Below are 144,179 nucleotides of genomic sequence, written 5' to 3'. Positions count from 1 at the left end.
CAGTTCACGTCAACAGTGTTTTCAAGGTCCTCCAACGCAAACCAATTTGTCTATGACCCAAGATGGCCCCCGAAAACACCAGGGTCATGTTTGCATAATGTCTGGTTTCCATACACCTCTTCGGGGTCAATGGATTTAGCCTTTTATAAAATGCAGAACACATTGTGTTGTGTGATAAAGAAATAGGTCACAGTTCAGTGTTCACCCACAACCCTTTCTGACCTGCCAGGTGAACCGTCCCAAAAATATATAGAATGATTTTTTTTAAAGGAAGGAAGGAATAAAAGGAAACTCCTGACCAGGGCTGAACTTAGAAGTTATTTGCCTGGAGCGATTCATAAATCCCCTATCGAAATGAGCAGCTTATTTCTGACTGAGATTCACTTTATTAATCTTGTCAAATGGAATCCGAGCATAGAGACACTACAAAACAAACATCACGGGATGAAGACTTGAGAGCAGATGGCCTCGCAGATTTAAGGCAAAACACTGCCTACCCACTGGAATAGAGAGAGAGAGAGAGAGAGAGAGAGAGAGAGAGAGAGAGAGAGAGAGAGAGAGAGAGAGAGAGAGAGAGAGAGAGAGAGGAGAAAGCAGTCAGTGAAAATCACAGGAAGTATGAACCCTGCTGTTACCGCACGTTACGAGGTGCACAGTAGCTCACAACACTGTCCCCCCCAAAATTCTACTGTCATTATGTGCACGTTGAAAACTCTGGAAAGTTCTGAATTATGCATAGGGCAAAGCCAGGTGTTGAAACAACAACAACAGCAGTGACAAAAAACAGTGACAATATGAGAGGAAAATATGGCTCAGTTGGTAGAGCAGTTGGTTGGTATGGCTCAGTTGGTAGAGCATGGCAATGCCAGGGTTGTGTGTTTGATTCCACACTTGTGTAAAATGTATGCATGCATGACTGTATGTTGCTTTGGTTAAAAGCGTCTGCTAAATGGAATATATTAATATAATTCCTGACTAAAAAGAGTTTCCTTAAATACACCTCACTTACAGAAGTATGTCTTCATAAAGAGTTGACCGATGTTCATTTCTGACACTAAAACAGAGCTATTTCAGCCTCACTCATAAACTAGAACAAGGAGGCATGTTGGCTTGCAAGGGAAGGTGAACTCACAAGGCTAAGATATCAAGGTGAAATAAAACTGAAGGGTTTCATGTATATTTAATGACCTCACCGTTCGATGAAGCTAAAAATGAAAATATGAGAGCTACGGTAGTGTAGCTGGGTTCCAGGAACATCGGACAAGCAGTGCCGATAGAGGAAATAGCACTGATTGTTCAGCGTTGGCCATTTTGTCCTGCAGCTGTCAATTTATTGTTGACATCTGGCTGGGGATTGACCCCCATTATGTCAACACAATTACCTCGCTGTCTGTTATCCCGACAGGTCAGCAAGGTGAGCTTGTGTCCTACTGTAATGTATAGTAGGCATGAGCAAGAAGGTCACATAAATTAGGGCGGCCATTTTGAACTCTTTGAACAGTAAGTACCAACACATAATTTGCTGTCTAGCATTTTTTTGCATCACTTTGTAAAAATGTGAGTCCTTATTACATTACTATTTAAGTATTAAGGTAGTCTGAATTGTTCCTTTTGTTTTGTATCCAACAAAATTGCCCACTATATAGGAATCAATATATATAACTAAAGAGTAAACACTACAATAGCCAGGCCTCGAGGCATCCTAGCCTTTGGGTCGTCTGTCACGCGTGCTCCCTCTCCGGCCTCTAGGTCACTAGGCTGCTCATTACGGCGCACACCTGTCACCATCTGGACATCATCAGACTCACCTGGACTCCATCACTTCCCTGATTATCTTCCCTATATGTGTCACTCCCTTTGGTTCCTTCCCCCGGTGTTATTGTTTCTGTTTCAGTTTCACGTCTGTGCGTTGTCTGTGTTTCTTGTTTTGTATTATGTTTTCATTTATTTATTCAAATTATTCACTCCCTCAACTTGCTTCCCTTCTCCCAGCGCACACGTTACAGTGTCAACATTCTAACAGCCTAATACACACATTTCATGTATGTTATCGCAAAAATTATTATGTTGTTTAGGTATGTCTTATTAATAAACATTATCAAACTAAGAAAATGTGTTTCAAATAGCATATTTTAAGTTGTATTGTTACTTGTCTGTGCTTAGTAGCCTAGGCTATGCTGCTGCAAGGGCTCCTGTGTGGAACGCACAGAATTGAAGTTATTCTACAATGAAAGTGATGTTTGAAAATAGAGCCGACCTGCTCAACTTTGAGAGTTGTTTAGATGTTTAAGAAACATTAAAATGGTCTCTTTTCCATAAGTTGCAGGAATCAAAATGTCTGACCTGCATGAACGTCTGTAGGGTGACAAAAGTACTGTGAGTTAAGCTCTGTTCTCTTCTCTGTCAATTACACACTGCACAAGTCTCTTCATTTACAAGACAATTGATAATAGTGTCAGCCATCAGACTATTGTCAATTTCAACTTGTCTTTAGGCTACATTTATTATTATAAACTGGGTGGTTCGAGCCCTGAATGCTGATTGGCTGACAGCCGTGGTATATCCGACCGTATACCACAGGTATGAAAAAACATTTATTTTTACTGCTCCAATTATGTTGGTAACCAGTTTATAATAGCAATAAGACACCTCGGGGGTTTGTGGTTTACACCCTCTTCTGATCTCTACATGCCAGTGTAGCAAACATTTGGAGCACCTTCCTAATATTGAGTTGCACCTCCCCCTTTTGCCCTCAGAACAGCCTCAATTCATCAGGGCGTGGACTCTACGTGGTGTCGAATGCCTCCCACAGTTTTGTTAAGTTGGCTGGATGTCCTTTGGGTGGTGGGCCAATCTTGATACACACTGGAAACTGTTGAGCATGAAAAACCCAGCAGTTCTTGACACAAACCTGTGCACCTACCATACCCAGGCATGTAAAACTTTTGTCTTGCCCATTTACCTTCTGAATGGCACACATACACAATCCATGTCTCAATTGTCAATTAAAACATATTTTTCTGCCTTCATCTACACTGTTTGAAGTGGATTTAACAAGTGACATCAATAATGGATCATAGCTTTCACCTGGATTTTCCTAGTCAGTCTATGTCATAGAAAAATAGACTGTGATGGCGACAATAAAAGAACACTCTAAAATGTGCAGTTTTGATTAACAACACAAAGCCACAGATGTCCCAAGTTTTGAGGGAGTGTGCAATTGGCATGCTGTCTGAAGAATGTCCACCAGAGCTGTTGCCAGATTATTGAATGTTAATTTCTCTACCATAAGCCTCTTCAAACGTGTAAACCACAGACCACGTGTATGACGTCGTGTGGGCGTGCGGTTTGCTGATGTTGTGAACAGAGTGCCCCATGGTGGCGATGGGGTTATGGTATGGGCAGGCATAAGCTACGGACAAAGAACGCAATTGAATTTAATCGATGGCAATTTGAATGCACAGAGATATCGTGATGAGATCCTGAGGCCCATTGTCGTTCTATTCATCTGCCGCCATAACCTCATGTTTCAGCATGATATTACATGGCCCCATGTCCCAAGGATCTGTACACAATTCCTGGAAGCTGAAATGTACAAGTTCTTCCATGCATACTCAACAGACGTGTCACCCATTGAGCATGTTTGGGATGCTCTGTATCGGTGTGTACGACAGCGTGTTCCAGCACCCGCTAATATCCAGCAACTTCACACAGCCATTAACGATGAGTTGGACAACATTCCACAGGCCACAATCAACAGCCTGATCAACTCTATGCGAAGGAGATGTGTCGCGCTGCATGAGGGAAATGGTGGTCACACCAGATAGGGACTGGTTTTCTGATCCACGATCCCTACCCTTTTTTTCAGGTATCTGTGACCAACACATGCATATCTGTATTCATTTCTTAAGCGGAAGCAAACAAAACAGGGATAAAAATACCTGAATTTGTCCAATATAAACTCTTGTTTGCAACTGTTGGAGTAATGATTACACTTGCAGGCAATAGTGTGTCACTGTCTGTCACCTCAAATGTTTCCCTCGACCTAATGTAAACGTTCATTCATAGGCTAGGCTAGGTTGTAGCAACCTCATGATGGGTATAGGGAACATTTGAGTATCATGTAGTAGCCTAAACCTATCGATGTGACATTGAACTGGGTGAATGGAATATTAATGGACAGTCATCCAATATTCTGTAATAGAAATGAGGCCATGCTCACAATAATTATTTTGTTGTCCTCCCTCATCGTAAACAGCACTGGTACAACATCACAGCAGTACCAAGAAGAGTTCTGCCCAATACCAAAAGCGACACAACTATCTGTCCATGTCACATTGATCGGATTACACTACATCGCAATGTGTTGTTAGTTGCCAATGGAATACCAAAGCAGAGGAATGGTATGAAGAAAAAAGGAAGCACAAGTTAATAATAGGCCCATTGTATCGTTCTAGTTGTCTTGACTCAGTGAAATGTCAGCAAAGCCAGGCATTTGAAATAATGAGAACGCAAAAGAGAATTACATTTTTCTCTCTATTTTGAGGGCTGCCACCAATAAACAGAAAATAAAATTTGTTCATTTTCAAACTCATTCTCTTTTATAGTTCACACTCTATTAGAAGTAGCCATTGAGGAATACGGGATAGAGAAGGAACCGGGAGATGAAATCACCACCTAAACACTGATCTAAGGTCAGTTTTGCGTGTTCTTCCCCAGATCATTAAGGTTAGGATTTATGAAGGCTAATCTGATCCAAGGTCTGTGCCTTAGGACCAGAGCACCTTCTATCAAGAGCAAAAAAAAAACGCTAGTGTCCATTTTCCAAGCTGGAAATGCAAGTTATGACACAGAACACTGAATTACAATGCCCATGTCTCCTTTGTCCAGTTTCGTCCTTCCGTTTTCTGTGGATCTGATTAGATTATATCCACGTTCTTATTCCATCTGCGAGGGAGGGCACATAAGGGACAGTTTACAGAACAGAAGCTTTTCATAAAAGCTATAACCACAAAGGCCGTACTCTGCATGTGTCCTCATCTAACAGCACAGATGATAAACTCAGCACATACAAGGACAACTGATCTGATTTGAACAATATCAATATCTATGGCCTCAGGTGAACTCTCACAGCAGCCAGATTATGCATTGTCAGCTAGGCCTCAGACAACCGTACACTCCACAGTCAACAATGACTCATTCACTCTCCACACACCTCATTGCATGTCTCAATGGTTCATAGTTCCCAGGAAAAGAGAATAAAAACTAGAGGGACAGCACACAAACAATATCATTTTAGATATGCTCTGTCAGGGAAATAATGTGAACCAACTCAAGAGTGCTAGGCCTTCGATAAATGAGCTATTTTCCTGTATCATTTTGAAAGGCTTGTTCAAATGGTTTAAACTATTATGTTCGCCTCAATCGAAAGCCTTGATGAATGGACCTCTAAGAGGACAAAAAAAAATATTTAGCTTATTAGAGAACAAGGTGGAGATATTACATATTGCTTATTTCCATCGCTGCGGAAAGTAGGGGTGCTGAGGGTGCTGCACCACCACCTGATAAATCACATAACAAATATATATACAGTACCAGTCAAAGGTTTGGACACACCTACTCATTCCAGGGTTTTTCTTTATTTGTACTATTTTCTACACTGTATAATAATTGTGAAGACATCAAAACTATGAAATAACACATATGGAATCATGTAGGAACCAAAAAAAGTGTTAAACAAATCAAAATCTATTTTATATTTGAGATTCTTCAAAGAAGCCACCCTTTGCCTTGATAACAGCTTTGCACACTATTGGCATTCTCTCAGCCAGCTTCATGAGTAAGTCACCTGGAACGCTTTTCAATTAACAGGTGTGTCTTATTAAGAGTTCATTTATTTCCTTCTTAATGTCACGCCCTGACCATAGTTTACTTTGTATTTTCTATGTTTTGATTGGTCAGGGTGTGATCTGAGTGGGTATTCTATGTTTCATGTCTTGTTTGTCTATTTCTATGTTCAGCCTGATATGGTTCTCAGTCAGAGGCAGGTGTTCGTCATTGTCTCTGATTGGGAACCATATTTAGGTAGCCTGGGTTTCACTGTGTGTTTGTGGGTGATTGTTCCTGTCCTTAGTGTTAGTTTGCACCAGTTTAGGCTGTTTCGGTTTTCATTACGTTTATTATTTTGCACTGTTTGTATTTAGATTCGTGTTGCTATAGTCAATAAACATGGATCGTAATCTACACGCCGCATTTTGGTCCGACTCTCCTTCACATACAGAAAACCTTGACAGAATCACCCACCACAAAAGGACCAAGCAGCGTGTCAACAGGCAGGAGCAGCGCGAGGAGATGCGCAATAAGGATTTCTGGACATGGGAGGAAATCCTTGACGGGAGAGGACCCTGGGCTAAACCAGGGGAGTGTAGCCGCCCAAAGGTGCAGCGGGAGAAGAAACAACAGGAGCAGCCCAAAGAGGAGTGCAGTATGGAGTATACGACTTGGGAGGAGATCGACAGGTGGGCGGCCGACCCAGGGAGAGTGCCGGAGCCCGCCTGGGATTCGATGGAGCAGTGCGCGGAAGGATATAGGAGAATGGAGTTTGCGAAGCAAGCAAGGCGGCGCGGACGGAGGCCCCATAGTCAGCCCCAAAAATGTCTTGGGGGGGGGCTCAGGGAGAGTGTGGCAGAGTCAGGAGCCAGACCTGAGCCAACTCTCCCTGTTTATCGTGAGGAGCCAAGGAGGAGACCAGAACCAGAGCCGGTGTTGGAGGTGAGTGAAACAGAGACTGTGAAGGAGTTAATGGGGAAATTGGAGGAGAGAGAAATGAGGGAGTTGCTGTGTTGGTGCATTTTGCATAGAATTCGCCTGACGGAACGTGTCAGGGATTTGATGGCACCTGGGTTAGCGCTCCATACTCGTCCTGAGGTCCGTTTTAGTCGGCTGGTGAAGTTGGTTCCAGTCTCACGCATCAGGCCTCCTGTGCCCATCCCTAGCCTTGCACGTCCTGTGCCAGCACTATGCATCAGGCCTACAGTGCGCCTCGCCTGTTCAGCGCAGCCAGAGCCTCTCTCATCTCATGCGCTATCGGAGTCTTCCGCCTGTTCAGCGCAGCTAGAGCCTCTTTTCTCTCCTGCGCTATCGGAGTCTCCTGCCTGTTCAGCGCAGCCAGAGCTTTTCTCCTCTCCTGCGCTGCCGGAGTCTCCCGACTATTCAGCGCAGCCAGAGCCTTTCTACTCTCCTGCGCTGCCGGAATCTCCCGCCTGTTCAGCGCAGCCGGAGCCTCTCTCCTCTCCTGCGCTGTCGGAGTCTCCCGCCTGTTCAGCGCAGCCAGAACTGCCAGTCTGCATGAAGCAGCCCGAGCTGCCAGTCTGCAAGGAGCTGTCAGTCTGCATGGAGCAGCCTGAGCTGTCCGTCTGCATGGAGCAGCCTGAGCTGTCAGTTTGCAAGGAGCAGCCAGAACTGTCAGTCTACATGAAGCAGCCAGAGCTGCCAGTCTGCAAGGAGCTGCCTGTCTGCAGGATGCCGCTAAAGCTGCCAGCCTGCAAGGAGCGGCCAGTCTGCAAGGAGCTGCCAGCCTGCATGGAGCTGCCAGTCTGCAAGGAGCAGCCAGAGCTGCCAGTCTGCAAGGAGCTGCCAGTCTGCAAGGAGCTGCCAGTCTGCAAGGAGCTGCCAGTCTGCAAGGAGCTGCCAGTCTGCAAGGAGCTGCCAGCCTGCAAGGAGCTGCCAGCCTGCAAGGAGCTGTCAGTCTGCATGGAGCTGCCAGTCTGCAAGGAGCCGCCAGTGCTGCCAGTCAGCATGGAGCAGCCAGAGCTGCCAGTCAGCATTGAGCAGCCAGTCAGCATGGAGCAGCCAGATCTGCCGGTCGACCAGACTCTCCCAGATCTGCCAGTCGTCCAGACTCTTCCAGATCTGCCAGTCGTCCAGACTCTTCCAGATCTGCCAGTCGTCCAGACTCTTCCAGATCTGCCAGTCGTCCAGACTCTTCCAGATCTGCCAGTCGTCCAGACTCTTCCAGATCTGCCAGTCGACCAGACTCTTTCAGATCTGCCAGTCGACCAGACTCTTCCAGATCTGCCAGTCGACCAGACTCTTCCAGATCTGCCAGTCGACCAGACTCTTCCAGATCTGCCAGTCGTCCAGACTCTTCCAGATCTGTCAGTCGTCCAGACTCTCTCAGATCTGCCAGTCGTCCAGACTCTCCCAGATCCGCCAGTCGACCAGATTCTCCCAGATCCGCCAGTCGACCAGATTCTACCAGATCCGCCAGTCGACCAGATTCTCCCAGATCCGCCAGTCGACCAGATTCTCCCAGATCCGCCAGTCGACCAGATTCTCCCAGATCCGCCAGTCGACCAGACTCTTCCAGATCTGCCAGTCGACCAGACTCTTCCAGATCTGCCAGTCGACCAGACTCTTCCAGATCTGCCCGTCGTCCAGACTCTCCCAGATCCGCCAGTCGACCAGATTCTCCCAGATCCGCCAGTCGACCAGATTCTAACAGATCCGCCAGTCGACCAGATTCTCCCAGATCCGCCAGTCGACCAGATTCTCCCAGATCCGCCAGTCGACCAGATTCTCCCAGATCCGCCAGTCGACCAGATTCTCCCAGATCCGCCAGTCGACCAGATTCTTCCAGATCTGCTAGTCGACCAGGATCTGCTGAAACCGCCAGCCAGCCAGGTTCTGGTAGTTTCTACTACCTGCCTGGGCTTCCTCTCAGTGCTGAGCTTCTTCTCAGTGCTGAGCTTCCTCTCAGTGCTGAGCTACCCATCTGTCCCGAGTTACCTCTGTCCCGAGCTGTCCCTCTGTCCCATGTTATCATTGTGGTGGGTAACCTATTTAGGGACGTTTAGGAGGGGGATTAAAACTGTCATTGAGTGGGGTCCACTTCCAGCGCCAGAGCCGCCACCGCGGACAGATGCCCACCCAGACCCTCCCCTATAGGTTCAGGTTTTGCGGCCGGAGTCCGCACCTTGGGGGGGGGGGGGGGGGGGGGGTACTGTCACGCCCTGACCATAGTTTACTTTGTATTTTCTATGTTTTGATTGGTCAGGGTGTGATCTGAGTGGGTATTCTATGTTTCATGTCTTGTTTGTCTATTTCTATGTTCAGCCTGATATGGTTCTCAGTCAGAGGCAGGTGTTCGTCATTGTCTCTGATTGGGAACCATATTTAGGTAGCCTGGGTTTCACTGTGTGTTTGTGGGTGATTGTTCCTGTCCTTAGTGTTAGTTTGCACCAGTTTAGGCTGTTTCGGTTTTCATTACGTTTATTATTTTGCACTGTTTGTATTTAGATTCGTGTTGCTATAGTCAATAAACATGGATCGTAATCTACACGCCGCATTTTGGTCCGACTCTCCTTCACATACAGAAAACCGTGACACTTAATGCGTTTTAGCCAATCAGTTGTGTTGTGACAAGGTAGGGGTGGTATACAGAAAATAGCCTTATTTGGTAAAAGACCAAATCCATATTATGGCAAGAACAGCTCAAATATGCAAAGAGAAATGACAATCCATCATTACTTTAAGACATGAAGGTCAGTCAATGCGGAAAATTGCACTCGCAAAAAACATTAAGTGCTATGATGAAACTGGCTCTCATGAGGACCGCCACAGAAAAGGAAGGCCCAGCGTTACCTCTGCAGAGTTACCAGCCTCAGAAATTGCAGCCCAAATGAATTCTTCACATAGTTCAAGTAACAGACACATCTCAACATTTACTGTTCAGAGGAGACTATGTGAATCAGGCATTCATGGTCAAATTGCTGCAAGGAATCCTCTACTAACGGACACCAATAAGAAGAGACTTGCTTGGGCCAAGAAACACGAGCAATGGACATTAGACCGGTGGAAATCTGTCCTTTGGTCAGATTTTTGGAAAGAAAGATTTTTGGTTCCAACCGCCGTGTCTTTGTGAGATGCAGAGTAGGTGAACGGATAATCTCCACATGTGTGGTTCCCACCGTGAAGCATGGAGGAGGAGGTGTGATGGTGTGGGGGTGCTTTGCTGTTGACACGGTCAGTGATTTATTTAGAATTAAAGGCACACTTAACCAACATGGCTACCACAGCATTATTTTTGCGCTTAGTGGGACTATCATTTGTTTTTCAACAGGACAATGATCCAACATACCTCCTGGCTGTGTAAGGGCTATTTGACCAAGAAGGAGAGTGATGGACTGCTGCATCAGAGGATCTGGCCTCTGCAATCACCCGACCTCAACCCAATTGAGATGATTTGGGATGACCACACAGTAAAGGAAGAGCAGTCAACAAGTGCTCAGCATATGAGGGAACTCCTTCAAGACGGTTGGAAAAGCATTCTAGATGAAGCTGGTTGAGAGAATGCCAAGAGTGTGCAAAGCTGTCATCAAGGCAAAGGGTGGCTTCTTTGAAGAATCTCAAATAAAAATATATTTACATTTGTTTAACACCTTTTTGGTTACTACATGATTCCATATGTGTTATTTCATAATGTTGATGTCTTCACTATTATTCTATCATGTAGAAAATAGTAAAAAATAAAGAAAAACCCTTGAATGAGTAGGTGTGTCCAAACTTTTGAATGGTATTGTATATTTGTATATACAGTATATATATAAACAATATATATTAAAAAATTAACCCCACCAAATTAGGGCACTAGGCCTTTATTACTCCTGTATGAGCAGAGTGGCCATGCTTATGCCTATACCTATCGAATCCTTTAACAAATATGAGAGGTGCTTTTGGGGGCATTGGTTTATTTCAAATTTAGCCATAGGGCCAGTGTAGCCACTTGTGGGGGAGGAGGACGAGGAGAGTGGGTTAAAAATGAAAAGGCAGGAGCTTTAAAAGCGTTGGGAGGGATTTGTTTCCAATAAGCCACCCACAGGATTAGAGCATGTTAATGCAATGCCTACAGCCTTTCACAGACTGGACACTGCTAACACAGAGAGAGAAACAGAGGGAGGAACGGAGAGAAAGACAGAATGTGAGAGAGTGAACACACGCACGGCAGCAGTGCAGAACATGCACTTGCACGTACACACAGACTCAGTCGAGGCCGGATTTCGTCATTCGTCACTCGGTACTATTCCAAATGACAGCTGGAAATTGGCTGTGTTGGACCAAGAATACTGTACATGTCAACAACCATCAACTCTCACATTAGGAACACAGGGTAGGTAAAAGCCGATAAAATATTGACGCTTAGCGAAGCTAACGCACAGTAGGTTCCCAGGAGAGGGTGAATCCCTATGGAGAAACCGCCGCAGCTCTGCTTCCTCGGCTACAGCTGGGCTTGCTACACCCCAGTAACTCAAAACCACAACTCAGACGGCATCACGTTAGAACAAGAAGAAAGCACACCAGGGAGGCATTCGCTGTCAAAGTGCGCAACACAACATATTATACTATGGCGAGGCCGTCTCATGGCAGTCAATGTGAAGCCTGTAACATGACAGTAAAATGGAGAAGCCAGATGAACTGAGAGAGCTGGCGAGTGAGTATGACACAGGGATGAGAAAGCATCCATGCATAACGTATGGAGTGTGGACATAACATATGGAGTAGGGACATAACATATGGAGTATGGACATAACGTATGGAGTATGGACATGGTTCCATTTAGCCAAAGGTAAGACTGGAAGGTACACGCAGTGCTGTGGAGTGGTACAAATGACTGGTGGTGTGGCTCTATACCTTGCGAGGGCTTCCTATGAGCTAATGTAAACAAAGCCAGTATAGCATCACTTAATTTTCAAATGGGTTCGTTGCGTACAGTATAATTACGCAACATCCCCGGAAGAAAAGGTGATGGCATGGACTTTTGTGAAGCTAACCACTTCACACACATCTATTGATTGTACGATTTCCTTTTTTTCCATCACAGTGGTTTCCATTTGAAATGATAGTAAATGGCTTAACTTTGATTACATAGTATACCACAGTCATATGGGGAAAATTTGCTAAACTCGCATGCAGTGTTCTCCTTCTAAATAACCCATGCGGATTGCAGGTTGGTTGCATCGGCACACAGTCCCCTCAAGAGAGATGAAATCAAAACAGAATAATAGCATCAGCAATTCATCAACTCCATAAAATGCAATGCAATAAGCCGAGCTCTCAGAGAAAACAATATAGAAGTGAGTGGGCTGATTGAAGCAAATGTAATAAGCCTCGGGGGAAACTAGATCATCTTTCATGTGCTTGGATATTGAATATTTCTCACACAGTATCATTATGTGATAAATTGGCCATAGTTACTGGCACTCCCTCTGAAATGTCAATGTAGCCTAGCCTTTTGGTAGCATAGAGCTAGCCTTACAACAGTCTATAGACGGTATGTTTACGGCACAGCTGTCATCCATTGCCACATATCTTCACTTTTAAGTGTAGCCACATTTTGTCAAAAGGCCTGCTTGCTTGATTGACATTGGAAAAGTGAGGAGGAAATGTACGTAATCATAGGTGGGCAGAAGCTTGTATTCTTGGTGACAAACACACATGACATTCTCATTAGTATGCATATATATTTATTTACAGTACCTCTATTTACTTCGTTTCGCAATTCCTGTATGAGTAACACCTACAGGCACTACTCATACATTCAAGTAGAACAGCAACCACAGCACACTGGTGCATTCCCTGAAGCACCAAGGCTACACTGTTACCTCCAATTTGGTCTCCTGCATCCATCTACTCTCAAAAAGCTTAAGCAGGGGTTCCATTTGAAATGGCACCCTATTCCCTATATAGTGCACTTCCTGGTTAACGGTAGTGCACTTTATAGGGAATAGATGAGTTGTTTCTCCCTTTCAATGCAGAGGACAGTGGAATAATCATACGACGATGACGATGTAAGGTGTAATTCTGCTGCCTTTCAGAACACCCTAATGTAAAAATCCACAGAAGTCTACAATTTGGCCTGGAAGGTTAGGGGGATTGGCTGATTTGACAACCAGAATGACTGGTTCAAATCCCTGGAGGGCGGAGCTCAAGCCTTGCTCGGAGTAAGTGAGACACTTAACTTTACAACACACTGCACTGAAAGGAACAGTTATGGAAATAACCATACAAATGATGGGTTCCTTCCTCCTTAACATGTCTGTGTATTTGTCTATTTCCCCTTAAAACGATTATGAATGTCTGTAATAGCTGTTCCAGAGGCCATAGGCCATGTGTTAATTGAAGAGCCATCGAGCCCTGAAACATCACCATGTTGCTACATAGTGAAAGACTCATATACTGGCCTCTCCTCTAAATGAACCCTATAAGGTGTGTGTGTGTGTGTGTGTGTGTGTGTGTGTGTGTGTGTGTTTAGGATGCAGCAACATACATTTATATGTAAAAGGGATGTTTGAGGATTGCAGAGTGCATACATGTAGCATGCAGGTTTTCCTAATTGCATGGGGTTCTTTGAAAAGAACAGCTCTAAGTATGTGGAGCTTCAAACCTCTGATGTTTTTTTCAATAAGCTTTGAGCAAATTGTTCCCTGTCTCATGGCCTTTCATGTTCTGGGAATTCAACAGAGCGAATAATCAACGCAACAGCTGCTGAAAAATGTTGAATTGGTCTCTGAAGTGTGATAACAAAGTAGCCACTATCAATGTCCTCCCCTAGAAATATTTACCACCCCACAGTTACAAAGCCTAACTAGCCAGAGTCATGCTGCTATCACATGGTACCAATACCCCGATTTCTGTGTTCTTCCAAAACCAAAATGTATTTCATTAATTTCAAATAATCTTTACTTGATTTCTTGATCTTTAAAACATGAAAAATGGTTGTTGTGAAACAATACAAAATATTAATGAACATCCCCAAGCAGTGTCAACATTTATTGAATTTGCAGAAGAGAGAGGAGAGATATTTTTTTATAAATGTTTCACTGCACTTGGGTAGTAGCTATACAAGAGAGATGGTAATCTCAGATAATATTATACAACTCTACAAATGCTTTGAAAGAAATCCGAATCTAGCATAAGACATGACTTGTTCAGTGGTGGAGCTCAGGGTCCTATCCCGAGACCCCTCATAATGTTGAGTGTCGGGCTTGTTCAGTCAAGTTTTAAATGCTCTGCAGGATAACAAAACATGTATTTTCATCCCTGAAACAGCAGAACACTACTTCAACATGCATGCCCATCAATATCCAAGCCATTTATCATTGTATACACCGCCATTTCTATTCTAATAAGTCAGGACAGGAGTGAACAAGAGATTCATCAGAGCTCGTAACAAGTTCCACCTTTCCTTGACCCATTCTTTTTTTCACCTTGCAGCGATGCTCCATCCAAATTCCTCCTTTCCATCAATTTTCAACCTGGGCAAGGACAAAGCTAAGTGTGCAGGTTTACATGTATTGTCATGAATCTTGCCCTAGAAGCAGCTCTGCAGAGTGGTCACTAGCTGGCACAGCCTCAAAGTAATAAAATCTGATTTTATACCTAACCCTAACCTTAACATTAACCACAACGCTAACCCTAATGCCTAACCCTTACTTTAAATTAAGACCAAAAAGCAAATTTTTGTTTTCAGGAATTATTATGATATAGACAATTCGGATTTTGCAGCTGCGAAAATCTAGCGAAAATCTCTCAGTCCTGCCTCCAGGGCAAAATTCATGACAATAAACGTCAACCTGCACTAACTGCCTCCAACTAGTGGCCCTATAAGCTAATTCCTCAGGTAGTTTCAGACTTTTCAGTAAATCCAGCATCAATCACAAATAGGTTAGTGTCTCTTTAGTACTCAACCACTGGTGTCCTTCACAATGTCAACCACAGTCGGATGGACGGAAGAAAGCAAGGAGGAGGCTAGACCCAAAGAGGAGTGAAGGTCACTTTGCCCTTTTAAAGACCAGAGACACTTTGTGAGAAGAAATTGGATATCCCTGCACACATACCTTGTTGAATGGTTTGGATAATCCGTCTTCAAAGACAGTGACGAAGTGGCCAAGAGAAAGAGATCCTGCGAAACAAAATGGAGGGAAAAATGTGTGACATTTAAAATACACATTCACATTCCTTTGTGATCCTTCTGTAGTTAATAGAGGACTTCACAGGGAACAAGGAACCAAAGGATACAGACTTTGTAAATTAATATTGCTGATTTGATTTTGAATTGGTTCTTCAAAGAATTGGCTGGCTTTAGCTTAAAAGGCAACGAGACGGCAAATAACACAAGACATAATGCACTTCATCGTCATCTACTGTCGTCAAACCCTACATATCTTTTCAGTAATTGTATTATCAACAGAATAAATTTAATTATCCAGCCATTTATTTGTTTTGGAAATCAATTAGAGACATCTTTCTGAGGTATGCGAATTGGAGCAACCTTAGAAATCAGACAATTTAATTAACAATCCAAACTTCTGATTAAGATCATCCTTCAGGAAGCAGTTTGGCTCTGTGGTTATTTTCCCTTTAAAAGAGGAGAATTTTAAGTTTCATTTTGCCCAATGAAAATGTCTCACAATCTTGAGGATATCACATAGCATTGAAAAAGCATTGACTGTAACAATCATTCAACTTCAAAACCAAGCCTTCAGTTGAGAAATAGCTTGAAGGACAAAAACTTAAAGAACGGGTACTGAGAGAAAGAGGATAAGAGCTGCCACGATAAGTCTATCATTAAATAACTGATTCAATGTCATCCTCTTTGGTGACACACATTGATAATTGATTAATGTTGGACATGTGTCACAGGCCCCAGATTGATAGAAAATGTGGCCCTACCAGCCCTGACCTTTGGTTGAATAGATTGCTACTATGGTAGCCTAAGCGTAAATGGGCTATGTTTTACCCTGGTTCCGTGGAACCTTCTCTGGGCTTGGACCCAATAGGGTAATCTAGGCCAGGTTGGGGCCTTAGCCTGCTATTACCCTGCAACCTGTGTGCGTGCATGTGTGCACCTGCATGCCTGCGTGTCTGTATGCCATTAGCACTTGTTCAATCAACGCTATCACAGTTTAGCCCTGTAAATCAAACAGAACATCAAATCAAAGTTTATTTGTCACGTGCGCCGAACAGGTGTAAACAGTGAAATGCTTACTTACAGGCTCTAACCAATGGTGCCAAAAAAAGTATGTGTGTGTGTGTGTGTGTGTTTAGGTAAGTAAAGAAATAAAACAACAGTAGAAAGACATTTGAAAAAAGAGTAGCAAGGCTATATACAGACATCTGTTAGTCAGGCTTATTGAGGTAGTATGTACATGTAGGAACATGACCCCTTAAAGCCAATTTATGCTTGATTCGAAAATGTGACCGGAGGCTTCGCTTCGTATGGAGGGTGTGATGCAATTGCAGAGCCTCCAGAGGCATGCAGAGGCCAAATCAAGCTCTGTACCACATCGCTGTGTGCCTCTCAGTAAATGCTGTAAGGCCATTTCACATACGGCCACATCAGAAATGGATTGACCAAGTAGAGCCTTTTAGAGACGCTCAAAAGGGGGATTTGAGCTTTCTAGCCTTTATAAATCGAATGTGTTGGTACATACGTAAACACAAGATGAGAGCCGTGATAATTTAAGGATAGTGACAGGACCGATAGGATAAACTAGATAGTAAAGAATTTCAATCAATATTCGGACTAGACTGTATAACTTGTGACTAAAACAATGACAGCTTGTTGTAGGAAATTCAGTACTCAGCAGAGATATAGTCATTTCTTTAAACAATCATCTTTCTTTAATATTGATTAATCATTGAAATAGTAACTTAAGCTTTACACAAATGCAGAGTATAGCTGACACTAACAATGCTCAATCATGGTTGGTTCAACCCCCCTCATGCAGACCAAGGAGCATCATAAGCCACTCTGTCATTTTCTGCATGTGGGTGTTGTCTTAACCCCTCCCTGGCTTAGTTTCCCAGATGCAAGGATGATTTAGAGACAATGAGGAATTGTTCTAAGCTCCTCCTGGCTATCTCTATCTCGGCTACACCCACCACATCTTGTCTCTGTAATGCAGTCTTAACTCATTTGTCAGCTCAAGCCATCTCTGGTGACCATACGCCCAGATTAGCTGCAGGGAACCAGAGTGGAGACCATAAAAACACAGACACTAACAGGACAGAAATATCCTCCTACTTGTTAAGTATTAATTGCTAACTATTAATATCAAACAAATCAGGTAAATGTGTAATTTTTCTATCACAAGCTCGAGGGAAAATGCTTAAGCCTGAGGGAGAGGAATATGTCGAAACATGTTTGGAAAGAAAGACTGAGCAGCGACCAAAGACGTACATATCGATCTCTGGTAGGGCGATATGGACAAAATATAATTTCACAATATTTTTATTTTTTCTTTCCCGTATGACAATATTAGATTTTTTTTGGATAATAAAAGTTCTAAATATGCTTTATGAGTAGTTCATGACAACACCATTTAGATCGGAATTGTCATACATTTCTGCATTTCCTGCACTTTTGTTTCCATACTGTGCCACGTAGGGCTGCATGATATGGGCATATACAGACTGAGTGTACAAAACATTAAGAATACCTGCTCTTTCCATGACATAGACTGACCAGGTTAATCCAGGTGAAAGCTATGTCATGTGTTAAATCCACTTCAATCAGTGTAGATGGAGAGGAGAAAGATTAAAGAAAGATTTTTAAGCTGTGAGACAATTGAGACATGGATTGTGCATGTGTGCCATTCATAGGGTGAATGGGCAAGACAAAATATTTAAGTGCCTTTGAACGGGGAATGGTTGTAGGTGCCACGTGCACAGGTGTGTCTCAAGAACTGCAACGCTGCTGGGTTTTTCCACACTTAACAGTTTCCCGTATGTATCAAGAATGGTCCACCGCCCAAAGGACATCCAGCCAACTTGACACAACTGTGGGAAGCATTGGAGCCAACATGGGCCAGCATCCCTGTGGAAAGCTTTCGACACCTTGTAGAGTCCGTTCCCCAACGAATTGAGGCTGTTCTGAGGGCAAAAAGGTAGGGTGCAACTCAATATTAGGACGGTGTTCTTAATGTTTTGTACACTTAGCGTAATGTATATATTTGAAAACATTGCTGTTTGAAGAAGCCACGGAGGAATTATTGTGTCAGGGTAAGAACCAAAGTGTTGGTTAGTGTTTCCTAGGGGACCCAAATTAGATTTCATATTATATGTTCTCTCTTACTTCATAGCTAGCTTAGCTAGCTAGTTAACATAATCATGCTTCACCCATTCCTCTCCGATTTAGAATATACCGTTGAGGCCTCCTGGGTGGCGCAGTGGTCTAAGGCACTGCATCGTAGTGCTAGCTGTGCCACCAGAGACTCTGGGTTTGAGCCCAGGCTCTATCGCAGCCAGCCGCGACTGGGAGGTCCATGGGGCGGCGCACAATTGGCCTAGCGTCGTCCGGGTTAGGGAGGGTTTGGCTGGCAGGGATATCCTTGTCTCATCGTGCACTAGCGACTCCTGTGGCGGTGCATCTTGACCAGGTTGCTAGGTGTACGGTGTTTCCTCTGACACATTGGTGAGGCTGGCTTCCGGGTTGGATGCGCGCTGTGTTAAGAAGCTGTACGGCTTGGTTGGGTTGTGTTTCGGAAGACGCGTGGCTCTCGACCTTCGCCTCTCCCGAGTCCATACGGGAGTTGTAGCAAGACAGTAAATACTAACAATTGGGGAGAAAAAGTGTGTAAAAAAAATAATATACCGTTGCAAAAACATGCTGATCTAGGCCTACACCAGCAACGGTATTAGCTAGCTACATTTGCTCTAGCTAGTCAGCTAACTCGTGATTAGCATTAGCAGTTAACGCAATTTATTTTAGCTACAACTTGCTCAGAAAATAAAAAACTAGCTGTTTGCAGACAGTAAGATACACAAACTAATAGTGTAATTATAGAAAGCTTGTGGATTTATATTAAGAAGCAAAGTGGAAAGCAGCACCTGACAATGCAGGCTGCAGAGTGAATGGCAAGGTGGCTCCTTGAGTGACATGGGGCAGGGCTTAGTGTGGGAAGCGGCATGCAGGAGGAGAGGGAGAGCGAGGACTCAAGTAGCAAACAGAGTACACTATGAAAACGGACATTACTCGCGCCGGAGTTGTGTATCACATTTAAGAAACGATTTAAATATGTAGAGGGTCGAGTAAAAACCCAAACCGGTCCGTGTATCAATACAGGTATACAATAGAATACGATATACCGCCCAGCACTAATCTCTGGTTTACATTATTCTTCACTGGATAGCTTGACTAGAGGGTTTGTTTACCCATGGATTATATACATGTACAGTAGCTGACCAGCCATTGGGGCTCAGTGCAGATACTGTTTCCCGGGGGCATGGCTAACGCTAACCACAGTGCAGTTACAATTATCCAGGGCATCGCTAATGTTACCCATAGAGGGCCTTATAGCATGCAGAAGCCCAGTATGTGGTGGTCCATTAGCCTTATGGTACATTAGCCTAGCTCTCAACTGACACACATACTGCTCTGCTGCAGCAGTGCAGAGGGGTCGTCTGAACTCAACCACTCACAGTCCACTCAGAAATCTTATCTGCAGGGCACTCTCTCTCTGTCTGTCTTTATTTATCACAAACGCACACATGCACACATACGCGCACACACACACACACACACACACACACACACACACACACACACACACACACACACACCACTTTTTATCATTCTACCTCGGCATCTATAGCATAAATAACCAAACTCTTCTTGAGATGAACAAAAATACCCTCCACACTTCCCCGTTTTCTCCTCCTCCTCCATGCTTCTGCTCTCCTCTCACACTCAAATGACAGAGGGCACATAGAAAGCGGTTGCTACTCCGCCCGGGAGATCAGTGTGAAGAAATCTGTTTCCAGATAAACAAACAGAACATATAACCCCTCCATTCTCTCTCCCTCTCTCTCTCTCGCCCCTCCCCCCCACCCCCACCCCCACCCCGGCTGTTAAAGGTGCTCAGGCACATGCAATGCACCATGGTAGATATGCCTCCGTAATCCGTTTTGGATGGACGGTCACAGTGTTTTTCTGTTCCCCTCTTTCTGTTCCCCTGCTCATCAACAGGCCTAGCCTTGGAGGTGGTCGGGGGGAGAAACATGCGGTTCATAGCTAGGTAAAGGCTTGAATCAAAAACGTCAATCCAAAACACATTCATTCAAAACACAGACACTGGATGTGAGTGAGATCTGGTGCAGAAGGGAAATGAATAAGCATTACATTTAGGGGAGTTCTGGGACTGTAGAGATTATGGGGACATTTTTGAAGACTTTGTAGTTTGATGTCTTATTATGTCTCGTACTATTACGTCTTAGTGGTTTGCAAAGTCGTTTGATTTTACATTTGTATTGTCTTCTGTCGCAAGACAATACAGAATTTTTAGTAACAAGTCTCAAGGTATGAGACAAATTGAGCGTATAACGTCGGGTATTTATAGAATTTTCACAGGGACAATAAAATATCACACGTGCCAACGCTTGATAGGTGCAGACATGCATTGCAACTATTACTCTGGCAACAGTGTGATCTAACTTGTCGGCAATAGAGAAGGTGTATAAAGATGCCAGAATTCAGATATTGCATCATTGTTCTAGAGCTATCACACAGTAAATCAAGGAGAGTTGAAATCACATCGTAAAAAACGGAGCGTTAAATTGACTCTACTGGAGTTATCTTAAGCCTCAACAGAGTGATACGCTCCCTGGAGTTAGTGCGGATAACTGGAGTTGATTGGGACTAAGTACTTTTCACTCCATTAAGAGTAACCAGAGACAGGGAGTTAAAACTATGGAGTATCCACAGCTGATTTTTTAGAATTGTTTCTTTCAATATCTTTATTCTTGCATTTACATTAATGTTTTTTGATCTTATGCTACACAATGATATGTAATGTACATTTTCCTAAACTAATCTGGAAGTGCTGGGTTTATTGCAACCGTTACTGAGAAGGCTATTCCACTTTACATGATGTGGGGTAAGTCTCTAACAACAGTTATGTACTCTCCTCCCTGCTCTGAGTTGTTAGTGATGTAAAATTGCTGGACATCCTCCCTATTAATATAGATACCACTATTGATTGGATGTCACATATTTACATAGAAATGTGAGTTATAGATATGTCGTTCTCATTGAAAGCAAGTCTAATAAGCTATTTCAATATTTCCCATTATTACATTTTGTTTTTGAGTTGTTTACTTTCAGTTCTGTACACCAGCTTCAAACAGCTGAAAATACAATATTTTTGGTGATGGAAAATATTACACAGCGGTTTAGATTGTACAATGATTCTCTACAGTATGCTTGCTTCTTTTGTGACATGAACTGAAATTAGGCAAACTATTAGAATTTTTGCAACCAGGAAATGGTGGAGCAATTTATGCATAGAGCAGGTTTCTTTGAACAGTGAGAGATAGAATAACAACAAAAAAAATCCAGAAAAACGCATGTCAAAAATGTTATAAATTGATTTGCATTTTAATGAGGGAAATAAGTATTTGACCCCTCTGCAAAACATGACTTAGTACTTGGTGGCAAAACCCTTGTTGGCAATCACAGAGGTCAGACGTTTCTTGTAGTTGGCCACCAGGTTTGCACACATCTTAGGAGGGATTTTGTCCCACTCCTCTTTGCAGATTTTCTCCAAGTCATTAAGGTTTCGAGGCTGACGTTTGGCAACTCGAACCTTCAGCTCCCTCCACAGATTTCCTATGGGAATAAGGTCTGGAGACTGGCTAGGCCACTCCAGGACCTTAATGTGATTCTTCTTGAGCCACTCCTTTGTTGCCTTGGCCGTGTGTTCTGGGTCCGTGTCATGCTGGAATACCCATCCACGACCCATTTTCAATGCCCTGGCTGAGGGAAGGAGGTTCTAACCCAATATTTGACGGGACATGGCCCCGTCCATCGTCCATTTGATGCGGTGAAGTTGTCCTGTCCCCTTAGCAGAAAAACACCTCCAAAGCATAATGTTTAAACCTCCATGTTTGACGGTGGGGATGGTGTTCTTGGGGTCATAGGCAGCATTCCTCCTCCTCCAAACACGGCGAGTTGAGTTGATGCCAAAGAGCTCCATTTTGGTCTCATCTGACCACACTTTCACCCAGTTGTCCTCTGAATCATTCAGATGTTCATTGGCAAACTTCAGACGGGCATGTATACGTGCTTTCTTGAGCAGGGACCTTGTGGGCGCTGCAGGATTTCAGCCCTTCACGGCGTAGTGTGTTACCAATTGTTTTCTTGGTGACTATGGTCCCAGCTGGCTTGAGATCATTGACAAGATCCTCCCGTGTAGTTCTGGGCATATTCCTCACCGTTCTCATGATCATTGCAACTCCACGAGGTGAGATCTTGCATGGAGCCCCAGGCCGAGGGAGATTGACAGTTCTTTTGTGTTTCTTCCATTTGCGAATAATCGCACCAACTGTTGTCACCTTCTCACCAAGCTGCTTAGCAATGGTCTTGTAGCTCATTCCAGCCTTGTGTAGTTCTACAATCTTATCCCTGACATCCTTGGAGAGCTCTTTGGTCTTGGCCATGGTGGAGAGTTTGGAATCTGATTGATTGACTGCTTCTGTGGACAGGTGTCTTTTATACAGGTAACAAACTGAGATTAGGAGCACTGCCTTTATGAGTGTGTTCCTAATCTCAGCTCATTACCTGTATAAAAGACACCTGGGAGCCAGAAATCTTTCTGATTGAGAGGGGGTCAAATACTTATTTACCTCATTAATGTGCAAATCAATTTATAACATTTTTGACATGCGTTTTTCTGGATTTTTGTTGTTGTTATTCTTTCATTGAAATAAGAATTTGTTCTTAACTGACTTGCCTGGTTAAATAAAGGTAAAATAAAAAATAAAAATAAAAAATTTCTCTCACTGTTCAAATAAACCTACCATTAAAATTATAGACTGATCATTACTTTGTCAGTGGGCAAACGTACAAAATCAGCAGGGCATCAAATACTTTTTTCCCTCACTGTATATAATGAGAGTAAACATTACTTTACGTAATTTACTCTAGAAGACTGAATAACACTGCAGAGAGTTAAAAAAGTAACATAGTTATTTTCAATTAATACTGTAAAGAGTGAAATGCAATGATGCGGCAACACTAAATTGAGCATTTACAACTATGGCAAAAAAAAAACAAACTCTGTAATTGTTACTGTGCAGCTGCCTTTTGAAACTACAGTACGTAACATGGTTTGATGCACTAATAAATCCTTTTTTTTCAAATTCCCAGCATCATGGAGCTACAATTGGCCTCATGTACACTGTGCTAATGGCGATACCAAACACGAGTAACAGAGATAAAAGTACAATACGGCAAACTTAGCATTTGTGAGAAGTGTATGGGAGCCACCACTTTTACTAATGGCTAGCTACTACTGTATAAAGTAATCAGGTAGCCTCGCACAAGCAAGCCAGAACGGCTCATAGGAGCAGGAGCCCATCTCCTGTTTCTGTAGCGTGATGTACAGTACAAGTACTCCTCCTGGTCAGGACGGTAGTCTATTGCAGTGCTTTACCCACAATCTATGTACTTTATGCTGAGTGCTGAGCAGAGACGAATCGGGTCTAATTTTTTACATTCTTTGGTATGATCCAGCCGGGGATCAAACTCCCAACCTTCCAATCTCAGAGTAGACACTAACCACAAGGCCACTACTAAAGGCTAGCTAGTGCTGTATACATAACACTATATTAGTAGGTTTACAATATGTAAACAACCTTTCAAATGTCAGCGTAACCACCAGGTGTAGCATCTCTCAGGTTTGCTGCCGGGATGGCCCTCCCCCGTGGCAACGTGGTAACAGTTGGTCACACTGCAGTCCTCTCTCACAGAGAGGAGAAGAGGAAGGCCGACGGCCCACAGGCCTCAATCATCAGCCATACAGGATACCCTGCTGTGTCTGGCACACCTTCCCCATTCCCCCTCTTCTCCCTCACCCCCTTCACTACCTCCTCCTCCACGGATGGGCACCGTCTCTCTATCCTTCCCTCACTTTCTTTTAGAATGTTATTGGATCACAATATGCTGTAGCTCTCTCTTTCTTAAAAAAAAACATTTTCCCTTTGTATTTGAAACGTCTTCTATACACACATGCCCTTCTAAACGTCCCCCCCCCCCCTTCTTGTGTCCTTTCTCCCCTCCACCCTTCATTCCATTCTCTTCTTCTCAATTTAAATGTTACACTTTAATGGCAGGACTGTGATTACTGCCACCACCAAAGCGAGAACATTTCACCACAAATGTTTGATACTCGCTCTATCGCTCAGTCTCTTAACCCCGCTCTACTTCTCCATTCCAACTCCCTGTCATCTTTCGCTCTCCCCTTTTCATCTCTCTTCTCTTCCCTCCCTCCCTCTCTTTCCCTCCATCACCCATTCCCCCCCCCCCCCCTTCCATCTCTCTCAGAACCTTATTCTCTCCCATGGGCTGAACATGTGAATCCCCTGGAGTGCGTCTGTGTGTCTGTGTGTGTCTGAAATATTCATGTCTCTAGGTAGAGGGCACCTCCAGCGCACTCCGTGGGAGGTGGATGCCATGCTACTGGGAGAGGGAGGACTAGAGAGGGGAGGAGAAAACTGTCAAAGAGGGAGAGAGGGGTGAGCGTATGTAAGTGGGATGATGTCTGGGTGAGTGTGTGTGTGTATGTGTGTGTGTGTCATGTGTGCGTCCGTCATTTGTGTGTGAGCATGTGTGTGTGTGTACAATTGTGTGTGTGTGTGGTAGGTGAACGTATATCTGACACACTTATCTTTAGTGAAATATGAATGTGATACTCGCTCAATCTCCCACTCTTTTTACCCCTTCCACGTTGTATCTGAGCGCAGTAAAATAAACTATCATTGGTGTCCCCTTCAGTCAGTTAGCTCAACACTAGCACTGCACAGTAGCATTTACAGTATACCAACCCATCCATAACAGTGCTTTTGGAGAATGTCTGCTAAATCTCTAACCTTGCTGACATCCCAATGGCATACCAAAAACACTTGCCAACTAGCTTATACACTCTCCTGCTTCCAGCTCATATGGTGCCTCTTTAGAGCTTGTCTATAGCAATGCCTGTGTTTTGTTCAGGGGTCTTCTTCACTATATCGGCTGTACTGTCGGGGTCAGATCATCTCCCAAACAAGCCCCAGCTTTGTGGAGAGTCACAATGTTTTTGATTATACACCCCCACCATCTCTGCTCCCTCTCTCTTCCTCCATGTCCCTCGCTCTCTCTATTTCTTCCTCTTCTTCCATCTCTCCCTTCTTCCCATTCTTTCATCTTCTCTCTCTCTCAGCTGTCGGTGAGTAGTGCTGTAATGGGCGACACTAGCGCAGAGGTGCCCTTGGCAAGAGCAGCGGAGCTTCCAGCGATCGTCATGGAGACCAAATCTGGTTCAAACTAGGCCGTGGTTGAGAAAGAGAGCGAGGGAGAGAGAGAACAAAGAGGTAAAGTAAGAATAGCTAGTTAAAGGATGAGAGGGACCAGAGATGGCAAAGAAAGAGAGTGAGATGAAGAGAAGGTGGAGGAATGACAGAGGAGAGATGAAGATTGGAGGATGGATGAAGGTGGGAAGAGAACGAAGACAGGGGAAAAAAAGACAGAGAGAGAGGGAGAGGTCTGACAGATGAGGAAAAAGAGAGAGTTGGCATAGACAGCTCTACCGTGGAGCTTCTGCTTTCCAGTCCCACCCTCCCTTCCTCATCAATCTGTTCTAGATTACTATAATACTGCCCCAGCCTCTCTCTCTCTCTCTCTCTCTCCCCCTCCATCTCCCTCCCCACTCTAACCCCACCTCCCTATTCTCCCCCCTCTATTTCTCTTCCCCCTCTCTCTCTCCCTCTGTTACTACCCTTCTCCTTCCCTCTCTCTCCCCCTTCTCTCTCTTCCTCCCCCTCTTTCTCTTCTTCCCCCTGCTCCCTCTATCCTCTCTCTCCCTTCCCCTCCCTCTCCCTCTGCCAAGTGCTCAGTCATGGCTGGGTGGTCTTTAAGCAAATAAAACGGCTGCCCCGCTTTTCAATCTCTTCTCTTAAAAAGGGAAGCAATCACATTTCATCAGATGTAAAGCTATGCTACCCCACTTTCAATTTTCCTAAACCTTTTTTTGTTTAAAGGGATCTTTAAGTCCTATTTGTGCCATGAAAAGCTGCACATCCTAATCTAAGGGGGAAATGCAGTCCTGGTCAGAGGGCAAGCTGGCTTTCAATAATATCAAGCCTTTTTAGACAAGAGTTTATACGTAGTGTTCCTTCATTTGTACTTTTTGTTGCTAGGGAGACACGATAATTAAACGTGCATTTTAACTGTCTGTATTGAGCTATTCACATATTTGCGGAAAATCATAAAGCCTATTTGATTGGGAATAACGTTTTATTGTCCTGAGGCATTACTGGAGAGTGCTGCACCATCAATTATGGATACTCTCACAGAGTACAACAGCGAAGATGGTGTACAAAACCTCCATTGTGCTTTTCAGATTACTACACCGTGAGAGTTATATTAGTATATTCATATATTCTTACAATAGATGGTAATACTGACTGTATTACATTATAAAACATTATTTAAAATATAAAACATTATAAGTGCCAGGGCTAATTTGAGTAAATAGCGACTGTAGGGCTAGGGGGTCAATTTCATTTGAATTTGGTCATCAATTGAAAAAACACCCATCGCTTTCTTTGAGGGTTTTCAATTGATGAAAAGAATGGAGATTTTTGGGACATTTAATTTGACTTTAGTTTGATCAATAGCTACTCAACTCTTGTACTGAAACCTCTTGAAGTATTCAATAAATGTGTCTCCTTGTCTGCCCTCTCACTGCCCAACTTCTCATATCCCCTTGTTCTCAGAGCCCCATTCAACCAAAACCAGAAACCAGGCATTCTTTACACCCAGCTAGAAATACTCAGAGATATGAAGTTGTAATCCCTGTTGTTTTACACCTTCAATAAATCAATCACATGTGTTTTCTAAAGCCCCTTTATCATCAGCAGTTGTCACAAAGTGCTATAGTACTGAGTAAAGATACTCAGCCTAAAACCCCAAAGAGCAAGCAATGCAGACGTAGAAGCACAGCGGCTAGAAAAAACTCCCTAGAAAGACAGGAACCTAGGAAGAAACCTAGAGAGGAGCCAGGCTCTGAGGGGTGGCCAGTCCTCTTCTGTCTGTGCAGGGTGGATATTAAATGAGTATACCAGATTATTCTTTAAGAAGGCCAGATCTTTCTTCAACAAGTAAAATAACAACCACAGGGGTTATAGGGTGCTGCAGTTCGACACTTCAGGAGTAAATCTCAGTTGGCTTTTCATAGCCGAGCCTTCTGAGGTCAAGACAGCAGGTCCAAGCCTTTTTGAGTCCCGGAAATCAAATCAACATTTTTGCAATTCATGGAGAATTGTGAATTATTCAGGCTCACTAGAAAGAGACTTCGATTTCAGACGTTTGAAAAGGTCCTGTGAACGTTAATATATGTCTTCCTCTGCGCTCGCCCAAAAAATGAAAACCTATTGCGCAGCACAGGTGCAAACTCATGTTGCTCAGATCGAAGTGTGCTGCTCTGACCACTGTGCCACAGCATTTCACAATGCTCTAGCAAGCTGACAGAAAACTTGATGATACTTTTGTTTGAAGTCTTCCCCAAACCATAACCCTAATCTTAACCACTCTGAATTAATGCCTAAACTTAACCCTTTGAGTTGTTTCTATTTTAAATACGCAGAATTAACCCTGTTAATACGCAGAAGTAAAAACGCAGAGTAAAAAATGTACTTGTGTCCATAATACGTCAAATTTTGAAGTGAAACTATGATATCTTGTTGGAATGATCCTGTCGTAGCTGGATTATAGGGCCCTGGTAAAAAATAGTGCACTTTGAAGGGAATAGGATGCCATTTGGGACACACCCACAGTCAACATCCATGTCAACCCACTCTTTCCTGTCTGTGGATGCCTGGCTGGACCTGCTCACACACGTCCTGTAGCATAACCTTTTGATACCTCAGCACTGTGTAAATTACACAACGTGCTGAAGAGCTGAGTCACTCATACAGCCAGCTGAGTTTTCTCCAGACGCACCTAGATGGGGTTTCATGTAAGGTGCTGGCCGACTGACACACAAACTCCCAAGTGTGCATTCACAGTGCACACACATACACGTGCATGCACTTGTAAGCATGCACACATACACAGACACATGTTCAAACAGGTGAACACACACATGCACACACACACACACACTTGCAAGCATACGCGCAGTATGCTTGCACACATAATGTTCATGCGTGCACACACACACACACACACACACACACACACACACACACACACACACACACACACACACACACACAGACACACACACACACACACACACACACACACACACACACACACACACACACACACACACACACACACACACACACACACACACACACACACACACACACACACACACACACACACACACACGCACACACACACACACACATAACGAAATCGGGAAATACTCTGGATACATGAAGTGACATGATAAGAATTCCGGGAAATTGTGGGGTAGGTGCAACATAAGACAACAACAAAAATACACGGGTCTGAGTGAGAGGACTGACTGGTGTCTTCTCTTTCATGACTCAAGGAAGAGTCTTCAACAATAAGGTGTTTTTCTGAGCTCTCCTTGCTGTGCCATTGAGGAACTAGAGTAAGCACATGTGCAGTTGTTTTGATTGGATTTACAACCCTGCATCCCCGCCATCACACAATTACTGTTGTTGTTTACTTAATCCAAAAAACTGTCCATTATAAATCGCAATCTGGGTCAGGTGGGCATCATTTGAAAGCTTTTTTCATTGCCGACATGACGAGCTAAGTTATAAAATACAATATTACAGTGTTAGGCTTTCACAATGCAATTCAGGGAAAACATATCATCATATTGGTGCGCATAGAAAGGAGTCATGAGTGCATTCAGGTGCATGTGCCGCGCCAAATTTTCTTCACAATAGACAAACATATGCTAATTCTGTTCAGAACAACCCAGGGCATGACACCATGTCATCTTTTTCTCCTAAATTTTGTGATATCCAATTGGTAGCTACAGTCTTGTCCCATCGCTGCAACTTCCGTGACGGACTCGGGAGAGGCGAAGGTTGAGAGCCGTGCGTCCTCCCAAACAAAACCCAGCCAAGCCACACGGCTTCTTGACACAATGCCTGCTTAACCCGGAAGCCAGCCGCACCAATGTGTTGGAGGAAACACTGTACACCTGGCGACCGTGTCAGCGTGCATTGTGCACCGGCCAGCCACAGGAGTTGCTAGGGCGCGATGGGACAAGAGCATCCCTGCCGGCCAAGCCCTCCCCTAACCCGGATGACGCTGCGCCGCCCCATGGGTCTCCCTGTTGCGGCCGGCTGCGACAGAGCCTGGTTGTATGGCTCGCTTGCATGACATCAAAGCAGTATTTATTTTAATCCTCAATGTCTCGTCTTTCAAAATACATAGAGTCCTCTTAATTTACAGAACGTCCCTCACTCAGACAACAAAACATTTGCAGAAGTTGCCCAATTAGAGGGGAGGGATGGGGGCAAGTTTAGAATGTCTGTCTGTCAAAACCTATACAGCACTGTGAAGCCAAGAGCCAGAGCGTCATGTTACTGTACAGCCACTGCATTCCAAATGAGACATTATTATCAGTGGCCAAATCTGCCATTTTCAACCCGTATACGAGTATGAGTATAAAGGGCTAATCTCCCTGTGGAGAAATGCTTGTAATACTAGCAGATCTTGGCCCGTATCCGCAAAGCATCTCGGAGTAGGAGTGCTGATCCAGGATCAGCATCGCCTTTGTACATGACAATGAATAAGATTGCATTGACAGGAGGGATCCTGATCCTAGATATGCAGCCCTACTCTGAGACGCCAGGGCCTGTATTCATAAAGCGTTTCAGAATAGGATTGCTGCTCTTTGTTGCTTGTTTTTTCTGCTGATACATTTCAGTACGGCTTTGGCAGTCAACAGGCAATTACAAGATATAAAAGATCAGTAAATAAATGGGAAAATTACGTTTTTAAATCTATTGTTCATGTCCACGTTACTAATTGCTCATCATTGCTCAAATCTCATACCCCACTCTGTTGCCAGCAACATCGCTCAGCAATATATCTCCCCCCCAAAAAATTCCAGTTTTTCATGCAGCTTTAGTCTTCTCTCACCATCACTGTTCCAGCCTGTGGTCTTGGCTCGTCATAAGGTCAATGCTCTCAGTAGGGTGGCAGGACATGCCATCTGTGGACAAACAGTTCCTCAGGGCGTTGTGAGTGACTGTCCTGTATAGGTGTTATACAGTTGTTTACCTTCAAAGTGACCCTAGTGAACCCAAAGAAACAGCTGGTGACCTTCCTAATGACCCCTGGTTGACCCCTAGGGTCTGTGTCCACAGTGTTGAAGAAATTACCAGAGGTTACATCTCAAACAGGCTTCCCTTCCTCCTTTTCTTTCCTTTTATTCTGCACTGACCCCAGCAAGCAAAAAATGGTTGCAATGACGTCCTTCTGACATTGTTTGTGAGCTCATGGTCAAGTTGGAAACTGATGTAAAATGACGTTTTTAGACGTATTTTTAGCAACCAGAAAAAGAGCTTGAAAATTGGTTGTAATCTAATCTGACCAGGTAACAACCAAAAGATGACGTCTAGATGTCGTCATGAAAAAAAATGTCTTTACCTGGTTGTAATCTACATCGTGTGTGTGTGTGTGTGAGTGTGCAGGTGAGAGAGAGTATGTGAGTTCACATCTGTGTCTGTTTGAGCCTGTGAATATGTGTGTCTTTCCATGTGTGTGAGTGTGTGTCTGTTTCATCAGCACTTGTACACGGTCTGAATGGAACCAGACAGGTTGAATAGGGTTGTAATTTATAACTGCAGGCCACACTGCTAGAAGGCTAGGATGTCCACGGGAGACGGAGCGAAAGATGGAACTAGCATCTCACGACGCTGCTTTACCACTAATGAAGAACAGTGGAAGGCACCTGCTCTCCTTGAGACAGAGAGAGAGAGAGAGAGAGAGAGAGAGAGAGAGAGAGAGAGAGAGAGAGAGAGATGGAGGGAGAGAGAGAGAGAGGGAGGAAGAGAGATGAGAGTGGGGACGAGAGAGAGTGATGGAAGGAGAAAGAGGGTAATTGAAGATGGGAGGGAGGGAAGGAGAGAACAGGAGGGAAAGAGATGGGGAGAGAGAGAGTGCGCTGGGCGAGAGTGAGAGAACGGTAGGGTGTGTGAGAGGGGGAGAAAGACAGACACACACACACACACACACACACACACACACACACACCAACAAGCTTCCCAGATGGATAAATACTGAGCCAACACAGGGGAGGAAAACTATTAAAACTTCCTGTTACAACAGGCTAAAGGTACACAATTACTTCATCAAAAACAATGGGGCAACCTCCTACTCACAGATGACAACACCAGCAGAATTCCACTTTGCTAAGACTATAACTTCTGGTGCTTTACTACAAGTTGTGCCTTCCCAAATGTCAGTTTTCTTGCGTTTGGTGCCTAATGAATATGACCTAGGTTTCATGTTCATCGTAACTCAACTGTGTGGATATGCACAGACATGCACATATACACTACAAATGCAAGCATGCATCCCACACTCGCACATATGCAATTATACTGAACAAAAATATAAACACATGTAAAATGTTGGTCCCATGTTTCATGAGCTGAAATAAAAGATCACAGAAATGTTCCATACGCACAAAAAGCTTATTTCCCTCAAATTTTGTGAACACATTTGTTTACATCCCTGTTAGTGAGCATTTCTCCATTACCAAGATAATCCATCCACCTGTCAGGTTTGGCATGTCAGGAAGCTGAATAAACAGCATATTTTTTTACACAGGTGCACCTTGTGCTAGGGACAATAAAAGGCCACTCTTAAATGTGCAGTTTTGTCACACAACACAATGCCACAGATGTCCCAAGTTTTGAGGGAGCATTCAATTGGCATACTGGCTGCAGGAATGTCCACCAGAGCTGTTGCAAGATAATTTAATATTCATTTATCTACCATAAGCCGCCTCCAACGTCATTTTAGAGAATTTGGGCATACGTCCAACCGGCCTCACAACCGCAGACCACCTGTAACCATGCCTGCCCAGGACCTCCACATCTGGCTTCTTCACATGCGGTATCGTCTGAGACCAGCCATCCAGACAGCTGATGAAACTGAGGAGTATTTCTGTCTGTAATAAAGCCCTTTTGTGATGAAAAACTCTGCTCCCAAGTGGGTGTGCCTATGCCCTCCCAGGCCCACCCAAGGCTACGCCCCTGTCCAGTCATGTGAAATCCATAAATTAGGGCCTAATGAATTCATTTCAATTGACTGATTTCCTTATATGAACTGTAACTCAGTAAAATCGTTGACATTTTTGCATATTGTGTTTAGATTTTTGTTCATTTTAAATACTGCTGAAATCTACAGTAAATCATTTTGAATTCAAAATGGTTTTGCATGATAAGATTAGCAACACAAACATTGGATACAATGAATTTGAATTATGCAATTAAATACTGCTGAAATCTACAGCCAATGATTTTAACTTCAAAATGGTTTTGCATGATAAGATTAGCTACAAGAACATTGGGTACAATGAATTTGCATTAATAAGAGCCAAAAATGGAACCCATGGGCCAAATCAATAAGAATTACATGGAATTATCTCCACCGTCTCTCACTGCTGGCACAGACAACTTCAGGAAATTAAGTGTTAAACTCACGTGCTAACACATTAGCACGCATAAGTCACATTTTACAACTTTCAAACGCAACCATGTTTCATAGACTATGTTGTGAGATACTATAGTGTAATGTTAAAATGTACGGAAGAGTTTGATTTAAAATGCCTCCTGAAAATACTTGTCTGTCACACCCTGATCTGTCTTTGTGCTTGTCTCCACCCCCTCCAGGTGTCTCCAATCTTCCCCATTATCCCCAGTGTATTTATACCTGTTTTCTCTGTTTGTCTGTTGCCAGTTAGTTTTGTTTCGTGAAACCTACCAGCGGTTTTCCCCTTGCTTCTGTCTGGTCTAGTTCCTGTTTTCATTTTTTTCCCAGTTTTGACCATTCTGCCTGCCCTGACCCTGAGCCTGCCTGACGTTCTGTACATTGCCACACCACACTGGATTATTGACCCCTGCCTGCTCTAACCCTGAGACTGTCTTGACCTGTCGTTTTGCCTGCCCCTGTACTAGTAATAAACTTTTGTTACTTCGACATTGTCTGCATCTGGGTCTTACCCGAAGCGTGATGCTTGTCTGTCAGCTGCCATCTATTGTTGAGGAACAATCAACCGGTTTACGCAAAGACAACTAAGAATTTATACGACAAGAAAGTATGTTAAGTTAAATGAACAACATCACTAAATTAATCCGGAATAGCTGTATATTCAGTGAACTATTCCTTTAATAGTGAGTAATTTGCTCTAATTTCATCATTGTTATATGGATCCAAACATGCATTCTCATAGTGCATGGAGATCATTCTTTTGTCTCAACCCAAAACCTAGGGTCGTGTGGTTTGATATAAAGGAAAAAGGGCCTTGAGTGTTTTGAAATTGGCATGAGATGGCTCTATTGAATGTCGCACCAATGAATTGAATGAATCAATTGACACATTTGCTTGTCGAACAACCCTTTTGTTGGCCACACACATAAGGCCGTTGTCTCCGGATATTCTAATTAGCCGCTTTGTCCGTCTGCATACGACCTCGCCGCCACCTCCTCCTGGGTCAAGGCTTTGCCTGGTTGCAGGGTTCTTCAGACCGTTTATTGGCATCCATTCTCTAACTGGAGTTCACTGCCGTGAGTGCTTTGTGTAAAGGGAAGGGAACACTGCCACTACCTCATTCGCCAACTAAGGTGTGTGAATAGAGAAGCACGCTGAAGTGAAGAGAAAATTCAGGAACTCTTAGAGGATACAAGTGTTTCTAAAAGCATTTCGATGGTTAGCCTTCATCATTAAAAAAAAACTAAAACTTTGCATCAAACAGTCGATCTAAATGAATATACAGAACTATACAAAACAGACCTAAATGTAAATACTATTTGAAATCATTTCAATAGTTTAGCTGCGCTTGTTTGAGCTTGCCTGTTGCAATGGATCAATAGCAAAGTCCTAAAAGTACACTCCTGGCAGCCTAAAGCAAATGCTCAAAGTATTTGACAGATATCAAATAGTAGAAAAGCATTCTGGTACATTACTGTGACATTCAAATGCATCGTGTACTGTTAATGGCATTATATTCAATCATGTCATCACTTTCTTCACCATAAAAGAGCTGTGCCAGTTAAACTAGGCATTATGACAGATGGACATTTACATTCGTATGATGACATGAGATAAAACTCACCTTTCGTCCAGCTTTATGCCATTTTTTACCACAGCCCAGCATTATGATTGAACTGCGTCCAGTGAGACGATAATGTGTCCATTACTGTATCAATGAAAGCATTTTCACCTTCAACAACTCTGATGTCAGTTTTCCACTGGTGATTTATCCACAATGCTTCATTTGAGCCGGATCCTGCCGCAACAGGATCCGGCACCTCTCCGTTTTTGGACTGTTTTGTTCCGGAACCTATTTTGCCGGATCGGGTAACTCTCGTTCATAAATTTTTTTCTCTCTCACTTTTTGCAATGTACCATTTAGAATAAAGAATAAAGACCATAGTTAATTTGAATTGCCTCTTTGCTAATTCCCCTGCCCCCACAAAAAAAGGTCATGTGAAAAAGTAAACTTTCAGCCCGGGCCTAATATTCTAAGAGTTGATTCGGGTTGGGCCGCCCGGGTTTATGGTTTGCACAAGATTGTAACCTACTCTATGTGTGAGACCAACGGGTGGAAACGGCCTGCGTATCTCACATGACTATAACGAGATTCACTTTCTATGATCTCTCTCCCTCTCTGCTCTGATAGCCATGAGCCTGCAACTCTCATCTCTCCAGTGTTGCACTTCATCATTTATTTCCTTATAGAATCATAGCGAAGGATTCTGAAGGAAATGCAGCACCCCTGATAAATTGAAATAGATTTGCCAAAGTTATAGAATTACCGCTGTCTGTCAGAAATAAATTAAATCATTCTGAATAGCCTATTACACCATGAGAAGCCCTATAATTTAGCCACAGAGGAACAATAGCTTATTTTAACAGCCCAATAACAAGGAATAGCCTAGAGTCTGTAACGCGCGGCAAATCTGTTAATGAACAAACAGCATGCAGACAAAACAGGCCTTTTGCAATATTTCAAATACAATCAAGGGAAAACACAGGTTGGAAAGCAACTGCCTCCTGCTGAAAAGAGAATACTATGCTGTAGGCTACCAAAATATTTGATAAACGTCCAAATTATGAGCGTGAGTGCGCTGCACATCATTGGGTGAGTCAGTGAAACTGGAAAGCATTTTTAGGACTATAATTTCCTCCACATATTGTAGCCTACAATATGTGTCTCCACACACCTAGGCCTAGGCTATTGATGGACTCAAAGACAAGGCCGTTTTTATTGATCTCAGATTCTCAATTTGTCCGTGTCAAAGTAGCCTGCCATTTAGATCGTTTGTGCGGTATTAAAAATGAATCTGCCAAAGTCTCCAGTCATGTAAAATGAAATGCGTTTGTAAAAGGCCACATTTTCCCCTGACCCTCGGCCACAAAATGTTTTTCCCATGTGTGCAACTTCTGTGCAACTTCTGTAAGTGCCTCTACTCTACTGCTCTATGCCACTACGTCAATGTGACGATATGCATGCAATGGTTTATTATAAAGGTGATATCTCCCCTATCGCACTCACTTTTTGTTCCGGCACCTCCTGATAAAGAAAATTCAACACTGCTTATCCACTTACGTGCGACCGCTGCGTCCCTATAAAAGATTAATCATTTTTTTCACTGGGCCTTTATATACGCCCCCCCCCCCCCCCCCCCCCCCCTCGTAAAACTATGAGACAGGGTCTTTGATGACTACTTTCTGCACAGCACAAACAGGAAATGTGCCACCAGGCGCTGCCGTCAAAGTGACATTCTGACACCACTGTCAACTAGCAGCATAACTAACTTCACAATCTTTCCCTAGGGTTCAAATGTCACACTGGCACACCAAATCACTAATCTCATTCGAAATGCCATGCATGGGACTAGTTGCAATCTTTGCAGCTGAGCTCCCTATGCACGCTGTAACCACCTTCCCCTGGGAAACAGCCTCCCTCCATGATGGTCTACCCATTTAAAATGACCAAGCAGAAACAGCCATAAGCCATGGCTATATGGAACTCTATTCCACATAAGGTAACTGATGCAAGCAGTAGAATCTGATGGAGAAAAAACAAACAGATCAAAATAGACCTTGTGGAACAGCGGGGACTGTGAAGCAACACTATAGGCGCAGACACATGCATACATACACATGATAACATAGGCAGTATAAACACACGTACACATGTATTTTGTGTTGTAGATATGTGCTAGTGGAGTAGGGGCCGGAGGGCACACACTTAGTGATTTGTGAAATCTGTTATGAATGTATTGTAATGTTTTACAAAATTGTGTAACTGCCTTGGCAGCAGCTAATGGGGATCCATAATCAATACAAATACAAATTGTGTGACATCAAAACCCCATTGCAAATCATTCACAGCAGTTCCACAGAACCTTCAAACAATGACCATTACCATATGTTAAATATGAAAAGTATGCAAGGCTAACAGTAAGCTCTCAAAAAAGACATGCAGCGAAACAGGAAATCTGATGTTTCCTCATGATGTCAGAACTGTTCCAGGTCATAATATGGGTTAAAAAAATACAGACAGTGGCAATTGGGGGAAGTGAGCGAGAAACAAAGAGAAAAGTGGAGGTAGGGAGAGGGAGACAGAGAAAAGGAAGGAGAAAGAGTAAGAGAGCGAGTGAGAGGGGGATGGAGAGAGAGAGAGAGAGAGAGAGAGAGAGAGAGGGTGTGTGTGAGAGAGGGAAACGGCGAGGGAGGGAAATAGGGAGGGAGAGTGAGAAAGAAAGAGTTAGCGAGAGAGCTCAGGTACCCTGGTGTAAGCTATCAATCACAGAGCAGGGATTTGAAACAATCAAACGTTTCTTCTTCCAAATAATCCACCTTTGATAGGTTCATATCACACAGATCAATGTGTTTGTTGAGCTTTAGTTGTTTCCAAACTGCCTTTACGGTCCTCATCAGAGGAAATGCTGTGACCAACAGGTACAGTCGCGTACGGTCGCACTCCCAATCTCCACCTGCTTTATTGGTCTAACAAAACCTGTCAAAATCTGTCATCGGTCGAGATTGAACGGAATAACCTCCAGATTGTAATTTTCTTCCTCCAGTCAATTCCAGTGAGGCAGGGAAAAATATAGCTGGGCTATTTTTGGTCAGGACTTTCTTTGGGGTGTGTTTGTGTGTGTGTGTGTGTGTGTGTGTGTGTGACAGCGGCCATGTCCGGCCCTTCTCGTTCACAGGAGTGATGGCCACCAGACAGCTTTCCAATGCCAATTTTTTCTCCTTTCTTCGCCCCACATCTTCCTTCACCTCCCTCATTACCTCTTCTCTTCTTGCTCCTTCCCCTCTCCACCCATCTCATTTTACTCCTCCCCATCTCCAACCATCTCATTTTACTCCCCCCTCTCCTGTCCTCTTATCCACCTCTCCTATCTCAACCTGTCCATCACATCCCATCCTCTTCTCTTAAACTCCCCATATCCTCTACTACTCTCCTCTTCCCTCTCTTCCCTTCTCTTCTCTCCTCCCTTCTCCTCCTCTCCACCTCCTCAGCTGAGTACCTTTCCCATTTGCACTGACAGCTGCAGTACTCAGGCAATTAGGTCAGGCCATGGCCTATTTAAAGCCTCCTTGAAGAGGAGTGAAGGTCCTACATTTTGTTTGGCACCCCGGGATGATCAAAGACTGCAATAACTTCTGCTACATTGTAAGCTAACTATGGCCCTGTCCGAATACCCGTAGGCTACATTAGTCCTTGCGCTCTGAGGAAAGAGTGAGCTAACACAAGCAGTCATATTTAACTAACTCCCGGCTGATAGAAACCATAATATGAATTAGCTAATAGCAAATAAACCATTTTCTAAAAGTCAAAAGAAATCCGACGTGGGGTAGAGTTTGTGCTCGCCACCATATTTGTTTTTCCGCGTCAATGATAAGAAGAGGTGACAAGATGAGTTGGGCCTGTTTGCAGTATGCAGAAGTTTACTTAAAAGACGAGTGAACCATCCCTTCACCTCGTTTTGTTAACACATTTGGTCTGAAAGACATACAGTGGGGCAAAAAAGTATTTAGTCAGCCACCAATTGTGCAATTTCTCCCACTTAAAAATATGAGAGAGGCCTGTAATTTTTATCATAGGTACACTTCAACTATGACAGACAAAATAAGAAAAAAAATCCAGAAATCACATTCTAGGATTTTTTATGAATTTATTTGCAAATTATGGTGGAAAATAAGTATTTGGTCAACTACAAACAAGCAAGATTTTTGGCTCTCACAGACCTGTAACTTGTTCTATAAGAGGCTCCTCTGTCCTCCACTCGTTACCTGTATTAATGGCACCTGTTTGAACTTGTTATCAGTATAAAAGACACCTGTCCACAATCTCAAACAGTCACACTCCAAACTCCACTATGGCCAAGACCAAAGAGCTGTCAAGCATGGCTCCACATATAGCTGGCAATTAGCTTAGCATTAGCTCATTATAATCAGTACAACCATCAAAAAAGTATTTTACACACATGATAAGTGTACATTCACCTATCATTGGGTTTACTTGATAGCTACCTACACAAATAGCTAGCCAGAACATAGTGTTAATAAGATACATTTATTTAAAAAGATTAAAAGCAATACAAATAAGTATTTGCAATAAGTATATGCAATAATCAGAATGCATGATTTGTCACCAGTACTTGAAAACGTGAACAAAACAGGAAATAAATAAAGAATTACCACACAAACCATTTTCTGATGATGACTTGGTGCGTGCTGGCAGTCAACCACGTAACCTCAAAGCCATTCAGTGTTGTCATTTATGTATGTCGCTATTGGACTCATAGGTAGTATTAGCAATGTCTTTCAAAAGGAGGCAACTCACAATTGTAGAAATTCTGGAGATTTTTGTAAATTCTGACAATGAGTATACACTTGTTGCTTATGAAGCATGTGACAAATAAACTTTGATTTGATTTGTGAAGACAGGATTTATCTAGGACATTACAGTCTACACAGGATCCACCACTGACATCCAACATTATGAGGGGCTTGGGGTGTCCGGGTGCATGGTGATGACCATGCTGGCTCCTCATCTCGGGAAGGATCACACTTTGAATGTGGTCAATTGGTACAGCAGTCTCACACTCTTCCAGCATCTGCTCTCCACAGCACAGGGGCCTGTGGCACAGTGCAGTCGAACAGGAAGGGGATGCCGGCATTCAGAAGATGCAGAGAGGGGAGGTGGAGTTCAAACAGAATGGTCAACAGCTGGCAGTAAAGTGGGATGACAAACGAGACGTCCATGTCCTCTCCACTGTCCAGACAGCAACCATGTTGGCCACAGAAAATGTAAACTGTGTGCTTGACCATAACCTCAAAATGGGGGCAGTGGATAAGGCGGACAACAGCTTTGTGGAATGCGCTCAGAAAATAACATTGCTGTCCTCAATGGCCACATAGTTCACCGCCAGCTAAAATATGAGATGATTACTGAACACGGTTGTTTTGTAATTGGACATAGAGTTCACATACAAATCCCATGCAGTTCCATTATGCAATTACACTCAGTGGACAGTTTATTAGTTCACGAAAATGGTTTGTTCTTACAGACAGGCACGTGTCTGACAGTTCACGTGGCCTTGGCTTGCTATATAAAGCAGGCAGACAGGCATCGAGGCATTCAGTTACTGTTCGTTGTCACAGCAGTGTCTAGGGTTTACTGAGAATGGTGCGACAAACAAAAAACTGTCAGAGGCAGTCCTGTGGGTGAAAACAGCTCCTTGATGAAGGAGAATGGTTGAAGGAGAATGGCAAAAATCATGCAAGCTAACAGGCGAGTCACAAACAGGCAAATAACAGTGCAACAGTGATGTGCAGAACAGCATCTCAGAACGCACAACTCGATGGTCCTTGTCAGGGATGGACTATTGCAGCAAACGCCCACACTGGGTTCCTCTCCTATCAGCTAAAAACATGAAGAAGTGGGCACACGATCACCAACACTGGACAATTGAGGAGTGGAAAAATGTTGCTTGGTCTGACGAATCCCGGTTCTTGTTGCGTGAGTCCATGGCCCCATCCTTCCTGGTGTCAACAAGACATGCTGGTGGTGGTGGTGTAATGGTGTGGGGAATGTTTTTCTTGCACACGTTAAGTCACTTGATAACAATTAAGCAATGTTTCCATATCCCAAAGAAATCGGGCTGTTCTGGAGTCAAAGGGGGGCCCGACCCGGTACTAGATGGGTGTATGTAATAAACTGGCCACTGCATGTATAATGACAATATCTCACCCACTCACCCTCTTCATCCTCCCCACTCCCTCATCCTCCCCACTCCCTCTCCCTCATAGTTGAGGTGAAAACCTACTAAAAGTAGAGAGAGAACCTCATTAGAGTTTATTAAGCTAACATACAGAATTATTTTAAGATGGTTATACCATGTATCATTTAGATATTTTTAATGTAATTTTTACATTTTTTCTTCAAAAAATATATACATATAAAATTATTTTATAAAATATTGAATTTACTACTTTTATTACTATAGCCCATAGAAACACGTTGAATAACACATTCACAAATGGCAAAAAATACAGTAAAAAAATGTATCATAAGGAATACAATTTTCAAGTGTCTGAGATATAAGAAATCTCAGGAAATATTTTTTGTTTTTTTGGACACATATTTAACCCCTTAATTTTTGTATGGATAAAACTACCTCCGTACTTCCTTTTGTTTGTTTGGGTTACCTTCAGAGTCCCGTGACACTCATAGAGCAAAACAGAGAACACCATTGTGTTTGTGACAGTTTCCTCTTTCATAGAAGTTTGTAGGTCAAAACATCCGGATGCTAAAGATGTTTTCATGAGAAGACCGGTTTTCAGGATGTCTCATTGTCTGACAAACACTGCTCTAACTCAGTCACCTTCCACCGCAGAGGTGGATGCCCACCATAGGCAGATGCGGCAGATGCGGTCAGCTTAAACTGATGCATTTTTATGAGGATTTTTTTATTGTGTTACTTAGATTGAAGCACGGGTGCATCAACAGACTCTTAAGGATTAAAGTTTAAAGTACAGAATGAAGAGGATTTGTTTACAGTAGTTTACAGCTTACAGGAAGTTACCATAAAAACAATAGGATTTTTAATTACAGTGAAAAAGGGTATACCTGTAAGAAAGTGGTAAATAAGGGGCTATTTGAAAGGCGGTCATATAAACATTGCCTTGTATTTTTTACAGGTACATCTTCTGTCTGAAATGGTTATTGGTTGGAGGAAGCAGGGAGTTCCAGATAAAATTACTCCACCCAACCCGTTCCCCTTTAACAGCACACCGTGTGCAAATCTAGCAATTCCCACCTTTTTCAATTACACAGGATGCTTTAGGCCCTTGTTATTCCAGGAGACTGGAAAGAACGAGAGTCTAAAGAAGACACCAAGGCCAGGTCTTTGCTCCCACATTTTTGTCTTCTGCCTTTTTTTGAGAATTTATGAAGCTTCTGGCATTCTCCTGCCAGCTACATCACTTTAAGGTTGATCCTTACAGCTCTCTGAAAAATAGTGTGTGAAGAAAGCACCATTGACCTTAACTAGATTTATTGAAGTGATTCCCTTCAGCTCCAACCGCCGTTACTCCAGTACAAGTTATGTAGTGGCTTCAATGTTGCTCTCCTCTTCTGAAATCAATCGATTTACCACGCTTGTGATTTAGCACTATTCTCTACACCAGACTCGCTGTCTCCCTTTGTCTGCCTGCCTGTGAACAATGGTGAACAATGCCATGCTAAACCACTTCCATGATGCTTGATAGATGGCTAGGCTAGGATATCAAGTAATATAATATCATAACATATATAACCATTCTTGCCCTATTTAAGATGGTTGCATAATCCCATGAATGCAGTATAACGGGAATGACTAGTCCAACACAAATCGAGAGTGATTTGGACTAAGTGCATACCATCCAGACAGATTACTCATACTGTCTTTCTCCGGAGTGCCATTTGGATGCTTTGAGCATAGCATAAGCAAAGATTTCACTCAAACATGATTTCTTTAATATGTCCAGTAATGGAATGAATTTACTGTATATAGGCCAGATCCAAACCCACAATATGCGTACATCATCTCTGTATGCCTCTGCAGAGGGGTAATTCAGGGAATCAGGTCACAAGCATTTTATATTATCGAGATAGCATACACTAAACATTTCCTGTTGTTTTTATGGTAACTTAATGGCCGCCAGTTACCTGTAAGTTACTGTAAAAAAAAGGTACAGTATGTTACTGTAAATTCCAAATAAACTTTTGTTTAACAGTACATTTATCAGGAATCAAGGTAAGACCCAAGTACAGACTGTGTGACGTAACAATGTTTATTGTAACAACAGGGGCAAGCAAACGACAGGTCAAGGTCAGGCATGGGGTCGATAATCCAGACTAGAGGCCAAGGTACAGGATGACAGGAAAACTCAGGGTCAGGTCAGGCAGAGGTCAGTAATCCAGAGGTGGAGCAAAGGTACAGGACGGCAGGCAGGGTCAGGGTCAGGGACAGGCAAAGTGGTCAGGACAGGCAAGGGTCAAAAACCAGGAGGATGAGAAAAAGGGAGACTGGGGAAAAATAGGAGCTGAGACAAAATGCTGGTAGGCTTGAACAATCAAGACAAACTTGCACAGACAGACAGAGAACACAGGTATAAATACCCAGAGGATAAGTGGGGAAGATGGGCGACACCTGGAGGGAGTGGAGACAAGCACAAGGACAGGTGAAACAGATCAGGGCGTGACAACATTAATGTAAACTTTACAGTAATGTATGTGAAACTAACGTTTCTTTGGAATTTATGGTAACATAGATATATTTTTTTCAGTAATTTATAGGTAACTGGCTGCCAGTAAGTTACTGTAAAAACAACAGGATTTATTTTACAGTGAAAAGAGGTATACATTTCATGTTATCGATGAGAATTGTCATAACTGATACCTTCAATTTAACTTGTTGATAAAAAAAATGCACGTGGGAAAAAACTCTTGACGGTAGAATGATCTCATTTCCCTTTAGTTCATATTCGTTATATCATATTATTATGACAATTGTATAGTATTAGTCATGGCACTGTACCACATCGAGATATAACTGCTGTGACCTATTTGGCATTGGAAAGGTTAATGACATGGACAGTTGGAATCCCAGCACCTGTGATAGAAGATCAAACCGCATGGATGTTTCACAAAGGGATGCGACTGCAGGCTGAAGGCTCTGGCCGTGTGTCCACAGGGGAGCTATAAAAGGCATGGGGTAGACACGCAAACAACTGTCATGTCTTTTTCTGTCTGAAACCCTCGCTCTGTACTGCTACACAATGGACTCCTATTACAGAGCAAGGGACCTGTCGTTGTGACCTTATAATCCCACCTCCTGACCCCAAAACCCTACAGCAGATCAAATGGATAAAAGTACATTTCTGCCGATTACCTCGTGAGAAATCCTATTCTATCCCCACCTATAGCTAATCTTGGGAATGATGGAGACAAAAAAAAAATCGCCACCAGGAACAACATTTGTGGTTCACTATTTGCAAGCCTTTACAAGCAAAACAGAACTCGTTCTCTTTGATTCACCGATCACCAGCGGGTGTTGAACACACACCACTGACATTAAGGTGTCCATTCAAGACTGACATAAAGCTAACCCCGGTCAAATATATTCCCTCTATAAACCTTCTTTAATGCAATCAAAGCAACAATGATCCAGTCAAAGAAAAATGACAAGCAGAAAGGGGATAGGGGGTTTAGGTTGGAAGGAATTAGCATCAAAAGTCTAAGCTCTTGATGTCATTATGATGTCAACGGATGATGTCGTTAAAGCTGTTCTCCTCGGCTATAAACCATAAGGGTCGTCTGATAGGATGAGGAAAGTTATCAGGAAGTGGCTATGATTTAACTGACATGGATGGGCCCTTAAATCTTCCATGACTAGATTATATTCAGAGGACACATGGTTATACTCAGCTAGAAACGAAAACAGGGGAAGTTTGACATGATCTTTTGCCTTGAAAGACACAGATTAGATTAACTGGCAATGGAAATAGAAACCCAGCTCTTGAGGAAATAATTGACTTGGTCATACTAAAGTTTGGTTGCTCAACGACCCACACACGTGCATGGTTAAGGTATGATTCAGATTCAGTGTGTTTAATGGTCACATGTACAGGGTTGCAGGTGTGATTGTAGGGTTGCCAGGCTGTGATGCAGCCCGGCAGTATGCTCTCCATGGTGCTTCTGTAGAACACAGTGAGGGCCCTCTGGGACAGTTTACATTTCTTCAGCATCCTGAGGTTGAAGAATCGCTGTTGTTCCTTCTTTACCACGATGCCCGTGTGGTTAGACCATTTCAGCTTCTTTGAGATGTGCTGTAGGTGAGGAATTTGAAGTTATTGACCGCCTCCACGGCAGCCCTGCTTGATGAGGATGGGGGGCGTGTTTTGTTAACGTTGAGGGAGGGGTTGTTTACCTGGCACCACACTGTCAGAGTGTCCTATCTCCTCCATGTAGGCTGTCTCATCATTGTTGATTAGCAGGGCTACTACTGTTGTGTTGTGAGTAAACTGTGTGAGGCCACGCTGTCGTGGGTACACAGGGAATACAGGAGGGGACACTATGGTATGTGATGTTAGAGGCTGACTTTACAGCATCTTTGTATCTGCGGAGGATTGAGATTAGATGTAGAAAGTTGCCCCTGGACATAGACCTAGGATCAGATTATCCAACCCCAAATTTGTCATGGGCAAATTTTCTGAATGGTTTCAGAGAAAACACATTATTTTTTAAATGTTTAAAAAAATAAAATATTGTTGTTTTCAATAGAAAGAATAAGAAATACTGTTTAAAAAAAAAAAGCCAGAATCTCAATTGGTGGGAGTGAAATAGAACAAGTCACATCTACTAGATTCCTCTGAGTTCTAAATGACGAAAAGTTATCCTGGAAAGATCGTATTCAATTGGTCTGCAGCAAAATGATGAAATATGTTGGTATCATCAGAACCATCAGCACCTATGTCTAAGAAACTCAATATCTTGTCTATTTACAACATTAATGTACGTCAATTATGCACTTCCATCTACAAATACTCATACCTCCCAGACAGTTTACCTAAACCCTTCAATGGATTCTTCCAGGTTAATTCTGAAATCCACCTATATAGCACAAGACACTGCGATAACCTTCACCCTCCCCACTTCCGCACCTCACATAGTCAATTCTCTATCAGATATTGAGGTACCATACTCTGGAATTCTAATCATTACATTGCCAAAACATCATCATCCCTCAATAACTTCAAGTGAAGACTGGGGGTTAGCCTGATGAACCAAACTACTCAGTAATCTCCTCCATGTTGCCTAACTCTCACACACTCACATGCACACACACATTTAAACAAAACAAAGATATACACAGTATGTACAGTGGGGCAAAAAAGTATTTAGTCAGCCACCAATTGTGCAATATCTCCCACTTATAAAGATGAGAGAGGCCTGTAATTTTCATCATAGGTACACTTCAACTATGACAGACAAAATAAAATAAAAAATCCAGAAAATCACATTGTAGGATTATTAATGAATTTATTTGCAAATTATGGTGGAAAATAAGTATTTGGTCAATAACAAAAGTTTAACTCAATACTTTGTTATATACCCTTTGTTGGCAATGACAGAGGTCAAACGTTTTCTGTAAGTCTTCACAAGGTTTTCACACACTGTTGCTGGTATTTTGGCCCATTCCTCCATGCAGATCTCCTCTAGAGCAGTGATGTTTTGGTGCTGTTGCTGGGCAACACGGACTTTCAACTCCCTTCAAAGAATTTCTATGGAGTTGAGATCTGGAGACTGGCTAGGCCACTCCAGGACCTTGAAATGCTTCTTACGAAGCCACTCCTTCGTTGCCCGGGCGGTGTGTTGGGGATCATTGTCATGCTGAAAGACCCAGCCACGTTTCATCTTCAAAGCCCTTGCTGATGGAAGGAGGTTTTCACTCAAAATCTCACGATACATGGCCCCATTCATTCTTCCTTTACACGGATCAGTCGTCCTGGTCCCTTTGCAGAAAAGCAGCCCCAAAGCATGATGTTTCCACCCCCATGCTTCACAGTAGGTATGGTGTTCTTTGGATGCAACTCAGCATTCTTTGTCCTCCAAACACGATGAGTTGAGTTTTTACCAAAAAGTTATATTTTGGTTTCATCTGACCATATGACATTCTCCCAATCTTCTTCTGGATCATCCAAATGCTCTCTAGCAAACTTCAGACGGGCCTGGACATGTACTGGCTTAAGCAGGGGGACACGTCTGGCACTGCAGGATTTGAGTCCCTGGCGGCGTAGTGTGTTACTGATGGTAGGCTTTGTTACTTTGGTCCCAGCTCTCTGCAGGTCATTCACTAGGTCCCCCCGTGTGGTTCTGGGATTTTTGCTCACCGTTCTTGTGATCATTTTGACCCCATGGGTTGAGATCTTGCGTGGAGCCCCAGATCGAGGGAGATTATCAGTATGTCTTCCATTTCCTAATAATTGCTCCCACAGTTGATTTCTTCAAACCAAGCTGCTTACCTATTGCAGATTCAGTCTTCCCAGCCTGGTGCATGTCTACAATTTTGTTCCTGGTGTCCTTTGACAGCTCTTTGGTCTTGGCCATAGTGGAGTTTGCAGTGTGACTGTTTGAGGTTGTGGACAGGTGTCTTTTATACTGATAACAAGTTCAAACAGGTGCCATTAATACAGGTAACGAGTGGAGGATAGAAGAGCCCCTTAAAGAAGAAGTTACAGGTCTGTGAGAGCCAGAAATCTTGCTTGTTTGTAGGTGACCAAATACTTATTTTCCACCATAATTTGCAAATAAATTCATAAAAAATCCTACAGTGTGATTTTCTGGAATTTTTTCCCTCATTTTGTCTGTCATAGTTGAAGTGTACCTATGATGAACATTACAGGTCTCTCTCATCTTTTTAAGTGGGAGAACTTGCACAATTGGTGGCTGACTAAATTATTTTTTGTCAGCCAGAATGTCTCAATACCCCCCCCCCCCCCTCTCTCTCTCTCTCTCTTTCTCTCTCTCTCTCTCTCTCTCTCTCTCTCTCGCTCCCTCTTCCCCCCCCCCTCTCTCTCTCTCTCTCTCTCTCTCTCTCTCTCTCTCTCTCACTCTCCATTAATGGATCGTAGAGCACCACAGAGAACTCTGGCAATAAGGCTCTCGCCCACTCGCTAGATTCAGGAAACACATACACACATATACGTATGCATATACGCACCCACAAAAACACACATGCATGTATGCACATACTGTATACGCACACACAAAACACACATGCATGTATGCACATACAAATACACACACACCCTCCATTGAATCTCTGAAGCTTCTGAATAAACTTTTTCCTGGCAAAAAAAAATTCTGAATTCAACCTGTGTAGACAAAAAAACTGATACACAGCAATATCGGTTCCTTGATTTATTGGCACCGTGAAAAAGCTATTACAGTTTTTCTCAATTGCTAAAACACAAATTCTGAAACCCTGCTCCATTTCCTGAAAACACTAAACACAAAACCTCATCTTCAAGCACTATTTACATAACCTCTGACTCCTCTTACAAAATGAAACATTTGCCTCAAAACAGTTTTACCTGTGTTCAAAATCAAACACTGCTCTCAAATCATAAACAAAGTAATCGAAATGATATACACTCTCAAGCAGTCAGTAAACAATACACCGAAAAATAGAAACACATTGTTCAAAACATACAATTCTCAGAGAGAAATACATTTTTAATCTAAAAAAATATTCATTTTTGTCCGTCATTGTCTTTTGATGAACGAAAACATGTTCTATCATAGTAGCTCAAAATTGATCAGAAATTACTACTCTGCTTTGCTCTTTGCTCTTTGCAAATTTGTTTTTTGTTCTTCCTCCTCCTTGTACCTCTATTTTTACAGTACTGTACCCTGCATCTCACAAACTTGTCCTTTGTCTCTGTGATACTGTAATTCTATGAACCTGCAACCAGTCAAAATCTATTGAGCAGTCAGTACTGTTAATAAATGGAAAGCACAATGTTCAGGGCCATACAATTTGTCCATTGTACAGTATACAGTCTACAATGCACTGTACTACAGTATCCATTCTCAGACTTTCTCCTTCCCACCTTCAACAACCTGTTTGCTCTCTGAACTGGCTTATATTGGTTGTGTCGCATCATTTGAAACAGGTTAAATACATTTTGAGTGGTTGTGTTCAATCAATGACATATGTTCTCTATTTGTATTTGATTGTTGCCACTTGTGTTTACCAGTATGGATGACATGTGCATTAGAGTGCAGAATGTGTTTTGAGAATGAGAATATGTTTAGAGTTTTGCTGAAAAGTCTAAGTGAGATCTGCAAATTGTGTTTAATGATATTGAAAACAGACTGCATAATTAGCTAAATGAGTCCAGGCAACTGAGAACTTTGTTCAGCCAATGGGTTTTAGTGTTTTAGCAATTGAGAAAAACTGTAATTGTGGCACATTGTTTCTATTGTTCTCCGGGTGCATGTAGTCAAGTTAATATGCCATATGTGCTGGGGAATTTGCTCTATAGCTAACTATCAGGTTCAACAAAAAAGGGTTTGTCGTACACAGAGCTTAGCAAGGACACACCATGTGTCTGCCCCACCGGAAAACACAATAAGGGCAACGTCACACAAAGGCTGCATTTAGACAGGCAGCCCAATTCTGATATTTTTCCACTAATCGGTCTATTGACAAATCAAATCAGATCTTTCCACATCATATCTATTCTAGAAATCCTACAATGTGATTTTCTGGATTTTTTTTTCTCTTTTTATCTGTCATAGTTGAAGTGTACCTATGATGCAAATTACAGGCCCCTCTCATCTTTTTAAGTGGGAAAACTTGCACAATTGGTGGCTGACTAAATACTTTTTTGCCCCACTGTAAATGTCACACACAAAACAGTAAATGTAGGCATGCACTTAGACTTTCTTTACAGGAAACCTCGTCAAATTTCACTACTATAGTGCTAAAACACACGTTAACAACACATGCTTATGAAGGCATCAGGAAGTATTACGTCGCATTATGCTATTATGATATGCTATGCATTCCTTATAGGGCCCTAGACTGTAAAGCTGCAACAGCGTTATTGAGAGTCAGCAACGTGCTCTGACAACTGCATCTCAGTCGCTCAACAGCCCAATCAGATGACACTATGCAGTATTCTAGTCACAGACACTGTCGGTTAATTGATTCTGTTCACCTCAATAGACGGGTTGGTTGTTTAGCAACAAAACCAACGTGTGCGCAACTATGGGGCAAAACAGACGGGGTTGGCTTAGACGGTTGACAACGTGAAAACTCTATTTTGCCTCCAAAGTTTATTGAAAACATAAATACTTGTTGCATCTCAAATACATAGTTTCAGTTGTTGGTTGGCTAGCTAACACATTTTTGCCATATTAGCATAGAAATGACATCCATCAAAACCCCTCAAAACAGGACATGATGTCAATAACAAGATACAACAAGCTGAAACGAGCAACGTACGATTCCCCACATGGCAGCTTCTTGTCATTGTTGCTAGCTATCTGATTATATTTGTGATGATGTCAGCCAACCTGGTTGAGGCAGGTAGCCTAGCAGTTAAGAGCATTGGACCAGTAACAGAAAGGTTGCTGGTTTGAATCCCTGAGCCGGCAAGGTGGAGAAAAAAAATCTGCCCTTGAAGAAGACAGTTAATACCCAACATCTGCTCCCCAGGTGCTGAGGATGTCAATTAAGGCAGGTCCCCTGTACCGCTCTAATTCAGATGAGTTGGGTTAAATGCAGAAGGCACATTTCAGTTGAATGCCTTCAGTTGCACAACTGACTAGGTGTCCCATCGATGGGGAAAGATGCCATGCCAATGTTCCCATAACAACTGGAATGAGTAAGGTAGGGCACATCTCTAATTTCTTATCCAGCGACAGTTAGAATGAGGGCTTTCAGTAAAAAGAAAAATAAGAAATAAGAGAATCTCAGTCCAATTCTCTAATAATTATTTCACCTCCTTGCGAGATGGATCTAAAACGGTGTCCTCGGATTCGTGCTAATGCTCAGAAAAGAGTTTACTGCATACCAGGCCTATATCTCACCTTTGGCACCACAATGCATTCTATGTAACGGTCACCTAAGGACCGGTGATGCATCTGTCGAGAGGTGACCATTCCCTCTCCATTAGGGATGTGCCGGGCCTTCCAGAAACAGGCTGGGTAGTTAGCATCCAGGCTATCATTCAAACTAGGAAGAAAGGCAATTTGATTGAGGCCATTCAGAGAGAGGAGAGAGGGATCTGCATTTTAATGTACGCTGCTGGAGTCTGGAATAGACTGGTCATTAGGTTTGGGGAGAGAGAGAGAGGGATGGAGAGAGAAAGAGAGAGAGGGGTATGAGAGGGAGGGAGAGAAACAGGAGAGAGTTGAAGAGAGTGCCAAGAGGCAACAGATAGGCTACAGTATTGAGTTGGGACAGTCATGGTTAGGAAGACCAATGTGGGCATTTCCTTCTAAAGCCAAGCCTATATTGGGGGTTATGTGGTACCATGACTTGTCAAAATCGATTATCCGGGTGACATGGAAGACTGATGGGGTGAGGTGGAGACAAATTAACAATCGGAGGAGAGTGAGAGGTGTTTTTTCTTCCTCTCTAACTCCGGCTTTCTTTCTCTCTCTCTCTCTCTCTCTCTCTCTCTCTCTCTCTCTCTCTCTCTCTCTCTCTCTCTCTCTCTCTCTCTCTCTCTCTCTCTCTCTCTCTCTCTCTCTCTCTCTCTCTCTCTCTCTCTCTCTCTCTCTCTCTCTCTCTCCTCTCTCCTCTCTCCTCTCTCCTCTCTCCTCTCTCTCTCTCTCTGGTGTCTCTATTTGTCACAGCCTTGAGTTAAAGAGGCCATGGTCAAACCTCTAAAAATACTCCTCTATCTAGGTAGGGTGGAAAGGGAAAGAAAGAGGGATGGGGGGGGGGGGGTCCGCTCTCAATGGGATAAATCAGGGTCATAGAGTGATTCTTGGTAGTCTTAAACAAATCTACTTTGAAACAAAAGGTATACACCTCACACACATGGTTATGGGCTTAAAGGACAGAAGACACCTGTACTATGAAGATATAGAGTTGAAATGAATTACATTTTGAGTTTGCATCCCAATATTACACTTTATATACATCACAGAAGACTGAACTTTAACAAAACTGTTTAACATCGAAACACTGGAATTTGGGTGGGTTTTTAATTATGAAATTCTGAAAAATATTTATTAACATTCCACCCATAAGGCCACTAGGTAATTTGACAGCAGGAAAGGCCTACCATGCTTGAGTTTGTATGGACGTCCTAAGTAGCATGAAGTGATAAACTTAGCAATGCATACTAATGCTACTTTGGACATTAGGACACATTAGAAAACGTTTGAATAGGTCAGTTGCAAAAGTCTCTGCTGCGCTGTCAATGATTGGGGATCTGGTAGGCGTTATAGCCCAAGCAATCATACTGTTGCACATAGCAGAAGCCTTCATCACACCTGGACAGGACCCAACTGCTTCCTCCTCCTCCACGCTCGCACACACACATAGACATAGCAAAAAAAATCCAATACCAAGTCATCATAAGGCTATTTCACACTCCATTGGCCCTCATCCATTATAGATTGGCATGGTTACTTGCGCACGTCTCTGCTGCGGTGTCCATGATTGGGGATCAGATATTCTATTAGGCTGGCCTGTTAATCAGATTGAAGTGAATGGGTCCCACTCACTGTGGTGCTGAAGATCTGACTCTAGCTCAGACTTTGTTACAAATAGTATTTCAATCAATTTCAAATATTTAGCTGGAATTGATTAGCTTGCCTGGTGCCAATAGAATAGTTGCAAAACTGTAAAACCCCGCCCATCTGGCACTCCAGGGCAGGCTAGAGCAAATTCTCAAAGTATTTGAACCCAGGGATGCTCCAGGTCAGTACAGTATTTGATCCCAGGGATGCTCCAGATCAGTACAGTATTTGAACCCAGGGATGCTCCAGGTCAGTACAGTATTTGAACCCAGGGATGCTCCAGGTCGGTACAGTATTTGAACCCAGGGATGCTCCAGGTCGGTACAGAAGCATCATGGGACACTGAGTATTATCAGCAAGGTCACCCGTGATACAAGTCAGTATTCAACGTCCACCCTTGTCTGAGAACGTCAGGAACTGATGTGGAAACCGGTCACTAGGGCCAATAATGGTCACTAGGGCCAATAATGAGCACGCTTACCTTCAAGTATGTTTCAGTTTTGCTAGTCTGTGATGGTGAAAGGGGAAAAGCATCTGCCTTTGGATCCAAAGGTTGTGCGTTCAAAATCATTTTTTGAGATTTTTGTTTTAAGCCTGTCCCTAACCTTAACCGTTACCTTAACTATTCTGAGTTAATGCCTAACCTTGCAAATTCAGAGTTAATGCCTAAACTAAACCCTAACCTTAAAAATTCTGAGTTAATGCCTAAACGTAACCTTCAACACATCAACAATTGTCGTCTGGAACAACTTCGAAATTTGATGTTTGAGAAACATGGATGAACGTTTAATTCTGACGTGAGACTGTGAGAGCTGGTAGATGATAACATCGTGATTGAATGATGAAGTCACTATCTCTATTGGAAAATTCATTGCAGATGTACTGTACAGGTAACTGAGAGGGTGCAGGTAGCGTAGCGGTTAAGATTGTTGGGCCAGAAACGGAAAAGTAATTGGTTTGAATCCCCGAGCTGACTCTGTGAAAATCTGTCAATGTACCTTTAAGCAAGGTACTTAACCTTAGTTGATCTGGATAAGAGTGTCTGCTAAATGACTCAAATGTAACTGCCAAAATAATGGAATCACTTGATTAAATGAGGAATAGCCTGCAAAGTATACTGAAAGCATGTGCTTCCACACAGGTGTGGTTCCTGAGTTAATTAAGCAATTACCATCCCATCATGTTTAGGGTCATGTATGAATATGCTGGGCAGGCCATTATCATAGATATTATGGCTAGGCCCCCATATATATATGCAGTATATATATTACTATAAGTATTTATACATTCCTGCTACCAGGGACTGCGGTTGAAAATTAGCCGGCTGGCTAAAACCGGCACTTTTACTGAAACGTTGATTAATGTCCACTGTCCCTGTGAAAATAAAATAAACTCAAACTCAAACCAGTCACTTTTCAGCCCTGTTTACATGTATTCAGGTATCCTACTACCAATCACTTTGTAAGTATAAACCCACCTCAACTACTCCAGAACCCCTGCACATTGAATAAGGTACTGGCCCTGACCTGTATATATACTGAACAAAAATATAAATGCAATGTAAAGTGTTTCATGAGATGCAATAAAAGATCTCAGAAATTATCTATAAGCACAAAAAGCTTCTTTCTCTCAAATTTTGTGCACATATTTGGCTACATCCCTGTTAGTGAGCATTTCTCCTTAGCCGAGATAATCCATCCACCTGACAGGTGTGGCATATCAAGAAGCTCATTAAACAGCATGATCATTACACAGGTGCACCTTGTGTTGGGGACAATAAAAGGCCACTCTAAAATGTGAAGTTTTGTCACACAACGCCACAGATGTCTTAAGTTTTGAGGTAGCATGCAATTGGCATGCTGACTGCAGCAATGTCAACCAGAGCTGTTGCCAGGTAATCTAATGTTCAATTCTCTACCATAAACCGCCTCCAACATCGTTTTAAAGAATTTGTTAGTACGTCCAACTTGCCCCACAACCTCAGACCACGTGTAACCATTGCAGTCCAGGACCTCCACATCTGGCATCATCACCTGCGGGATCATCTGAGAACAGCCACCCGGACAGCTGATGAAACTGAGGAGTATTTCTGTCTGTAATAAAGCGCTTTTGTGGGGAGAAACTCATTCTGATTGGCTGGGCCTGGCTCCCCAGTGGGTGGGCCTATGCCCTTCCAGGCTGTGCCCCTGCCCAGTCATGTGGAATCCATAGATTAGGGCCTGATGAATTTATTTCAATTGACTAATTTCCTTATATGAACAGTAACTCAGTATAATAGTTTAAATTGTTGCATGTGGTGTTTATATTTTTTGTTCAGTATACTTGCATTCTTGTGTTTAAAAAAAAAAAGAAGAACTCTCATCGTGGTCCTTGCGTCATTTTTATTTGTACTTTTATTTGTTATTTTTTCTATTATGATCTCTATCATTATTATCACTGCATTGTCCCAAGGTAAGAATTTCACTGTACTGTTCTACACCGGTTGTATCCTGTGCACGTGGCGAATAACCTTTGAAACTCAAAACATTAGTTAACTCATGTGTGGCCTGTGGTAGTCGAGCAGTCACTGCCGCTGCCTTTCTAGCACCCCATCTCTCCTCCTTGCTCTCCTGTCATTCTTCACTGTCTCTGGCTAGAGGCCAATGTACTTGGAAAATCGTTTAAAAAAAACAACAACAACTCACATACAGTATAACAAAACAAGTCCTGCAGAATGGAAACACCCAAACACACAACTAATTTAAACCATATTTGAAGACTAAAGAACCCCTGTCCACCTTCTAGGCTTAACTCTCTCATTTAGCAGCTAGCCAAAACCCAGCCTTATCACTCGCTAGCACCGCCCCAACCTGAGACCTGTACTTTCTGCCTGTGTGTAGAATTAACAACCATCTCAGCACAGCAACATAGACCAACCCCTGCCATGCCATGAGTTTTTGGCATTGTGCCAGTCTTGTTTCTCAGAGTTGGGCGGCTCGCGTCGCTATTAACGGCCTGGCAGGTAACTTGCACCCTTAGCGCCCGTGACTAAGCAGATCCCCCACACACGCACACACACACACCTTGGTGAAGACAGACGTTTTAATTAGATGCATATCGCTTCATGTTGGGATGACTGGGGAGTACTTTATTGATGTCAAGAGTCTCTTACTAACTCTATCCCCATCCAGTCTCCACGGAGACCCTGGAGAAGTCTGAGAGGGGGAGAAGGTTGGAGAAGACAGCAGGACCACACTCCAATCACCAGAGTTCGGGAAAGAACCCACAGGGAACGAGGCAGGGGTGCACGATAGCACCACTTGTGTTCTGCAGTCCTGCTGGTTTTCAGTTCTGCAGTGCTGCTGGTTTTCAGTTCTGTAGCACCTGCTGGTTTTCATTTTCTCCTTTGCTTATTTGATCGGTGGATGCTATACTGGTTTGGCTAGAGTCTACCCCACCTGGTTTCCCAGGTACAAATCAGTCTATGAGGCAAGCACAGAAATCCGGAACATAACTGTGCGCCGCAGAGGCAAACAGACAGCCAACCTGTTCGTGTCATATATGTATGTGTTTATGTGTACTGTACTAAATATCCACAAACAATGAAAGGCCTATAAAGTACATGATGCTACTGTAACAAAGTAACTGACCTTGAGAAGGTAGCCTACAATCTCCGATGCATAGAAAATATATATATTTTTTAAATTAAATAACAAATATACAACGCTAGTGATCATTTTAAGGGTACAAGCCTGAAATGTTCTGTTACCAACAAGAAGAGACAATCAATGGCAGATAGCTTCATTTCACACCTAACGACAAATGTTTAGGAAAAACGCTCGATACAATTCACATTTTCCTTCCGGGCAAACAGTGTTCTCTTTGAGTTCTCAGACTGCTGATTAATTCTGTTCAGCATGAACTATCGCTGTGCAACACTAACATCACTTCCTTTTCAATATTCTTTGTTGCATCTCTGTTGCATTTCAACTGGCTCATTAGAAGCCAAGCTAGCCTCTCCTGTCAGAGCTTAAACATCTTTGGCTGACTTTTCAAAACCCCAAAACATCTTTTCGCATACTGAGAATGGCTGTTTGACATTTTCACAGGCTAAATTATTCACTCTTTTGACAAGATGTGGCAAATGTTCAGGAAAGTAATTTAAAGTCCAACGAATGTTTTTGCTCTCAAGCTAGGAAAAACGATTCACCCTAGGTGGGCCTAGTTTGAAGTCAAACAAAGCAAAGCTGTGCTCTTAATAGGTTATAGCTTTACCGGAAGGATATATTATACCAAAACAAAGCACACATATTGATATGAAGTCATAGTTTGTCTTTTTTCTCTGCAGATGCTAGGCCTACAATTAGCACAAAAGCAGAGAGGGAGGACATCTTACCTCGAGTAAGGTTATTTAAATAGAAACAGTTGCTACTTAATCTGTTTGTGTAAGCTTCAAATTCCAAGAGCTTCCTCTGTGTATGAATCCTCCTGTGCTTGCTTCCTCTTTCCTTCCGCATACCTCAGCCCGGGAAGTCAATATAATGAATTCCAACATTATTTCTCTCTTTTCCCTCTCTTGTCAGATATCCGTAATAACTCACATCCACAACCATCACTTGGCAATGGATGCACTAACAAATTAATGGTTTCAAAATCTACCAGCTCACAAGAAAATATAGAAAATGTTTGCAAAAGCTATCTTGGGGGAATGGGAGCCCTGGATTTTTTATTTTATTTTTTATTTCACTCTCAGAATTCAGCTTTTTCTCATTGATGCAACATGGTGTAATCTAGCTGTCCATCTGAGAACTGGAATGCACACCTCCATCTCGGCAGATATTCAATACAGCATGAGCTATACATAATGCATGTCCTGCCCCTGCCATATACTATCCTATGAAACCAAGCCTCTATGCGCAAATCAAGGACATAGTAATGACCTGCCCTTATACTCCTGGGGTTAGGAGATATGAGCTTTATTTTTACCCATTATGTAGGTCACTGTAAAACAATTGGAGTTAAATATAGGTTTTATATAAGAATGGGCACAGCAGGGTTTGGGGCAGGTCATAATGTAAACAAACATTCTAAACACTGAATCGATATACAAAGAATTATGCCGGTAAGGAATTAGTGTGGTATAAACATCACCAGTTAAAAGCTTATTTAAAACAAGGTTTGAAATCAAATGTTGTTTGTTAACAATATGTCAAATTTGTTTTTGTTTTTCCCATGGTACATAATCAGAAATATTCCAATAGATATCGCTTCCATTCCCCCTCCTCCAGGTTTGGTGAATTGACCAACCAGACGCTCAAGACTGCCATGGGCAAGTCCCTTGATTGGTACCAGGAATGGTGGGAGAACAACGTGAAGGTAATTCTCTTTGCAGACAACAGCAGCATCCAGGCCGAGTACGGACGGGAGCCGCAGCTATTGACTGAGGTAAACAATGCAATTGTATATACAATTACTGCATAAACTGTAGTCGTCTTTCAATTTTGTGATTGACTTAGTGTTGTTTGTCTATTGCTATTTTTGTATAACGCACTTTCAGATCACTGAATCCCCACCTGATGTGGTGGAAGTTTTTCGAACCAGATCAGAGCACCTTCGAGGACCACCTTCAGGCACGGACTGAGAAGGATGTGGATGTTTTTGACCAGGTAGAAATGATAGCCTGCTGTTAATTTATTTTAAAACGCTGCACTAATCCATCACATTTTCTCACAGTGAAGCTGTCTGTTTGCTTGTTTACATCTCCTACTTTTTTCTGTTAGCTCTGCTCCTGTTCTCCAGGACCGAGAGGTCCTGCCCAACACCCAGACGTGGATCCACCAGATGTCCTCCATTACCAACCACCCTCCAACTTTTCATTACATCATCTACAGCTACTGTTGTTGTCATTATCTGCTAAGAAAGTTTTCCCGCTCTATGAAACTGCGCACATAATATGTGAGGTACACAGATGAACTAAAAACACTAGCACTTCAAACACTCAGAACAAAGAGAGCGGCAGTGCCTGGACTTTGAAGTCTCCCTCTTCAAGGTGGTCACTATTGTAAGTTGTAAGACGTCCTTTCACGGCCTTTATTTGTTCCACATTATTCATAGTTGTACCCTCGGACCTACAATAGATACATATATGAGCTATGCAAGGTCATAATGGAGGACTACTGAAATTGTAGATAAGGGAAGGGCAGGATAAAATAAATGCATGACAGCCAGACAAGCCAGTGTATGAATGGAGTGGGGAATTAGCTGACTTCCTGATCTGTAAGGTAAGTCACTCTAATGTGTCAAGCAGATTACACGTTTTCTTTTGCCATTTCCCGAAAATGTAGTAACGTTTAAGACGTGGACTTCAAGTTGTCATGTTAACAAGGTACACAAAAGTAGTTTGCATGAATGTTTTCATTTAATTAGCCGAACGCAACTTGTTTAAACAGGGAAATTGGTTAGCAGGGCGATGATGAAAAGAACGTGATTTAGACTGTAACGATCTCCAAAAATCAAATCGTTAGGCCGTCACACCGCTGATATAGCAACGGACGCTAATAGTTTATCGAATCCCATTGTGACGTAGAGGGGGACACTATTTGGCATGACACGGCCACTTATAGAAAACCAAATGAATTTCACGTGTGAGGTGTTCCAAAAACACGCTTTCACATTTTCCACGTGAAATCATGTGCTTTTGCTGTTAGAAGCGCTATAGCGCTGAACTTCGGCAATGCTTATTGAATCGAGCCTCTAACCTATGACTGACCCCATTTGCAAGAAGTAACACACTATAAAACACAAATGGCTCCGAGCCTCCTAAGCATGCTTTGTGTCCCAAAAACTGAAACAAAATAATATAAAATGAAATAAAAATGTTTTTATACAACTAATACTAAATAAAAACATAAACTAAACTGAATTTCAAATCAAATATAATAACCTGTGTGTGTGTGTGTGTGTGTGTGTGTGTGTGTGTGTGTGTGTGTGTGTGTGTGTGTGTGTGTGTGTGTGTGTGTGTGTGTGTGTGTGTGTGTGTGTGTGTGTGTGTGTGTGTGTGTGTGTGTGAAAGTAAGAGGGAGCATGATGGGAGGTACTGAAAGTTTGACATGAGTGCAGCCAGAGAGAGAGAGAGTGAAAACGAGAGTGAAAACAAGAGTGATAGAGTGAAAACAAGAGTGATAGAGTGAAAACAAGAGTGATAGAGTGAAAACAAGAGTGATAGAGTGAAAACAAGAGTGATAGAGTGAAAATGAGAGAGAAAGAGAGACTCAAAACCGCCTGCAAGCTTCCATAGCCTGGCAGCTCTCTTCTCTTTTCCAGACATTTTTTTCTAACTGAAGCCACTAATGCAGTTAGGCCACGCTATTGAGGTCATTTGAAAAAAAAGCCCATGTCCAAAGGGCGCCGGCGCTAAACCCAATGTTAATTTGATGGCATGAAAGACACAGTGACCTAATACTGTAGAGTCGGGAACATTATGGCGCACATACTATTCAGTGCCAAACATAACTCTCATCCTCATGCCAATCTCACTGTAGAGGGAGAGCTGCTGAAGTATATTTGATATAATGGACTACATATAAATGAATGGTGTGGAAAAATGCTATAGATTTATCTTGATTAGCGGTCTATCTTTGGCCAGGTGCGTGGTGGGTCTGTCACTCTGTGAATTAGATGCGGTGACTCATTTTGCCTCGTAGTATAAATTACTCTATAATTGTGGGACTGAGTCTGTGCCAGAGTGAGGACATGGTCATCATCTCTAGTTAGACGAGTCATCGTTGCTCCCTTCCAGAAAACATGTGAATAACTCTACATCCTCATCACACCCTTATACCCTGAGGGTGGTAGGATAGGTGGCTTCAAGGGTTCTATGTCACTGACAAAGTCACAGGGGGAGGCAAGAGAAGTTAGTTACATAATGTCAGGGCCGGCTCCAGGCATAAGCGACATAACCTTTTGGAACTCAGTCCGGGTCTCAACTTACTGTTAAAAGTTAGAATAGTAAAATACAAGGTTCAAGTTTGAAATTTGGTTGCACTTCAGCAGTTTTCTCTTGTTCTGTCAGTCACTGACTGACAGCCACTCAATTAGCCATGTCAGCTAACAATTTTTAGATTGGTAAGTTAGTCTAGCCAGTTATCTAAACATGTAGTAATCGTGACCGAATACTGACCGGGCACGCAGGGCACGTGCCCAGGGGCCCTGATTCCAGGGGACCACCATCGGTTTTGTTAGTCACTCTCACTCAGATATCAGTAACATGGCATAAGTCATAGCTAAATGTGTAGAATTGCAGGAAATTCATTATAAAATTGCATCATCTTCTCTCCGCCTCTTATGTGCCCGCTTGGTGCCCCCCCCCCCCCCCCCTAACCCTAACCCAAATCTCACTTAAGCCCCCCCAAAAAGCTCCAGCCGGCTCTGGATAATGTATCAACCTTCAAAGTAGGTGGACATATGGTACTCTGGCCCATGAACGACTCATAGGTGTTGAAAGCAGGCAAGCATTGCTAACAAGACTCACATCAGTGCCACCTGACAACCCAGCATGTGGTAAACTCAATTTTCCCCCCCTGCCCAGCTTTGGTTTCATCCAAGGATTGCAATCTTTTTCAGGCTGCGCAAAACAATAAATGGGCCAACTCAAAAACCACGGATAAGGCTACTGCAAGGATCAGTGTTGACATTGTAACAGCTCTCGCACTTCCTCCTCTTACCTTCAAAACCAAACGTGCTTTTGTTTCACTTGCGCTTTCAACAGCCAGGCTATTTGCTCCGCATGAGTAGGCTAGATGCTCGATAGCATTTGGGACTGCATCTTTTAAACTGTGACCACACTTTGATCATACAAGTTTCATTGGCATGCGCAAAATAAAACTAGGAGAACTATACTGTATCTCAATAAATTACTAATATTACACTTTTTCCTCCTGCATTCAAATTGGTCGTCGCCCAACCCCCCTCTCTCGCCAATGGAAAAACCTCTCTATGTTCAACATTATTGCTCATGTTATTTATTTCATTGAATAGTGATGATCGCTGTAAATGAAGCTTCATACGGATGGACAACACGACTAGGCTACATGTCACACAAGCGGCTGAAATAACCCACTTTCTCTCTCTTTTTTTTTTTTTTTTTTACATGTGTCAACCGGCATCAATTCATTCCTGTGAATTCAAAACACAATGATTCAAACCCCATCTACAGTCTAGACTACTGCAGTCAGAATAAACGGATGAAAAACACGTATGCAGTCGCTGAATAACATTATAACTGGCATTCTCCACACATATAAACATGAATATTCCTGTCATGTTATTGGTGAGGCTATTTGCCGAAACAACAAACGTCACATAACACAATGAATTCAACATTTTTTGAAATCATACCTTCTGGCTCATCAACTTTGCTATTTGTCGGTCTGTAGAGAGGTTTAACAGACTTGTTATCCTGGTCTTATTGGCGATAACTTGCCGAGTGGGGCTCTTTTTTGAGAAGCACGAGTATGATAAACGGACGCGGTGCTCCAGTTATTAAATGACACACTTCATCGACGTCGAGTCTGTTATTCGTCCGTGCTGTCTGTCTCTCTCCGCTTAGGTGGAAATGCGAGCGCCCCGGTTCACAGCGATCCCCATTACTGAGAAGTTAATTCACGTTTGCATAAGGGAGACAGCCTAGACATGGGCACTGTGAGGCAAGGCAGTTGAGGCAGGGAGATGGTGCACTTGGGAAAACAGAGCGGAGGAGGGTGTGTGTGTGTGTGAGAGAAAGAGAGAGAGAGAGAGAGAGAGAGATATGGGGGAACGGGGAGATAGAAATTATAATCAGCACCATGGACAGCACACTGGGCGTCTAGACAGGAGCAGGCTACTTTGCACTTGCTTTGATCGGTGATTTACATAAGGACTGATGATTCGGAATGAGCTTACAAGAAAACATGGCAATAAAAAAATACTCATGTGATTTTATTTCTTCTTATACATTACATTTTTTCTTGTACGGTACCGTAAGATGACGCCGCTATTAGATGGCCATATAACAACAGAATGGAGTAATAGAGGTTAAGAGCAGAGTAGGATGTTAAATAAAAAACAAGTGTCACGTTTGATATGTGTTCCCTGCAGGAGGTCAAGCACACACACACACACACACACACACACACACACACACACACACACACACACACACACACACACACACACACACACACACACACACACACACACACCTCAATATCATATCACTTCTGGGTAACAATTAAGTAGCTTAATGTGATTGTTTTCAATTGAAATGGTCAAAAAATAAAGAAAAAAAACGTACATTTTCTCAAGAAAGAATTTGGTTAGGACTGTCTGACATTTACCAGATATTTACCAGACATTTACTAGATACTGTGAGAAAGCATTGACAGGTGTTGGAAATGCTGCAGGAATCATGCCTAAAACTAGAAGGCAAAAGAGTAGGAACGTGTGTGAAGGAGTAGAAAGGTGATTCGTGATATTATTATATTACATTTACATAAGTTTCCAGACCCTTTACTCAGTACTTTCTTGAAGCACCTTTGGCAGGACTACAGCCTTGAGTCTCCTGGGGTATGATGCTTCAATCTTGGCATACCTGTATTTGGGAAGTTTCTCCAGTTCTTCTCTGCAGATCCTCTCAACCTCTGTCAGGTTGGGTGGCGAGTGTCACTGCACAGCTATTTTCAGGTCTCTCCAGAGATGCTCGATCGGGTTCAAGTCCTGGCTCTGGCTGGGCCAGTCAAGGACATTCAGAGACTTGTCGCAAAGCCACTCCTGATTGTCTTGGCTGTTTGCTTAGGATCATTGTCCTGTTGTATGGTGAACCTTTGCCCCAGTCTGAGGTCCTGAGCGCTCTGGAGCAGGTTTTCATCAAGGATCTCTTTGTACTTCACTCCGTTCATCGTTCCCTCAACCTGACTTGTCTCCCAGTACCTGCCGCAGAAAAACATCCCCACAGCATAATGCTGCCCCCACCATGCTTCACCGTAGGGATGATGACAGGTTTCCTCCAGACATGATGGATGATATTCAGGCCATAGAGTTCAATCTTGGATTCATCAGACCAGATAATCTTGTTTCTCATGGTCTGAGAGTCCTTTAGATGCCTTTTGGCAAACTCCAAGTGGGCTGTCATGTGCCTTTTACTGAGGAGTGGCTTCCATCTGGCCACTCTACCATAAAGGCCTGATTGGTGGAGTGCCGAAGAGATGGTTGTCCTTCTGGAAGGTTCTCCCATCACAATCCTGTCTCTGAGCTCTACGTAGAGAATCCTTCCACCTCATGTCCAATCAATTAAATTTACCACAGGTGGACTCCAATCAAGTTGTAGAAACATCTCAAGGATGATCAATGGAAACAGGATGCACCTGAGCTCAATTTCGAGTCTCATAGCAAAAGGGTCTGAATTCTTATGTAAATGAGGTATTTCAGTTTTTTTATATACATTTGCTAAAATTTATATTTTTTATACATTTTTATTCTGAAAACCTGTTTTCACTTTGTCATTATGGGGTATTGTGTGTCGATTGATGAGGAAATAATGATTTAATACATTTTAGAATAAGGCTGTAACATAACAAAATGTGGAAAAAGTCAAGGGGTCTGAATGCACTGTATATTCACTGCTGTCAGGCCCCTCTGTTTAATCACACAGGCCTGTTTGATAGAGTCAACACGCACACAGCCGTGGTGCACTTCCAATTTACAGAGCCCCATCAAATGCTTCAGCCAAATGTTAACATCTGATCTGGCTGTCATTGGTGTCAATGAAAGGCCTTTCGCATTGTGCAACGTTAATTAAACATCAAATCCTTTGCCCTTTTTTGACTAGAGAGAGGTAGACGGGGAGAGTACACAGAGAGAGAGAGAGAGAGAGAGAGAGAGAGAGAGAGGACGAGAGAGCGATATAGAGAGAAAGCTGATCACTCAGAGATACTTTTTATTTGTAAATGCTGGTTCTGTTTCTTTTGGGCAGCTCGAACGAATTCAAATCAAAAAAGGAAAAAAAAACTTGTGTGCCTTGGGTTATGTCATCATGTAAGTACTCAGATTAAGTTTGGGTATAAAGGAAACAAAAGTAATTGACTTTGATCCAAATATCAATAGATACAATACTATCTTGTTGTGCATTATGGGTGTGCTTGATTTAAACCCTTGAGCATGTCTATTTGATTTCAAAGTACTGAATGTATTTAATCCGCAACACAAAAGCCTGGGCCAAAAAAATACACGCTTCTGTAACATCTCAAATAATCCTATTCTCAACAGTAGGTTTGAGTCAAAAGATGGCAGGCGAGCCTAACGACTCCCAACCAGTGACTTATTCAGACAATGGAAGTAAAAGAATAAGTAAAGCCAGGAAAGCCCCAAAGAGATAAGAGTGGGACGCAATGTGAATGCACAATGTATTCCGACCTCATTGTATTCGCCCCCAGAGTGATTCTTTCACAGCTATGTATTTCCACTGTCAACACCTCTCGAATTGGATGTTAGAGGTTCTTTGAATTCTTCTCAGCTCGTTTGCTTAATTATCACCCCCAGTGCTGCACTTTTAAATCTGCAAACAAGTCTATTCTGAGTGTGGGAGGTGACTTCGCAGCTGAGAGAGGATGCCTGCCTCAAGTTATTTTCTCCCCTCGTCTATTTCTAGTTCACGTGAAGAAGGAACAAAGGAGAATCACACGCAGTCTCTTAACTGGCACAAAGAGAGTGCTGTCTGAGAGCCAATCGCGTGGCTTCAGTGCTTGGCCTCCACCTATGAGGTCGTAACCGAGGAAGTGGACAATACAATTGTCCACTTCCTGGGTACCCCCCACTCACACATGCTGACACATATTAGTTGCATCCTTCATTTGTTAATAACCATGATAATTACTCAACCATGTCGTCAAACAACCAGGTTTTTTTTATCCTAAGATCATAGGTGTCACAGCTGCAAAGTAAGAATCCCTGAATCCTCCTCATATCAGTCGTTAGATTCCAGACACACACAGCACAATGCACACCTTGGCTGCAACGCCCCAACTGACAATGAATGACCTTTGCCTGGGTCGGGGAGAAAGAAAAGACAAGACTCGCATCCAAACCACATCATTGATCTCTCTTACACTCTGAGAGGTCAGCCCAATTATTATCAGTGTGTAGGAGAAGCACAGAGTCAGGGGGAGGATGAGGAGGAGTGAGGACTGATTATGGAGGTCTGTCTTAAGACAAGGCCGGGTGATGAGTTATATATATTTTTCTCTTCCCTCCTTCTTTCCTCTTCTCAATCAGACTGGAAATGCCAGTGAAACAGATGTTAGAAACATTTGCCATCTCTAGCTCAGCCTCCCTTGCACCTACGCTCGCTCTCTTTCTCACCTTGTTTTTACTCTCTTTCTCTGGTGTGATTTGTAGACACTCCACATCCCCCCTGTCTTCTGTCACATGAATGCACACACACACACACAAGCACACACTCACACCGGTCAATTCCATTCCAATCCCAGTCAATTCAGAAAGTAAACCAAATTCCAGTTCCACATTTCCTCGCTGAAAAACAATGGAGAGAATTCTAATTCTAATTTCAGTGTACTTCCTGAATTGACTGTCACTGAAATGGAATTGACCCCAACCCTGCTTATCACAAATGCTGGAGGGAGGGAGTAGGTTAGTACTGTCTACGTCCTAGGTTTGCCAATGATTATTCTATCAGTACATGGAAATAACGACCGCACTATAGGGGAATTGAGGACGTTTTTATAGAGGTGATGCGTCTCTTGTCGAGAAGCTTGGATCAGAGGAGCAACAATGAAGGTAACAGAGTGGAGAGAGAGACAAAGAGATAGGAGAGAGAGAACCCATATTCCACTGTGACTAGCATTGCAGAGGTAATGCCAACTGAGTGTAATCTGGCTTTGAGCAGCGAAGCTTTCTGACAGGAACGCTTTTATCCTGATTAAACACCTATCTCTCCTAGAGACACGGAAGTAGAGAGAGAGAGAGAGAGAGAGAGAGAGAGAGAGAGAAGGAAAGCGGGAAAGCGGGAGAGAAGGAAAATGGTAGAAAATGGTAGAGAGAGAGAGGGTTGGATGGAGATAGAGGAAAGGTAGAATGAGAGAAAGAGGGATGGAGAAAGAAGGGCGCAGAAGGAAGAGGATAAAAAGGGGAAAGAGGGATAAAAGAGGGATGGAGAGAATATGCAAGCTCACCATATGAGATGAGTCTCTCTCCCTCTCTTTGAGCTGACACACACACACACACACACACACACACACACACACACACACACACACACACACACACACACACACACACACACACACACACACACACACACAGTATATGAATATCTCAATGTCATTTAATTTCTGGGTAACAATTAAGTACCTTAATATGATTGTTTTCAATTCAAGTGGTAAAAAATAAACAAAAATAGCTTCTTAGCAAAGGACAATTGGGAGTGGTCTAAGTGGGGAGGGGGAAATTGAAAACTAGCTGTTATTGGAAGAAAGGTTTGGAACTCTTTCTCATTGGTCTATTGATTATTGTTGGTGATATCACCAGCCAGGCCAAAACTCCATCCCACCAAAACAGACTGAAACTATTTTCAAACAGCTGTACACTGAAAGGGCATTATCCTAATTTTTACAATCATTCACAGTATTATTCCAACCGCATGGTGTGGAAATATATATAGAACACAGCAATTTCACGTTTTTGACTGCACTGGGTCTCTATCTCTAGTATGGACATGCACAAAGCAGGGGGAAAAGGGCTCAAAACTAAATCTGGGAAATTGAGGCCAGAAACATTTGTAGCATGGGATAAAAGAGGTGGAACTGTCTAAGTGGTAAAGTGGTCGGTTAACATTATCTAACCTTACCTCCGGCTTTCCTTGACAGGCTAAAAGGCCAAAATGGCTGTAAACTTCAAACTCCTTTCTCACATTTTTTATTAGGAAAGTAAACCAAGAACAAATTCTTATTTACAATGAAGGCCTAGGAGCAGTGCCTTGTTCAGGGGCAGAACGACCGATTTTGACCTTGTCAGCTCAGGGATTTGATCTAGCAACACTTTTGGTTACTGGCTCAACGCTCTAACCACCAGGCTACCTGCCACCTCTAATTTAACAAGACTAGTGTTGGCCATAGTTATTGTCCAGCACCAGGCCAATGCAGGATTAGCTGCATGTGGTTTAAGAGAAGATTAACAGATGGGATTTTTGACCAGATGAGGACTATTCTGCCCTGCACATTAGCACATTAACTAATTGTGATGACGTGCCTCACTCACTTGACATGTGCCTCCAACTGAAGCACACGTGGTGGCGGGATGGATACTAGGCCAACATTTCCTTGTGTGGTGCAGCGGTCTAATGGCACTCAGTGCTAGAGGCGTCACTACAGATCCTGGTTTGATCCCGGGCTGTATCACAACCAGCCGTGATCGGGAGTCCCATAGGGCGGCACACAATTGGTGCAGCGTCGTCCGGTTAGGGGAGGGTTTGGTCGGGGTAGGCCGTCATTGTAAATAAGAAATTGTTTTTAACTGACTAACCTAGTAAAATACAGGTTAAATAAAATAAAAATACATGTAAAAAAAAAGCTGCCTGTTTCTGTTTATTGGTGAAAAATGTGTGAAAATGCACTAGGAAAATGTGTGAGAATCTAATGAGAAAACAAATGAAAACCGTCCACCCTCTCTTCACCTGTTTTATATCTGCACCTGTTTTGATATTGCTTTGCCTCCGATTATAATACCATAAACACAATTACCTTCTTACATTGGCATTAAATGCATCTGCGATCTTAAACAGATGCTACTCACTATCGGACCATTCCAACCCACTTCCTGTGTTACGCATAAACCTTCCACAAACCCTTTTGACAACCATGTTTCTTAATGGCTACATGTAATGCACATAGTTCTGGAACTGAGGATGGTCATATGAGTTGGCACACTGCTGGTAAATATGCTGATGGCTATAAGCCTGCGTAATGGCGTGGCACGAGATATGTCAATAAGCATATCAGTACACATAGACTGAAACACGCGTGTCATGTCTATCAGTGTGTGTGTGTGTGTGTGTGTGTGTGCGTGTGCTAACATACACAGTGTGTCAGTTAGCGTGTATAATGGCACAGCACACAAGTGAAGATTGGAGATAGTGGGGAGGCTCGCACGCTGAGGCAGACCCCAGTGAGTACTAGCTTCACGCAGTGCTTGCAGCTCATGTCCATGGGGAGAGTGTGTGTGTGAATGTACGTGTCTGCCGCAGTGGAGGTTGCTGAGGGGAGGATGGATCCTAATAATGTCTGGAACTAAGTAAATGGAACGGCATCAAACACATGGAACCCACGTATTTGATACCATTCCACCTATTCCGCCACAGCCTCCCCAATTAAGGTGCCACCAACCTCCTGTGGTCTCCAGGACTCCTGAAAGGTATCTGTGTCTGAGTGTTTGTGACATTGAGTGCGTGCATGTGTGTGCGCATGTTATTGTCTGTACTAGCATGTGTGTGTGTGTGCGTGTTTGCGTGAATGTTTGTATCTGTGCTAACTTGTGTGTATGCTGCTCCAGCACTCATCAGACATCTCTCCTAATCTCACGTTAGAGACAGCTGGCCCCCCAAGGGACTCCACACTGTGTGTCTAATGCAAATGAGACAAATCCAGAACGGAGTGTGATCACACTGCTTACAGTAGGACATGTAGGTCTGTATCAGGGATGCGCAACGGGGGCCTGATTGGTGTCACAATTTTTCCCCAGCCCCAGGTAACACACCTGACTACAATAATCAACTAATTATGATCTTCAGTTTAGAATGCATTAGTTTAATCAATCAAACAAATGCATTTATAAAGCCATTTTTTACATCAGCCGATGTCACAAAGTGCTATACCCAGCCTAAAATCAGATGTGTTTCCTAGACGGGGAAACAGTGGGACACAACTCCGGCCCTGAGGACTGTAGTTGCCCATCCCTGGCCGATATTCTACCAGCAACATCCATTTCCCAATCATGATTAGCATCTAGAGAGAGGGAAATAATGTGTTATTTGGTCTGTGATAGATTGGTGAGTTGGTCATTTTATAGGTAGAATTTACTGCCAACACTTTACTTAAAGTAACTGTCCTGTGAAAGTCTGATTTTTAAAAGCTCATATTCTGTTTTACCCAAATCATGTTGTTGACTCGCCCCTTACTTGTACAGTGGTTCCTCCTTTAAAAGTAGCGAGCTTACACCGCGGGACTTAGAGGTACCCAGCGTCACGGCTTCATTGCTCCAGACCACCACAAGGGGGAGATAGAGCACTCACTATGCACTTGGGTCCCAAGGTTTTTATATGACCAATCATATCGAGTGGTTCCAATGATGAATTTGACACGAGCCACCCGGTCCCTGGGTGAAGATGGCTGACAAAACATTATGGTGGAACCAAATGTAAGTAGTTGTAATGTCATAACGAGTCAAGCAAAAAATGTACAATTGAGAGGAATATGTTAGTTAATGTAGAGATAAATGTTTGTTAAAGTTAATTTACATAAAGTGCTATTTAGCAAGTTAGCAAATCTGACTAGCTAACATTAGCCATCTAGCTAGCTAGTGTTATGACATGAGAATGAACGTGTAATTCGTGTTGTTTAATGTTTTAGGGACTCCTGAGAAAATCAGCAAACCAGGCTGTTGTCTTGTGAAACAGTGGATGTAAAGAATCTAGCTAGCTAAATATAGCATTTACAGCAAATTGAATGTACAATTGTGTAAGCTTGCCTTGCAATGCAGCTGAAGTAACGTAGCTAGCTAACTATTTACTTTCTTATTGTGTGGTGGAGGATAAAAATAACTGTATGCCTATGGATGTGTAGCAAGCTACAGTATGTAGCCGATCTGTGTATGGACCCTAAAACCTTTGGTATGAATACTAGTTCAGAACCTATCTATGTGTCTCACCACCTGGTTATTGCAAGGCTAACCCCCGGGGAAATCATGACTTGGCAGCAACAGATAGCAACAGATAGTCCAGTGTAAATCTGAAAATTAGCAGCTGACATCTTAAGTGTTTTTTAATTAATGCATGTGAGACTGGTTCCATGTACAACAAGACAGACAGAGAGGAAGAGAGAAAAAGAACACAGAACAGTCTATTTACCTCTGGTTATGGACACTTTTGCCAGCAATAAAGCTTCCATGGTCTGTTCCTTCAGATAGTGAACATCTGGCAATATCAACATTTTTTACCCCTGGATCAGCTCGCTCTCTGAAAGTAAAGAAAATGATTTACATTTTGCAGATATGAAAACAATAACTGAGATATGACCGTTCAATCTAAAGCAGCAGATGTCATTTTCAGGATACGTCAATACAGCACAGAAAGCTTAACGCCAGACTGGTATTGTGGTTGTTCATTAGGTGATGGGTAATATGCAATGATGCACGCTGAAAAGACGCCATAACTCTTCGTCATTGTACATGATGGCCCATTGCTCTGAGACTTCCTTTGACCATTCTAAAGCGTTCATGGGGCATCCTTGCCTTAATGGCGCTGACTTTCTGGTCTAACTCTTCATCTGACATTTCAGAATAGCATTCCCTGACAGACATATTTTGTTATTTCATCCCTCTGTAAAAAAAAAAAAGCTAACCGTTACACTATCATGAAATATGATTATATATCGACTATGAAACGTATGACTTGGCCTTCTTATGAGTGGCCATGAAAGAAAGTTTGACAGTTGAGTCTATGGGAGCGCTATTTCATTATTGGATAAAAAACGTTCCCGTTTAAAGCGCAATATTTTGTCACGAAAAGATGCTCGACTATGCATATTATTGACCGTTTTGGAAAGAAAACACTCTGAAGTTTCAGAATCTGCAAAGATATTGTCTGTGAGTGCCCCGGAACTCATTCTACAGGCGAAACCAAGATGAAACGTCAAACAGGAAATGAGCAGAATTTCTGAAGCTCTGTTTTCTAATGTCTCTTTATATGGCTGTGAATGCGACAGGAATAAGCTTAGACCTTCTGCCGTTCCCCCAAGATGTCGGCAGCATTGTGACGTATTTGTAGGCATATCATTGGAAGATTGACCATAAGAGACTACATTTTCCAAGTGTCCGCCTGGTGTCCTGCGTTGAAATTGGTGCGCAATGCCAGGTGCAAGTATTTTTCCATTTGATAGAGAGGAGAAACCAGGCTTCCACGAACGATATATCATCAAAGAGATATGTGAAAAACACCTTGAGGATTGATTCTAAACTATGTTTGCCATGTTTTCAGTCGATATTATGGAGTTAATTTGGAAAAAAATTCGCGTTTTGAGGACTGAATTTTCGGGTTTTTTTGGTAGCCAAATGTGATGTACAAAACGGAGCTATTTCTAATACACAAAGAATCTTTTTGGAAAAACTGAGCATTTGCTATCTAACTGAGACTCTCCTCATTAAAAACATCCGAAGTTCTTCAAAGGTAAATTATTTTACTTGAAGGCTTTTCTTGTTTTTTGTTGAAATGTTGCCTGCTGGATGCTAATGCTAATGCTAACGCTAAATGCTACGCTAGCTAGCTACTGTTACACAAATGATTGTTTTCCTATGGTTGAGAAGCATATTTTGAAAATCTGAGATGACAGTGTTGTTTACAAAAGGCTAAGCTTGAGAGATGGCATATTTATTTCATTTCATTTGCGATTTTCATGAATAGTTAACGTTGCGTTATGTTAATGAGCTTGAGTCTGTATTCACGCTCCCGGATCCGGGATGGCTAAGTGCTAGAGGTTAATTCAGCTGAAAATGGCGAGAACAGGCATTCGTAGCTAAATGCTTTTGGTTAGCTTGAGAATAATAATTGCATGATTTATCAATCCCGGTATGTATGTATGTAATATAAACGCCAAAAAAGAAACGTCCTCTCACTGTCAACTGCGTTTATTTTCAGCAAACTTAACGTGTGTAAATATTTGTTCCAAAGACATGTGACTAACCGAAATTTTATAATGTGTCCATTGAACAAAGGGGAAGGGTCAAAAATAAAAAGTAACAGTCAGTGTCTGGTGTGGCCACCAGCTGCTTTAAGAACTGCAGTGCATCTCCTCCTCATGGACTGCACCAGATTTGCCAGTTCTTGCTGTGAGATGTTACCCCACTCTTCCACCAAGGCACATCTAAGTTCCCGGACATTTCTGGGTGGAATGGCCCTAGCCCTCACCCTCCGATCCAACAGGTCCCAGATGTGCTCAATGGGATTGAGATCCGAGATTATCGCTGGCCATGGCAGAACACTGACATTCCTGTCTTGCAGGAAATAACGCACAGAACGAGCAGTATGGCTGGTGGCATTGTCATGCTGGAGGGTCATGTGGAATGCTGCGACACACCACCCTAGACCATGACAGACCATCCATCTCCAAATTGATCCCGCTCCAGAGTACAGGCCTTGATGTAACGCTCATTCCTTCGACGATAAACGAGAATCTGACCATCGCCTCTGGTGAGACAAAACCGCGACTCGTCAGTGAAGAGCACTTTTTGACAGTCATGTCTGGTCCAGCAATGGTGGGTTTGTGTCCATAGGCAACGTTGTTGCCGGTGATGTCTGGTGAGGACCTTCCTTACAACAGACCTACAAGCCCTCAGTCAAGCCTCTCTCAGCCTATTGCAGACAGTCTGAGTACTGATGGATGGATTGTGCATTCCTGGTGTAACTCGGGCAGTTGTTGTTGCTATTCTGTACCTGTCCCACAGGTCGGATGTACCGATCCTGTGCAGGTGTTGAGGGAAGGGAACGAGATGGTAACAACAACAATTTGTTGCAAGTTGGGGAGGGGGGCTAATAGCTGAACAATAGACTATTCAACCTTTACTAAAGAAGTCTAATAGGATGGGGGGGGTTCAGACCTAGCTCAGCTATCCAGACCAGATTTGCCCTGACGACCAAGGGGTAGCTTGCTACTCAATGTAATGACTTTCCAAAGTCCATAGCCGCAGGGTTCCATAGCCGCAGGCAGAACAGTTGAAACTGGAGTGGCAGCACAGCCAGGTGGACTGGAGACAACAAGGAGTCATCATGCCAGGTAGTCCTGAGGCATGGTCCTAGGGAGAGAAAGAAAGAGAGAATTAGAGAGAGCGTACTTAAATTCACACAGGACACAGGATAAGACAGGACAAATACTACAGATATAACAGACTGACGCTAGCCCCCCGACACATAAACTACTGTAGCATAAATACTGGAAGCTGAGACAGGAGGGGTCAGGAGACACTGTGGCCCCATCCGATGATACCCCCGGACAGGGCCAAACAGGCAGGATATAACCCCACCCACTTTGCCAAAGCACAGCCCCCACACCACTAGAGGGATATCTTCGACCACCAAATTAACATCCTGAGACAAGCCCGAGTATAGCCCCACAACCGTCACGGCACAATCAAAAGGGGGACGTCAACCCAGACAGGAAGACCACGTCAGTGACTCAACCCACTCAAGTGACGCACCCCTCCTAGGGATGGCAAGAAGAGCACCAGTAAGCCAGTGACTCTGCCCCTGTAATAGGGTTAGAGGCAGAGAATCCCAGTGGAGAGTGGCAGAGACAGCAAGACAGCAAGGGTGGGTTGAGACAGCAAGGGTGGGTTGAGACAGCAAGGGTGGTTTGTTGCTCCAGTGCCTTTCCGTTCACTTTCACACTCCTGGGCCAGACTACACTCAATCATAGGACCTACTGAATAGATGAGTCTTCAATAAAGACTTAACATGATGACTTCTAGTTGCACTCGCTGTACTCATAATATACAGGAGAGCGATCGCCTTACGACGAGGATAGCTGTGCTGCAAGCCCAGCTTCAGATGCAATCATTAGGCAAGGGTAAATTCCGTGTAGGAAAGGATGAAACAGTGTCTGTGCCACCAGTAAGTACAGATAGTAGTATAAATCCCCTCGCACGGTCCCCGCAGCTGGACAACTTTCTCATGGCTTCTGGAGGGAAATGCTGTAGGAATGCTCAACCGGCAACCGGTGTCACTCATTCAGTCGAGGGAAACTTTCAACCGGTTCTCCCCATTAAGCAGCGAGCCGAGCCTTCTCTGGTCTCTACTCGTCCCGTTACGGGGTCTGAGACGCCGAAGCTTCCCACCATTAGCTCTGACAAATTGAAAACCCTAGTGATTGGTGACTCCATTACCCGCAGCATAAGACTTAAAACGAATCATCCAGCAATCATACACTGTTTCCCAGGTGGCAGGGCTACCGACGTTAAGGCTAATCTGAAGATGGTGCTGGCTAAGGCTAAAACTGGCGAGTGTAGAGAGTATAGGGATATTGTTATCCACGTCGGCACCAACGATGTTAGGGTGAAACAGTCAGAGGTCACCAAGTGCAACATAGCTTCAGCGTGTAAATCAGCTAGAAAGATGTGTCAGTATCGAGTAATTGTCTCTGGCCCCCTCCCAGTTAGGGGAGTGATGAGCTCTACAGCAGAGTCTCACATCTCAATCGCTGGTTAAAAACTGTTTTCTGCCCCTCCCTCTTTCTGGGACTCACCCACAAACACGACCAAGCCTGGCCTGTTGAGGAGTGACTGACTCCATCCTAGCTGGAGGGGTGCTCTCATCTTATCTACGAACATAGACAGGGCTCTAACTCCCTTAGCTCCACAATGAAATAGGGCGCAGACCAGGCAGCAGGCTGTTAGCCAGCCTGCCAGCTTATTGGAGTCTGCCACTAGCACAGTAAGTGTAGTCAGCTCAGCTATCCCCAAAACTTAACATGGCGATGTTTGCCTTAGCAATCTCACTAGATTAAAAACCTCCTCCATTCCTACCATTATTGAAAGAGATTGTGATACCTCAAATCTCAAAATAGGGCTACTTAATGTTAGATCCCTCACTTCCAAGGCAGTTATAGTCAATTAACTAATCACTGATCATAATCTTGATGTGATTGGCCTGACTGAAACATGGCTGAAGCCTGATGAATTTACTGTGTTAAATGAGGCCTCACCTCCAGGTTACACTAGTGACCATATCCCCCACAGATCCCGCAAAGGCGGAGGTGTTGCTAACATATACAATAGCAAATTTCAATTTACACAAAAAAATGACGATTTCGTCTTTTGAGCTTCTAGTCATGAAATCTATGCAGCCTACTCAATCACTTTTTAAAGCTACTGTTTACAGGCCTCCAGGGCCATATACAGCGTTCCTCACTGAGTTCCCTGAGTTCCCTCTATCGGACCTTGTAGTCATAGCAGATAATATTCAAATTTTTGGTGACTTTAATATTCACATGGAAAAGTCCACAGACCCACTCCAAAAGGCTTTCGGAGCCATCATCGACTCAGTGGGTTTAGTCCAACATGTCTCCGGACCTACTCACTGCCACAGTCATACTCTGGACCTAGTTTTGTCCCATGGAATAAATGTTGTGGATCTTAATGTTTTTCCTCATAATCCTGGACTATTATTACGTTTGAAATCGCAACATATAATCTTCTCAGACCCCAACCAAGGAGCATCAAAAGTCATGCTATAAATTCTCAGACAACCCAAAGATTCCTTGATGCCCTTCCAGACTCCCTCTACCTACCCAAGGACGTCAGAGTACAAAAATCAGTTAATGTTAATACTTAGCTTCGGCTGTTGGAGGTCTTGACGAACCATGTCAAAAAGTTGAATGAAAAAAAAGCTTAGTGAGAGAAAAACAAAAAATATAAACGGTAATTAAAAAGGTAAAACTGTAAAGTTGTCAGGTAGCAAAGTAAGGTTAGCAACAAAATGCACAGCAGCACGTAAACAAGTCTGCAAGTTGTGACCAGAAATTACAATTACCATGATGACCTGTGTTGCCATTGTCGTAAATTCGCTCTGGCTATCTACACCGATTTCAGAGCACTCTCGTCTGAGTGTACCATTGGGCAGTATAATTATTTTATGAGTGCTCAACAACGGTTGAATATGGCCGGTGTAAGTAAACGTCGGCAAAAAAGCGTAATTTAATTGTTTCAAGCAGCACAGTAACAGTCACCAACGCCCTCATTAACACGAAAACAGCCTTAACAGCTCTGCTAGGGCAAGTAAAATGGTCAGAGTGGTCTCATTTGTGTCTGGAAGTAGCTAGCAAGCTAGTCAACGTTAGCTTGGGTGCTTGCCTGCCGTTGTAAGGCCAGAACGCTCAAATCAACCCTACTCTTTGGCTCCGAGAGTGAAACGGTCTGAATTTACAAACTGACAACACTGAATTTATGAGCGGCAAGTTGTACAGTGATATATTTTATGTTCCATCCTAACGGAAACCAAGAGGGTTTTTCATTTTTCATGGAGTACAAACACCATTGTATTAATCAAATTAATTAAGCAAGTACCAGTCAAAAGTTTGGACACACCTACTCATTCCTGGATATTTCTTTATTTTTTAAATATTTTTGACATTGTAGAATAATAGTGAGGACATCACAACTATGAAATAACACAAGTCTCCCAGATGCCCCACATTCGTGAGGACAGACATGGCCTGCTCTCCCTTATGTAAGGAATTAGGCACTTGTTTACTACAATATGTTTACTACAGTATGTATTCTAGACTGCACAGTAGCCTAATAAACAAATAAACATATTTCGTTAATGAAATAGTAATAAAAAAATACTCTTTCAAAATGCATACTATGGGAATAAATATCACAGATTTTTCAGAAATATTGGAACAAAGTTGTCTAATGAAGGCAAACAATTTAGAATCCTTCAATCCTGTAGCCTACTCCTGACCGTCACGTTGTACAGCGGAAACCCTGAGGGTTTTGTTTTTCTCTGAATAGAAACACCATAATATTAATCAAATTAATTAAGCCAAATTTCTTAAAATCAATCCCATATACTATGTTATTACAAAAAAAGGGTTTAAATTCTCTGGTAATGCCAATATGGAATACTATCAAATGCTTCTCAAAGATGGCCTCAGATGGTCAAACGAGCTATAACTTGCAGTAACAGAAAAAATGGCTGAAAATGAAATGATGTGCCACAGAATGCTGCAGCAGCACGCAAAGTGTGCCGCAGAATGGCACAACTTTTAAAGGAGGACTGTAGTAACCACTGTAGTAAGCATAAATTAGAGAAAATCCACTCTGTAAAACCCCATTTCAAACTTGTTTTGAGACAAATCGTTACATAAAACACTTGAAATTTGCTTGGATAATGACATCATATGCTTTGGCCGAGACAAGCCTGCATGTGATTTGTCCAGCAGCTTTAAATTTTTTTCAAAATTCTCCAGTGGTTTAGAAGGTTCCTTCTCGAGACAAGGGAAGACACAAGCTCACTGCAGACAAACACGCTAGCTCTTTAGCAAGCCAAGCAATCCACAACTGGTATTAGCTAAAAGGACAAAGCCTATACAACAACTGTCTCGCCAGTATTTCAAATTACGGGGTTTGTAAGAGTTGGCCTACTCACTATTTAAAAGCAGTAGCTAAAATGCTAATGTTAGCTATCGCGTCTAGCTAGCTGGCTAGCCAACAAGAAAGCAAGTCAAAGCAGATGTTATTATTCATTTTTTTAAATTTCACCTTTATTTAACCAGGCAGGCCAGTTGAGAACACGTTCCCATTTACAACTGCGACCTGGCCATGATAAAGCAAAGCAGTGCGACAAAAACAACAACGCAGAGTTACACATGGGATAAACAAATGTACAGTCAATAACACAATAGAAAAATCTGTATACAGTGTGTGCAAATGAAGTAAGGAGGTAAGACAATAAAAAGGCCATAGTGGAGAAGCAATTACAATTTAGCAATTAACACTGGAGGGATAGATGTGCAGATGAGGATGTGCAAGTAGAAATACTGGTGTGCAAAAGAGCAGAAAAACAAAACCAAATATAGGATGAGGTAGGTAGTTGGTTGGATGGGCTATTTACAGATGGGCTGTGTACAGCTGCAGCGATCAGTAAGCTGCTCTGACAGCTGATGCTTAAAGTTAGTGAGGGAGATATATGTCTCCAACTTCAGTGCTTTTTGCACTTCGTTCCAGTCATTAACAGCAGAGAACTGGAAGGAAAGGCAGCTCGAGAAGATGTTGGCTTTGGGGATGACCAGTGAAATATACCTGCTGGAGCGCGTGCTACTGGAGCAGGTGGGTGTTGCTATGGTGACTAGTAAGCTGAGATAAGGCATAGCCTTACCTAGCAAAGACTTATAGATGACCTGGAGCCAGTGGGTTTGGCAACGAATATGTAGCGAGGACCAGCCAACGAGAGCATGCAGGTCGCAGTTGTGGGTAGTATATGGGGGTTTGGTGACAAAACGGATGGCACTGTGATAGGCTGCATCCAATTTGCTGAGTCGAGTGTTGGAGGCTATTTTGTAAATGACATCGCCGAAGTCAAGGATCGGTAGGATAGTCAGTTTTACAAGGGTATGTTTGGCAGCATGAGGGGAGGAGGCTTTGTTACAAAATAGAAAGCCGATTCTAGATTTAATTTTTGATTAGAGATGCTTAATGTGTGTCTGGAAGGAGAGTTTACAGTCTAGCCAGACACCTAGGTATTTCGTTTTACTAGCATTAAAGAGCAGTTGGAGGCCACGGTAGGAGTATTGTATGGCATTGAAGCTTGTTTGGAGGTTTGTTAACACAGTGTCCACAGAAGGGCCAGATGTATACAAAATGTATGCAGAATGTATACAGAAATCCTTCAGACAACAACCATCTCACCATTCCCTTCTATTTTAAATCCTGTGGTTTGTATCTAAAAGTTGTATGTCAAGAGGAAAGGTACACTGTAGCTGTTGTTGAGTGATATAGATAACAGCAGTAGCTTGCCTTCTGAAGAAAGAGATAGCAACTGTAGTTAGGTAGCTAACAACACACACACACACACACACACACATACAGAAATGTTTTCATCAAACTAAAAGTAAATAAAAACTAGTAAATCAAATCTGAAAACTAACTTACAATAAACATTTTTTTTAAATTAAACAAATAGAAATGAAAACTAATATGAAATTTGAAAATTATAATAATCTTTTCACACACACACACACACACACACACACACACACACACACACACACACACACACACACACACGATAGGGTGTGTTCTAAAACTAGTCTTCACTGGGGCTGTCTTTCAGTTACGTTGACAATGTATACATCATCAGAGGACTAGATTTGAATATCAACAGCCGGGTGTCGTCTTTAGCAGGGACACTACGGAAGAAGACGTAGGTGTCTCCTAGTATAACACACCAGCCGGAAATCTGTGTAAATTAGCGTGAGATTGTTGTAGCGTTGCGAAATCAGACATTTGTGGGTGGGCGAGAGGGAGGAAGTGTATGCTTACATGTTTGCGTGCATATTATTATATTAGAGAATGTGTCAGAGCGTGGCATTTCACCTTTAAAAAAGCAATAAGTGGCAGTCGTATCTTCAGCAGCTTCACAACATGAGACTTAATAGAACGGACATCCAGGTTTGCCCTTTTAAGTGTACTCAGGACTTACCAGTCAATTTGCCAAAGCCAGTGGTTTCAATCTACTCATTCTATTTCTAGGATGCCAATAACCGTAGGACACTATTTGGATGGAAAGCATAATCTTACACCACACCAGTACTGCAGTTATTGCGCAGCATAAGGCTTCATGTGGTGGCTGCATTAAACATATCCTGCTGAACATTCTGTTCCCTCTCATCATTGCCTAGAGATCCTTGAAATCATACTGTACTACATTTTCCTCAGGAGGTCTCTGAGTGACACTTGTAATACTGTGTCTCTGCATACACATGTGTGTGTACACACACACAGGAACGCACACACACCCCACCCATGCTGTGCTTCCTCCGTGGAGTGTACACACTCTGCCCTCCCTCTGTGTTAGGCTTGATATAGGCGATATCCCAAATGGCACCCTATTCCTTATTTAGTGCACTACTTTTGACCATAGGGCCCATAGGGTTTGTCAAAAGTACTGCGTGATATAGGGATCAGAGTGTCATTTGGGACTCAAACCATATCACGGCTAAGACAGCCTCAGCCTTGATTCTTTCCCCGTGCCCTCCTATTGATTTTCCAAATTCTCTCTGTGGGGGGCTTTAAGGTTGAGCTGATACACATTGTGTGTGCGTGTGTGTGTGTGTGTGTGCGTGTGCGTGCGTGTGCGCGTGTGCGTGCGTGCGTGTGTGTGTGTGTGTGTGTGTGTGTGTGTGTGTGCGTGTGTGTGTGAGTACGTGCGTGTATCATACACAGACAGTCAACGCTGCTTTTTTTATTGTTTACTATTTTTTGAACTATCCACTTCGTATTTGTAAATACAGTCCATTATTACTATGCACTCTTCTACTACTTCTGTTTTATTTTTACTTGACTCTTTTCATTATTATTATTGATACTAATACTAATTTTTAAGGGGTCCTTCTTACAGTGTGATTACATGTGTAATTACACTGTAACACGTATTGTAGTTAATTGTAACAAATCATAGTTACACTGTAATAGCAACATGTAACTGGTGGTAATTACAGTCTGAAATTACAGAGGTGTCACAATGAATGCTTGTTACGTGCTAGTTACAAATGGGCACGTTTCCACTAAATTCACCAATTTTGTTTTTTGTTTCTTGTCAGCTGCATCCCAATTCTGTAATAACTGTCACAAGACTGTAATCTCGTGTGGACAGATGTGCTGGGTGTTCGAGATTAAAGGTTAGGGCTCAAAAGGCTCTTATTACCTACCCGTGAATGCGCATTCTTCCAAATCTCCACTCGATGCTGTTGCTAGCACTTACCCCCTTGAAAGTGTATCTGGGTTAACTTGATTGAGTTTAGAAAAACAGACCAGATATAGGTCATCCTCACTTAACATGTACATTACCCATGATGACAACCTGAACCTCCTTGCCATCCAAGTGAGAGGATAAACCCACAAGTTCACAGCAGAGTACATGTAATATCTGCATGAGTACAATGTAACTACTAAGTGTTACGCAGGATTTAGCTAGTTAAAACGAAGCATATCTTGAGGGGAACTTGTAATTAATGTGTGTTTATACATTGAGTAGGAACACGTAAAATACAAACACACACGCACAGTCATGAAGAAGGTGCGACAGAACCTATTCCCACGCATGAAGTTGAAAAAGTTTGACATGGGCTATCAAATCCTAAAAAGGTTTTGTGCTCGTCGAACATCTCATTCCAAAATGATTGGCATTAATATAGAGTTGGTCCCCCCCTTTGCTGCTATAAGAGACGTTGGAACATTGCTGAGGGGAATTGCTTCCATTCAGCCACAAAAGCCTTAGTGAGGTTGGGCACTGATGTTGGGAGATTACGCCTTGCTCGCAGTCGGTGTTCTTATTCATCCCAAAGGTGTTCGATGGAGTTCAGCTCAGGGCTCTGTGCAGGCAAACCATTTCTGTATGGACTTCGCTTTGTGCACATGGGCATTGTCATACTGAAACAGGAAAGAGCCTTTCTCCAACTGTTGCCACAAAGTTGGAAGCACAGAATCGTCTAAAATGTCATTGTATGCTGTAGCGTTAAGATTTCCCTTCACTGGAACTAAGGGGCCTGGCCCGCACCATGGAAAATAGCCCCAGACCAATATTCCTCCTCCACCAAACTTTACAATTGGCACTATGCATTGGGGGCAGGTAGCATTCTCCTGGCATCTGCCAAACCCAGATTTGTCTGTCTGACTGCCAGATAGTGAAGTGTGATTCATCACTCCAGAGAATGCGTTTCCATTGCTCCAGAGTCCAATGGCAATGAGCTTTACACCACTCCAGACAATGATTGGCATTGCACATGGTGATCTTAGGCTTGTGTGCTGCTACTCGGCTATGGAAACCCATTTCATGAAGCTCCCGAAGAAAAGTTATTGTGCTGAAGTTGCTTACAGAGGCAGATTGGAACTCGGTAGTGAATATTGCAACCGAGGTCAGGTGATTTTAATGCGCTACGTGCAACAGCACTCGGCGGTCCCATTCTGTGAGCTTGTGTGGCCTACCACTTCGTGGCTGAGCCGCCATTGCTCCTAAACGTTTCCATTTCACAATAACAGCACTTACAGTTGACCTGGGCAGCTCGAGCAAGACAGAAAGTTGACGAACTGACCTGTTGGAAAGGTGGCATCCTATGACGGTGCCACGTTGAAAGTCACTGAGCTCTCCAGTAAGGCCATTCTACTGCCAATGTTTGTCTATGGAGATTGCATGGTGGTGTGCTTGAATTTATACACCTGTCAGCAACGGGTGTGGCTGAAATCGCCGAATCCACTAATTTGAAGACGTGTCCACATACTTTTGTATATATAGTGTATGTGCCATTGAGAGAATATTGACTGGCTGCATCACTGCCTGGTATGGCATCGCCCTCGATCGCATGGCACTACAGAGGGCAGTACAACACTGGGCCTGAGCTCCCTGCCATCCAGGATATTTATATCAGGCGGTGTGGAAGGAAGGCCCAGAAAATTGCTAGAGACTCCAACCACCCAAGCCATAGACTATTCTCTCTGCATCCGAACAGCAAACAGTACCAGTGCAAGTCTGACACCAACAAGCTCATGAGCTGCTTCTATCCCCAAGCAATAAGACTGATAACAAAACAGCTACACAGAGTTAACCTTGTATCTTTATTTGACCTTTTGTTTGTATTTTTGCACTGTCTCTATGCACACTCACAAGGCCCGACACACTCACACACACACTCACTCCATCATCATGCACACTCACATATAATATGCACATCAGTGGTGGCTGGTGACTTAAATAATTTAAGAGGATGGGAGAAAACACAGTACAGGTGCAGACCACACAGAGAATACAAAGTATGTTTCAAAAATCGTCAAAAACGTATCATTTTAACCTAAAGCATTTCAAATGAAATCAAATGTTATTTGTCACACGCGCCAAATACAACAGGTGTAGACTTTACAGTGAAATGCTTACTTACAAGCCCTTAACCAACAATGCAGTTTTAAGAAAATACAAAAAAAAGCAAGAGATAAGAAAAACAAATAATTAAGGAGCATCAGGAAATAACATTAGAGTGGCTATGTACAGGGGTTACCAGTTCAGAGTCAATGTGTCAATATACCGGAGCACCGGTGTCAAGGTAATTGAGGTAATTATGTACATGCAGGTAGGGTTAGCAGCAGCGTTGGGAGGGGGGGGGGGGGGGGGGGGTGCAAATAGTCTGGGTAGCCATATGGCTTGGGAGTAGAAGCTGTTTAGAAGTCACTTGGACCTAGACTTGGAGCTCCAGTACCACTTGCCTTGCGGTAGCAGAGAGAACAGTCTATGACTAGGATGGCTGGAGTCTTTGACCATTTTTAGGGCCTTCCTCTGACACCACCTGGTATAGAGGTCCTGGATGGCAGGAAGCTTGGCCCTGGTGATGTACTGGGCCGTATGCACTACCCTCTGTAGTGCCTTGCGGTCGGAGGCTGAGCAGTTGCCATACCAGGCAGTGGTGCAACCATTCAGGATGCTCTCGATGGTGCAGCTGTAGAACCTTTTGAGGATCTGAGGACCCATGCCAAATCTTTTCAGTCTCCTGAGGGGGAATTGGTTTTGTCGTGCCCTCTTCACGACTGTCTTGATGTGCTTGGACCATGTTAGTATGTTGGTGATGTGTACGCCAAGGAACTTGAAGCTCTCAACCTGCTCCACTACAGCCCCGTCGATGAGAATGGGGGCGTGCTCGGTCCTCCCTTTTCTGTAGTCCACAATAATCTCCTTTGTCTTCATCACGTTGAGGGAGAAGGTGTTGTCCTTGCACAACACGGTCAGGTCTCTGACCTCCTCCTTATAGGCTGTCTCATCGTTGACGGTGGTCAGGCCTTCCACTGTTGTCATCAGCAAGCATAATGATGGTGTTGGACTTGTGCCTGGCCATGCGGTCATGATTGAACAGGGAATACAGGTGGAGACTGAACTCTGATCCCCGTGTTGAGGATCAGAGTGGCAGATGTGTTGTTACCTACCCTTACCACCTGGGGTTGGCCCGTCAGGAAGTCTAGAATCCAGTTGCAGAGGGAGGTGTTTAGTCCCAGGGTCCTAAGCTTAGTGATGAGCTTTGAGGGCACTATGGTGTTGAACGCTGAGCTGTAGTCAATGAATAGCATTCTCACGTAGGTGTTCCTTTTGTCCAGGTGGGAAAGGGCAGTGTGAAGTGCAATAGAGATTGCATAATCTGTGGATCTGTTGGTGTGGTATGCACATTGGAGTGGGTCTAGGGTTTCTGGGATAATGGTGTTGATGTGAGCCATGACCAGCCTTTCAAAGCATTTCGTGGCTACAGACGTGAGTGCTATGGGTCGGTAGTCATTTAGGCAGGTTACCTTAGTGTTCTTGGGTACAGGGACTATGGTGGTCTGCTTGAAACATGTTGGTATTACAGAATCAGGCAGGGAGAGATTGAAAATGTCAGTGAAGACACTTGCCAGTTTGTCAACGCATTCTCAGAGTACACGTCCTGGTAATCCGGCCCAGCGACCTTGTGAATGTTTACCTGTTTAAAGGTCTTACTCACATCGGCTGCGGAGAGCGTGATCACATAGTCATCAGAATTGCTGATGCTCTCATGCATGTTTCAGTGTTACTTTCCTCGAAGCGATCATAGAAGATTTTCAGCTCATATGGTAGGCTTTTGTCACTGGGCAGCTCTCGGCTGTGCTTCCCTTCGTAGTCTGTAATAGTTTGCCAGCCCTGCCATATCCGACGAGCATCGAAGCTGGTGTAGTACGATTCCATCTTAGTCCTGTATTGACGCTTTGCCTGTTTGATGGTTTGTCGGAGGGCATAGCAGGGGTTCTTATAAGCTTCCAGGTTAGAGTCCCACTCCTTGAAAGCGGCAGCTGTGCCCTTTAGCTCTGTGCAAATATTGCCTGTAATCCATGGCTTCTGGTTGAGGTATGTACGTACAGTCACTGTGGTTTTCACAACGTCCTCGATGCACTTATTGATAAAGCCAGTGACTGATGTGGTATACTCCTCAATGCCATCAGAAGAATCCCATAACATATTTCAGTCTGTACTAGCAAAACAGTCATGTAGTTTAGCATCTGCTTCATCTGACCACTTTTTTATAGATTCAGTCACTGTTGCTTCCTGCTTTAATTTTAGCTTGTGAGCAGGAATCAGGAGGATAGCGCTATGTTCAGATTTGCCAAATGTGGGGCGATGGAGAGCTTTGTACACGTCTCTGTGTGTGGAGTAAAGGTGGTCTAGAATTGTTTCCCTCTGGTTGCACATTTAACATACTGATAGAAATTTGGTTAAACTGATTTAAGTTTCCCTGCATTAAAGTCACTGGCCACCAGGAGCGCAGCCTCTGGATGACCATTTTCCTGTTTGCTTATGGAGGTATACAGCTCATTTGTGCGGTTTTAGTGCCAACTTCGCTCTGTGGTGGTATGTAGACAGCTACCAAAAATACAGATGAATACTCTCTAGGTAGATAGAGTATCTCATGATAAGCTGTAGACCACACTATCTCAGGTGAGCAAAACTTTGCTCAGCACCAGCTGTTGTTTACATAAATGCATAGGCCCCCGCCCCATGTCTTACCAGAGGCTGCTGTTCTGTTTTGCCGATAGAGTGTATAACCCGCCAGCTGTATGTTCTTAATGTTGTCGTTCAGCTGCGACTCAGTGATACAAAATATATTACAGTTTTTAATGTCCCGTTTGTAGGACATACGTGCTTTCAGTTAGTCCCATTTATTTTCCGGTGACTGAACATTAGCTAGCAGAATGGAAGGCAAAAACCTCAGTTTCCTTCTCCAGCGAATCATAGAATCGGGGCCTGGTCGGGTGTCTGCAGTATATCCCTCGCGGCCGACTCATTGAAGAAGAACTCCTCGTCCAATTTGAGGTGAGTAATCCCAGTCATGATATCCAGAAGCTATTTTCCGTCATAAGAGACTGTAGCAGCAGCATTTTGTACAAAACAAGTTACGAACAACGCGGAGAATCAAACAAAATAGCATGATTGGTTGAGAGCCGACAAGATGGCAGCCCTACCCTTCAGTGCCATCTCGTAGAATTTAATAAAGACATTTATTATACAATATTATGGGGAATGGGAACGAGTGGGCTACTTACACAGTGTTGGGAAGGGATCACATCAGTGATTGCATGAGAGTATGAGGCATAAGTTGAGGTGTTCATAGTCTTCAATGCAGGTCAGGGATTGAGGTGTTCAGAGGCTTCAGTGCAGGACAGGCTCGTCATGGATAGATGGTGTTGGAGAAGAGCTCAACTTCCACTGAGGGCAGGACAGAATTTGACTGGGAAGACAAAAAACAATAACACAAAAGACCTAAGAATGAGTTAGTCCAACAAGGAACAACATCATTGATGTGTAATAATGTGATTGTGTTTGATTGACTGCATACAATAATGAGAGAAAATTGACAGGTCTACTCACGGTGCTTGGAGAGGAAGTGGCTTCCGTTCATGTCAGGAGAGAGTTGACAATGGTAGTGGAGTGGTCATCACCTCTTAATCAGGAAACAGGATGGGACTTACTGTCGCTGTAAATACAAATTGCAGATACATTCCATTGCAGCAGCTCCATCATAGGTTTGTGCAACATGTATTTCCATGAAGTTAAATGCAGACATCTGAGATTTCATAAAGTCAAACAGACTGTGCATCTCGCCCACTTGACACATCAAAGTAGCCCAAGAAACATTCCTGAATAATGCCCTGATCATCCACATACCTGACAATAACTGACAACTGCTAGCAGACTGGTGGCACCACACGTCCCAGAGTGGTGGGGCCATTTTTCCCCCTGAGGCCTAGAGTTTTTCCTTATCTGGTAACCTAACCAGGAAAACTGTGGACCCTATAGGGTATGACAGTGATTAATCTGTTGCAAAAAGGTTTTATAAATAAAATAATTGGGCTATGATGGGTCCAGTTTTTCTAACACCTGGCCCTGGGGAGGATGAAATCTTGTCAAACTGCAGCAACCTTATACTTGTTAATATTATTTAAATTTAGACTAGACTAACAGGGGAAGGACATACGTGCTTTATCCAGACAGAGACAATATAACTTGCAGGTCTGAACTTGCTTTATGCATGTTTGCATCATACAGGCCTTTGCAATTGTAGGTTTAATTAAAAATGAATTTAAAGTCTATGTCATCACTGTTATGTTGATTGCTTAATTCCAGTTAATAATTTTGGATTGAAATGGTCTAGGCAGCCTAGCAAGATGGACAGGGCACATAGACTGTTATTAGCAGCTGCTATTATTAGTAGTCTACAGTTGATCAGACTGAACAATCGTCTCGTTTTCATCCCATACAGCATGTCAGATCTTTAATGTTTAGGTGTAGCCTAGGCTGCTGCAACATTCATGTAATGAGTTTTTGCTTGTGTCTGTCCGAGTGATTGTGTCCTTTGCAAAATAAATACCAGAGGAAAGTGGAAAGCCTAACAATGTGCTTCGTCAATCTCTCTTCTTAATCCCACTTTTAATGGATGATGTGATGGAAACAATCAAATAATTCTGAATTGATTTCAACATCCCTGAGAGGATAGTAGAAAGGTCCATATGGTCAGTAAGTAAAGCATCATAACATGCAATTACCTCTGCAAGCTCTTTGTAGTTTCCCTTGCTAGCTGAACTTTCCCTCTCAAAACAAAGAACCCCCATAACACTCTGTGGCACAACCCCATTACAACACGAGGACATCCTCCGGAAGTGGTCATAATTACCATTTAGGTCTATGGAAAGGGGTGAGGGTTACAAGCCTCCTAGGTTTTGTATTGAAGTCAAAGTAGCCCGAGGAGGACGGGGAATAGCTGTCCTCCGGCTACACCATTGTGTTGGCCAAGAGTGTGTTGTTGAGACTACAGTAGACCATTGTAAAACAATGTGTTTTAATCAATTATTTGGTAATGTGAATATATGTAGTATTGTTTAATCTAAAAAGGATAACTTTTTAATATTTCACTGTTTTGAATCTTTTGGAAATTTGCTGAGTAGGATGGTCCTCCCTTCCTCCTTTGAGGAACCACCACTGATGCGCAAACGTTTATACTGACTATACACACAAGCACACCCACTCACCTACAAGCGGCTGCTACTCTGTTTACAGTGCCTTGCGAAAGTATTCGGCCCCCTTGAACTTTGCGACCTTTTTGCCACATTTCAGGCTTCCAACATAAAGATATAAAACTGCATTTTTTTTGTGAAGAATCAACAACAAGTGGGACACAATCATGAAGTGGAATGACATTTATTGGATATTTCAAACTTTTTTAACAAATCAAAAACTGAAGAATTGGGCGTGCAAAATTATTCAGCCCCTTTACTTTTAGTGCAGCAAACTCTCTCCAGAAGTTCAGTGAGGATCTCTGAATGATCCAATGTTGACCTAAATGACTAATGATGATAAATTCAATCCACCTGTGTGTAATCAAGTCTCCGTATAAATGCACCTGCACTGTGATAGTCTCAGAGGTCCGTCAAAAGCGCAGAGAGCATCATGAAGAACAAGGAACACACCAGGCAGGTCCGAGATACTGTTGTGAAGAAGTTTAAAGCCGGATTTGGATACAAAAAGATTTCCCAAGCTTTAAACATCCCAAGGAGCACTGTGCAAGTGACAATATTGAAATGGAAGGAGTATCAGACCACTGCAAATCTACCAAGACCTGGCCGTCCCTCTAAACTTTCAGCTCATACAAAGAGAAGACTGATCAGAGATGCAGCCAAGAGGCCCATGATCACTCTGGATGAACTGCAGAGATCTACAGCTGAGGTGGGAGACTCTGTCCATAGGACAACAATCAGTCGTATATTGCACAAATCTGGCCTTTATGGAAGAGTGGCAAGAAGAAAGACATTTCTTAAAGATATCCATAAAAAGTGTCGTTTAAAGTTTGCCACAAGCCACCTGGGAGACACACCAAACATGTGGAAGAAGGTGCTCTGGTCAGATGAAACCAAAATTGAACTTTTTGGCAACAATGCAAAACGTTATGTTTGGCGTAAAAGCAACACAGCTCATCACCCTGAACACACCATCCCCATTGTCAAACATGGTGGTGGCAGCATCATGGTTTGGTCCTGCTTTTCTTCAGCAAGGACAGGGAAGATGGTTAAAATTGATGGGAAGATGGATGGAGCCAAATACAGGACCATTCTGGAAGAAAACCTGATGGAGTCTGCAAAAGACCTGAGACTGGGACAGAGATTTGTCTTCCAACAAGACAATGATCCAAAACATAAAGCAAAATCTACAATGGAATGGTTCAAAAATAAACATATCCAGGTGTTAGAATGGCCAAGTCAAAGTCCAGACCTGAATCCAATCGAGAATCTGTGGAAAGAACTGAAAACTGCTGTTCACAAATGCTCTCCATCCAACCTCACTGAGCTCGAGCTGTTTGGCAAGGAGGAATGGAAAAAAATGTCAGTCTCTCGATATGCAAAACTGATAGAGACATACCCCAAGCGTCTTACAGCTGTAATCGCAGCAAAAGGTGGCGCTACAAAGTATTAACTTAAGGGGGCTGAATAATTTTGCACGCCCAATTTTTCAGTTTTTGATTTGTTAAAAAAGTTTGAAATATCCAATAAATGTCGTTCCACTTCATGATTGTGTCCTACTTGTTGTTGATTCTTCACAAAAAAATACAGTTTTATATCTTTATGTTTGAAGCCTGAAATGTGGCAAAAGGTCGCAAAGTTCAAGGGGGCCGAATACTTTCGCAAGGCACTGTACACACTAATATGACCCCTCTGTGGAAAGGTAAGACTCTCACGAACACGTACAGTTGTCTTGCTCTAGGACGCCCACAGGCCTTGTCTGATGGTCCCCCGGTACCAGTTAAAAAAATGAATGGAAGTATACAGTGGGGCAAAAAAGTATTTAGTCAGCCACCAATTGTGAAAGTTCTCCCACTTAAAAAGATGAGAGAGGCCTGTAATTTTCATCATAGGTACACTTCAACTATGACAGACGATATTAGAAAATAAAATCCAGAAAATCACATTGTAGGATTTTTAATGAATTTGTTTGCAAATTATGGTGGAAAATAAGTATTTGGTCACCTACAAACAAGCAAGATTTCAGGCTCTCACAGACCTGTAACTTCTTTTTTTTCTCATTTTGTCTGTCCTAGTTTAAGTGTACCTATGATGAAAATTACAGGCCTCTCTCATCTTTTTAAGTGGGAGAACTTGCTCAATTGGTGGCTGACTAAATTCTTTTTTTTGCCCCACTTCAGCTTATACACTCTTAGAAATAAAGGGTTCCGAAATGGTTCTTTGGCTGTCCCCATAGGAGAACCCTTTTTGGTTCAAGTTAGGACTATTTTGGGTTTCATGTAAAAGCCTCTGTAGAAAGGGTTTTTACATGGAACCCAAAAGGGTTCTACTGTCGTGGAAATTCTACTCATGGGACACTGGAAGTCAATCTTAAATGAATCATTGTTTATTAACAGTTAACTGGAGAGTTTCTAACAAACTTGATGCAACATAGTACACGTCTGTCAGGAGCTCTGCCGGGGAAGTCCCGTTAGTTCTTTTATATACTGCAGAAAGTCATATTTGCATGGTTTAACTTATTCATCATTGATAATTAATTCATCAGAAATGTTTGCTTGACCAGCTATCCTATGGGGACAGATGTAGAACCGTTTTAGGTTCTAGATGGCACCTTTTTTCTAAGAGTGTAGAGACTGTTTAGTGCCAAAAATAAGGGGTTAAATACAGCTAGCTAGCATAGTTGGTAGGCCTAACAAAAACACCAGCTTACATTTTCTAGCAAGTCTAGGCTAGCTGGCAAACGCTAATTAGCTAACTAACTGCCTATGCTAAATCGTCCAGCAGAATTTCATGTATCCAAAAAGCTAAACAAATAATTGCAATGAAAATGTACTTTCTCTCTCCTATGTTGACGTCTTTGTTTCTTTCGAGGCAATCTCACATGTCTGGATTTTGCACACCCACCTTTTTCTCGACTCCGTTCTTTGCACACTGTCACATGACGTAAGTGTCAACACATGTGGGCACACTCAATGTCGTCATTATTTGAAGCGCGTTGCGCAGATGGGCGGGTCTTGACATGATGCCTGGGATAAATAAATAGTTTTATCAATGCATCCAAAAGTGAGAATGTTTCTCATCAGTAATACCTTTACATGATGGAATAATAGTTTGTCTTATGACCATTTAAGTGCATTTCTAAATCATTATTCAACCAAGCTTAATAGACTTACATTTTGGCAAACACAAATGATGATCTCACAATTTCAACCACAACCGTTTATTAATGTGTCTAATATCTAAATGTTTAATTGCGAGTTAAAGTAATTGACCCATTGTCAAATGCACAGTTTAGAATTTTTACAATTTAAAGCATTTTTTGATGTGAAATTTTGAACCTGTTTTCATTAATTTCTTTAAATTAAAAAGCTTAATATTGCGGAAAGATTGTTGCTTCCATTAATGTAATTGTCTGCATCATTTCCAATCCCCCATTCATATTTTTTTGTAAATATAAATATCCATATACATACACATATGCATACATATACACATATATACACATACCTATATAGACATACATAGTTTTTTTTAGAATATACCTTTATTATTCCCCACAAACCTTACCACCCTTCCCCCAATTGGAGTAAACTAATAAACAATAACACTTAGGCTTCTACCTTCAGTTTATACATATTATACACATTTTACAGACACAATCTATTTTACAATAGTTATATTTTGTCTTCCTCTATTTCTGATATCCATCCAGTTTGATTTCTATTTGTAACTGTGCTATTTCACAACCTTTCTGAAACTCCATACATTTTACAGACCCCGTATGTTTTACATTGGTTATCTTGATATTAGTCCCACCCTTCAGCTCCATTCAACCCTCCCATATATCTCTGTGTGTGTGTGTGTTCACATAATTTTTTATTTCTATTCATTTTGGGATTTTTATTTGATATTCTGTTTAGTTTGTTTGATTTCAGATTTGATTTATTCGTTTTTATTTACTTTCAGTTTGATAAAAACATTTCTATTTCGTTTGAATATTATTTAGTTTCAGTTTTAGTTTTAGTGTTAGAGATAGAAAGTAGCCTATGCTTGGGAGGTTAGGAGCCATTTATGTGTTGTAGGATTATAGTTTGTGTTTTTTTGGGGATGTTACTTCATGCCACTGGGGGGCAGTAATAAGGTGATGGACAAAGGTTAGGTTACGTTTAAATTATAAATCAATCTTGGGTCGTGTTCCAGAGCTCAGACGTTGCTGAAGCCTGACAGGACTACAAATGGGCTACAAATGGCCTACACGGTGGGAGTTATACAGTATGTGTGTGGGTCAGGAAGGTGGGCAACAAAATACTATATTTAATGTAGAACCAATTAAATTTTTAACACATAAGATAAGCATTTAACCCTTCACAAGCCCATAATGCACAGTGTTTGATTGTTGCCATCGATTGGGCAATGATGAAGACCCTAGCTTCTGAGGTGGTGGCCGGTAGGTGGTTATTATCAGTCAAGTGATAATGTGTATACTCCACATGAAACATATTTCTAAGACTATCTAGAGGGGATGCAAACCGGTGGTACATGTAGTACTATGCAAACCGGTGGTTGACCTACCTTGTTAAGCTACTTAGCATTTTTGCTATGGATGCTATTGCAATCACTCAGTGACTACAGCTACAACAATAATACATTCTGGGTTTCAAGCTGTGGGTCCACTGTGCCACCATCAGGACACATCACCCTAGGATGAGCTACTTCTGTAGTCCTTACCACTCTTGGCAAATCAGAACTCAAATTCAACCAAGTCATTCAAAATGCTTTTCAATTATTTTCGACAATTTTCAATGATATTGACCACTTTAAATGTCTGCTTACTTACAAGTCTACCTAAAACATTGTGGCCGCCATGAACCAGTAAGATTGCGTTAACATTTTGTCTTGTCCAACACCGCCACCATGTGGCCAAACTCAACCATACTCTACAGGTTAGCTAGATTCACCACCCTGAGCGTGTGTGCCAAACTTCATCACTCTGAGTCAAACAGATCAAGAGACATAAACGTGTGCCCGTTTTTGCGCCAACGTGTGATCGTACTTATATATGTTGAGTCTGACAGTGTTCGGAACATGTGTACACATTTTAGTCACTATACAAAAATCCTTGTCTGATAAGTATGCATTTATGTGAGATACCATGCCCACATGAATGTTCATTGGTCAATAGTGGCCATGTTGTTGTTTTACCAGCGCTGATATACTGTAACAAGGATTGGACATGTGAAAGTAAGCCCAGTGCTTTCCACCATCCACCATGTTGCTTTCACCCATCCCATCTTCTCAAAACAGTGTGAATGAAGCAAACAAAGAAAGGAAGGAGACACGGACAGGATTAAGAAAGTCAGTTTACACCTGACACATCCCCTACTGTTACATAATACCGTGCGCCTATATGGTGTCATTAGAATAGTATGTAAAAACAGTGACATTTTACCATAACTATACAGTATGCAGGGGTGAAAGTAGATTTCATTTCTTACTGGTACGGGACACCCAAGGGAGCACAATAAAAAAAAATGTAATACTACAAAAAATGACACGGTAGCCTACTGTGCTGACACTGATAAAGAGATCAATAAAAACAATGTTGTCTGATCCATATATTCTGCCTACGAAAAGGGGTGTCACAAACACAATATGATGTCCATTTATTAACCTGGAAGAGGAAACTATTGTCCAAAAACAAACAAAAGTGGCACTGACCCAATGATAAAGACAGTGAATATGCACACTCACCGGGTGACATTAGCCTAAGCATTTTGATAACTAAAAGACAGATTGAAGTCTTTTCATTGTCATCTCTTTACAGCAATAGCCATTTGCTTTCAGACAGTTTTTCCACAATCGTATTTTTGAATATTGCGATATAACTATCTGGGTGTCTCTAGTTTTCACTGACAGACACAACTCAACAATCATCTATTTGGTATTTGCAGCATGCACTGTGCATATTGTGGGCCCACCTATTGCAATTTGGATTTCAGATTTCTTTATATAAATACAGTGCATTTGGAAAGTATTCAGTCCCCTCGACTTTTTCAACAATTTCATACGTTACAGACTTATTCTTGTGACAGGTAGCCTAGTGGTCACAGCGTTGGACTAGTAACCGGAAGGTTGCAAGATCAAATCCCAGAGCTGACAAGGTAAAAATCTGTCTTTCTGCCCCTGAACAAGGCAGTTAACCCATTGTTCCTAGGCTGTCATTGAAAATAAGAATTTGTTCTTAACTGACTTGACTAGTTAAATAAAGGTAAAATAAACATTCTAAAATGGATTAATGTAAAACATTTCCTCATCAATAGCCCATAAACAGGTTTATAGAAATGTTTGCAAAATGGATAAAAATGAAAACATTATTTAAATAAGTATTCAGACCTTTTACTATGAGACTCAAAATTGAGATTATCTGCACCCTGTTTCCATTGATCATCTGTGAGAGGTTTCTACAATTTGATTGGAGTTCACCTGTGGTAAATTCAATTGATTGGTATCACAATTGACAGTGCATGTCAGAGCAAAAACCAAGCCATGAGGTCAAAGGAATTTTCCATAGAGCTTCGAGACAGAATTGTGTCGAGGCACAGATCTGGGAAAGGGTACCAAAACATTTACGCAGCATTGAAGGTCCCCAAGAGAACAGTGGCCTCCATCAGTCTTAAAATGAAGAAGCTTGGAACGATCAACACTGTCCCTGGAGCTGACCACTCGGCCGAACTGAGATATCGTGGGAGAAGGGCCTCAAGGAGGTGACCAAGTGGACACTCGGACCGAGCTTCAGAGTTCCTCTCTGGAGATGAGAGAACCTTCCAGAAGGATAACCATCTCTGCAGCACTCCACCAATCAGGCCTTTATGGTAGAGTGGCCAGACGGAAGCCACTACTGAATGAAACCAAGATTGAACTCTTTGACCTGAATGCCAAGTGTCACCTCTGGAGGAAACCTGGCACCATCCCTACGGTGAAGCATGGTGGTGACAGCATGCACCATCAGTTTTTCAACGACGGGGACTGAGTGACTAGTCAGGATCAATGGAAAGATGAATGGAGCAAAGTACAGAGAGATCCTTGATGAACACCCACTCCAGTGTGCTCAGGACCTCAGACTGGGGTGAAGGTTCACCTTCCAACAGGACAATGCACACAGCCAAGACAGGACAGGATTGGCTTCAGGAAAAGTCTCAATGTCCTTGAGTGACCCAGCCAGAGCCCGGACTTGAACCCGATCAAACATCTCTGGAGAGATCTGGAAATTAGCTGTGCAGCAATGCTCCCCATCCAACCTGGCAGATCTTGAGAGGATCTGCAGAGAAGAATGGAAGAAACTTACCAAATATAAGGGTGCCAAGCTCGTAGCGTCATTACTCAGAAGACTTGAGGCTGTAATCACTGCCAAAGGTGCTTCAACAAAGTACTGAGTAAAGAGTCTGAATACTTATGTAAATGTGATTTTTCAGTTGTTTATTTTTAATACATTTGCAAACATTTAAAAAAAAACTGTTCTTGCTTTGTCATTATGGGGTATTGTGTGTAGATTGATGAGGATTTGTAAAATTAATTTTAGAAGATGCCTGTAACGTAACAAAATATGGAAAAATATTTTCTGAATGCAGTGTAAATACAGAAGTATGTGGAAACCCTTTCAAATTAGTGTGGTGTAAAGCTCACCGCCATTGGACTCTGGAGCAGTGGAAATGTGTTCTCTTGAGTGATGAATAACACTTCACCATCTGGCAGTCTGACGGACTAATCTAGGTGCCAGGACAAAGCTACCTGCATAGTTCAAACTGTAAAGTTTGGTGGATAATGGTCTGGGGCTGTTTTTCATGGTTCGGTCTAGGCCCCTTAGTTCCAGTGAAGGGAAATCTTAACTCTACAATATACAATGACATTCTATATGATTCTGTGCTTCCAACTTTGAGGCAACATTTTGTGGAAGGCCTTTTCCTGTTTCAGCATGACAAAGCCCACATGCACAAAGCAAGGTCCATACAGAAATGTTTTGTCGAGATCGGTGTGGAAGAACTTGACTGGCCTGCACAGAGCCCTGACCTCAACTCTATCGAACACCTTTGGGATGAATTGGAATGCCGACTGCGAGCTAGGCCTAATCGCCCAACATCAGTGCCCGACCTCACTAATGCTCCTGTGGCTGAATGGAAGCAAGTCACCACAGCAACGTTCCAACATCTAGTGGAAAGCCTTCCCAGAAGAGTGGAGGCTGTTATAGCAGCAAAGGCGGACCAACTCTATTAATTAATGCCCTTGATTTTGGAATGAGATGTTCTACTAACAGGGGTCAACATACTTTTGGTAGTGTAGAGTATCTTTAAGATATTTTCAAATGTCTTTCCCTCATGAGGAGGGAGGATAATGAAAGTTCACAGAAGTAACATGTAATTGTAGACCTACCATTTAGTTATATGGATTTTACTGATTACGTGATTAAAACTCATAATTCTATTACCAAATTGGTAACGGAATTACTAGAAAATCACTAACGGAATTGGCTACAATGGGAAATCATCATAGTCACAAACAACAGTTGGGTCACCTGGTACTGTCCTCCCTTCTTCTGGCATACTGTTGTGTTCAGCTCATTACTGTTTCTTTGTCTTTCTGTTGTCTTGTCGTCAAACCAAAAGTGTTAAAGTCAGTAACCCCCCCCCCCCCCCCCCCCCCCCCTCTCTCTCTCTCTCTCTCTCTCTCTCTCTCTCTCTCACTCTCTCCCTTTAATGTCACCTCTCCCAGCTCTTACTGACACCTACCAATGCCTTGAGACCACTCTCCTTACATTTACTGAAACCAGCATCCTCACCCACTGAGCACCAACCAACACCGGACCTCCATGGACGTTGAAAAGTAGTTGAAATTTGGTCAGTCCACCCTGGCCGTGATGTTAACGTCCACAGATGGACTGGACTTGACCAAATTTGAACCTATGTTTCACAAGTTTGTACTGTACAGTAGCGCACAGTACAATAGGTCGTTATCATTAAAATGTCACAATAAGGTGACGAACGTTGAATTTGCCTGCAAGGGGGCAGCTCCGCTAAAACCATTGACAACTGCATGCCGTTTAAGGGATTGTTAAAAACATTTTATGATTATTTGGTTGTAATTTCATCACCTCTTGAAGAGCAAAGTCAGAACGACAAATTTCAGATTCCATGTAAAACAATTGCGCACATTTAGCTCTATCAGAGTTATACAGCAAGTAAATGCATGCTTTTCATGATCAATAAACATCAATTGATCATGTAATTTCAGATATGTGAGGGTAGTCTCATGCTGTCTCTCATTATTGGCCACCCTTAATTGGATATTTAAGTGATATTAAATAAAAGTTGACTATACCTGACATGTATGAGTGGTTTAGGTTAATTTCCTATCATTTGGGGGCTCTGCCTGTCAAGCAGCAGAAGGGCGTATTTTCCAATGTACTGTTAGCTGATAATGTTTATGGTACTAGGTGGAAACTAGCCCCCCCTAACAACAATGTCTAATTGCTGATACAAAAAAAGCAACGTTTGGAGAAAAAAATTGGTATGTGGATGAAGGTCATGCTTAGGCAGATAAACTATACAGGGAAATAAATGGCGACAGTTTACACATATTTCTGTTACCCCGGTAGAAGATTATGCCATAAGATTTCACACAAGTGTATTAAAATCCATTTAATCAGTTTTATTGAGAAATTCTTTAATAAGTAATACTTAAAAGTGAAATCTAGTTGTCTTATTTTAATTATTTAAATAACATATTGGGGGAAATGGTGTTTTACATGTCACTATTAATATCTGCACTATGAGGAGATTTGATGTAAAGTCCCTCTTTTTAATGCTGGATCGGTGTCCCACCCGCGGGACGGTTGAGCTTTTGTGTGCTAATGTGATTAGCATGACATTGTAAGTAACAAGAACATTTCCTGGGACATAGACATATCTGATATGGGCAGAAAGCTTAAATTCTTGTTAATTTAACTGCGCTGTCCAATTTATAGAAACTATTACAGTGAAATAATGCTATTTTGTTTGTGGAGAGTGCTACAGTTATATACTTGAAAATGTAACAATTTGGCACAATTTGGCATATTTGGGCAGACTTGATACAACATTTTGAACAGTAATGCAGTGGTTCATTGTATCAGTCTAAAATTTTGCAAATGCACTGCTGCCATCTAGTGGTCAAAATCTAAATTGTGCCTAAACTGCAATAATAGATTGTGGCATTTCTCTTGCATTTCAAAGATGATGAAAAAAAAATGTTCTTTGTATTATCTTTTACCAGATCTAACGTGTTATATTCTCCTACATTACTTTCTCATTTCCACAAACTGCAAAGTGTTTCCTTTCAAATGGTATCAAGAATATGCATATCCTTGCTTCAGGTCCTGAGCTACAGGCAGTTAGATTTGGATAAAAATTGAAAAAAAGGGTCAGATCCTTAATAAGAGGTTAACTCACCTGCACATTCATTTTCATTGTTCTTTCTTTGTTGTTCCTTTTCCTTACAATCCATTATGTACAATTGCACTAAATATTATTGGAATAATTCAAGATTTTAAATCCCAGCAGTCTTTAAAATGAGCAAATGTTTTCCAATAGTTGGATTTTAAATATATATTTATTGGAATATAATAATGAAATGGAATATAATTAATAACATTAAATAACATTGGAATATAACATTTAATAACAATAAATCATAACTTAACTGTGTAATTCAGTGTAACATTGATGTTGCATCTCTTGTTCTAATTTGTAAATAGGTCCAAAATGAAGTTATCCCCAGTCAAATTGGAGCACAACTCATGAGCCCACCTTCTGCAGTGCGCACACCTAATCCAGTCCCCACCTGTGACTGAAAACAGCTCCTCACAGAAAATACACTCCGCATCCCCTTCTTTGGTGGCTGATGTAGCTTGATGTGTTGCAACAATCTTATTTGAGACAACCTTTTATCGAAGAAACTGCTTCGTTTTCTTACTCGCGCTCTTTTCTTCTTGTTGATGTTTTTGTCAAACCTTTATCGCCAGCAACCTTTGTTTAAGGTGAGGCTGTTAGTAGTAGAGCCTCAGCCTCGGGGAAAACTCCAATAGAACTGCTGAAGCTGTTGGTTGTTGGTTGTTGGTTTAAGAAAAAACAAACAACAAGAACACATGAGTATTGGTACAATAAACACTTCTAATTACTATGTGCAAGTACACTACCGTTCAAAAGTTTGGGGTCACTTAGAAATGTCCTTGTTCTTGAAAGAAAAGCAAAACATTTTGTCCATTAAAATAACATCAAATTGATCAGAAATACAGTCCAGACTTTGTTAATTTCTATTGTAGCAGAATGTAAAAAATATATAATATCTACATAGTTGTGCAGAGGCCCATTATCAGAACAGCGCAAACAGCTGCCAGTTGAGGACTTGTGAGGCATCTGTTTCTCAAACTAGACACTCTAATTTACTTGTCCTCCTGCTCAGTTGTGCAGCAGGGCCACCCACTCCTCTTTCTATTCTGGTTAGAGCCAGTTTGCACTGTTCTGTGAAGGGAGTAGGACGCAGCCTTGTAAGAGATCTTTAGTTTCCTGGCAATTTCTCGCATGGGATAGCCTTAATTTCTCAGAGCAAGAATAGACTGATGAGTTTCAGAAGAAAGTACTTTTGTTTCTGGACATTTTGAGCCTGTAATCGAACCCACAAATGCTGATGCTCCAGATACTCAACTAGTCAAAAGAAGGCCAGATTTATTGCTTATTTAATGAGGACAACAGTTTTCAGCTGTGCTAACATAATTCAAAAATAGTTTTAAAATGATAAATAGTTGGAACACAGGAGTAATGGTTGCTGATAATGGGCATCTGTACGCCTATGTAGATATTCCATAAAAAAATCGTCCGTTTCCAGCTACAATAGTCATTTACAGCATTAGCAATGTCTACACTGTATTTCTGATCAATTTGATGTTATTTTACTGGACAAAAATTGTGCTTTTCCTTCAAAAACAATACTCATTTCTAAGTGACCCCAAACTTTTGAACGGTAGTGTATATACAGTGCCTTGCGAAAGTATTCGGCCCCCTTGAACTTTGCGACCTTTTGCCACATTTCAGGCTTCAAACATAAAGATATAAAACTGTATTTTTTTGTGAAGAATCAACAACAAGTGGGACACAATCATGAAGTGGAACGACATTTATTGGATATTTTAAACTTTTTTAACAAATCAAAAACTGAAGAATTGGGCGTGAATTGTGGCAAAAGGTCACAATGTTCAAGGGCGCCGAAGACTTTCGCAAGGCACTGTATTCCCTAAAATGACCAACATTTTGAGCAAGGGTAGGCTGCAGGTGGAGGTTGTGGCAGAGGTAGATGTGATGGAGGTAGAGGTGGCGGCAGTATGTTCATTGGTCAATAGTGGCCATGTTGTTGTTTTACCAGCGCTGATATACTGTAACAAGGATTGGACATGTGAAAGTAAGCCCAGTGATTTCCACCATCCACCATGTTGCTTTCACCCATCCCATCTTCTCAAAACAGTGTGAATGAAGCAAACAAAGAAAGGAAGGAGACACGGACAGGATTAAGAAAGTCAGTTTACACCTGACACATCCCCTACTGTTACATAATACCGTGCGCCTATATGGTGTCATTAGAATAGTATGTAAAAACAGTGACATTTTACCATAACTATACAGTATGCAGGGGTGAAAGTAGATTTCATTTCTTACTGGTACGGGACACCCAAGGGAGCACAATAAAAAAAAATGTAATACTACAAAAAATGACACGGTAGCCTACTGTGCTGACACTGATAAAGAGATCAATAAAAACAATGTTGTCTGATCCATATATTCTGCCTACGAAAAGGGGTGTCACAAACACAATATGATGTCCATTTATTAACCTGGAAGAGGAAACTATTGTCCAAAAACAAACAAAAGTGGCACTGACCCAATGATAAAGACAGTGAATATGCACACTCACCGGGTGACATTAGCCTAAGCATTTTGATAACTAAAAGACAGATTGAAGTCTTTTCATTGTCATCTCTTTACAGCAATAGCCATTTGCTTTCAGACAGTTTTTCCACAATCGTATTTTTGAATATTGCGATATAACTATCTGGGTGTCTCTAGTTTTCACTGACAGACACAACTCAACAATCATCTATTTGGTATTTGCAGCATGCACTGTGCATATTGTGGGCCCACCTATTGCAATTTGGATTTCAGATTTCTTTATATAAATACAGTGCATTTGGAAAGTATTCAGTCCCCTCGACTTTTTCAACAATTTCATACGTTACAGACTTATTCTTGTGACAGGTAGCCTAGTGGTCACAGCGTTGGACTAGTAACCGGAAGGTTGCAAGATCAAATCCCAGAGCTGACAAGGTAAAAATCTGTCTTTCTGCCCCTGAACAAGGCAGTTAACCCATTGTTCCTAGGCTGTCATTGAAAATAAGAATTTGTTCTTAACTGACTTGACTAGTTAAATAAAGGTAAAATAAACATTCTAAAATGGATTAATGTAAAACATTTCCTCATCAATAGCCCATAAACAGGTTTATAGAAATGTTTGCAAAATGGATAAAAATGAAAACATTATTTAAATAAGTATTCAGACCTTTTACTATGAGACTCAAAATTGAGATTATCTGCACCCTGTTTCCATTGATCATCTGTGAGAGGTTTCTACAATTTGATTGGAGTTCACCTGTGGTAAATTCAATTGATTGGTATCACAATTGACAGTGCATGTCAGAGCAAAAACCAAGCCATGAGGTCAAAGGAATTTTCCATAGAGCTTCGAGACAGAATTGTGTCGAGGCACAGATCTGGGAAAGGGTACCAAAACATTTACGCAGCATTGAAGGTCCCCAAGAGAACAGTGGCCTCCATCAGTCTTAAAATGAAGAAGCTTGGAACGATCAACACTGTCCCTGGAGCTGACCACTCGGCCGAACTGAGATATCGTGGGAGAAGGGCCTCAAGGAGGTGACCAAGTGGACACTCGGACCGAGCTTCAGAGTTCCTCTCTGGAGATGAGAGAACCTTCCAGAAGGATAACCATCTCTGCAGCACTCCACCAATCAGGCCTTTATGGTAGAGTGGCCAGACGGAAGCCACTACTGAATGAAACCAAGATTGAACTCTTTGACCTGAATGCCAAGTGTCACCTCTGGAGGAAACCTGGCACCATCCCTACGGTGAAGCATGGTGGTGACAGCATGCACCATCAGTTTTTCAACGACGGGGACTGAGTGACTAGTCAGGATCAATGGAAAGATGAATGGAGCAAAGTACAGAGAGATCCTTGATGAACACCCACTCCAGTGTGCTCAGGACCTCAGACTGGGGTGAAGGTTCACCTTCCAACAGGACAATGCACACAGCCAAGACAGGACAGGATTGGCTTCAGGAAAAGTCTCAATGTCCTTGAGTGACCCAGCCAGAGCCCGGACTTGAACCCGATCAAACATCTCTGGAGAGATCTGGAAATTAGCTGTGCAGCAATGCTCCCCATCCAACCTGGCAGATCTTGAGAGGATCTGCAGAGAAGAATGGAAGAAACTTACCAAATATAAGGGTGCCAAGCTCGTAGCGTCATTACTCAGAAGACTTGAGGCTGTAATCACTGCCAAAGGTGCTTCAACAAAGTACTGAGTAAAGAGTCTGAATACTTATGTAAATGTGATTTTTCAGTTGTTTATTTTTAATACATTTGCAAACATTTAAAAAAAAACTGTTCTTGCTTTGTCATTATGGGGTATTGTGTGTAGATTGATGAGGATTTGTAAAATTAATTTTAGAAGATGCCTGTAACGTAACAAAATATGGAAAAATATTTTCTGAATGCAGTGTAAATACAGAAGTATGTGGAAACCCTTTCAAATTAGTGTGGTGTAAAGCTCACCGCCATTGGACTCTGGAGCAGTGGAAATGTGTTCTCTTGAGTGATGAATAACACTTCACCATCTGGCAGTCTGACGGACTAATCTAGGTGCCAGGACAAAGCTACCTGCATAGTTCAAACTGTAAAGTTTGGTGGATAATGGTCTGGGGCTGTTTTTCATGGTTCGGTCTAGGCCCCTTAGTTCCAGTGAAGGGAAATCTTAACTCTACAATATACAATGACATTCTATATGATTCTGTGCTTCCAACTTTGAGGCAACATTTTGTGGAAGGCCTTTTCCTGTTTCAGCATGACAAAGCCCACATGCACAAAGCAAGGTCCATACAGAAATGTTTTGTCGAGATCGGTGTGGAAGAACTTGACTGGCCTGCACAGAGCCCTGACCTCAACTCTATCGAACACCTTTGGGATGAATTGGAATGCCGACTGCGAGCTAGGCCTAATCGCCCAACATCAGTGCCCGACCTCACTAATGCTCCTGTGGCTGAATGGAAGCAAGTCACCACAGCAACGTTCCAACATCTAGTGGAAAGCCTTCCCAGAAGAGTGGAGGCTGTTATAGCAGCAAAGGCGGACCAACTCTATTAATTAATGCCCTTGATTTTGGAATGAGATGTTCTACTAACAGGGGTCAACATACTTTTGGTAGTGTAGAGTATCTTTAAGATATTTTCAAATGTCTTTCCCTCATGAGGAGGGAGGATAATGAAAGTTCACAGAAGTAACATGTAATTGTAGACCTACCATTTAGTTATATGGATTTTACTGATTACGTGATTAAAACTCATAATTCTATTACCAAATTGGTAACGGAATTACTAGAAAATCACTAACGGAATTGGCTACAATGGGAAATCATCATAGTCACAAACAACAGTTGGGTCACCTGGTACTGTCCTCCCTTCTTCTGGCATACTGTTGTGTTCAGCTCATTACTGTTTCTTTGTCTTTCTGTTGTCTTGTCGTCAAACCAAAAGTGTTAAAGTCAGTAACCCCCCCCCCCCCCCCCTCTCTCTCTCTCTCTCTCTCTCTCTCTCTCTCTCTCACTCTCTCCCTTTAATGTCACCTCTCCCAGCTCTTACTGACACCTACCAATGCCTTGAGACCACTCTCCTTACATTTACTGAAACCAGCATCCTCACCCACTGAGCACCAACCAACACCGGACCTCCATGGACGTTGAAAAGTAGTTGAAATTTGGTCAGTCCACCCTGGCCGTGATGTTAACGTCCACAGATGGACTGGACTTGACCAAATTTGAACCTATGTTTCACAAGTTTGTACTGTACAGTAGCGCACAGTACAATAGGTCGTTATCATTAAAATGTCACAATAAGGTGACGGACGTTGAATTTGCCTACAAGGGGGCAGCTCCGCTAAAACCATTGACAACTGCATGCCGTTTAAGGGATTGTTAAAAACATTTTATGATTATTTGGTTGTAATTTCATCACCTCTTGAAGAGCAAAGTCAGAACGACAAATTTCAGATTCCATGTAAAACAATTGCGCACATTTAGCTCTATCAGAGTTATACAGCAAGTAAATGCATGCTTTTCATGATCAATAAACATCAATTGATCATGTAATTTCAGATATGTGAGGGTAGTCTCATGCTGTCTCTCATTATTGGCCACCCTTAATTGGATATTTAAGTGATATTAAATAAAAGTTGACTATACCTGACATGTATGAGTGGTTTAGGTTAATTTCCTATCATTTGGGGGCTCTGCCTGTCAAGCAGCAGAAGGGCGTATTTTCCAATGTACTGTTAGCTGATAATGTTTATGGTACTAGGTGGAAACTAGCCCCCCCTAACAACAATGTCTAATTGCTGATACAAAAAAAGCAACGTTTGGAGAAAAAAATTGGTATGTGGATGAAGGTCATGCTTAGGCAGATAAACTATACAGGGAAATAAATGGCGACAGTTTACACATATTTCTGTTACCCCGGTAGAAGATTATGCCATAAGATTTCACACAAGTGTATTAAAATCCATTTAATCAGTTTTATTGAGAAATTCTTTAATAAGTAATACTTAAAAGTGAAATCTAGTTGTCTTATTTTAATTATTTAAATAACATATTGGGGGAAATGGTGTTTTACATGTCACTATTAATATCTGCACTATGAGGAGATTTGATGTAAAGTCCCTCTTTTTAATGCTGGATCGGTGTCCCACCCGCGGGACGGTTGAGCTTTTGTGTGCTAATGTGATTAGCATGACATTGTAAGTAACAAGAACATTTCCTGGGACATAGACATATCTGATATGGGCAGAAAGCTTAAATTCTTGTTAATTTAACTGCGCTGTCCAATTTATAGAAACTATTACAGTGAAATAATGCTATTTTGTTTGTGGAGAGTGCTACAGTTATATACTTGAAAATGTAACAATTTGGCACAATTTGGCATATTTGGGCAGACTTGATACAACATTTTGAACAGTAATGCAGTGGTTCATTGTATCAGTCTAAAATTTTGCAAATGCACTGCTGCCATCTAGTGGTCAAAATCTAAATTGTGCCTAAACTGCAATAATAGATTGTGGCATTTCTCTTGCATTTCAAAGATGATGAAAAAAAAATGTTCTTTGTATTATCTTTTACCAGATCTAACGTGTTATATTCTCCTACATTACTTTCTCATTTCCACAAACTGCAAAGTGTTTCCTTTCAAATGGTATCAAGAATATGCATATCCTTGCTTCAGGTCCTGAGCTACAGGCAGTTAGATTTGGATAAAAATTGAAAAAAAGGGTCAGATCCTTAATAAGAGGTTAACTCACCTGCACATTCATTTTCATTGTTCTTTCTTTGTTGTTCCTTTTCCTTACAATCCATTATGTACAATTGCACTAAATATTATTGGAATAATTCAAGATTTTAAATCCCAGCAGTCTTTAAAATGAGCAAATGTTTTCCAATAGTTGGATTTTAAATATATATTTATTGGAATATAATAATGAAATGGAATATAATTAATAACATTAAATAACATTGGAATATAACATTTAATAACAATAAATCATAACTTAACTGTGTAATTCAGTGTAACATTGATGTTGCATCTCTTGTTCTAATTTGTAAATAGGTCCAAAATGAAGTTATCCCCAGTCAAATTGGAGCACAACTCATGAGCCCACCTTCTGCAGTGCGCACACCTAATCCAGTCCCCACCTGTGACTGAAAACAGCTCCTCACAGAAAATACACTCCGCATCCCCTTCTTTGGTGGCTGATGTAGCTTGATGTGTTGCAACAATCTTATTTGAGACAACCTTTTATCGAAGAAACTGCTTCGTTTTCTTACTCGCGCTCTTTTCTTCTTGTTGATGTTTTTGTCAAACCTTTATCGCCAGCAACCTTTGTTTAAGGTGAGGCTGTTAGTAGTAGAGCCTCAGCCTCGGGGAAAACTCCAATAGAACTGCTGAAGCTGTTGGTTGTTGGTTGTTGGTTTAAGAAAAAACAAACAACAAGAACACATGAGTATTGGTACAATAAACACTTCTAATTACTATGTGCAAGTACACTACCGTTCAAAAGTTTGGGGTCACTTAGAAATGTCCTTGTTCTTGAAAGAAAAGCAAAACATTTTGTCCATTAAAATAACATCAAATTGATCAGAAATACAGTCCAGACTTTGTTAATTTCTATTGTAGCAGAATGTAAAAAATATATAATATCTACATAGTTGTGCAGAGGCCCATTATCAGAACAGCGCAAACAGCTGCCAGTTGAGGACTTGTGAGGCATCTGTTTCTCAAACTAGACACTCTAATTTACTTGTCCTCCTGCTCAGTTGTGCAGCAGGGCCACCCACTCCTCTTTCTATTCTGGTTAGAGCCAGTTTGCACTGTTCTGTGAAGGGAGTAGGACGCAGCCTTGTAAGAGATCTTTAGTTTCCTGGCAATTTCTCGCATGGGATAGCCTTAATTTCTCAGAGCAAGAATAGACTGATGAGTTTCAGAAGAAAGTACTTTTGTTTCTGGACATTTTGAGCCTGTAATCGAACCCACAAATGCTGATGCTCCAGATACTCAACTAGTCAAAAGAAGGCCAGATTTATTGCTTATTTAATGAGGACAACAGTTTTCAGCTGTGCTAACATAATTCAAAAATAGTTTTAAAATGATAAATAGTTGGAACACAGGAGTAATGGTTGCTGATAATGGGCATCTGTACGCCTATGTAGATATTCCATAAAAAAATCGTCCGTTTCCAGCTACAATAGTCATTTACAGCATTAGCAATGTCTACACTGTATTTCTGATCAATTTGATGTTATTTTACTGGACAAAAATTGTGCTTTTCCTTCAAAAACAATACTCATTTCTAAGTGACCCCAAACTTTTGAACGGTAGTGTATATACAGTGCCTTGCGAAAGTATTCGGCCCCCTTGAACTTTGCGACCTTTTGCCACATTTCAGGCTTCAAACATAAAGATATAAAACTGTATTTTTTTGTGAAGAATCAACAACAAGTGGGACACAATCATGAAGTGGAACGACATTTATTGGATATTTTAAACTTTTTTAACAAATCAAAAACTGAAGAATTGGGCGTGAATTGTGGCAAAAGGTCACAATGTTCAAGGGCGCCGAAGACTTTCGCAAGGCACTGTATTCCCTAAAATGACCAACATTTTGAGCAAGGGTAGGCTGCAGGTGGAGGTTGTGGCAGAGGTAGATGTGATGGAGGTAGAGGTGGCGGCAGTAGAGCTGGGGGCCGTATCGGTGGAGGTGGTGGCGGCGGTGGTAGAGCACTGTGGTTGAATGGATTCTTTGCATTGAAAATGACTGACAAAAACAATACATCAATGTTAATACAACACTTTCTACCATGTACAGTACATGCTGCTTCTGCTACTTTTCGTTCATTTAGATTACTTACCATTAATGGGCTCAGGCTCCACCAGTAATGGGCTCTCTTCTCCTTCAGACTTCTTCGTCTTTGGACTTTATATGGAGGTTGCATTACCACCATAAACTGCACTGGAGTGTGGACCTCACCCACGTATATGCTCCTAAAAACCAATGAGGAGATGGGAGAGATGGTACTTGCAGCGCATAAAGTGTCACAAATCAATCCAATTTCTATTTTAGCGCCTGGCTACGCAGAGGCTTGTTAACATGCGCGAGCAGTGTGGGTGCAATGATTGAATAAGATGTACAGTACCAGTCAAAAATTACTCATACATCTGCTCATTCCAGAGCTTTTCTTTATAATTATTGATTCTTCACCAAAAAATACAGTTTTATATCTTTATGTTTGATGCCTGAAATGTGGCAAAAGGTCGCAAAGTTCAAGGGGGCCGAATACTTTCGCAAGGCACTGTATAGGCCTAGATAAATGCACAAATAGTTTGTTGGCATTGTGTTCCAAAAATACAGATTTCTTTCATTTGAGGACTCGAGTTCAATATAATTTGTGTCAGAACCAAAGAAAAATGGTTGTGTTCTGTTCATAAATATGGATCCCCCCTGTAAATAAACACTGTAGAATTGTAGGAAATGTTTAAATCTTTTTTTGTTTTTGTTTACCCCACTTTTACCTATGGCTAGAAATAGGTTATTGAGGAGTCTTATTGTGATTACCCAATAATAATGCACTAAATCACAGATTGGGCACATCATTGCGCATGTCATACATCATAAAACACATTGACAGTACCCTAGTTGCAAAATAGAACTCAATTGATTTAACAAGCTTAAACTGTTTTTTTTATGTGAATGAGGCACTCGCATATGCATATGGTGCTCATCCAGGATTGTTCATTTTGTTACTGTATGAAAACATTTTAACAACGTGATTTAACTGATTAATGTTGTGAAACTAGATCGCAAAAATGCAGAATGGTGTTAAATGGCTCTAAACAGATTGGAGAGAAAAAGTAATTAACAGATTTAATCATGTAAATAGATTTATTTTGCAGATGCCTTTTCATTTTAAACGCCAGTAGTGCAACTAGTGGTGATGGTATGTTTGATATCGGAGCTCCGAGGCATGCGTCAACATCGCAGTTAACTTGGAAGCAGTGTGCCGATGTTTGTATCACTTCATCAGAAGCGTGATCAATAACGTCCGAAGCTTTTTTTTTGTCGATCAACCACCTGATTGGTTTGGTATTGGCTTGGTGGAAGACAAAAAGGCTACCCTGTGCACGTGCTACGTGCTACGGGATGTGCGATGTCATCTATAATCATTTGGCATTATTATTATATAATATGTCAAATGGACATATCTATTTTAAGACAGACTTGCTCAAAACATGACTTATCATTGAAAATGACAAATGACTCAATGGGTCATGATACTTTTCTGGTAAAAAACTGGGTGTGCAAAAGTATATGTTTGCACCCCTATTTCAAAAGCGGGGATGCGGCTGCTCCACTGACTGCGGTGAGGGGTTGCCATGTGGGGTTTGGCCCCTCTCTGAACGTCTGCCAGTAATGAACGCTTTAAACAACAGGGATTAGGACATGTTTAACTAGCCTACATCTCAGCATGATCAACACAACAGGGGATCTGTGACCACCACATGTGTGGCTAAGATGTGGAGACATTCTAAATAGGAGTAGGGTTATGTTGCCCCTAGATGCTGATCCAGTGTCAGTTTAGCATTTTCCCCACTAATGGTTAGGGTTAGGATTGGGGAAGGGAAAGCTGATTCTAGAACCGTATGTAGAGGAAATGTACCCCGGAGCGTCTACATAAAGTAGAGAACATATACTGAACAAAAAAGGCAACACGTAAAGTGTTGGTCCCATGATTCATGAGCTGAAATACACATTTGCATTTTATTGATGGCAATTTGAATGCACAGGGATACCGTGATGAGATCCATTGATCCACCGCCATCACCTTATGTTTCAATATGAAAATGCATTACCCATGTCGCCAATTGATAATGTTTGGGATGCTCTGGATCAATGTGTACGACAGAGTGTTTCAGTTCCCGCCAATATCCAGCAACTTTGCACAGTCATTGAAAAGGAATGCCGTTTTACCTAACCAATAGTGCTATTTTGTGTGTTTTTTTGCCTTGTTTGTAACTTATTTTGTACATAATGTTTCTGCCACCGTCTCTGTTCGAAAAAGGCTTCTGGACATCAGAACAGTGATTGCTATCCTCGAACTTAAGAGTTTTTCTTTAATGAGACGGACGTGAAGGATTTACTTGAGATATGTGACCAGGCCCAAATCCCCACCATTCGCATGAAGAGAAGACGCCGATACAGGGGACACAGGTCGGGGTGCCTTGTGATAATTTGTCGGCGATCCACCCTATTGGCCAACGGGCAATCATTGGAGATTAAACTGGATGGGCACCGTTCAAGAATATCCTACCAATGGGTTATTAAAACTGTGATATCTTATGTTTCACCGAGTCGTGGTTGAACGACGACATGGATAATATATAGTTGGCTGGTTTTTCTGTGCATCTGTAAAACAGAACAATTGCCTTCGGTAAGACAAGGGGTGGCGGTCTGTATCTATTTGTCAATAATAGCTGGTGCACGAAATCTGACCATAATTCTATAATCCTAATTCCTGTTTACAAGCAAAAACTAAAGCAGGAAGTACCAGTGACTTGCTTAATACGGAATTGGTCAGATGACGCAAATGCTAAGCTACCGGACTGTTTTGCTAGCACAGACTGGAATATGCTCCTGGACTCATCTTATGGCATTGAAGAGTATACCACACCAGTCACCGGCTTCATCAATAAGTGCATTGATGACGTTGTCCCCACAGTGACTGTACATACATACCCCAACCTGAAGCCAAGGATCACAGTTAACGTCCGCAATGAGCAAAAAGGGTAGAGGTCTCGCTTTCAAGGAGCGGGAACCTGGACACTTATAAGAAATCCCACTATGCCCTCAGACGAACCATCAAACGGGCAAAGCGTAAATACAGGACTAAGATTATATCCTACTACACTGACTTCGACGCTCGTCGGATGTGGCAGGGCTTGCAAAATATTACAGACCACAAAGGGAACCCCAGCCGCGAGCTGACCAGTGGCACAAGCCTACCAGACAAGCAACACTGAAGCATGCTTGAGAGCACCAGCTGTTCAGGACGACTATGTGATCACGCTCTCTGTGGCCGATGTGAGCGAGACCTATAAAACAGGTCAACATTCACAAGGATTACCAGGATGTGTACTCTGAGCATGCGCTGACCAACTGGCAAATGCCTTCACTGATATTTTCAAACTGTCCCTGGCCGCGTCTGTACACCTACATGTTTCAAATGGACCATCATAGTCCCTGTGCCCAAGAACACAAAGGTAACATGCCTAACGTAGGACTCACATCTGTAGCCATGATTTGCTTTGAAAGGCTGGTCATGGCTCACATCAACACCATCATCCCAGAAACCCTAGATCCACTCCAATTTGAATACCACCCAACAGATGACGGAATCTCTTTTTGCACTTCACACTGCCCTTTCCCACCTGGACAAAAGGAACACCTACGTGAGAATGATGTTCATTGACTACAGCTCAGCCTTCAACACCATAGTGCCCTCAAAGCACATCACTAAGCTAAGGACCCTGGGACTAAAACACCTCCCTCTGCAACTGGATCCTGGACTTCCTGACAGGCCACCCCCAGGTGGTAAGGGTAAGCAACAACACATCTGCAACTGTAATCCTCAACATGGGGCCCCTCAGGGGTGCACATTTAATCCCCTCCTCTACTTCCTGTTCACCCATGGCCAGGCATGACTCCAACACCATCTTTAAGTTTGCGACGACGACACAACGGTGGTAGGCCTGATCCCCGACAACGATGAGACAGCCTATAGGGAGAAGGTCAGAGACCCGGAGGTGTGGTGCCGTCACAACAACATCTCTCTCGACATGATTAAGGCAAAGGTGATGATTGTGGACTACAGGAAAAGGAGGGCCGAGCACATCCCCATTCTCATCGACGGGGCTGTAGTGGAGCAGGTTGAGAGCTTCAAGTTCCTTGGACAAAGTATCATGTTCCAAACACACCAAGACAGTTGTGAAGAGGACACGACAATGCCTTTTCCCCCTCAGGAAACTGAAAAGATTTGACATGGGTCCTCAGATCCTCAAAACGTTCTACAGTTGCACCATCGGGAGCATGCCGACTGGTTGCATCACCGACTGAATGGCAACTGTTCGGTGTTCGACCGCAAGGTGCTACAGAGGGTAGGGCATACGGTCCAATACATCACTGGGGCCAAGCTTCCTGCCACCCAGGACCTCTATACCAGATGGTGTCAGAGGAAGGCACTACAAATTGCCAAAGACTCCAGTCACCCTAGTCATAGACTGTTCTCTCTGTTACCGCACAGCAGGTGGTACCGGAGCGCCAAGTCTAGGTCCAAAAGGCTTCTTAACAGCTTCTACCCCCAAGCCATAAGACTACTGAACAGATAATAAAATTGCCACCCAGACTACTTGCACTGACCCCCCCATCTTTGTTTTTGTTACGCTGCCGCTATTCACTGTTTATTATCTATAATCTATGCATAGTCACTTTACCCCTACCTACATGTACATATTACCTCAATTACCTCGACTAACCTGTACCCCCGCACATTGGCTCAGTACCGCTGTGTACCGCCTCGTTATTGTTATTTTATTGTTTGCTCTTTCTTTTTTACTCTAGTTTATTTAGTAAATATTTTATAAACTCACATTTTTCTTAAAACTGCATTGTTGGTTATGGGCTTTTAGGTAAGCATTTCACGGTAAGGTCTACCTCCTGTATTCGGCACATGTGACAAATAACATTTGATTTGATAATGAATTAATTTAATGTAACTCAGTAAAATCTTTGAAATTGTTGCATGTTGCATTTATATTTGTGTTCAGTGTATTTACAGTATTGTGGTGCTACAGTACAGTATAATATATATATAATATACTATAGCACTATATCAGGCGTACCCAACATTTTTTCATCAACGACCCCATTTTGATATCTGAAAATCATTGCGAACCCATGTGAACCCATTTTTGGGGGGGGAGGGGGAGCTAAGGCAGAAGATTGCGGAATATTCAAATAGTATTTCTGATTGTCTTCGAAAACTCACGATCACATACTTCTAATGCGGGGCTATGACAGTGAATTGCAATTTAGTCTGAGATAATGTCTCTTATCTCACCACCACTAATGAGATGGGAGTTCTTGATGCATGTCGCGTCAGAGCTTCTCAAAGTCAACAGTGCGCACCTCATCTCTGTTGTCACATCCAACCTGAGTCAATATTTGGTTTTAATGCAGACGAGAGCGCTGCTGAATCCAGCTTCACACAGATATGAGCTGCTGAAGGGTACCATGAGCTTTTAATGCTCTAAGGGAGACGGCAGGGTATTCCCTTTGAGTCAGGAACCAAAACTACTCCTCTTGACCTGTGAATGCGTTCACTGCAGCATTTGGTCACATGACATCTCAAAATGCCACACTTGAATCATTCCTACTCAAGCGCAGCGGTCAAGTGCGGCCTTTCCACACAATCTAAAGGCACTCTGGTTGGATTTTATCTTTTAGAATTCAATAACTTTTATTTAGATTTTTTAGGTTAACCACATTACAACGATTTTGAGATACAAAGACAATATCTATATACAGTACCAGTCAAAAGTTTGGACACACTTACTAATTCAAGGGTTTTTCTTTATTTTTACAATTTTCTACATTGTAGAATAATAGTGAAGACGTCAAAACCATGAAATAACAAATATGGAATTATGTAGTAACCAAAAAAGCACTTGATGGTTTTTCCCGACTTCACTTGAAGAAACTTTCACATTTTCCAGATTGACTGACCTTTATGTCTTAAAGTAAAGATGGACTGTCGTTTCTCTTTGCTCATTTGAGCTTGTCTTATACCAAATAGGGCTAAATACTGTATACCACCCCTACCTCGTCACAACACAACCGATTGACTCAAACACATTTAATTGAAATGCATTCCAGGTGACTACCTCATGAAGCTGGTTGAGAGAATGCCAAGAGTGAGTAAAGCTGTCATCAAGGCAAAAGGTGGCTACTTTGAAGAATCTCAAATATAAAATATATTTTGATTTGTTTAACACTTTTTTGGTTACTACATGATTCCATATGTGACCCGATTCAGGAAACTGGGCGCATGTCGCAAGTCAAGATATTTTTTATATCAAAATGTTTTTTTTGGGGCAGAAATGCCTTCGAACATGTGAACTTTCATGTGCCTTAATATCAAACTAGTATGTCATCTGTAAATAAGAAAACAAATGTTAAATTACGAGCCTAGTTGGTTTAGCCACAGAGAAAGTCAGTAACCTTCCCGCTAGACATGATTGGCCGAGATAATAAGTGGGCTGGAAAAGCAGAGAGATGAGTTTGAATTGGTGTTGCATCTTGTGTCTATAAAATTAGCTGCTCATAATGCCTAGATAATCCTTTCTAATGCATTTTAAAAAAGTTATAATGTTAGCCATGGAGTACTTCAAATATGTTCCTACTGCTCTCAATAACATTGCTTCCCTGAATTTATCAGGCACTATCGACAAAGGTCAGTGGGAAAAAGTTGTGATGGATTACTTTCTGGATGGTGAATGCTGACTCTCTCGAAATCAGTGGAACACAACGCAACGGGCCAAACAAGCTGTGCAAACTAAACGGAAACAACACAGGATGTCTTATAAAAGGGGTTGCAGTCTGCCGTGAAGCTTTCATCCATGTATACAGTTAAGAATCTGGCTACAGATTCAGATATAATACATTTCTAATTTTGTCAGAAAGTTGTTTTCATTACAAGCTAAAGCTTTCTTGTAGCTAGCCAGCTGGAGTTCGATGGCTGGCTTGCTAACTAACATTAAACCTAAAGTTATTTGGTTAACTTTAGCTTGGTATGACAATCAGTTTGTTTTGCTAGTAACGTTACTCTATGGATTGGGATTATAGTTCATTTTTTAGCTAGCTAACGTTGACGTGACATGTCTAAACAAAAGATCCCAAGTTAAAGCTTGCTGTTCGCTAGCTAGCGTTAGCTGAGGTTAGGTGGCTGGCTTGCTCATTAGTGATGTTTTCTCAGAATGCCATTTTGCATTGCTTGTTATAGCCTAATGTTATCTAGCTAACTAGCTAACTTTTTGACAAGATCAGGGAGCTTTGCGACAAAGAGGCTATGGACATCACATGCCCTGCACCAAAGTCAAGGGCAGGACAGAAACAGACTCTCCAAATATAGATCCCTTGTTTATGCGTGGTTTGGACAGACCAGTCATCAGCTCTGTCTGCAGTGCCTCTATTCACCTGACTCTCTCCTAACACGCACGCCATACGTTGCTGCTATTATATTTTGTGTTTATCCCGCTGCTCAGCCACTTTACCCCTGATATACCTACCTTGTCTATCACTGATATCGTTATTGATATTATTCTTGTACATACTGTATATTTTATTGATGTTGTTACTATCTATTTCTGATATTGCTACTATGCAAGTAACCATTTGGCTGTGCCGTTTACACCTTCTGTAGAGACCATCCACTTATCCACTTAACTCACTCCGGTTTCAACTCAGGTCTTAACTTATGTATGGAATACTATGTGATAAGTGCATGTGTAGCAGTGTATAAAGTATGCTAATGTACTGGTGCAGTGGTGTAAAGTTTTAAAGTAAAAATACTTTAAAGCACTACTTACGTAGGTTTTTGTGGTATCTGTTCATTACTATTGATATTTTTGGCGACTTTCACTACATTCGTAAAGAAAATCATGTACTTTTTACTCCATACATTTTCCTTGACACCCAAAAGTACTTGTTACCTTTTGACAGGAAAATGGTCCAATTCACACACTTATCAAGAGAACATCCCTGGTCATCCCTACTGCCTCTAATCTGACAGACTCACTAAACACAAATGCTTTGTTTGTAAATTATGTCTGATGTTTTGAGTGTGCCCCTGGCTCTCCGTCAAAAAAAAAAACCCACAAAAAAAAGACAATTGTGCCATCTGGTTTGCTTAATATAAGGAGTTTGAAATTATTTATATTTTTACTTTTGATACTTAACTACATTGTGCCCCTGGCTATACGTCAATAAATAAATAATAATAAAAAAAAGACAATTGTGTCTGGTTTATGATAAGGAATTTGAAATGATTTATTATTTTACTCAAGTATGAGAAATGAATGTTTTTTTCCACCACTGGATGTGGCTGGGGGTTAAAGCAGTTCTTTCACATGACCCATCAATTTAGACAACTGTGTCTGGGTAAGTGTCATCTAACATTTATTCAATATTTTTATCTGGACACTTTCTGTTTACCTGGAATTTTTCCTTATTGTAGGCTACTACCACTTAGTCTTAAACTTTCCTGTGCTGTTTAGCACATGAACTCACATGAGAATCCTTAAAGAGATAGGTGGGGCTCGGTTAAGAGGGCGTGAACAATGCTGAATGGGTGTAGACAAAGAGGAGTTCTCCAGTAGGTACCAAAACATCCAAATGCCTTTTTCTCAAAAGTGAGTTTACAAGTGTATCAACTTTCAAAGCAGAAATACTTTCCCATTGTTCCTCAAAAATGCTGTGTATGATATTCCATTTTGTAGTTCTGAGTCTCTACTTTTATCCAATGTAAAAAAAAAACAATTTCAGATTTTGCTACATAAGACCGAATCCAGGTGGAGTCCCATATGTGTTATTTCATAGTTTTGATGTCTTCACTATTATTGTACAATGTATAAAATAGTAAAAATAAAGAAAAACCCTTAAATTTGTAGGCGTATCTAAACTTTTGACTGGTCCTGTATATATATTTTCATTGTTAAGACTTTATGACCTCAAAACTAACATTTTCATCTAATAGCTCTGTCTATGAATTTGAGATTGGTTACATTTCTCCAACCTCATCAATGCGTCAGCTGTTTACCAAAACAGTTACTGCTTTGTTGTTGTTTGAACTGCAGATTGCCTCTTTAATGTTTCTCCTGATAATGTGTATTGGGCTACAAATTCTGGAGACTTAAGAATTGATGTAGGACTTATGATCTCTAACCTCATACAGAGAACTTAGAAAGCAAAGGCTGCTGTGTAAACATTGTTTGAGTTGTTCCATTTAAAAAAAAATCAAATACAGTCACTTTATGTCAATGTCAATGTTACAGAGTGATCTGTATTGCCATCTACTGTTGGTTTAGGGATGTATTCCCATCTACTGTTGGCTTAGGGAATTGCGTTTTCATGGGACTGCATTTTCTCAAAAGAGGCTCACTGGTAGAAATAAGGTAGGAAAAGCATTTGACAATGTGAACTACATTTGACAATGTGAACTACATTTGACAATGCGACTGAATGATTTTCGATGCATCTACCCTCTTATTGGGGCAGACAATTAACATGTTATTGTACCCATTGGTCAAAATTGGCATTTTCTATTGGACACCCGACACATTGTCAAAACATCATCCTCCTCCCTCAATAGCTTCATGAATAGACTAGCGGTCAGCCTAAGGAACTAAACTACCCAGTAGCCTCCTCCATGTAGCATAGCGTAACACACAACATACCAAAACATGTTTTCTGAGCAGTTTATCATGTTCAAATTGTAATTAGTATGCTTTGTTTAATTGATTGAAAAATATGTTTTTTACATATACAGTCAGGTCCATAATTGTTTGGCAGCCTTGATAAAGATGAGCAAAAAAATACAAAAATACATAATACAAATACTGATCTATACTGTATACTACTTTTTGGGGGATATTATTTTCTGCTCATACAATTGTTCTGAGACAGAGATTTTGTTTAATAAAAAGTGTTTTTTAAAGAAATCTCAAAAGGATCAGGGCATCATGAACATTGCCCAGGACATCTTTGCCAAAAAACCTGGTTTCCTCTGCCAAGAGGCTGAAACTTAGTCACAAGTGGATTTTCCAGCAAGACAATAACCTCAAGCACACAGTAGAATCCACTAGGAAATGGTTTATTAACCACAAAATAAATGTTTTGCAATGGCCATCTCAGTCTCCGGACTTGAACCGCATTGAAAACCTGTGGATTAGATGAAAAAGGGCAGTCCATGAGCGTAGATAAAGGATATCAAGGATCTGGAAAGATTCTGTATGAGATAGTCTACAGTAAGAGCCATCGCAATGTTTTCTCCAATCCCGTAAAACATTTTAGAGATGGGCTCAGTCCCGTTATCCTCGCAAGGTGAGGTATTGAAAGGTATTAAAAAGATGGGAGCCAATCATTTTAAACCCTATCTTTTTGTTGTTGTTCTAGGCCTAGATTCTATAACAGTAGTCACTGCAGTCAAATACATGTCTTTAACTCAGGACTTTTTGTTAAAAAAAAAGACTGTTCTGAACAGAGTGCACATTCGGAGGTTCAGGAAAATGTTGGCCTTTTTGTAAACACATTGCATGCAAAACTACATTATTTTAGACTGGAGACAGAGCAAAATCTTTTTTTAAGAGTGTAGACATTACCAGAATGACAGGTTACTGTGACAGTGACAAACTGAGATCAATAAGAACAACCTCGTCTTGAACGCACCAATAGCCTAGGCCTATAAAAAGAGGGGAGACAGACAGATTGTACAATATGACATCCATCTTGTCTGGTTGAGGACGTTATAGTCCTAAAAAAAAAAATTCCAGAGGCATCTCACCCAATGGTAAAGACGTTGAAGGCTGGGATTCTGGGAATATGTGCACTCACCTGGGATGGATGTGCTCCGCTGGTCGCTCAATATTAGAAGTTAAGAAATGATTTATGTAGCCTAACTACAAACAGATTAGAGTCTTCTCTTTTCAGTAGTAACCATTTGATTTCCAAACTGTGTTTTTCCGTGATTGTATTTTGAAATATAAGGTCAAGTTTGGCTACTGTTCATTGAAAGCCTCAACTCCACAATAAGCTGTTAGATATAACGCACGCTGCCCAATTTGCAGGCTGTAGCCTATGCGCTGCACTTGTGATTAAAAACAATTCACAGGTACTTTAAATCCTCGTTGACAAAATTATCCTGCCTGGTGTAGTATTTTGAATAATTGTACTTATTTATGTACAAACACGTTTACATATATAATTTTGTCAATTTTACATTTGCCAGGGGGTGCTGCAGCACATTCAGCACCCTTACATGTACTTACAGAGGTTATATAGGCATCTCGCTAGCGGGACAACTTCCGGTGAAACTGGAGGGCACGCAATTCAAATAAATAATCATACAAATTATGGATATTAAACATTTAGGTACATACAAGTGTCTTATATTGGTTGAAAGCTTCAATTCTTGTTAATCTCCAGTAGATCTGTTCTATGTACACTATCTCTATGCATTCCGTTCCTCAGTTTTGTTTTTTCATCTTTTACTTTCGGTTTTGTACATCAGCTCCAAACAGCTGAAAATACAATATTTTAGTTATGGAAAATACATTTCACAGTGGTTTAGATGGTTCAATGATTCTCTACAGAATGACTGCTAGTTTTGTCACATAAACAGAACTTTTATCAACCAGGAAATGGCGGATCAATTTCTGCATATTGCACCTTTAATTATGAGTTTTAGGTCACACTTTATTTGGATAGTCCAGATTTTCTGTTGATAAGCAACTGCTTGCTAAGGTTACTGTTAGGGTTAGGTTTAGAATAAGGGTTAGAGTAAGGATTAAGGTTAGGGCTAAGGTAAGGGTTTAGGGTTAGAATAAGGGTTACGGTTAGGGTTAGAGCTAGTGTTAGTAGATTACTTAGTTGAAATGTTACTGATAGCCTATAAAGAATCTACAGATAGACTATCGTAATAAAGTGTTACTGAGTTTTAGCACTACCTGCAATGACTCAAGATCCCGCCCCTGTTCTTCTCTCGCTCTCTGAGCTGCACCTGTTACACACACAACTTATGTTGCTGCAGCTGTGCACACTGCCTCAAAACCAAAAAGGCATACACGGTGTGTGGAAACCATTCTCATCATTTGGCATTTCGAACGCTTAAAGTTTCAAGAGAGGAAAAACTAAGTGACAAGGTAAATAACTATATTCACTTTGTGTATCCTATTATTTTGTACAGAAAAGCTCAGTCTACATAAAAAGTTTACAGGACATTGAAGTGTAGGTAACTAATATTTTGGGGGGGTTATAGTTATTAGGCCTATATCACATCTTTACCACAAAAATGTGTGTTTTCTTGTCCAAGAGCTTAAGCTACAGAACCTTTAACTGTTGGGCATTGTTTGGCTCTGAATTGGTATGTGAAACAAAGTGAGAGAAAGTGTTTATAAATATATTTAGTGTTTATAGATATGAACCGAGTAAACCAGTCCCCACACACACACACACACACACACACACTCTCTCAAACTCTGGAAATACTCAGCCTCAGGCACAGTCTGTCTTTAATAGTCACAGTCTTTTGTATTTTTAATTGTTAATATTTGCACTGTCTGAGTTTATTAATCACAGTCTTTTGCATTTTTTCTTGTTAATATTTGATAAAGGGTGTCACCACTGAGGTTTTCTTTGGTGTTAAAATATTTATCAATTAATTTACTCTGCTTAAGTACAAGGAATTTCAACATCATAGTCGGTGGGAGTGTTAGGCAAAGTGGAGGTGAGGCTCAAGCGACAAATATTGACAGTGCTTTCCTTTTTTCATGTTCTCCACCATTTTGTGATTTTTGAAAAGTTGTTTCTTTCGTAAGACACATGGACTTTGAGTCAAATGGGTTATGTGGTGCAATAAATGTCACTAATGTGAGTTTGGTGGTGGAGTGATCACAGAAAATAGGATCCTTTTGTATGTGTGGTAGTGATCAGAGATGTGGTATGTCAAAGTGGACTTACTTCGTGCAATGTGTACAGGGTGGGAACAATACTAATGACAGTGCCTACAATGGACTTGAATAGAGCTCAATTATCTTGGAGCGATTTATCCTGATGTGGGTCCATTGTTTTTTAATGCTGAATTCACGAGTACCACTTACTGAGCTTACTGCAATTGACCTTGTAATGAATTGTTAAACCAACATCTTAATTCAAATGACTATACTGAAAATGGTAATGTACTGGCTTTCTAGAATCACCACAATGTAATGAAAGCCAAAGCCCAAAGTGCGAGGTGCTAATAATATATTATATTACGGATATTTAATATTATTTTGTTCATATCCCTAAGCTTTCTGTCATTCATGAGGTGAACTTTAATAAAAGGATACATTCAATACCCCTCTTTTGCTGTACAATAGCCGCACTGATCATTTATTTTCTGAATAGGGGGCCTTTCTCAAATGGTTGGGAGTCGTTCAATGCCAGGTCAATTTCAGCTTTGTGTTAAACAGAGAGCCAGCTTGAACCGCTCATTATTTCTATTCATCTTTCAGATAACAGCGCAGTTAGGCCTGTACCGTATATGACATTTCAACATCTCATTTGGCCTATGAACACCAGTTCCTATGAACACCAGTGCCTATGAACACCAGTTCCTATGAACACCAGATCCTATGAACACCAGTTCCTATGAACACCAGTTCCTATGAACACCAGTTCATGGCTAAATGCTGGGCCTGTGAGCAAACGCCATTATATAGAGTTAATATCTTTGTGACACTCAGACTTGACTTCAGTTGTATATCAATATTGTGTTTGTGAGATTTGAGCTGTCTCATAGAAACACCCTTACATATGAGTGGTTAGTCAGAGGATGGGCAAGGCTGGGCAAATGTACCTCAATAAATACGGAAGTGACTCAGCCAAACGTCATTACTGTTATTCCCCAAATGAGATAAGAGATCGGACTGCATCACCGGATAGACCTTGAATAAATTGCTTACTATCTTAACAGATTTGGCCAAAACAACCATCCAAAATGTCAATTCGGGGAGAAAAAAAAAATCTTTCAGATATATCAAGTAGGCAACAATCAGCCTTATTTTTCTGCAACAAATCCCGCTGAGACTGAGGCTGTCCTAATATGGACACCGTACTCTCCATTTGACAATGTCTGTCCCAAACTCATTTCCCCCTTGATGGCTTTGGAGGGTTCGAGGGTTCCTTGGACGGAAAGCCTTTAAGCTCAGCACAAACACAGGCAGACAGGTGTGTCAGTAGAGCCTTTAAAGACACGCATGCACAGGCCCCTGTGCTTTTTAACAGGAGACAACAGTAGATAGTGTCGTCGTTTTGTAGACTAATGGTAAACACACACACACAGACAAGTGCAGGCCTGTGTACAGTTTTCGGATACGTAAATCAGAATAAAGTAGGTGCATCATGGTTCAAAGAATGGCAGATATACAGTACCAGTCAAAAGTTTGGACATACTTACTCATTCAAGAGGTTTTCTTTATTTTTGCTATTTTCTACATTGTAGAATAATAGTGAAGACATCAAAACTATGAAATAACACACATGGAAAAATGTAGTAACCAGAAACGTGTTAAACAAATCAAAATATATTTTAGATTCTTCAAAGTAGCCCCCTTTGCCTTGATGACAGCTTTGCGCACTCTTGGCATTATCTCAACCAGCTTTTCCAACAGTCTTGAAGAAGTTCCCACATATGCTGAGCACTTTTTGGCTGCTTTTCCTTCACTCATCCCAAACCATCTCAATTTGGTTGAGGTTGGGTGATTGTGGAGGCCAGGTCATCTGATGCAGCACTCCATCACTCTCCTTTTTGGTCAAATATCCCTTACACAGCCTGGAGGTGTGTTGAGTCATTGTCCTGTTGAAAAACAAATGATTTTCCCGCTAAGCATAAACCAGATGGGATGGCATATCGCTGTAGAATGCTGTGGTAGCCATGCTGGTTAAGTGTGCCTTGAATTCTAAATAGATCACTGACGGTGTCACCAGCAAAGCACCCCCACACCATCACACCTCCTCCTCCATGCTTCACAGAGATCATCCATTCACCTTCTCTGCGTCTCATAAAGACACTGTCGTTGGAACCAAAAATCTCAAATTTGGACAGGCACAGATTTCCATCGGTCTAATGTCCATTGTTCGTGTTTATTGTTTCAAGCAAGTGTCTTCTTCTTATTGGTGTCCTTTAGTAGTGTTTTTTTTGTTGTTGCAGCTATTCAACCATGAAGGGCGGATTCACACAGTCTCCTTTGAACAGTTGATGTTGAGATGTGTCTGTTACTTGAACTCTGTGAACCACAATTTCTGAGGATGTTAACTTTAATAAACTTATTCTCTGCGGCAAAGGTAACTCTGGGTCTTCCTGTGGCAGTTCTCATGAGAGTCCGTTTTAATCATAGCGCAGGATGGTTTTTGATACTGCACTAGAATAAACTTTCTCTTTGCTTATTTGAGTTGTTCTTGCCATAACTTCTTAGGGCTAGGAGTCCAACTTCTGGTGAAACTGGAGAGAGCGCAATTCAAATAAATTATCATAAATATTATGGATTTTAAACATTTATGTACATATAAGTGTATTATATTGGCTGAAAGCTTAAATTATTGTTAATCTAACTGCACTGTCCGATTTACAGTAGCTATTACAGCGTGAACATGCCATGCCATTGTTTGAGAACGGCGCCCACATCTAAATATTTTTATATTTAAATATTTTTACACCGGCACAGGTTTCATACATTCACATATAACGATTAAATATTTACTTACATTTTTAAAATCTTCCTCTGATTTGTCATCCAAAGGGTCCCAGCTATAACATGTAGTGTAATTTTGTTAGATAATATCCTTCTTTATATCCCCAAAAATATGTTTAATTAGTGCCATAGATTTGAGTAATCCACTCATTCAACTTGCAGAGAAAGGAATCCGAAAATCTACCCCTAAACTTTGTTCCAACAAGTCAAGTTTCTATTTACTCCTCAGATACCCTAAAATGTAATAAAACGATCATATTTATTTCGGAAAGACGTATGCTCAATAGGAAACCAATTTTAGCAGGTGCGTAATGTCTTGGTGTGCGCAACCACGAATTTCCAAGACTGTCCCTCTACTAAAACTGATATTTTGTATTTGTTTTTGAAGTTACAAACCTGAAAACTTGAACATAGACTGCTGACACACTGTGAAAGCCATAGGAATTGCATCCAGGGAGCTCATTTTTAATATCACTTTCTCTTGCATTTCTAAGAGGATGATCTCACAATTTTTTTTTTTTTATGGTTGGCTTTTCTTTGGATTTTCTCCTATCATATCTATTGTGTTATATTCTCCTACATTATTTTATTACTTATACAAACTTCAAAGTGTTTTCTTTCCAATGGTACCAATTATATGCATATCCTGTCTTCAGGGCCTATGCTACAGGCAGTTTGCTTTGGGCACGTCATTCAGACAGGAAGTGGAGTAAAAAGGGTCTTGCCATTTTATGGACTTAGTCTTTTACCAAATAGGGCTATATTCTGTATACGAACCCTACCCTGTCACAACACAACTGATTGTCACAAACGCATTAAGATGGAAAGAAATTCCACAAAGTAACTTTTAACAAGAACACCTGTTAATTGAAATGCATTCCAGGCATTTGAATCTGGTTGAGGGAATGCCAAGCGTGTGCAAATCTGTCATCAAGGCAAAGGGTGGCTATTTTGAAGAATCTCAAATATAAAATATATTTTGATTTGTTTAACACTTTTTTGGTTACTACATGATTCCATATGTGTTATTTTATAGTTTTGATGTCTTCACTATAGTAAAAATAAGAAAAATCCTTGAATGAGTAGGTGTTTCCAAACTTTTGACTGGTACTGTATATCATTTCCTATGACAATCATAAATATGTTGTTTGTTTCCAAAGAGTAACTGAGTCCAATAGGTCAAACCAACAATATGTTTGACAATTTTCAAAGGGGTATTTCATTGAACGACCTGTGTCATTCTTGCAGTAATTTGCATTTAACTAAAAGACAGCCACAGTGAAGAATGTTTTATCACAATCTACCCTGCTTCTCTCTGCAGCTGTTTTGAACTTGTTTTAGAACACACCCTGTCGTGTGTGTGTGTGTGTGTGTGCGCGCGCATGCGTGTCAAGTGTGTGTGTGTGTGTGTGTGTGTGTGTGTGCGCGCGTGCGTGCATGCGTGTCAAGTGTGTGTAAATTTTACTCCTGCAGGTTCTTTGTTACCAGAGTCCCTCTGTGGTCTCCACAGCTGCAGACGGATCGGCTCCAAACACACACACATGCAGACAGACACACACAGGTGAGGGATGGTGGCTCCTTTACTCAGACCAAACCCATGTTAGGCAACCTTTGTGACCTTCTAGTAGGCTTTAGTGCAGTTCAGTTGTGTTCAGTTCAACTCAATACAGTCATTCTCAATGTAGCTATTCAGAACTCTTTACTTCACAATTTGAACGGCCCTATTGAACAATAATATGGGACCCTGCTTTGCAAGACAGGCTACATCATTGTAGGCTGCAGCACAACTATGATTAGGATCATTAACTGTTAAGGATATGGCAGACATACGCCCCCTTTGGAGAGATTGGGTACCCCTAGTAAACTGGAAAAAAAATCTGTCAAAAATTGCTAATATATGCAAATAAAAATTATTATTGGATAGAAAACACTCTAAAGATTCTAAAACCGTTGGAATTATGTCTGTAAGTATAGCAGAACTCACAGGGCAGGCATTCTTCCAAACTAGTTTTTGTGGCCATGAAAGTTGGAGCAACTTTGACGTCATGGCCCCCACCCTTCCCAACCAGCTATGATTCTGGGGACACTTTCTATCTCTTCCGCTAGATGTCCTCTTTCATCAGAGCTTCAAATCGTTCAAATCCCGCGAGAATTGACTCTATGGGAGTGAAATTAGTGCGTGCCACGAGAGAATAGGCTGTGCGTATGGGCGCGAATTGGTCCCAGCCATTCCTTTGTTTCCAGCACTCAAGAGAAGGGCAGACGATGGCCGATTGAATTGAAGTTTGTTTTGCACGTCTAAAACATCATAAAGCTTGCTTCTGCACTTAGTTTGACCTGTTTAGTCGACATATAATGTGTAATTTTGAAGTTTTGATGCGCAACTTATCCGGACCAGAGGACGTTTTGGGTGCATTTCAGCTGATGTTATTAGCAGTAGCTAATACAAAGACGCAAGACTTGAAACCAAACGATGTATTGGGTAAGTATGAAGCCTTCCAGAACATTCTGAACGAAGACCATCGAAGGTAAGGGAATATTTATGCTTAAATCTGTGTTTCTGTTGACTCCAACATTACGTGGAAATGTAGCTTGGAACTGAGCGCTGTCTCAGCATATGGAATAGTGTGCGATTTCTGTAACGTTAAAAATAAATCTAACACAGCGGTTGCATTAAGAAGCAGTGTATCTTTCTAACTATATGTAGAACATGTATATTTAGTCAAAGTTTATGATGTCTATTTACGTTATCTTGCCGCGCTACATAGATTTCCTGCGGGCATTTTTGAGTAATTTCTGAAGGTGAACTTTCTGTAAATGGACATTTATGGATATAAATGGCATATTATTGAAAAAAAAAATATGTACTGTGTAATATGTCATATTACTGTCATCTGATGAAGATTTTCAAAAGGTTAGTGAGCGATTTATTTTTTAATCCTGCGTTTGTTGATTGCATGTTTTGGCTATTGAAATGAGCTGTGTCTGGTGGTGGTTTTACATATATATGTGCTATGTTTTCGCCGTAAAACATTTTAGAAATCTGACTTGCTGGCTAGATGAACAAGATGTTTATCTTTCATTTGAGCTATTGGACTTGTTAATGTGTGGAGGTTAAATATTTTTAAGAATATTTTTGCGTTCCATGCGCCACCGTTTCAGCTGAACGTGGGAGGGTTGATTCCCAATTGGGAACCAGTATCGTAGACAGGTTAATGGGCATTTCTAATTACCTTCATATACTAATTGTATTTACATTTTTGCATTCAACCTTTATTTACTCCTACTAACTCAAAATTACAAAGATAAATTGATAAATTGACGAAGCTTAATGAAAAACTAAATTTTAATAGATTTAATGAATGTGTCTACAATTGTCTAAACGCATTTCCTTGAATGACACTTCTTGTCATCGTTAATTACCCTGTCTTCTTTAACATTGTACACACACAATTCTGTAATGAATTTAAGCATACGGATTGCCATTCATAAAGAGACATATTTACAGTAATAAAATAACATGCCATTTAGCAGGCCCTTTTATCCAAAGCGACGTACAGTACAGGACAGTGAGTGCAAAACGTTCTATGTTGTCCCGATGAGAATCACACTCCCAACCCTAGCAGTGCTCGCTCCATGCTTTTACCATGCTCTCACCATCTCAGCCACGCAGAACCCGGTCCATTTCTAAAGGAATACAGGTATACAATATGCATTGAGTGGGTGTCAAAACCTTTACAGAGTGGATATAATATGCTACCTAGTGTTACAGTGGTATGAGTCTTCAAGAGTAGTGCTTTGCGTGTGCTGGTGTATGGCAGTATGGGGGTATGGGTGTGCCTTGTATGTTTATACAATGTTTGTTCAGTATGTCAGTATGTGCGTGTCTGAGTTTACCCACGCCAGGCTGATCTCTGTGTGTGTCTGTTTGGGGTGTGTAGTTGTGTGATTGCAATATATAATTGATGTTGTCGCAGGATGTGTGTGTGTGTGTTTGTTTACTGAATTTGTATTTCTGTGTCTGCAGGCTACCTGGCAGTATGAGGTTGTTCGGTGTTTAGTTTAGTTTAGTGTGTGTGTGTGTGTGTGTGTGTGTGTGTGTGTGTGTGTGTGTGTGTGTGCGCGTGTACATGTGCGTGTGTGTGTGTGTGTGTGTGTGTGTGTGTGTGTGTGTGTGTGTGTGTGTGTGTGTGTGTGTGTGCGTGTATTCAGTGTGCATCTGGCAGTGGGTGTGTTCAATGTTTAGTTTGGATGTGTCAGGCTGACTGGGCTCCCTATCTTCTGGACACAAACAATTGTGTTATTGATGTCTGAGGCACCCACCATGGTGGCCAGTAAATCTTGTTCATGTTTGTTGCGTCTGGACTGGACTGTTGCTACACTGAGGCTCTGGGTACAGCCAAAACATCTGCTGCATGCATCCCAAACCACAAACCACAGAGACAGGGGGGGTTGAGAGGTTGTAGAGTGAGAGTGCGTGCCAGAATAGAGTGAGAGGTATGGTGGGTGGGGTGAAAGAGTGAGAGTAAAGTTGAGAGAGAGTTGTTTCTGGGGCCAGTAAAGCCTCTTGTATTGAAATTGAGAGTGGCCAATGTGGGTGTGACAGAAATATTAAGATAAGGACATGGAGTGAGACTGTTGAACAGAGGGGGAAAAGAAAGACTCATGCAGAACAGAGAGGGTGGGAGAGACTTGAGAAAATAGAGAGATACAGAGTGATTTTCACACCCTTCACATCTCTCGGTCAGGGATTAGCAGCTCCTCTCTGTTTTTAGAGGTGATAAATCACCAGGAGATTAACTCCTTCCCATACTGCGCTCCCTTCCTCAACAGCTGGCCTGTCAGGCCCTGTACACAGCCCACAACATACTACAATGGGGAGAAGGGACGTGGAGGAAGAGGGGAATAGAGGTGGAAAAGATGGAGATAGTGGGAAAAAGAGGGAGTGAGAGAGGCAAGGGCGGAGAGAGAGTCAGCCTGATACACCAACCAATAGATACACTGGGAAAAAGAGAGAGAGCGAGAGAGAGAGAGAGAGAGAGAGCGGCCCTGTCCAGACAACCCCTAGTATGGAGTGATTTCAGTGCCAACAGAAATTGTTTTTGAAATCTATAATTTAACATTTGTATTTGGATAATTCATTTGAATTTTATATTTTTGAATTTGTAATGCACAAATTGAATCCATTAATGAACTTGTATTTCACGTTTTGAAACTGAATTGAATGAATATTGCATTCAGTTTAACAATTTCATTTCAATTTAATTGACTATTCCAATTCAAAATATATATATTCAGGTTCATACATTCATTGCATGTGTGTCAAGTTTACAAAAACCTAATTTCAAGTTAATCAAAGTTTCATACATTCAACCTTTCAGATGCATCCGTATTCAGTTTTCAAATGCAGTTCTCTAAATTCAGATTCAAAACCAGAAACAACATCCGTGTACTTTCCCAGAAAGGAAAGGTACAGTAGAGCAGAACAAAGTCAATCAAACTCTCTCTGTGGTAATAAACAGAAACCTCTGGCAGTTTCTGCAGCCAATGTGGCATGTTGCATTTATTTTCGACCTATGAATTTGGCCCCCCGAGTTTTCAGAGCACATTATTATTATTATTTGTTATTGTTGGACATTAAAGACTATAAAAACACCAGGAAATCAACTCGAAGTCACCTAAATTGTTTAATTCTGTTCCCAAGTATTCTCAAGCATTATAGATCATATACAAATGTAAGCGAGCTTTGAAATGGTTATGTTTTAGTCAAATATTTTATCTGTTTGGGCTTCCTGGGTTCAATTTGCAGTTTATAAATGATTTGTAATTATGTTCTAATATTATTTTTAATCGGCCCGTGACTGAATATAGTTGATGATCCCTGGCCTAGGCAATTGTGCACAATTATCCAGGCAGCCAGACATACTAAGTGTGGGGGATGGTGAGAGAAAGAGCGAAAGGGTGTATAGCGGAAGAGCGACAGCGGTGACAAATGTCTGATCTGCAGATGTCTAGAATACTGTTAGTGACTCAGTAGAATTTGTATAGGGGTGTTATTGTCTATGATTTCCCCAGTACACAAAAACTCAATTTACTCATAAATCAATGTAATAAGATGATATATAAATGAACAAGTATGCAGTTTTCATTTCAGTCATGCCTGTTTTTGGATGTTCTGTATCCACAAATGTTATTATTGTGACATTATCCTTTATTTTGTGTTTGTACGTGCACGTGTGTGTGTGTGTGTGTGTGTGTGTGTGTGTGTGTGTGTGTGTGTGTATTTGTGTGTGTGAGTGTGCGTGTGTATCTGTGCGGGGGCATGTGTTCGCGTGTGAGATTGACAATGAAGCTACAGTATCCTTCTATTAGCAATAAGTTAAACAGTCTCAGCACATCTTCAGACTGCTTGTATTTGGCCCGTCTGGGAGTAATTGCTAACAGCATTTGTTGGGTGTGAGAAGGCTGAGAGAAGCACGGAGGCTGCTCCCCTTTAAACCCTTCACACCTGCTGCCCTCTACATGAACTAAAAACATGACCGTCTCTCACTAAGGTCTGTGTTTGGGCCCTGACTTTCCCATGGCCTAACAGCAGAGACATTGTGAAATGTTTTCACATGCTGCTTTCCCAAACACCATTGTGTTCCCAGCTTTGCTTATTCAGCCCCAGTGCAGCTAGCAAGCATGTGCCTTCTTAGCTAGCAAGCTGAGGTCCTCTTAGCTAGCTTCTTGGGTGTTCTGTTCCGAGTTTGCCTCAGCTCAATGACTGCACTGACTATCCAAAGATGTTCATGTCATTGTGTAAGGCCGGTTAATCCGTTTTTTACAAGACCACGTTTCCCAAAAACTATTAAACATCTACTCTGAATTAAGGTTCACAGATCCTCGCAGAATGAATGTGGTGTCAGCTATGATATAACATCATGAGTTGAAAAAAAATCTATTTTGGTTATTGAGCTATAGTAAGTGAAGTGGATTAACACCCGATAACAGAGTGATGTTAAACATAATGACATCATGGGTTCATGATGCATAATTATGAAAGTAATTCTCTTCATGGTGATGTATCCTGAATAGGTACACAAATGTAGAAAAATGTAATATCCTCCTTTGCATGTTCGGGAATGATTCTACACACTGGCTATTATTCTAATGAGCTCCGATCCCAAACAAGACCACATTTAAGTTTGGACATCACAGTACAGCACAGTAGAGCACAGTTCAGTACAGAAGAGTATAGTTCAGTACAGTGCAGTAAATTATACTGCAGTCTACTCTAGTGTGCTCTACTGTACTGTACTAACTTATACTTTTATTTACTGTGCTGTGCTCTACTGTACTCTACTGTGCGGTCCAAAGTTGTGAAACGGACGTCTATGATTGGTTCAGATTTGGACTGATCAAATTTCTACTACTTTTCAACATCCATGGACATCCGGTGTCGGTCGGTGCTCAGTGAGTGAGAGGACTGGTGTTACAGTAAATGGAAAGAGAGGGGGCTCATGGGTAGTTGTCAGTAAGAGCCGAGAGAGGTGACCTTAAATGGAGAGGGAGAGGAGAGAGAGGGAGAGAGAGTGGGTCCAGACGGTTTTCACACTCTTGCTTTGATCACCAGATGACAGAAAGAGAAAGAAAACAGTTATGAGCTGAACATAACAGTATGCCAGCAGCGGGTGACCCACTGTGGTTTGTGACTACTATGAATTCCCAAGAATGTGTTCTTAACTGACTTGCCTAGTTAAATAAAGGTTAAATGAAAAATAAATAAAACAAAATTGTTATCAGTAAAAACTAATTTGTAGGTCTACCTTCACTTGTTATTTCTGTGTACTTTCGTTATCCCCCCTCTCCCAATGAGGGACAGAAATGTGAACATTTCTTAAAGACATGTGGGGTTTTGCTAAACAGAATGACAAGACACTCGGCCATGTTTTCTTAAACTTGAATGTTGATATTAGTTGTCAGGGGTCTTAACTTCAACATGATAGTGTTTTGTATTGCTAATATATTTTAAGACTTTTTCTGGTAGATGTTGTCTAAGACCCCTTTTCCATCTGTTTGACCAGAAATCAAAGCTTTTGCTTAGTCCAAATGTTTTGGATGGAAAAAGTATGGAGAAAAAAAATAGACTCTTTGCTTTCATTTGACAGAAAATCTTATATTCTTCTTTGAACTTCACGTTACTGCTCATGGGGCATTTAGTTTTTTACATGGAAATGCCCATATCTATCTCAGATTGTTGTTTTCAAATCAATCAAAGGAGTTTAGGCTAAGGAAATATGACCCATTGATTCAACTCAGCATGTGGCATTTATTTGATAAGACTGTGCTCATTTGGAGTTGTTCGGCCCGTCCGCATTTAGGAAAACACACTAGTACGGAGGGTTATAGGGGCATGACATGCAGGTGCACAAACACAGGCACAGTTTCACACTAAGAACCATGTGTGGGTGTGTGTAGCGTGTGTGTGTTAGAGGGTGTGTGTGTCTCTTCACAGGCAAACTTTGTTCCTTGAGGTGTTGTTTTATCTGTTTCTTAAAACTACGTTTATTGCTTGCCAAAGTTACCTGAGGTGGAAGAGAATTCCATGTCATCGTTGCTCGATACAGTACTGTGTATGTCCCGGCCCCTGTTATGGACTTTGGGACTGTAAAGAGACCCCTAATTGCATGTGGGGTATGTATGGGTTTTTGAACAGAGAATTTGGTATGTTCAGCATGTCAATACTTCTTACAAAGACCAGCAGTCAATCTGTCCTCCCCTCTGAACTAGGAGAGACTGACATTCATGATATTGACATTGGCCCTCTGTGTACATTCAAGGGCCAGACATGCTGCTCTGTTCTGGACCAGCTCCAGCTTTTCTTGGTCATTTCTTTGCAGCACCTAACCATACAACTGGGCAATAGTCAAGATCCGACAAAACCAGAGCTTGCAGCAAAACGTGTTCGTGAGAGTCTCAAATTTTCATAGAAGGGTCATATAGGTTAAATGACCATGTCGATGAAGACGCCCTGATGTTGCATGTTTTGTCTACAAGGCCATGACTATGGTTATGGACAATGTCGAGAAGAATGCGGAAATTATTGTGCCTATTACAAATGTTCACTAGTTCAGTGACGGCTGTGCTGGACAGTACAAGAATTGTAAAAAAAAAAAATAATAACAATGAATTTGTGCCACAATAAGAGTGATTTTGGAGTAAAGTAAAATCACCATACGATTGGATAGGAGGAACAATAAAATGTCTTACAGCAAGAGCAATCGAATTATTACTGCAAGGCAAGTGTATGAATTTTGCACAGAGGAAACCAAAGTATATTTCATAGAACAGGACACGGAAACTTACTGAATAGAACTCAGTGAAAGACATCGGAACTCAAGAACTCTGCCAGGAACCACAGCTTCCATCACTTTGTTCCACTCTCCAAAAGCCTCATAGGTGCAAAGAGTTTCCAGTGGCACAGATTATGCCATTAAGTTTGACTTGGTCCTTGGAAAACCCATAGATGAGTAGAGTGGTGAATGTGCGAGCATCTGATATTCTAGTTTGCCTCTATGATGAGGAGTACAGGATTGGAATTGCGGTTGCTGTGGATGATGAAAATGTGGATGGAAAGGTGAAATTCAGGCTTTCAAGTTATTCAAGCAAGGTCATTTTCTTGGCCAAACAGTTATGTACCAAAAACAAGCATCATCTGCACCTTTAAGGCACCAGCCACTGCAACTGGTCGTCAATATAATTTGAGATGTAGAGACATCACTGCACCAGAAGAAAGAAAGTGAAATAATTCAATGAAAAATGAGTAGTCTTCAATGCTGTTTTCATCTGATTTTATTTTAGATGTATTCATACAAATACATTGTTCTAACTAACTCTTAAATCTACGTATATAAATAATTATAATCTGAAGGTTAAATTTAAAAATTACATTGGGGGGATGAATTCAAACTTAACCTAATGGCAGGAACAGCACCATCTAGTGGTCAGAATCTGATAATATCAGGTTGTATGATGGGCCATAAACCTAACGACTTCAATGAGTCATTTCTCTGAACAGGAGAAAAGAAATCTGATTTACAGGGAAGAAATTTACAAAGGATGAAGAAGCAATACTCCAAGCCACAGCCCATACTACTTGTCAGACATAGAGAACTGATACTGGGTTGTTGGGATGGAATTGGTGTGGGGTGTGGGAGATCTGTGGGTGGTTTTTGGGCCATTTCTTTGTATTCCTCGTGTCTAACTCATTGTTAGAAAAGTTTGGTCCAAATCAGATGCTAGGTACTATACTTATTCAATATTATGTGAATTCTATCAAATAAAATGGCCAATTTGGCGCAATAAATTAGCTTAATTTCTCAGAGATCAAATAACATTTCAACAATTGTAACAGGAATACTTATCTTATCTGTTTCTAAATACAGAAATGATTTCAGAACAATCTGAGAGGATGTGTGTTATGGCTTGCTGAAATGACATGGAATGACTCAAAACTTCACCTCTCCCACATTAACTTTACAAAATTATCATACTTTTCTTTAATTTATTAGGGAATTTTATGCATGAATACAATGGCTAACAGTTTGCCATCTAGTGCCTAAGTTTGCCAACTTTTCCAATGAAATAGTCATTAAAATAATTGGCAATGTCAAAAGATGGAGTCGAATTATTCTTTCTGCCCATAATTTAATTTAAAGTAATCCAAAGCTTTTTTTCCCATCATACTTTCTATAATTATCTTTCTATAGATATATTTCATTATCTTTCATAATACAATATCTTATTTTTGTTCAGTTTAGTCACATCATTTCTCAATTTACGCAGTAAATTTGCATATATCTGCCAATCAGATGAGCTGACCGACTTATCTGCCACTTTTGCTTAATTTCTCATCAATTTGCCCCCTAACTGGTATGTAGTCTTGTACCCTTAACTTTTCTTTCATATCACTTTGTTATAATTTCTAGTCTTTTGGATGAATGGTTCACCCTGGAGATTTTTGTACCTATTCCATTTGACAAGCATTTTGTTGAAATTTGATTTATTTGTATTGCTTTTAATCTTTTTAAATGAATATCTTAACACTTTGTTCTAGCTAGCTATTTGTGTAGGTAGCTATCAAGTAAACCCAATGATAATTGGGGGGCCTTAGCAGGTTTTAACAGTCAGTTTCTTAATAGGTACATGCTCATTGATAACTGGAAGAAACAATTTCATAAATGCTGTGTCTGGATGCTCCTCATTACAAACATCAGGCCAACAAATCTTCAACATAGGAATCATTACAAAACCTTTTGTATGATCTCTTATACACTACTGTAGGCCTAGCGTTTTCGAACCATGGCTTTTATGGATGTAGCCACTCAATTAATGGTCACTAAATACAATGGGTGTGGATGCAGCTTTAAACAAAGTTCAGCACCATTAGCAAATATATGATCAATACACTTGAATTATGTCGTTCCTGTACTGTTTGTTAACACTCTGGTAGGTTGATTAATAACTTGAGCCAGTTTACCAGCACTGGTTACAATAAGAAGCTTCCTCTTGAGTTGACAGCTTGATGAAAACTACTCTTTATTCAGGTCATGCAGAAAATAGACCTCTTGACATCACACACATTATCAAGCATTTGACACATATTACCCAGATACTGACTGCTAGCACTTGGTGGCCTACATCAGCACTGATACTCATGCCCATACAAAACTCCTCAGGGACCAAAAATAGATGGAATAGCGTGTCTCTCAAAACCTACCCCTGCATTAACCCACTTTAACACACACAGCCTATATAAAATACCCAACATCTATGTCTCTCTTCCCATCTTTAGGAACCAGTTTTCCAGACTGCGGAAAGTTTGTAATATATCTAGTCTTCTTCAGCCAGAGCATGCATGGTGCAATCTCTGTGTCAGATCCACCAAACTCACGCAGATTTCAGACAATGCTGCAAATTGTAATGGTTGGCTCTACTGTTTTCTGAAAGATCATCTTAGAAAAATAGAAAAAACAAGAATTCCACAAAACGTGGTTTTGGGGTTTCTAATTACATGAATAAAGTATAATAATCATGTATTATCCTCAGCATATATAAACTGTTGTGGAATTAAATATGGGTGTGACATGATACTGCATGCACTCTATGTTGACAATGGATGTCAGGAATTACTTACTGAGTCCTCGTGTATGCAAACAAACTTAGCTAGCATTGTTCAGTCAAATGTAAGTTTCTGGACCTGTTAGCATGGTCTTAGATAGCAAGGTCCCTTTTTATTACTTAAAAATAAAATATATATATTTTTATGTAACTAGGCAAAGAACAAATTCTTATTTACAATCAATACCAGCCTACTCTGGACGACACTGGGCCAATTGTCTGCCGCCCTACGGGACTCTCAATCAGGGCAGGATGTGATACAGCCTGGATTTGAACCAGGTACCTCTTGCCTGAGAGATGCAGTGCCTTAGACCACTGGACCACTCCGGAGACCATTATGATGGAAAACAATGTTATGTATGATGTGTAAGTATAACGTGATCCATCTCTGCCATGGCAGACCTGAGATTTGATCTAGCATCCCAAACAACACACTCGGAAGCACTGTCCATGTCATTGACCCATAAAATCCAAGGCATTTATTGGTCCATGATGACAACTTAAAGTCTCGGAAAAGCCATGTCTATGTGCAATGCTAACTTAGCCACGCGCCATATTGCATGTGACATTGCTAAACAATGCATTATTTTATACTTCCTGTCATATAATTACTTTCATATCTATTGGCATTGGTGGTATTTCTAAATGATGCATTCTTCTATACTTCCTTTCATATACATTGGCCCATAATATATCACATTGTAATAGTAAGGGATAAACCGGAGTTTAAACCAGAAAAAAATGATGTCTCATTATAGAAAGTGAAGACCTTACCGTGAAATACTTACTTACAAGCCCTTAACCAACAGTGCAGTTCAAGAAGAGTTAAGCAAATAAACTAAAGTGAAAAAAAATACAAAATAATAAAAAGTAACACAATTCGAAGCTATAAACCGGTACCGAGTCAGTGTGCGGGGGTACAGATTAGAGGTCATTTGTACATGTGGTAGGGGTGAAGTGACTATGCATAGATAATAAACACAGAGTAGCAGCAAAGTACATAATAATAGTCCGGTGGCCATTGTAATAGTCCGGTGGCCATTGTAATAGTCCGGTGGCCATTGTAATAGTCCGGTGGCCATTGTAATAGTCCGGTGGCCATTTGATTAATTGTCTTATGGCTTAGGGGTAGAAGCTGTCAAGGAGCCTTTTGGTCCTAGACTTGGAGCTCCAGCACCGCTTGCCGTGCGGTAGCAGAGAAAACAGTCTATGACTTGGGTGACTGGAGTCTCTGACAATTTTATGGTCTTTCCTCTGACATAGCAGTAGATGGTATAGAGTACAGTAGATACATATGAGATGAGTAATGTAGGGTATGTAAACATATAAAGTGGTATTGTTTAAAGTGACTAGTGAGTGATACATTTATTACATCCAATGTTTTATTATTAAAGTGGCTAGAGATTTGAGTCAGTATGTTGGCAGCAGACACTCAATGTTAGTGATGGCTGTTTAACAGTCTGATGGCCTTGAGATAAAAGCTGTTTTTCAGTCTCTCGGCCCCAGCTTTGATGCACCTGTACTGGCCTTGCCTTCTGGATGGTAGCGGGGTGAACAGGGAGTGGCTGTCATGACCATCGTATAAATAATTGGACCAAGACGCAGCGTGAGTAGAGTTCCACATTTTAATGATAGTGAAAATTCCAAAACAACAAAGATATAACGATCGTGAACTACGCAGCGCACACAGGCACTCATACAAAACAATATCCCACATAGCAGGTGGGAAAAAGGACACATTAAGTATGTTCCCCAATTAGAGGCAACGATATTCAGCTGCCTCTAATTGGGAACCATACACGCACACCAACATAGAGATGTAATATCTAGAAAAAACCCTAGTCACGCCCTGACCTAAAACCCAGAGGGCTCTCTATGGTCAGGGCGTGACAGTGGCTCTGGTGGTTGTTGTCCTTGATGATGTTTTTGGCCCTCCTGTGACATCGGGTGGTGTAGGTTCTGGATGGCAGGAAGCTTGGCCCCAGTTATGTACTGGGCTGTACGCACTACCCTCTGTAGCGCCTTACGGTTAGATTTGTGAAACATGATAGATTTATGGAATTACAATTACAGACGGAGTATATTTGGGAAACTTTAACTTCATGGTATATCACTCAAGTCTGGTTTTTAGATAGTTGACAGCAGGGGTGTCATGCATGGCAAATATCTGAGGGGGCACAAAGTAAGTGAGGATGGCTTGGGGGAGGGGCAGCTTTTTCCTGCAATCTAGAGTCATAATCATTATGCTTAATTTCATGTTAAAAAAAACGTGTTTATTGTTCTGCATATCTAAGCATACCTCTTGAGCTGTCTGTATCCCCTTCACTGTTTTTTTTTTTTTTTTAAGAAAGTAAATATGCTTCCTTACTAAAATCTGGGTAAAATATTGAAAGGAATGTGAGTCTCATTCAGTACATTTAGTAATTGCTTGCTTTTCTAAACTCTACCAGTCTTGCCAGTCTAGCTACTCTAACTTGATTGATAGTCTGAAATGGCTTCTTGGTAGCGAGGTTGTAAGATTGGAAAACTATCTTGGCTAGATAAAGCCAATGTCATAACATTGCTAGGTGGCTAGTAGTATTACAGAGAAACAACAAATTTAACAAAAATATATTATTATTCATATTTCAAATACAGGACAAATCTGAGGGGGCACGTGCCCCTGTGCCCCTTATGGGCATGACACTTCTGGTTGACAGTCTACTATACCAGACTGAACAATGAAGTTATCAGGAATCAAGGTAAGACCCAGATGCAGACCATGTTGAAGTAACAATGTTTATTACAGCAACAGGGGCAAAGGTACAGGACTGCAGGCGGGCTCAGGTCAGGCAGAGGTCGGTAATCCAGAGGTGGGGCAAAGGTACAGGAAGGCAGGCAGGCTCAGGGGCAGGCAGAGTGGTCAGGCGGGCGAGTACAGGGTCAGGTCAGGCAAACGTCAAAAACCAGGAGGACGATAAAAGAGAGACTGGGGGAAAGCAGGAGCTGAATACAAAAACGCTGGTTGACTTCACAAACAAGACGAACTGGCAACAGACAAACAGAGAACAGAGGTATAAATACACAGGGATAATGGGGAAGATGGGTGACACCTGGAGGGGGTGGAGACAATCACAAAGACAGGTGAAACAGATCAGGGTGTGACAGAAGTACAGGCACGCAAATGTAGGCATGCACACATAGGCACAGACACACACACACACACACACACACACACACATGCAGGCAGGCAGGCGCACATACATAAATGCAGAATTCCAGGCTGTTTTACTCAACCCTCAGGAATGCACTCCTTAGTGTTTCCCAATATGACCTTTATAACCTATAAGAAACACAGCGAATGACACACTAGCAGTCCAAACAAGTCTCTTAATCCCTGTAAGACCCTCTTAAAAGAGGTATGCCCCATGTGAATACCTCACACAGAATCACATCTGGAGTGAGGACAGATAGTAGACGAGGGTCTGCTCTACTGCCTGCTGTCTGTTAAGAGAGAGAATGTAAGTTGGTTTTCATTATGCACCAAACGGAAGATAATGGACTGAAACAGGATGGGACTACCAATAAGAAGCGCTAAATTTCATTGTCCGTTGCAAACCTTTTGTAGTAGAGTGCCCTAATGAATACGACCTAGAAGGTCTACATCACCACTATGACACCCCAGGCCAAGAAGGATATGTTGTCATAGTCTATATAGCTGCAGATCTCCAGACAGAGATAACAAGACACTCTGCCTGGGAAAAGTGAACTGAGAAGGGGAAAACAGATAGCATCAGAGGAAGAGGCAAAGCGACAGGGATAAATGGGCCCAAAATCTTTCTTCTCCATCAGGTGGCGTTTTTACTTTTTTGTATGGAGGTCAATGGGTGTCGAATTTGGTGAACAGAAAATGTAATGGCTTATTTGCTACATGTGGCTTATTTGATCGAATACAAGTTTCGTAATGATTAGGTTGTTACAAGTGTGCTGATATAGGTTGGACATGTGACGTCCTGACAACTTTGAGAAGAAAAAAACACTTTCAATCAGAGTTGTGCCTGGCCGTCACTAGTTACCACAGATACAAAATCATAAACCTGTTTCTACGTCTCCTCTTATAAGGGCGGCTGCCTTTAAAAAACATCCATTTGAAAATGGCATATGTGACACCGATATGAGTCAGAAACAGTTATTCTAGTATCAAAATTGTATGTATGTAAAATTGCACAACTAAAACAACCTCGGCAAAAACGTAAATTAATTACAGATTTCTTAAGTTATCTTACATTCATTCGGGAGATTTTGAGGAAGTGCCTCATGGGGGACAAACATCATTAACCAAATGTGGAATCGGTCAGGAAACACACCTCCAAAACTCAAATCCGATTTTTTCAGTGGCTCTTTAAAATATGCTTTTAAACCTAACCCTAACCACAATGCTAACCTTATGCCTAACCCTGAACTTAAATTATGACCCAATTTTTTTTTTTACGCTATAGCCAATTTTGACGTTGTGGCTGTGGTAACTAGAGTGCCTGTTGTTCACACGCGTACACTGAGTGTACAAAACATTAAGAACACCTGGTTAATATTGAGTTGCACCCTGCCTTTTGCACTAAGAACAGCCTGAATTCATCAGGTCATGGACTCTACAAGGCGTCAAGATTCCACAGTGATGCTGGCCCATGTTGACTCCAATGCATCCCACAGTTGTGTCAAATTGGCTGGATGCCCTTTGGGTGGTGGACCATTGTTGATACACACGGGAAACTGTTGAGTGTAAAAAGCCCAGCAGCATTGCAGTTCTTGACCCAAACTGGTGCGCCTGGCACCAACTACCATACCCTGTTCAAAGGCACTTCAATATTTTGTCTTGCCCATTCACCCTCTGAAAGGCACACAAATCATTAACATCCAATCACATTAACTGTTACTCTCTTGTGGGAAACCTTGCGCAGACACTTAGAAACGAAACATGCCCGTTTGAAAAATAAGCCACAGGAGTTTGTTGAGCGAGAATTAAGATGACTTTCAAGTATTAAGACGTACCCCTGTATATGATACCATTAATAAGAAGCAACAGATACCTTTAATGAGAAGCAACAGATACCATTAATAAGAAGGGGCTAGAAGCGTCTTATATGGTGAGCTACCGAGTGGCTAGGACAGGCAAGCCCCATACTATTGTGGAGGACTTCATTATTCCTGCCGCCGTGGATATGGCTGGGACAACGCTGAAGGAAAAGACCCCAAAGAATATACAGCCAATATCTTCATCAAACAACACTGTTTCACGACGCATCAGTGACATGGCAGAAAGATGTTTTGAAACAATTACTGCTTTGCATAGAAGCCAGTGAATTCTATGCGTTACAGCTGGATGAGTCAACAGTCATGGCGGGCCTGGCACAGCTCCTGGTATGTGTCCGTTACAGTCATGAGGGGTCTATTAAGGAAGACATCCTCTTCTGCAAACCACTGGAAACCAGGACAACAGGAGCGGATATTTTTAAAGTACTGGCCAGCTTTGTGACATCAAATGGACTTTGGTGGTCAAGATGTGTTGGTATCTGTACTGAAGGTGCAAAAGCCACGACAGGGAGACATAGTGGAGTCATAAAGCGTGAGCAAGCAGTTGGTCCCGACACCAGTTGGGTACACTGCAGCATCCACTGAGAGGCTCTTGGACACTATAGTGAAAATGGTTAACTTTGTTAAAGCAAGGCCCCTGAACTCTCGTGTATTTTCTGCATTATACAATGATATGGGCAGCGACCATGGAACGCTTTTATAACATACAGAAGTGCGCTGGTCATCAAGGGGCAGAGCATAGACATGTTTTTTTTAATTGAGAGACGAGCTTAAAGTTTCCTTTACTGACCATCGTTTTCACTTGTCTGACCGCTTGCATGATGAGTCTCTCACATGAATGGCATATCTGGGTGATGTTTTTTCTCACCTGAATGATCTGAATGTATGATTACAGGGACTCTCCTCAACTATATTCAATGTGTGGGACAAAATTGAGGCTATAATTTAGAAGTTGGAGCTTTTCTCTGTCTGCCTTAACAAGGGCAACACATGGGTCTTTCCATCGTTGAATTATTTTTTGTGTGCAAATGAACTCAAGCTTATATAGTGAGGCACCTGAGTGAGCTGGGAACCAATTACCTATGTGAGAGTGGATTCTCGGCCCTCACTAACATGAAAACAAAATATAGGCACACACTGAATTATTTAAGACAGAGACTCTCTCCAATTCGACCCAACATTGCAGAGTTATGTGCATCCTTTCAAGCACACCCTTCTCATTAACCTGTGGTGAGTAATTCACAATTTTTTAAGAACAAATAAGGTTTTATATGTAAGATGGCTAAATAAAGGGCAACATTATTGATTATTATATAATCATTTGTGCCCTGGTCCTATAAGAGTTCTTTGTCACTTCCCACGAGCCGGGTTGTGACAAAAACTCACACTCATTCTTATGTTAAAAAATGTATCGTGTGTGTGGCAGGCTAACAATGATGAGCTGACCCTGGTGCTAGAGGGGATAGGCAGCTGGAGGTTGAATGTTATAAGGGTTACGGGACTATAAAAGGTTTGGGAACCACTAAGAATGAGTGATTTGAAGTGGATTTAACAAGTGACATCAACAATGATCATAGATTTCACCTGAATTCCCCAGTCTATATCAAGGAAAAAGCAGGTGTCCTTAATGTTTTGTGCACTCAGTGTATCTGATAATGTGACTTGACTATTCCCTGACGTCTATCCTGTCATCTCACCTAAAGTTTTACACACACACACACACACACACACACTGAATTGCAATTGCAGGGTATGGAATGGAGCAAGGGAGGGGGTTGTTTGTTTAAAGTAAATCACGGCAGGAAAGGGATGGAATGGGGGAGTGAAGGGTGTTTGTGTGTTGTCTCAACCTGGTGCTTGTGTGTGCTCACCTAGCTGTGTGTGCACGTGTGTGTGCGCGCCCATCTGCGTGTCATCATCTGTATCTGGCTACCAGTATCGCGGCATGCGCTTGTCTTTCTCTGTGTCTACATACATTACAACTGATTCAGTGTTTGTGTTCATGTGTCTTCATGTGTGTTGATGTCTTGTATATTTCCATGTGTGTCTGTGTGTGAAATGACTGGCCCAGCTCTGCCTCATCCCTCGCCGGCATGACCGTGGGGGGATTTGAGATTAATGTCAGCTGGTGTGGCCTCTTTGATCCTACACAGCCTGACCAGACAAGCGTCTTTCATATTGGGCGACAGCACCAGGAGGGATCGCCTCTTAGCCGATGAGTGAAACCAAAACAAGACACAGACAACTTTTCTACATGTGCACATTGACCAGAGGCATATTGAGGCACATTCAATGGGTTAGGAAGTGCAGTGTTGAGGAATGTTTCTGTACAGAAGTAGAATGAATGGAATGGAAAATGGTTCACTGCCAGAGGTTCTGAATCTTTATGGTGAATATGTACTGTGTCTTGAGCATTCCATGATGGATTTTCAATATGCCCCCTGGTCCTTTTACTCATGCTGAAAGCTGACAGAAAGAGAAAGAGGAGGAAAACGGAGAGAGAGAGAGAGAGAGTGTGTGAACTTCAGATGTTTTAGAACCAGAGAGAAAACCTTTTACCTTTTAAAAAAGGGGAAGGGAAGAAAAAGATTGGGGGAGTCGGAGTACAGTACCTGCTGGTTCTCTCTCTGGCATCCTAATCCCTTCTGCCAAAACATCTGTCCTTTTAAAGGCCCTCTCTCCCCGAGTGACACACATCTGTACACACATCTGTGGAAATGCTCTTGCACTTCTCGGAACCAAATATAGATAGATAGATAGATAGATAGAGAGAGAGAGACTGCATATTTCTACATTCCACATATAAAGTAGTTTTACCTATACTGATAAAAATGTAAATGCAACATGCAACAATTTCTAAGATAAAAATTACAGTTACAGTTCATATAAGGAAATCAGTCAATTGAAATAAATTCATTAGGCCATAATCTATGGATTTCACATGACTGGGAATACAAATATGCATCTGTTGATATACCTTTAAAAAAAACATAGGGGCGTGGATCAGAAAACCAGTAAGTATCTAGTGTGACCACCATTTGCCCCATGCAGTGCAACATCTCTTTCGAACAGAGTTGATCAGACTGTTGATTGTGGCCTGTGGAATGTTGTCCCACTCCTCTTCAATGGCTGTGTGAAGTTGCTGGATATTGGCGGGAACTACAACATGCTGTCATGCACGTTGATCCAGAGCATTCCAAACATGCTCAATCAATGACATGTCTGGTGAGTATGCAGGCCAAGAAAGAATTGGGTCATT

This window comes from Oncorhynchus mykiss, chromosome 17 (assembly GCF_013265735.2).
Source record: "Oncorhynchus mykiss isolate Arlee chromosome 17, USDA_OmykA_1.1, whole genome shotgun sequence".
Lineage (NCBI taxonomy): Eukaryota > Metazoa > Chordata > Actinopteri > Salmoniformes > Salmonidae > Oncorhynchus > Oncorhynchus mykiss.
The sequence above is the reverse complement of the archived record's forward strand: the minus strand, read 5'-3'. Positions refer to the sequence as shown.